General features: G+C 38.9%; 13 protein-coding genes across 27 annotated transcripts; 8 read left to right on the forward strand and 5 right to left on the reverse strand.

Moving 5' to 3' along the window:
* Positions 1-791: 791 nt before the first annotated feature.
* Positions 792-9,338, reverse strand: LOC104449731 (condensin complex subunit 3). The gene is made up of 12 exons (XM_010063973.3): positions 8,893-9,338; positions 8,327-8,530; positions 7,778-7,923; positions 7,207-7,478; positions 6,055-6,152; positions 4,463-4,610; positions 3,948-4,387; positions 2,895-3,406; positions 2,733-2,793; positions 2,347-2,619; positions 1,700-1,961; positions 792-1,453 (listed from the first exon to the last, which is right to left on the reverse strand). Exons 1-12 carry the CDS (start codon positions 9,268-9,270, stop codon positions 1,128-1,130), a joined length of 3,120 nt encoding a protein of 1,039 aa, XP_010062275.1. The 5' UTR covers positions 9,271-9,338; the 3' UTR covers positions 792-1,127.
* Positions 9,339-18,446: 9,108 nt separating this feature from the next.
* Positions 18,447-22,343, forward strand: LOC104449732 (glutamine synthetase nodule isozyme). The gene is made up of 12 exons (XM_010063974.3): positions 18,447-18,626; positions 19,511-19,550; positions 19,646-19,749; positions 19,895-19,943; positions 20,060-20,166; positions 20,273-20,360; positions 20,788-20,916; positions 21,032-21,106; positions 21,181-21,234; positions 21,349-21,386; positions 21,518-21,677; positions 21,923-22,343. Exons 1-12 carry the CDS (start codon positions 18,553-18,555, stop codon positions 22,073-22,075), a joined length of 1,071 nt encoding a protein of 356 aa, XP_010062276.1. The 5' UTR covers positions 18,447-18,552; the 3' UTR covers positions 22,076-22,343.
* Positions 22,344-23,260: 917 nt separating this feature from the next.
* LOC104449733 (kinesin light chain 3) lies at positions 23,261-36,324 on the forward strand. 3 transcript variants are annotated; one of them, XM_039316075.1, is made up of 19 exons: positions 23,261-23,525; positions 24,095-24,202; positions 25,042-25,232; positions 25,316-25,420; positions 25,987-26,087; positions 26,348-26,426; positions 27,175-27,186; positions 27,657-27,722; positions 28,465-28,533; positions 28,601-28,657; positions 29,824-29,901; positions 31,109-31,206; positions 31,287-31,332; positions 32,012-32,139; positions 33,170-33,275; positions 33,620-33,682; positions 34,566-34,631; positions 35,363-35,614; positions 35,725-36,324. In XM_039316075.1, the coding sequence occupies exons 1-18, from the start codon at positions 23,435-23,437 to the stop codon at positions 35,561-35,563; spliced, it is 1,665 nt and encodes a 554-aa protein (XP_039172009.1). In that variant the 5' UTR covers positions 23,261-23,434; the 3' UTR covers positions 35,564-35,614; positions 35,725-36,324. The 3 variants fall into 3 exon arrangements, with proteins under 3 accessions (XP_039172009.1, XP_039172010.1, XP_010062282.2); XM_010063980.3 differs by having other exon boundaries at positions 23,412-23,525; positions 24,105-24,202; positions 35,730-36,324; XM_039316076.1 differs by lacking the exon at positions 27,175-27,186 and having other exon boundaries at positions 23,262-23,525; positions 35,730-36,324.
* An 804-nt stretch (positions 36,325-37,128) lies between these two features.
* On the forward strand, positions 37,129-38,114 carry LOC104449735. Its single transcript, XM_018875372.2, has 2 exons — positions 37,129-37,297; positions 37,419-38,114. The coding sequence occupies exon 2, from the start codon at positions 37,426-37,428 to the stop codon at positions 37,999-38,001; it is 576 nt and encodes a 191-aa protein (XP_018730917.2). The 5' UTR covers positions 37,129-37,297; positions 37,419-37,425; the 3' UTR covers positions 38,002-38,114.
* Positions 38,115-38,876: 762 nt separating this feature from the next.
* Positions 38,877-41,639, forward strand: LOC104449736 (putative pentatricopeptide repeat-containing protein At1g09680). Its single transcript, XM_010063983.3, has one exon. It carries the CDS (start codon positions 38,936-38,938, stop codon positions 40,733-40,735), a length of 1,800 nt encoding a protein of 599 aa, XP_010062285.2. The 5' UTR covers positions 38,877-38,935; the 3' UTR covers positions 40,736-41,639.
* Positions 41,640-42,712: 1,073 nt separating this feature from the next.
* LOC104449738 (centromere protein V) lies at positions 42,713-52,076 on the reverse strand. 5 transcript variants are annotated; one of them, XM_010063986.3, is made up of 2 exons: positions 44,768-44,959; positions 42,713-43,570 (listed from the first exon to the last, which is right to left on the reverse strand). In XM_010063986.3, the coding sequence occupies exon 2, from the start codon at positions 43,505-43,507 to the stop codon at positions 43,070-43,072; it is 438 nt and encodes a 145-aa protein (XP_010062288.1). In that variant the 5' UTR covers positions 43,508-43,570; positions 44,768-44,959; the 3' UTR covers positions 42,713-43,069. The 5 variants fall into 5 exon arrangements, with proteins under 5 accessions (XP_010062288.1, XP_039171392.1, XP_039171393.1 ...); XM_039315458.1 differs by lacking the exon at positions 44,768-44,959 and adding an exon at positions 44,702-44,725; XM_039315459.1 differs by lacking the exon at positions 44,768-44,959 and adding an exon at positions 44,477-44,499.
* On the reverse strand, positions 49,693-52,093 carry LOC104449737 (centromere protein V-like). Of its 5 annotated transcripts, XM_039315453.1 has the most exons (3): positions 51,953-52,090; positions 50,688-50,765; positions 49,693-50,585 (listed from the first exon to the last, which is right to left on the reverse strand). In XM_039315453.1, the coding sequence occupies exon 3, from the start codon at positions 50,520-50,522 to the stop codon at positions 50,085-50,087; it is 438 nt and encodes a 145-aa protein (XP_039171387.1). In that variant the 5' UTR covers positions 50,523-50,585; positions 50,688-50,765; positions 51,953-52,090; the 3' UTR covers positions 49,693-50,084. The 5 variants fall into 5 exon arrangements, with proteins under 5 accessions (XP_039171387.1, XP_039171390.1, XP_039171386.1 ...); XM_039315456.1 differs by lacking the exon at positions 50,688-50,765 and having other exon boundaries at positions 49,693-50,580; positions 51,953-52,093; XM_039315452.1 differs by lacking the exon at positions 50,688-50,765 and having other exon boundaries at positions 51,953-52,093.
* A 1,084-nt stretch (positions 52,094-53,177) lies between these two features.
* On the forward strand, positions 53,178-54,154 carry LOC104449739 (biogenesis of lysosome-related organelles complex 1 subunit 2). The gene is made up of 2 exons (XM_010063990.3): positions 53,178-53,398; positions 53,559-54,154. The coding sequence occupies exons 1-2, from the start codon at positions 53,321-53,323 to the stop codon at positions 53,826-53,828; spliced, it is 348 nt and encodes a 115-aa protein (XP_010062292.1). The 5' UTR covers positions 53,178-53,320; the 3' UTR covers positions 53,829-54,154.
* A 198-nt stretch (positions 54,155-54,352) lies between these two features.
* LOC104449740 (nicastrin) lies at positions 54,353-62,844 on the reverse strand. 2 transcript variants are annotated; one of them, XM_010063991.3, is made up of 16 exons: positions 62,593-62,844; positions 62,355-62,471; positions 62,128-62,242; positions 60,764-60,843; positions 60,582-60,658; positions 59,807-59,884; positions 59,571-59,642; positions 59,393-59,466; positions 58,773-58,905; positions 58,572-58,643; positions 57,861-57,980; positions 57,474-57,545; positions 56,563-56,703; positions 56,065-56,152; positions 55,519-55,957; positions 54,353-54,906 (listed from the first exon to the last, which is right to left on the reverse strand). In XM_010063991.3, the coding sequence occupies exons 1-16, from the start codon at positions 62,654-62,656 to the stop codon at positions 54,642-54,644; spliced, it is 2,007 nt and encodes a 668-aa protein (XP_010062293.2). In that variant the 5' UTR covers positions 62,657-62,844; the 3' UTR covers positions 54,353-54,641. The 2 variants fall into 2 exon arrangements, with proteins under 2 accessions (XP_010062293.2, XP_010062294.2); XM_010063992.3 differs by having other exon boundaries at positions 56,065-56,149; positions 62,593-62,843.
* Positions 62,845-64,491: 1,647 nt separating this feature from the next.
* On the reverse strand, positions 64,492-69,989 carry LOC104449741 (tRNA threonylcarbamoyladenosine dehydratase). Its single transcript, XM_010063993.3, has 11 exons — positions 69,853-69,989; positions 69,586-69,626; positions 69,156-69,267; positions 68,628-68,775; positions 68,178-68,390; positions 67,595-67,729; positions 67,072-67,206; positions 66,673-66,888; positions 66,247-66,371; positions 65,637-65,694; positions 64,492-64,854 (listed from the first exon to the last, which is right to left on the reverse strand). Exons 1-11 carry the CDS (start codon positions 69,942-69,944, stop codon positions 64,744-64,746), a joined length of 1,386 nt encoding a protein of 461 aa, XP_010062295.2. The 5' UTR covers positions 69,945-69,989; the 3' UTR covers positions 64,492-64,743.
* A 187-nt stretch (positions 69,990-70,176) lies between these two features.
* Positions 70,177-75,566, forward strand: LOC104449742 (zinc finger protein 830). The gene is given in 9 exon segments (XM_010063994.3): positions 70,177-70,422; positions 70,869-70,968; positions 71,749-71,962; positions 73,832-74,075; positions 74,265-74,340; positions 74,449-74,495; positions 74,578-74,683; positions 74,686-74,777; positions 75,182-75,566. Coding segments are annotated over 8 exon segments (951 nt in total). The 5' UTR covers positions 70,177-70,333; the 3' UTR covers positions 74,761-74,777; positions 75,182-75,566.
* Positions 75,567-89,014: 13,448 nt separating this feature from the next.
* On the forward strand, positions 89,015-99,495 carry LOC104451998 (potassium channel SKOR). Of its 3 annotated transcripts, none has more exons than XM_039315747.1 (14): positions 89,016-89,335; positions 89,566-90,062; positions 91,990-92,214; positions 92,633-92,696; positions 93,284-93,623; positions 95,336-95,631; positions 96,036-96,116; positions 96,622-96,720; positions 97,160-97,381; positions 97,542-97,730; positions 98,232-98,307; positions 98,406-98,700; positions 98,830-98,951; positions 99,191-99,495. In XM_039315747.1, exons 2-14 carry the CDS (start codon positions 89,824-89,826, stop codon positions 99,433-99,435), a joined length of 2,493 nt encoding a protein of 830 aa, XP_039171681.1. In that variant the 5' UTR covers positions 89,016-89,335; positions 89,566-89,823; the 3' UTR covers positions 99,436-99,495. The 3 variants fall into 3 exon arrangements, with proteins under 3 accessions (XP_039171682.1, XP_039171681.1, XP_039171683.1); XM_039315749.1 differs by having other exon boundaries at positions 98,529-98,700; XM_039315748.1 differs by lacking the exon at positions 96,036-96,116 and having other exon boundaries at positions 89,015-89,335.
* Positions 99,496-115,547: 16,052 nt separating this feature from the next.
* Positions 115,548-127,727, forward strand: LOC104449743 (potassium channel SKOR). 2 transcript variants are annotated; one of them, XM_039315744.1, is made up of 14 exons: positions 115,548-115,823; positions 116,062-116,457; positions 120,139-120,363; positions 120,770-120,833; positions 121,420-121,759; positions 123,528-123,823; positions 124,227-124,307; positions 124,806-124,904; positions 125,361-125,582; positions 125,750-125,938; positions 126,444-126,519; positions 126,618-126,912; positions 127,042-127,163; positions 127,403-127,727. In XM_039315744.1, exons 2-14 carry the CDS (start codon positions 116,204-116,206, stop codon positions 127,645-127,647), a joined length of 2,508 nt encoding a protein of 835 aa, XP_039171678.1. In that variant the 5' UTR covers positions 115,548-115,823; positions 116,062-116,203; the 3' UTR covers positions 127,648-127,727. The 2 variants fall into 2 exon arrangements, with proteins under 2 accessions (XP_039171678.1, XP_039171680.1); XM_039315746.1 differs by lacking the exons at positions 115,548-115,823; positions 124,227-124,307 and having other exon boundaries at positions 115,961-116,457.
* Positions 127,728-141,423: the final 13,696 nt, after the last annotated feature.

Consider the following 141,423-nt stretch of genomic DNA (forward strand, 5'->3'; position numbering starts at 1 on the left):
GGAGGGAAAATACCGGATTTTCACTCGAACTTTCCAGATTCAGTTTGTCATTTTCTCCTCCTTTCCAAATTTTCCAAGCAGAGCTCTAATCCTGTGCCATCACGGCTTAAAAGATTGTCAAATCTATCCAAATCATCGCATAATATTATTTCTCTAGTTACTCGGCAGCAGATTGTGAGAAGACCTTTCCTTTTCTCTTTAAGGTTTGATAAGCATCTTAACGGGACTAACGCTATTACGATCTTTATTTCTGGACTAGGCTTCATTGATCCAGTGCGTCTTTGATAGACATGTTGCTCCCAAGGCATCGCATTCGTGGTGCCAAACATGATGTCTTTCTTTTTGATTTTGGTATTGAAATCAATAACAATGCTCTTGATAGCAACTATAACATAATAACTGCATTGCTAAGCCAGCCCAAAGGGGCCACTCTCATAACATCAATGGCAGGGCTGACGCGAGTCTCGTACTAGGCTTCAAGAATGCTATCCCAATCTGCCCATGATCAAAGAAAAACGTTACATTCTATTATGCAAAATAGACCAGATCTGAGCAGGCCTGATTGAGTGGCCAGTCAGAGAAACCACACATTTGTAGATTGGGTAAGCAGCAGAAGAGGTCGAAAAAAGTGTCAAAGCAGCGAAAGATTCAGCACAAGCAGATAAAGACGTTCAGAGATTCTGCTTGTGAGAATAAAGCATACATAAGACACGAGCACGAGAGTGACCGTTAGTGGTCTCCCGACACCGAGAAGGAATCATCATGCCCGTTTGGAATATTTCCTTATTGTGTAGACATGAAGTATTCGCAACCGCAGACAATGCATATTCTGTTCGTAGAGCATGTGTGAAAAACCATATCTCTGATGGGAGACAGTATCGCATCAGACTATTCAAATTCATCGACCTCTATAGAAGAGGAGATAAAGCTACCGACATGGTAGCTAAGTAGTGAAATAAGTTCATCCACACGAAAGCGATTACTCATCGTGAGGTAACTTTTACAAACCCAGCCTATTTCTTAGCCATGTACACGGATTGACCAATCTGATAACACATACAATGCGCATTTTAGTAAACCAAAAACAGACAATTTTGATTGATTAATAAATGCACTGCAAGACTACTTCATGATGCGTCTTCCTCGGAATCATCAGAATCTTCCTCAGATGTTAAGCCTGAACTTTCTTCGCCCTCTTCTTCATCGATCCTGATGTCTTTATTAGCGGTCATTTTTGAAAGAGCAGCAGTCTTGCTTGCTCTCTGAGAACGGGCACCAACTGTAGTAGGAACAGAAGGGACGATGGTGTTCGGCGAAGATTCATCATCAGAGGATGATGATTCACGCCTCACTCGCCTCCTTGTACGAGCCGCCCTGGTTGAGCATGGGACCGGTGTCTGTGGCACGGCAATGAGATTATTGACATCCAGCTTGAAGTCCACTCGCAACCTCTCTGCATCATACATGGAGAAAAAGGAAGGTGACAAAACTGTAAGGGGAAGTATCTTAATTAAGTGCTAGCCAAAATTATATAAGCAAAGTACCGTAATGTACTGATCAAACTAGTTCTACTGCACATAAAGCATTATTTGCTGTTACCTACTGGAGAGTCACCGCCATAATCTACAGGAACCATTCGAAGCTGGACAAAAAGAAAGAAGTTCTCAAAAATTGTTTGACTAAGGTCATTAGTCCTCACCAAATATAACATCAGCTTGCTCCTGCAAAAGTTCTTGATCTGGATGCCTATCTAGTGCCTTCAGACGTTCAGAGAACTGCTTCATATCCTTCACAAGATCTTTCTCTGTTGCCACAATTACCAACGCATGGTTTAAAAGACTCCTCAGTAACTTCACTGCTTCTTGATCTGATGACCCCAAATTAAGCAACACAAGTACTCTACAGAGTGCCGCAATATATGACCTCTCGGCAGCTGTCTTTTTACCAGGGAAACGAGCAACCTTAAGAAAAGCAAGAAAAAAATAAGACTGGGAGGACGAGAATTTAAGATACCTGAGAGCAATGTTAAGAGCAAAGTTATCTAGGATTTAAATGCCTATTGCCTATAGCTCAGATATGGACGTAGTGAGTTGCTTGAGCTCTTTCAGGGTCATTAAAAGCATGGATATCTAGGGGATTGGTCCTGTTAAAATAATTCATCACCAGTAATGAAATGACAATTAGAAAATCGATCTAGTCAGCAGCTGCAAAAATTATAATTTTGAGGACATCCTCCTAGTCACGGACCATAAAAGCACTTCTATTGAAAAACTAATGTGTTTAATGCCTCTTAACATTCGGACCTAGCATTGAAATATGATGGTAACATGCAATTGAGAAACTTACCTCTGCTGCTATGCGTATGGCGAGCCCCTCTTCCCCATTCTCAAGATTGGACTGCGCAAAGCCATTTGTGGCCTCAGCAGAATTTGGATTACCATCCTGTGCTTCAGTCTCCTTTGGGTACATGGGAGTTTGCATCATTTGGAGCATAAAACGTGAAGCTTGGATGGCACGTTTCCGCATGCTAGACACCACAGATGGAGAATTTCCAGTATTGTTATCGATCCCTGGCCACATTGATCGCATAACTGGAATGAAAGCCTTGCATAAGACTTCCTGCATTTAGGGAGATAACTATCTATTCATAAGAAAAGAGATGCAATCCTCCTCGATACGTGCAGTAATTCATTGAAGAAGCTGGAAACTTTCTACGAGAATCCATAACTTGCCTTATTATGAACAGAGAGAGCTGGGTAATGCTCGAAAAACACTGACAAGCATTGTCTCAACCTAGCAGGTAACAAAAATAATAGAGTGAAGAGGGTGAGACGTGAAATACAGGAGGATGAAAGGGATGACAATGAAAATTATGAGGTTAAAAACCAGTATACCTATGCAGGTCCTTCGTCTCATTGCTAAAATACAGGCAGATAAGTCTCCTTAGCACAGAAGCTTGTGAATTTTTTGATATGCTTGGATACTTGTCATTTAAGAGAAGCATCTTTGCAAGCCCCTCACCAAGAACAGCACAAACTGACTCATTTTCATCACTTACAACTTTCACCCATTCGTCTCTGTCAAAACCACCACATAAGAGATTAAGTGCATCAGTGTTTACACTTTCCTCCATGTCTGAACCATTGCTGGGCAGAGAATCCACTTTTTGGATTTCAAACTGTGTTGAATCATCATTCCCCAGGGCTCTGTCGATTTCTTGTGGACCATGCCACATCATCAGATCTACTAAAGCCCGACAAGCCTCTCTGCTGATAAGAGGAGGACCCTTGATTAAAGATAGCCTTAATTGCTTTACAAGATCTTCGCTTGGCTTCCTCTCTAACAACCCAAAGAGACCAAGGCATCTGGTAGCAACCCTTTGCACATCCAAGTGAACATGCTTTGCCTGCAAATCAAACTCTTGAAAATGTGAGAACTCTTTTCTTTTCCAAAAGTATGACACTGACCAATACAAAGTCATATATAGATGAATATTAGATGCAGGGTAGCTTGGAACTTTTTTCCCCTTTTTTGTGGGCATAGATAGCTCAAGTCTTAGGGAGGCAAGATATCACAGTCAACATCAATCATTCTCCACATTCCTCAATGATAACCAAACTTATAAGTTCAGTTCCATCATCTCCCAGTCACAATTGCCACTACCTACAATGGAACTTTTTAAGCAATGCAGATTTCTCAGTGTTGTCACGTTCAAAGAAATACACAACTGAATCAGATTATTCTGAGTAAATTAAGTTGCTCTTACAAAATTTAAACTGCACAAGATGCTTTTTGAGTTAAACTCAAACTCTTGATGTCACCCAGAAACTGATTGGCTTTCAAGTAAATTTTAGCTCAAGTCTCTAAAATATATAGAGCAAGAATCCTGAGAGGACTGACTAGATGGAAATAAACAAATTATATAGAAGCTTCTGCTTAATTCTTACCCCTGGAAGCAACAAGGATCGAAGTATCTCTTCAGATTCAATAGCCTTGCCTTGAAGCCAGCGGAGTGATTTTGAATTCTCTAAAAGAAGACTAGTCACAGCTAGGCAATGCATCCACTGCAGAAAGTCAGCAGCTCTTTCCCTGCAAGGCTGAGCAAGTTCTTCTACAACCTGAGAGAAAACTTCTTCAAATTCACCAGCAACACAATGAACTTTCCTGGCCAAACCAGTAACTGCTGTTGCCCATTCTCTGTCTCCACCAAGATTTATACCATCTCCTATGGCAACCATATTTCCTCCATCATCTAATTCATGTTCGAGAGGCTTCTGCAGTAATTCTTGCACAAAGATTCTGGCAACTTTCCTATTTGTAGCATCGGAAAAATCAAGACTGGTACCAACCAACAATAGCTGCCGTGAAGTAAACCGATAGTTTGGCCCTGAAAAGGACCAACAAATCAAAATATACACATGAAACAAACTTCCCTTGTGTATGATGCGATTAAATTTCCTACCAGCGCCAATATGAACCTTGACTAAATTGATATAGTCAGATACTGTTGCAGGAAGTATTCTCTCTAGTAGGTCATTATCATCTGAAGCTTTTGCTGCATATACTGCCGCTTCAGTGCCCATTGTTGAAGCAGCTTCAGAGCCTTTTTCCTGATTTAAATAATTGCAATAAATCTCAGAAGGCAAAATATAACTCAAGAAAATAATTGCATGCTAACTACTAGGGAAACAAGATAATACATAAGATTTGTTGAGAGAGATCATAAACCAAGGAATCCAAGAGTTCGACTAAGCATGGAGCACAACATATTAAAATCTGTCATTAACCATCAGTAGCAAGTAGCCACTAATATGACTTTGGATTGGTAAGAAATGTTCACCAAAATAACACTAGGCTTTTTCAAGCAAAGCCAACCGACAAAAATTGATTGTGTTGCTTGAGCATACCCCAAAACCTACTATTCAAGTGAGAAGAGTAAGTATACCACCACAGGTCACAAATAAGCAAGTGTTTTATACATGTTACCTACAATGTTAGAAATACCTCATTCTATAATACAGCTTCCTCACTTCAAACATTCTCTGAAGTGAAGCAAACCACAGTCAAACTATGAGACTCCACATGTTGTATCAAGGAAAAACTGAATGGAGAAAAGTCTTATTCATTGATTCTCAGAGAGATCTGACCATGTCTGGATAATCCCAAAACAGCATTAACCAACACACGATCATTTCTTTCCAAGTATATAATCATACAACTCAAAAGAAATCATTGCAAAGATGTAAAACAATTCATGGATAGACAGTCTTAGATATGAGAACAAGAAGATACTATTTCAGCAACAAAGCTGTATAGCATGTCTACTGCACCAGTTTGGGATGAGACTTAGAAAATTAACACATCTAGTGATAATATCTAACTCAAATAGGTCTGATGGATTTGAAGCTTTCCTTAATAAAAAAAAAAGAGGATGCCGTGCTTACCTTAATCGCATAATGAAAATCTATAGAATTCCATTGGAAGATGAGCCAACATCATGAAGTAGGAAAATATATATTCCCATTGGAAGATATTGACGAATATGAAGCTTGTTTAAAATTAAGGCATGTGACGGCTATGCAAGTTTTCCAGAACCTTTGAAAAATGCCAACTGTTGGATACCTTCATAACATTATTATACAAAAATACAAAATAGTCTTCTTTTGCAGTAGAATATATAGTCAAGGATTGCCAAAGCATATGTTTCTGGAAAAATGTGGGGTTTGGAAGCTCAACTTCCATATGCATGCTAAGTTAACTCAAATTAAAATCGGGGGCTGTGATTGTTATCCATTTAACCGAGATCTAAGTACCGGCTGTATACATCTACCAAGAATATGCCATGAATTGATGGACTCTAGTTCTAAAATTTACAAAAGTGACGCAATATTCACAATATTACTTGATCAGAAAACACAGATATAAAAAAGACACTTTCTTGACAACAGATTTTAGAAATATTGGAATCCCATCCTTTCCTAAAGAAAATCAAATGTTAAGCATATCAAGAAGTGTTAAGCATATCAAGAAAGTCTTCATATAGTCTGTCCGTACATGTGCCTCAGTTTGTAAGTGCCTGCAAACAACCCTCCAATAAAGAGTGGCTTCCGCTTCCATAAGTCTGATGCTCTGGGTGCCAGCAGATAATTCCCCTGGATTTAGAAACCACAGTGATATCAAATGTGGGGTACCCACAGGTGCTTCTAAGTTAGATTGTAACAAGAAAATAGATGAAAGTACAAGTGTGAAGAGTCTCAATAGCTAAGCAACAAGCTAGATGATAAACCTAGGATGATACAAGCACTTCTGCAGACCTTTTCCATGCATGATGAACCAATATTTTAACCCAAACACTAGAGACAGTGCAGGCATTGTCAACAAGTCCAATTTGATGCGGTCAAGCATAGCTGCCTAACTAGTTAAGGGCGTGTTTACTTGTGCTTCAGCAAAAGCCAAAAGCAAGACTAGCTGTTTCCCGCCAATTCTTTTTGAAAGATTTTATACATTTCCAAAAAAATTTATGTGAATTTACAGGTCGAATTTATGTGAAATTTTAAGTTAACACGGGCTAAGAAAAAGTCAAAGTACATCCATCTAAGATTTGGATTAAAATAAAAAATAAAATTAAAGCTTATCTGGACATGCCCTGAACTGTTTGCATCATACAGACCTAGAGTTTCAGTTAGGTGTCAAAACAATAAATAACGTAGGTGAAACTCAGTATGCTTAACTTCAATTTGCACAACTAGTCTATATATGAAAATATCTATATCTATATATATATATGTACGCACTTGAAAAGACCAAAAGGATACGCTCCTTTTGCACATCTCTCTCAATGAGGGTTAATTTCATTATTGCACTTAACTTATGCGGAGTACAAAACTTTTGGCATTTGTCATTGAACAATTCATGACCAATTTTAGATTCCCAAACAGATAATTGCTTCTCCAGGAAGAACTTGATAACTACAATTTCCACAAATCCTACACTAGAAAAGGAGCATGCCAAGTGGATGTCTAAATATGCCAGACAATGTCGGGATTGGGAAATTCAATTGCTGTGGACACAAATTCCCTAATAAGAATCATGATATATATCACATTTACTCAAATGGAAAGAGCAAAAGATGCATACATTAGGTTTGTATAAGTAGAGACTAAAAAACAATCACTTGAAATATCAACTGATATCTGAAAAGCCTACCAGCCTCATTTTTGTCAGAGTGTGGTCCTATGTAGTGCTGAATGCTTTCATCTTCACGGATCTTTACAAATCCAGCTTTCAGCAGAGCCTCCATCACTGACTCACCAACCGATTCATAAGTCTCCACATCAAGATACTTCAAAAGTTCAATAGGGTCTCCCTGGCAGCATTTGAGGAGCCATTCATCTCTCATCAACTTAAGACACTCCTTTGCAACAGCAACCGAACGGTCAGCAAGCCCCCTCCGGAGAATTATTGTTCGATGCTTAATACTAGAATATTTAAAAAAGAAAAGAAAAGGAAAACACAATAAACAAGGGAACTAGTTAAGCCATTTTTATGTGAATTACATAATAATACAATGGAAGCATATTATTGTATGCCTCCGGAAGCTAGATGTAAATAACAATCTTGCACAGTCAACAGAAATACTTAAGATCTAGAAACCAGAAGATGCACCAAATTTGACCAGTAACTTGCAATTAATATTATTTATGATGCCAGACAACTACAGAGATAAGGAAGATAAAAAAGAACAAACAAATATCAAGAGATAAAAACAAGAACTTACCTAAGGGTTTGGAGGGGAAACTTATTAGCCAAAACACAGTAGGCTGCTTTACGTACTGAATCACTCACATCTAGGGTACAATCAATTATTGCTTGCGAAGTTGCATTTGATGGTGGCAGTGATAGCACCAATGTCTTGCGAACTTCCTGCTTATGGGCATGGAGGAATGCAATTAGTAGCAATAAGAAAAAAAGCTACCACTTAATTTCCTTATATACTAGTCTTCCAAAACCGATAGAGCAGTGCTTATGAGTGCAACTTAGCAAAGCCACAAGAAAAGAAGAATTTCCTTAATAATTGCCATCGTTTGATGGCAAGTTACATCTCTCATGTCACCATCTAACAATAGCGATGTAAATAATTCACCAAGAGCATTGCTTATACAAGCCAAGTGAAGCTGCCATTTGGTCAATGTATCTTATTGCCTAACGGTAGCAAATACTTCTTAGTTCTACGTCCTCTCAGCAAGTGCAAACGAGGTATCTTGACCTCCATCTTCTATAGCAAAATCCAAAAGAATTAACTAAAATAAGAATGAGCATAACTCACCGCACTGGGCTCCAGTGGAATTGCTTCGAGGAACAAATCAAGGATATCAGTATTTTCGGAGTCATTCACAAAACGCGAAAGAGCTCTAATTGCAAACATTCGGACTACAGGGGCCTTGTCTTTGACTCTAAGAATCATGCCCTCTATCACCTCATCCCACACTTGATCGTCCACTTCTGCATCATCTGGAAGTCGTAATATAATCTACAATGACGAATCAAATATTAAAACCAGCATTCTTTACCATAATATGATTCGGAGAAAGAATTTCCACAGGAAAACAGAATAAGACAGGAAATTTAGAGGGGAAAAAAAATCCTTTGTTAACTTTTTCTTGTCAAGATACATGCTTCAAAGATACAAATTAAAGTCTAAATTATATAGAACCGAAGTGAACTATCCTTGTTCTATCTCATAAAATGCTTCAACGGGTAATCGCCTCGTGTTTCTACCTCGCAATATATCCCTCGGTCCTAAATTCATTTCTCTGTCTAAGTAATTCTCAGCTAAAGTAACTTCAAATTAGAAAATTACTTCTCACAGGGACTGAATATCCGAGTCGTTACCTCCGAAATGATCTGGCAAGCGCGAAACCTCGCCGTCTTATTGGAGGCGGAGGCGGCGACGAGGAGGAAGCCGAGGAACTTCTCCAGGAAGGCGCCGCCGTCGCAGCCGCCGGAGGAGGCGGCTTTAGGGGCGCGAGCGCCGACGAAGGCCGCGACGAACCGCACGATGCGCTCGGCGGACGGGTTGCGCTGCCGGAAGTCGAAGAGGGGGGCTAGGGTTCTGGAGAAGGAGGCGAAGAAGTCGGGGTGGGACCGGAGGGCCGCGAGCTCCTTGAGCTTCCGGTTGTGCGTGGCGTGCGAGGCGCGGGCCTCGTCGAGGATTCTGGCGATCTTGCGCGTCAGCAGCTGCTCGTCTCCCTCCGCGGCTCCGGCGCCCATCGTCGGCGGCGGCGGCGTCGTCGTCGTCGTCGTCTTCCTTCTTCCTTCTTCTTCTTCGAGGATCGAGTGCGAGACTGATTTCGGATTCCTTTTCCAGGGAAAAAAATGATTTTGGTTTTTGAATTCGGGCGGGAAAATTCGGGAATCGGGTGTGGGGGAGAAGTTTTGAGGCCCGTGGGCCGTTGATTTTGAACGATCGAGCCGTTTGGGTTGCTGGACCGGGCCTCCGGATTCAGAACCGGGTGTGATGGAGAATTTTTTAGGCCCGTGGGCCGTTAATTTTGAATGATCAAGCCTTTTGAGTTGACTGGACCGGGCCTCCGGCTATGCATATTCGGGCTCTCCATCTCTAAAATCTTTGATTTTTTTTTCTTTTTTGTGTGTTTTCTGTAATCTTTTCTCTTTCGTTAGTATGATCTCACCTATTTGGTCCTAGAATAATTACTCTTTAAGTCATTCGTGTGCTTTTTTCCTGATTTGAAAAAGTCCCCGTACCTTTTAGGAATGATCGTTGTCCATTCGTGAACTAATCCAATTATAAAACTGACGTGAACTAAACATCGGGCTAGCATGGACTCTCTTTCTCTCTCTCACTTTTTAAATGGTTTGTAAATTTCACTAATAATATAAATCTCTTAAGCTACCGAGTCAAATAATTTCATCTTTAATCTTTGTGTGTTTCGGTTGAGTAATCTTATTTTTCCAAACAAACTTGAATGAGCTCTTAAACCCTTTTTTTTTTTTTTTGAAAATATAGGATCCATGCTCGGGAGGCATCCCAAAAATAGTTAATAAGGGCTTGCTTCTTATCAATTTGATTGGCTTATGACAGTAGTAGATTGCGATATTATTACCCAAATTTTCTCTCTTGGAAACTTTAGTTACTTAATTAGGAAAAAATACTGCATAAACCAAATACATGCACCCAAAAACATATACGTGGATCACATTGAATTTTCTATATGTACCTTGTCAAATTAAGCGGTTTAGATGGATTGGGTATATCGGACTTAAGCTAAGATCAGATTCGTATACAATAATAAATTCTCATTGGCCTAAACTCAAATTCGCCGTTGGGGAACTTTTGGCCACCACCGCACTATAGAATGATGGAATTCATACTCTGATTTGCACCATGCAAGGTGAGGCATTGCATCCCAATCGTTGGATTCCTATCCAGAAGTTGTTCTCATCTCAGGATCCACCAAGTCCGTACAAACAGAATCTAATCTATCCAGCAAATTGGAAATCAATGGTCCGATCAAGGCCTTCTCAACCACGCCAAACGAAAGAGTCCGGCTCTCCATTTCACTGGACGTACCCGGCATGTTATCGCGCATCACATCGAGCTCACCCGCGATTGCCTCGATCCTTCAAGAAGATAGAGATGCTCGATCGAGTTCGTGACCACGTAACACGCTGGGGATTTCGTCCGATTCAAATCCGGCGTGTGAATGGTGGGTGCCGAGTCAAGTTTCAGTCGATTCATCCACCACCAATAATGCAGGGCAAGAGCAGCTCTCAATCCCGGGACAGAGGACTTTCTTGCAAGTCTATGGGGAATCCATCCAAATTAACAAGAGGTGCAGTCACCATACGGCAAGAATCATGAGAAAGACCTCTTGTCCAGTAGTCCTACGATGGACTCCACTTCAGATGCTCTGATCATCTCATCTTCCCTTCGCCAATGGGACAGAAAGAAATATCAGCATGTCAAGAAATAGTGGCCACTAGTTCGAAAGAAAACCCCAACTTTGCCCGTACTTGCCGCGGACAAGAACCTTAGGCGTCCACATGGAGCGCCCAAATGGTATGTTCCTCCTCATGTAAGGACTTTTGCAAGCGACAAGTGCGCGGATGTACGTGCGCTTGTTGAGGTTGGGAGACGATGATGTTGCCCATGTTACCCGTATCTAGCTCGGAAGAATGAATTCGGTGCGAGTTGATGTCGATCTGATGGGGATGATGGTAGATAATTACGTGAAAAATAAGAAAATGGGTGGTGGAGTTGCGTTTTAGAGGTAAGGTACGTGTCGAGATCCCGCGGGACAGTAAAGTGATAACGCACCGAACCTTCATTTTATGCCTGTTTCTCCTCCACTGAAACAACCCATCAGATTTTTCTCGTAGATGCATCGATCCCGTCAGATTGCATAGCATATAACGAAGCACTCTGGACCGATCGAATGTACGTTGCTCAACCCGCCCATAACATGGTCTTCCTCTTTCCATGACTAAGTTTGTAATCGCCCTTCTGTTCATGAAATTGGTGTCTTCCCTGCCTATACAGGGCTTAACGAGGGGGATTACCCAGGTACAAAGCGTTGGGGTCTATTTTTTTTTACGTGTAGTTCGTCCATGCAGATTTTTTTCATGCCTATGGAATTGTTTTTATTTTTATTTTTAAAGAAAACACTGTACCTTGGCCTCGATTTTGTGGAGACGCAACCCATAAAGTATCAGGTCATCTGTTTGGAACTTCACATCGCATGAGGAGATTGAAAATCGCTTCCTTGACCAAAGGCAATTTGCACAGCAAATGGGCTTGGATTGCAAACACTTCATCCTTTATGCAATAATCCTCTAACTGGAACATGCTCAAGCAACTCCAAATCCTTTCCAAGCAGTGAAGTTGGTCCTACAAGAGTGTGTAATTTTTGAACAAGTCTGGGGGAGAGACCAAAGTTGAGATCAGTTCAAAAAGAGTCAATTTTATTGAGGAAAGGACAAACTCCTGACTCCCACCATCAGATCAAGGCTGAGGTTTAATCCAGATGATGCGTAGAAAAATAATAAAGATGCCATAGATATTATTGTACGATCGGCTAGTGACTTAGTAATCCAATATTGGACAAGAAGAGGAAGATAGAACTCGCCAGTGAAAGTCAAAGCTTTTTTTTTTTTTTTCTTCTTCTCGCTTGCAAAAAAAGCTCAATCAAAAAATCTGAACGGCTTTAAAAGCGACTATTTATTCTCTTCTTTTTTTTCTTATCCATCAAAAGAGTTTTGCTCTTGGATTATTTAACCTTTCGTAGCAGAATCCTATTAATTTAACACAATCACCGGGGACGGGGTTTGGCGAGCTCCGGGCTCGCCCGGGACTCATAGACCCCTCGCCATGGCCGGGCGATAGAGTTGCTCGTGCGTTTGCAAATTAGGTTTTTACTTAAATAGCAACGGCATCTTCCCTTTCTTTTCACAATATCCTTCCTAAGGTGAAAAAAGAAAAATAAAAAGAAAGGAAAAAATTAAAAATAAAATAAAAATATTAAAAAATTAAAAGAAACAAAAAAGAATAAAATTTACTAAACGTGTTTCTATTCATTTTTTAAAATGGAAAAATTTACCAAAAGAACATTTTCTTAAAATGATGTGGCCCACTTTTCTTGAGGTTACTCAAAAAACTCTGTTTCCATGCAACCCCTTAATTTCTGCCAACTCTAATATATATCACAGGCATCTTATAATGTGTTCCTATTCCTTTTGGTGCACAATTTAGGTTGCTCTTAGGAATGGCCTTTCCTAGAGGTCCTTGGCCAAATTTTGAGGCACTTGGCAAATTTTCTGGGAGCGCTTTGAGAAAATGTATTACATTTCCAAAATCCCTCAGTCCAAGGTAGTCCATAGGAACTTTGGGTCTTGGCATTTTCGGAATGCCGCTAAGGTAACTTTATTAATTTTCAATTGGACTACATTATTACGGAGTTAAAACCAATAGAGGAAAGAATTTTAAGGGCATACATTTTGTATGTTTCAAATTCCCGTTATATTGAGGCAACATATGTTTTAATTGTAACTTGATATAATAGCGTAAAAATTGTCTAGTATGAGATCATGATTTTTCTTTTTCTGATTTTGAATGGATTTTCCACGTAAAAATTCATGTGTCTTCTTCTCTAGTATCTCCTCTTCTCCGTTTCACAAATCCTAACAATTCTAAAGTCAACTATGGTTAACGATCTTAAGCATGCCACCAAAGAAGGGCTCAATTGCAAAAACAAGCAAACCTCGACATTGATCCTTGAAACAGTATGGGCTCTGGGATGTTAGGGCGCGTTTGTAACGTTTTGTTAAAAAATTATTCCAGAAACAGAAATAAAAAAAAAAAAATGTTTTGTTTTGGGAAACAATTTTTGACCGAAACACGCGTTTGGTAAACTTGTTCCGGGAACATTTTTTTTTTGTTTCTTTTAATTTTTTAATATTTTAATATTTTTATTTTTTTCTTTTTTTTTATTTTTTTCTTCTTTTGGCGACCGGCCGACCTCCGATGCGGCCTCGCCTTGGCTAGGTGAGCTTGGCCTCACCTCGCCCTAGGCGAGCCGGCGTCACCCAGGCCCCTAGCGAGGCTCGAGCTTGCCTCACCGGATCCGGGCGAGCTCGGCGAGGCCGAGCTTGCCCTCGGCCGGCGTCGCTCGGCCTCGCCGGCCCTCGACCGTCGCCACCCTGGCCGACCGGCCGACGCCGGCCATGGAAAAGAAAAAGAAAGAAAAAGAAAAAAAAGAAAAAGAAAAAGAGAAAAGTGTTAAAAAATTTGTTTCGAAAAACAAGAAACAATTTTTTTTTTTTTTTGTTTCTTTACTGTTCCAAATGTGTTTAACAAAAATAGTTTTGGAATAAAAACGCACACAAACGCGTTTCTGTTCCCAGGAACAAAAAAACAGAAAAATGTTCAAAAACAGAAAAAAGAAACAATAACAAACGCAGCCTTAATGTCTAGAGAGGATACCCTCTTTTATACAAATGTTTCTCCAACAAGAGCACTTTACTAACAGAAGCATTGCAACTTGCTTATTAATTTAAGGGTGAAGGCATCTTTACTCATGTGTCATCTATAAGTTCAATAGTATTCAGCGTCTAAAATTTGGATCCAAGCTAAGACTCTCTCATCTAATCGCGATTGACCGTTTTCAAGTCAAAATTACACGTATATAAAATTCATATGTTATGACATCATAACAGTGATAAATGTACCTGGACATAATCATCACTGGAGTCGTTAGATAGCTATTGTCTATACTAGATTCGACCAAATATATTGTTCGATATAAATGTGCTCGATGTTGAGAGAGGAGGTTTATCCCCTAATTAATCAGTCAACTGCCAAGGTCGATAACAGTAGATGATTCGAACAAACTGAATGGATTAAACGATGGAGGGACTAATTTAACCGGAAGCTAACGACTTTTCAGGTTGGAATTTGATTAACGCAGCCTATTAGTCGTGCTATTCCGTAATGTCAAAGACATGCTGTCTGTCTTGTCCTTCACAAATTATTCAACGATACCGTCGCGTGAACACTACATCTCTTGCCAGATCGCATCATGCACGCGACCCCAGCGGCTGCATTTTGCTTCGTGCATTGTCAAAGGCATGACAAAGCTCCGGCGATACGATTAAATTAAGTCAAGATCGATCATTTTCTTCGAGGCGAAAGCAGAGAATGCAATGCCAGGACCAGACGAAGCAAATCGGCCGGCGACTTAAACTTTGAATAATCGAGCGATCTGCGTCGAGTTTATAACTTCACCGCATTTGATAAATAGCAATTTGCAGTTTCCTAATCACCGTATTAATGAAATCGAGCGACCAGATGTTGGAGTGGACTTGCCCTCTCGAGATAATCTAATCACCCCCCTCTTGCGACCTTTGTGGCGTTTAAAAGACTCTCCGAAAAAAATATATATATATAAAGGATGATTTGACTCTAAATTGTTCTTTTTTAACCAAAAAAATGTCCTCCAGATGGAAGCACGACTTAAACCAAGATAAGAGCTCTAATTGTCAATGGCGTCTAGGCAGGTCGAGGTAAAACTACAACAGCTCAAAAGCTATTTGATCTGCCATAATGATCACAATGAAATAGAATACATGTTTAAGATGCATACGTATATGCATGCACAACTGTGGGAGAAAGTTTGGATCAAATCACTTAGAGTTGACCTAGTGATTAAGGAATGAACATGCGTATAGATTAGGCGCACGATGCATGTTGATTCTTTACATCTCTATATGGAAACAGTGCTCTGCTTAGACCACCCGACCCGAGTTTTGCCACGTGTTTAGCCCTCCCGGTCCATGAGGCTGGTAGGATAGTTCATCAACCGGAAAATTACGATCCGCCGAGATGACTCTTACCGCAAGAGATGTTGGGCAGAGTTTAACGTTGACAAATGCGGCCAACGCAGTTCGCACGAGTGACGGCATGGAACGGCGGGTGCGGTTTAAAATAATGCTTTACATGTCGCCCTTTCGACGATCTAGAGAGACCCAGCGTGTAGCAGTGCGGTCATGCTGCACGCGAATGAGGAATCTGATTCGAGAGAAAGAGAGAGAGAGAGGATGATGATCCAGAGGATTCAGAAACAGCTTCAATTGGTGGGTTGAGTTTGACGTTTTCAATCGACGACATACTCTATACGAGCACGTCTGCAGAGGTAAACAATGTTAAATAGGATTCAAGTGGCTCTTGTCATCAATTTAAGGTCAGCCGGATATTATGAAAATGTTTTGGTTTCCCACCGGCGTGTTTTAAAGAACACGCAATTTAGGTCGAGGTTAGAATAATTTTACAAAATGTCGTCTCTTTGTGAACCGAGATTCCCCGCCTCCATTCTTCCGATCGTTGAAGTTTTCATCACTTCACGAATTGGGCAGAATCCTCGAGGCATTTGAAGTACCTCTATACGTTCATATGCTGGTGAAAAATCAAATTCCACAAATGGGATTCGTCAAGTGGCGGATACTTACCGATCACAATAGATATATATGAGATGGACTATGCACAAGATACTCTTTGCTGCCTATTTGTTGCGTTTGTTGTTTATAGACGGTGTTGCTGTACGTTAAATGAGTGAGTTCACTCTGGTATTCAAATAGATATCCTGAAGATAATAACAAGAAAAACAGCCACCAGGGTTGATTTTCTATGCGTTTGGTTATGCTTACACATATTTTGAACCCATAAGCTCGGCCCTAAAGAGCATACGTTTGGTACAGCAAAGGCAGTTTGTGGTTTAAATGTGATGGTCTTCCCGCCTCAGACATTTCAGGTAATCACCGAAGCACGCGAGTTGGTGCTTCGCTCAAGCGCGGGTGGTCCGAACTGTACCGGCACTTCAAAGAAAGGAAGGCAAACGCGCGTATCACTCGGGCGACCCTTTTGTTCGAGAAAAAAGCAGCATTTGCATGGACATTGCCTCTGCGAAAGGGCTTTCCACTCACAAAATCCGATGATGTCCGAAATTATAATCATCTAACATAGAATAAAATCTCGATTCGACTGCGGATAAGAACCCTCCACGTCCACAATCCAGCAAGTGGGGTCGCACGAGCCATTGGATGGTCGATCAAAAAGACAACAGAATGTGCAGAAAAATCGATTGATTAGAGGCAAAAGATGAGGGGGCATTCTATCTAGAAGAGCATCCTGCACCGAGCATCTCGCTTTAGCAGTCATCATCAAAGCCAAACCCAACATGTCAAATGGGGTGGCCTTTAGCATATGCTTCCATTTCAAACCGAGAATTCAGAGTCCGAGCTTAGAAATTTCCTGCAAAACACCAAACTATTGCTCCTTTTCTTTTGTTCTTCCAAATTTTGTTTCTAACGGACTTCAAAATAACTTCCTAGACTTTTAGGCCATGTTTGAAAGCAACACCAGTAATTGAATTTTCCTCGTCATCAAAATATCCCACATCGCCCAATTATAGGATTTATATGTTCTTTATTTATATGCAGTCTCCATTCACCTATCGGTTTAAACTTTTCGATTGCATTTTCCCAGTATGATACTAGAGTTAGGTGCTGCTACATTTTATTTGTCAAGTTTTTCGATTGGTCTTATTAACGCCCATCTCTCTAATCATAAAAATTTAAGTGTTTTTTTTTTTTTTTAAATTTCCCAATCAAATTTTCCCCGTCTCCCTTTTGTCCCATTTTTCAAACATAGCATTGGGTTTTAATAGCTGGAGAGTTGACTTTAGCTTCCTGAGCGCTTAAGCTACAGTAGAGCAATTATAGGCTCATTGCTGTTCGAATATTTTCATGAGCAGTTTTATATGTTCGAAATTTTCATTATCTTTGTACAATATGAAAGTTTATATAAACTAAGGTAAAAACCACCAAAAATAAAAAAACTATGCCTGCTATAATACTTTTATTTCAAACCTTTTTTTTTACATAAAATATATCAAACTTATAATTGTGTAACATATTTTATCAAATTAATATTCATGTGACATATTAATCTTAAACTTTTTTTGTGACGTAAAAAACCCCATACTTATATTCTTGTGATTCTTTATTCAAAATTTATCTTTCATGATATCAAAAATCTCAAACTTAGACTCCAGTTACACATATACTGTCTATCTAGATTTCTTTTTTGCTTTTTCCTTCCTCCTTACCCTTGTCGTCGCTATTATCTTCACCATTGCCAAACCAAGAAAGAAAACAAAGAGAAATTTTTAAAAAGGGAAAAAGAAAACAAAAAGCATGCAACGAGTTAACATATTTTTGTCCAACATTTAATTTCCGTCATTCACATATCTGACCACATAAGTTTTTTAGTGACGTTTGTTAAAAGAATTTTGAAGAATGGTAAATGTAACACATGAGTACAAATTTTCAATAAATGTGTCATATAAGTATAAAATTAAGATAGACGTATCACATATATATATAAGTTTATAGTTTATGATATCACAAAAAAAAATGTTCAGGATAAATATATTTGGTGGGCATAATTTGAAATTTTTTATGATTTTTTCCTATCAAACTTTTGAATGTGCGTGTGCTTCAGTGTCCCGACACGCGTGAGATTTTACACGAGCCAAAGGGTTAGATCTGGCCTGATCAACGGTTAACCGGTAAACACAATTTTTTTTTTTTTTTGGTCGAATGGTAGCCAGACACTTCACATCGTGGAATCTGAATAGAATCTCTCTCTCTCGATAATCTCATCGTCGTCAGGGGTCCCCTCACCGTTCCCAGAAATCCAATAAAAAAGCAACAAAATAAAAATCAAAACTTTTCCATAAAAAAATTAATGCCGTCTATATTAAATTCAGTATTCAGCAAAATTATATTAAATTACGAAATTCGACATTAATTTTTTATTTGATTTTTCTTTTCGTGCGAGTTCAACCGCAGCGCGCTATATAACGGAGATAGGGCCCTCTCCTCCGTCCTCACATCCCCTGCAGAACCAGCTGAAACAGAGCAGGAAGCGCGAGAACAGAGCATTTCGTTTCGTGATTTCTTGGAGCGTTCGGGTGGAAAATGTCGCTGCTTTCGGATCTCGTCAACCTCAACCTCTCGGACTGCACCGAGAAGATCATCGCCGAGTACATATGGTCAGCCCACCTCCGTCCCACCCCCTCGACTCTGTTCTCGTGAACAAAAAAAGAAATGCTTCTTTCCGTCGCTTTTGCTCCCAGCGTCTCTCTGGGTCGGGGCCTTAGGCTTCGTCAGTGCGTTGTTCGTCTGTGATCTCGCGGACCCTTTTCGTTTTGCGGGTGGAAAAAGATGGCGGAGCTGCTAAAATTGGATTCTTGGCTTTTTTTCCGGGGCGCTTTCCTTCCCCAAGTTTTGCTGTGATCGCTCGTGTCGTGCGTGCGTGCGTGTACGAAGTCTCATGGAAGTTGGTTCCTGTTGGCGTTCGGTTTTCGTCGCTTCTTGTTTGAAGACTGTGGTCGTTCGTTTGAGTTTCTTCACGTGTGAATGCTTGTTTCTTTTCCCTCTTCGAGGCGTTGCATAACTTTTGTTTCTTCCGTTTTAGTTTTCGAAATTTGAGCATGGAAAACGGAGTCTTTCCTGTGCTAATTTGAATATTATTTTTTATGCGGATAGGGTACTAGCACCAAGAGAAATCACTGAATTATCCGACCGAGGCTTCGCTTGTGATTGCCTTTTGCGGATCTATTCAATATAAGATAGGATTTCCGCTGGGTTTATACATTCGTAGATTGTCATTTGTCTACGCTTTCCGGTCATATTTTCAAGACTCTTACCGTTGGGATTATTTGTCAGACATCAAGTGACTTTTTTTATTTTTTTATTTACTATCCTTTTTGTCCATTCTTGGCCTTATATCTGAGGATTCTGGCATCTTACTTGGTTTATTTTTTAGCTTCCATTTAATTATTTAACTGTTACATGCCATTTTGTTTTGACCCTGAGATGAGAGGATGCCTTCTACTATGCTAATTTTGATCATGTGTACTGTTTCATTGCATAGGATTGGGGGATCTGGGATGGACATGAGGAGCAAAGCAAGGGTAAGTAACTCTGTGCACAAGCAGTTGACACGTGAACAAGTTGTTACTGCTGTTGGTGACGCTCTGCTTAACTTTAGCTCCTTTTGATGATATAGACTTTCCCTGGTCCTGTTAATGATCCTTCAAAGCTTCCTAAGTGGAACTATGATGGTTCCAGCACAAACCAGGCTCCTGGAGAGGACAGTGAAGTGATTTTATAGTGAGTTTTCTGCTTTATCTTCTTGATGAGCAATTTTTAGCACTTCATTTAGTCATATGTTGGCAATTTCGCTTGTTAACTCGTCGATTACTGGTGCTCGAATTGACACATGCTGTCTAATTTTTTGGAAATACGATTTGTACAGTCCTCAAGCAATTTTCAAGGATCCTTTCAGAGGGGGCAACAACATTCTTGTGAGTTTTCTCCCCTTTACTATACACGATACGATTTGCATCCTTGTTTATTTTTTCTTGGGAATTGCATTCATAGCGTCCTTAAATTGCTGTCTAAAACCCCAATTGGTTTTTAGGTAATGTGTGATGCCTACACTCCTGGGGGACAACCAATTCCCACAAATAAGAGGTGTGCTGCTGCCAAGATCTTCAGCCACCCTAATGTTGTTGTTGAAGAGCCCTGGTATCTTTCAAAGCTGCAATCCTTTCTTTATTAGTTTGTTGGTTGACAATTACCTCTTTTCCATCCATTCAAACTTATGGCCAAATTTTAATCTTGTGGAAAATAGGTATGGACTCGAGCAAGAGTACACCCTATTGCAGAAGGATGTTAAATGGCCTCTAGGGTGGCCAGTTGGTGGCTTTCCTGGTCCCCAGGTAATGCAATTTATAGCTTGTAAAGTCAACAGCTATAAAACTGAACATAGTTGTTGGTGTGCGGTCTTGGCTTGGCACTCTCCTTAGCCATTTAATTAGCTTTGGATCCGAACTATTTTCCTGTGCTTAGACTTAAAAACTGTTGATAGAATGCCAAGTGGAAGCAAGGATAGCTGTCATGTTGTGGTCAATCGTCTATTTTTCATCATGATCAGGGTCAATAAGCTGTGTGAAGAATCTGCCCTTTTCTTCCCTTGTTTCTCATAAGGAGTGGGATGCACATTCCTTTTCTTGAGTAGGAGAGTTTGATTGTTGAGTCTCAACTATAACCTTTTAATTATTAACTTCTGTCTTTCCTAAAACTAAAGGTATGTGCCTTTTACTTGTGCTGTCTATGTGATTTTGGACTTCTGCTATGATGCTTCAGGGACCCTACTACTGTGGTGCTGGCGCTGATAAAGCATTTGGCAGAGATATTGTCGATGCCCATTATAAGGCTTGCTTGTATGCTGGCATTAACGTGAGTGGTATCAATGGGGAAGTGATGCCTGGCCAGGTAAGAGACTAGATCAGGAGAAAAGGATTTACCTAACAACCTTGTTATGTGAAACTTTGCAGTTATATTATATTTATTAATTAAACGTGCAAATAATTTCTCACCCCTAATATAGTGGGAATTCCAAGTTGGTCCATCTGTGGGAATTTCAGCGTCAGATGAATTGTGGGTCGCCCGTTACATTTTGGAGGTACTTTAACATTTGAAGCTTCTGCTGCTTCTTGTTTTCCATTAGTTGATGCTGACATGCCTATCTGTAAACAGAGGATAACGGAGATAGCTGGAGTGGTCCTTTCATTCGACCCTAAGCCTATTCAGGTTAGTCGATCTTCCTTCATATTTCTAGTTTTCATCTCGGTGATGTCTACTTTGGAAATATTTCAAATTTGTATGGCTCATTTGCTTTCCTTTTGCTGCACTTATCCCTTCTAGGGTGATTGGAATGGAGCAGGTGCTCACACTAACTACAGGTAACAGTTCACCTTTACATGCTTCTGTGAATAATAATTACTCTCTCTCTCTCTCTCTCTCTCTCTTTTTCTCTCAATGTGCAGTGTTCCCTTCTCTGCTTCGTGTGCATAACTCTGTGATTGTACTCCAGTACCAAGACCATGAGAAACGAAGGAGGATATGAGATCATTAAGAAAGCAATTGAGAAGCTTGGACTGAGGCACAAGGAGCACATTGCTGCATATGGTGAAGGCAACGAGCGCCGTCTCACTGGACGTCACGAGACAGCTGATATCAACACTTTCAAATGGGTAAGTTAAAAACGGGAGAAAGTGGGAAATGATGTTTTTTTTGAACTGCAGCATTTATTTTGTTATTAGTATAGTATACGTTTTTGCTACAGGTAGATGGAAAAGTTGCTGTCGATAATCGTAGTTTTTTATTTAAGAATGATGTATAGACAGATGTATGTCTCAATGTGTGTGATCTCTAGGTGTTTTTGGCAGTATAATTACAGAATCCTTGTAATGTTAAACTCTTACTTACGGTTGGACAGGGAGTTGCAAACCGTGGTGCGTCAATTCGAGTTGGGCGAGACACGGAGAAAGATGGAAAAGGCTATTTTGAGGACAGAAGGCCTGCTTCCAACATGGACCCGTATGTGGTCACTTCCATGATTGCAGAGACCACCATCCTGTGGAAGCCATGAGTTTGCAGCTTCTCGTCTTCAAGAGATCGTGGTTTCCTTTTCGTTTGATACCAAGGAAAGATTTGTGTACCAATTGGAATGCTTGCATTCGTTTTTCTTCGATTATAGGTTCACTCAGTTACCAATGTTTGCCCCTTGTACTGAGGTGGCAAGGTAAACCTCAATGCTTTACTTGTGAAGATGAGTCAGTCTGTTTCTTCGAATAATGGCAGACGCCAATTTGAATTACTATGTGGAAGGGCTAAATTTTCATGCTCTTGGTTTCATATATTTGTGCCTCCTCACTCTTTCCTGGGAGTTGATTTTTCGGCATTTGTAAATGCGAACATTGAATGTTGAAAGTTAAACGGATTAACAGACCCGAGTTACTGGCGCCAACGGTCATTAACTCAAAACACTGGAAACATTCACTCATTGTAGAAGGTCTGATTTCGATGGATATTAGGGCATGGCCTGACACATGTTACTTGTGGTCTCAAAGCTTGACTGAGGTTTGAATGACCTCCTGCTATGGAATGCTCAAGGAAGATATCCAACGACTACTTGACTGAATCCCCCGACAGTCTCATCGTCAAATAAAAACAGCTCAATCCAATGATTGATTTTCGCCACGAAACAAGCTCCGGTTGTACTGGTTTCGATAGAGTATGCGATCTGCAATTCCCCTTTAGATTCTGCTCAGCAGGTTAAATGTAAAGTTTCTGGTCGGTTCGGTTGGCCAAATAGCCAATCCCAGGGTGTACTAAAATTCGGTCATGACATAGTTTTTATTCAATTTGCCACAATAGAGATGGTATTTATGCACAAACGCTGGTTAGATTAATTTATAGTCATGGAACTTAATAATGTGCATTTTTTGTTTTTGTGCCAGGCTTATTTATATTTTCAAATCAATACACGAGATGTCATATACATTAATAGGACGACACCACTCCATGATTGTTATACTAATCACCACATCGTATTACATGATAATTTTTCACAAATAAAATACAAATGGCGTAATAGAATGGAATCATAATTGAACTTTAAAATAGTTCAAGTGATTTTTTTTTTCTGGTTTTTTAATGACATCGACCAAACCAAATTAATCGGGTAAATTAGGATTTACCGGGATTACTGCTTTGACTTTGAGAGGGAGTTTTCCAGGATTTTCACTAGACTTGCGTGCGTTCGAGAGGCACGGATACAAACGAGTACCCCGCGACAGAATCTCCAAACTGCACCGAGAGTCAAAGGGCTTTGACTTTTCCAGGAAAGGCGACGCTGTTCACCGCTGAAGCTTTTACAGTGCATCTTCGTTCGCCTTCAAAGCCTTGTTTTTTTGCCGAATCAAGCTCGAGAGAGAGAGAGAGAGAGATGCTTCTGCGACGAGCAGCTAATTTTGTCCGTCGAATTCGTCCTCCTCCCCGATCACCATTCACCGACCCATTGGCTCTTCCAATTCCAAGTACGATTCTCTCGTACCACTCGTGTGTGTGTGTGTTGTTGTTGTTGTTCTTGCTGTTGCTGTTGCTGCTTCAAGCATTGTTTGTCAGTTTGAGAATTCTTGCTATCCGCCAGAAAATGCTTATTCCCGACGTTCGGCGTGAGAATGGTTTTGATGAGCGACGGGTTCTCGAGGTTGTGATTACCTGCAAAAGTTTAGTTTGGAGCAATTGAGCAGCTTTTGGCAGAATGCTGCTTTTGATGATTAGGGCGGTTGCCTAAATCCTTTCGCTGTTGCATCATAGGTGTTGCTTAGTTAGGCTCATTCTTTTGACAATATTGTGAACTGTTATCGCAAAGCATTGCTTGACAACATATACATGGGATTTCATGATGTTTTTGTCGAGTGCACGAGTGAGGTGCGAAACGAAGAAGAATCCTATGTTGACCCGTAATTCGATAAGTTTGTGGACTATATATTCTAATCCTATGTTGTTAATCGAAACTAGTGTTTGGTTCTTTTGTTGTTTGCCTACTGTCACAAAGGAATTGTGGATCTTGTCTTTCAATTGCCTGATCTGTCTTCTAAAGAATGTGGTAGGCCCCGCGAGGGTTCGCATATGTTCCAATTGGGTGGCGATGCATGGCGAAAGGATCGCGAGGAGTTCCCTTGGTGGGTTGTTGTGGCTGTTCAAGCTGGTAACTTTTCTGGGGATCTTTCTACAACTTAGTTATGCTTCTAAAATGATTTTTTAGTTGAAACCTGCATTCCTGTTTTTCTTAGCCACTTTCCGTTCTTTTTTGAATTTCTTTTTACGACTTACGCAGTCATGTGCCAAACAATTCACAAGCTTCCTGTTTTCTTTTGAGTCCTGTTAACTGTTTGCAAGCAAGAGCAATGTATCTGTTATGCTTGTTTGAGTTGGAAAAAGACTGAAGCTTTATCATTGAACTAGTGCATTTACATTTAGTGTTGTGTATGTGTGTCTGGTCACAGATAATCCGTGGAATTGTCAGATTTTCTCTCTAGAAACCCTGTTTCAAACTCTCCAATACTTCCTGGGAGGGAATATTAGATGTGCTATCTGGGAAAAGAACGTGACAAAAATTACTATTGCTTTTTGGCAGTTTCAAGGTTAAACTTTCTCTGAGCACATCCATGCCCTTGAAAATGCACTTCTGTTGTGGTCATACAATCTACCTTTCATTATTTTAATTTTTGTTTGCTTCCCTTGAGACTTGCTCTTAGCATATGCAGTACGGTAGTGATGCCAACGCGATATGCTTCAATTGTTTATTCCTTGTATTTATCTTGCATCTTTTATGTGATTGGTTCTTCAAAATTAAATTGTTCCAGATCTTTCTAATTTATAGTAAGGTGAGTCTCACAGTGATGTTTCGTTCTCCTATATTGAAAATCTTGGTTGATTCTTGTAGCTTCGCTTAACAATGCAAATCCCTGATCATATTGAATGCTAAGTCCTTATATGTAGTGATGGTATTACTCTAATCAATTATCTGCACAATACTGGACGCAGCAATATTTCTTGGGACAAGTTCAAATCCAGCTGTTGCAGATGGGGTGTCAATTGAGTCAAACTCTGAAAATAATGCAGAAGCTGCTGAAATTGTTGGACTTCGTAGGATTGATGACGGTTCAGTTGTATCGAATATTCATACGACCAAGTGGAGAGTATTCACTGATAATGGGAGAGATTCATTTCTCCAGGCAGGCTTCCTTGGTGATGTACTCTATTGTTCTGAATCTGGTATTGTCAGTGTTGTTTAATCTTTTTCATTTTAACATGCTAGGGTAAACTGGAGCAAGCTGAAAGATTCTTCCTTTCTGCACTGCAAGAAGCTAAAGAAGGGTTTGGAGAGAGGGACCCGCATGTGGCATCCTCATGCAACAATCTCGTGGGTCAACTAATCAGTTGCTTCCTTTCCCTATATATATGCTTGCCTTGTTCCAAATATCTGGAAAGTTGAATAAGAAATTGTGCTAAAGGAGCTTTCACTTATCTATGTCGATAACCATGTTTGTGTTTCATTTGTATTAACTGATGGAAAGAAGACTGAATTAGATGGTACTGAATTAGATGGTATCTTTTGAATTTATTGGTGAAGTTTAAAGCTAACTTTGCCTGTGATATTTCCTCTAGCCATCTTCTAAATCATTCACTCAGTACTAACCATGTAAGCAGGACTACATCTCTCCTATTTGGATACTTTAAGGGTTGAACTTTTATGGGTCTTCTAAGAACATTTATTTTATGATTTTGGAATCTGTTAGTTCAATGCCCCAAATCAAAGTAATATTGTTCCATTACGACTATTCCATCTCTCTTGGTGAGCATATCTGGGAACGATGAATTGAATTGATTTAATGCAATTGTTATATTGAGTAATCAATGACAAGCTATGTCACTTGTGAAACTGCGGGTGCTGAATTATAATCTGTTGGGTTCCGATATTCTGTTCAGGCAGAGCTTTATAGGGTTATGAAGGCATTTGATAAAGCTGAGCCACTGTACTTGGAGGCAGTCAATATTCTTGAAGAGTCATTTGGTCCTCAGGATATACGGTATAGCTTGATACTTATGTCAAATTTGCAGTAGATTGCAGACCATTATGACTTTTTTCTTGGCATCTTTGCACCATGATGGTAAATATTATTGAAGTGACAGAATTATGCATAGGCTGATACGTACAAAATGCACAGCACATTGTCTTGCTCTGTTTGTTCGGATATATTTGCTCCTGCTAGTTGCTTTGCCTTGACTGGGCTGTAGTCTGTTGCATGTCATATGAATTGATTTGCTCTCCGGGACCTGTAACATGCAGAGTTGGAGTTGCCTTTCACAATCTTGGCCAGTTTTATCTTGCACAGCGGAAGTTAGAAGAAGCTCAAATCTACTATGAGGTAAATAAGATATTCAATAATCGTGGCGTTAGATTCTTGGGTATACCATGATGTGTATATCGAGTCTATGCCTATATCTGATAGGGAGACCTCAGAATGCGGCAATTTAATGCTGAGATTTTTTTATTTTATTTTTATTTTTATGACTATTTTACTCAGTAACTTAGCCTAGGAAATGAAAAGGGTAACTGTGTGATGGGTTAGTTAAAGAAAATTCTTTTGCTTGGTTCTAACAGTTTGACACTATGTCATTCTTATCTAAAAGATTTTTGTCACCTTTTATAGGTCTACTTCCATCGAAGTTAGGTCATTCTGAGGACGGAGGGCAGGAGAGAGGGGGAAGGGGGGCTTTGAGGGAGGGGAGGAACTAAGTAGAACTACTTGCCATATTCAGAGAGTAGTGGTTAGTGTGTCTCCATTCTGTTGCTGTGTTGAAAAATGCCATATAATGAAGGAGGTGATTTTATTATCTTTGTTTCAGATTAGTCACTGTCAGTCTAATGCATCTTTTCTACTCATCAGTAAAACATTTTTGCTTCAACCATCAGCCAAACTCTGGCATTTACTAAGTTGATTTAAGAGTGGTGGTTACATGCTCCTCTTATTCCTGTTTGATTGCTACGTACTTTAGCCATTTATGCATAATATTTTCAACACAAATGCAAATTTTCTTTTTTTTTTTGTTCTCATTGTTCTAATTTGTTGTGTTTTTTGTGTCTTCTGAGTCCGGCAATGATTATTTGGACAGAGAGCTCTGAAGGTATGATATGTGAGCCATACGTTTTAACGTTGCGTCCAAGCACTTGATGGAGTCGTACATACATTCTCGCATGGTTATATGTGCAAGCACTTGCTGGATTCATCTGTAGTTCCTTGCATGGTTATTCGTCTCAACTCCCTAAATTGCATAATACTTGTTCTTGAAGCGTGAGAGCTACCACTTTTCCAACTTTCGAGCTCCTCCAACATCACATGCTTCGTCGTTAATGGCTCGATCAGCTCAAGCTTATAATAGGCACATAAAAAGAATTATTGAATTTCACTCTTTGGAAATGTTTGTTTACAGTTGAAGCTCTTCCGTAGTAGTCATGATAATGATATCTGAAGCAATAACCAGAGTCTGCATAAACAGAGTTCCATTTCTTTAATATGCATATGCTTAGTGATTCAGATGAAGCAATTGCTTGTTATGTGAAACTGTTAGCTCAGTGTTATGTTGAAATGATTCAGATAAAAGGGAGAGTGTTGGGGTATGGTCATCCAGACTATGCAGATACCATGTATCATCTGGGAATGGTAAACTCACGGTTTTCTATATTAGTACTATTCTTCAACTTGTTTAGATAATTCCACTTCTTAAATTGCCTATGTCTGCAATATGTTGTTCTTGGTAGTTCTCTAGCACTAGTATACCATGTTGATATCCTTTTCTTTACTCCATTTGTGCATTAGCTGCATGACCTTAGTCTTTCAAAGTCATATTTGGCGATGGTTTCCTTTCGCCCCTCCATTTTCTAGCAAACATTATTTCATGAGAGGTTTATTAATTGCTTTTCCATTTTTATTTTTTTTTCACATTTCTTCTGCATACATATATTCGTAAACTTGAAATTACAAAGAGATAAGAGATAACTTGTTTATAGCAGCACTGAACACCAATTTTTGTGAGACGCCTGAAGCTTATGAGGCCATAATGGATCCATGTTAATATCTTTGTTAGTTGGTGATTAAATTCTTCCTGACTGTACTTCTTTTGCACAAATTAACTTTTGTCTTTTACCCCTGGACTCTAAATTCATCAGCTATTCAAGTTCAGGTGCTTTATAGTTTCTTAATTGATGTTTCTGGTCATTACACATATCTAATGCTGCCTGATGGTTCCAATTACATTGATGATGCATTTCTAGAACATGAAGATTCATTAATGTGTTTGTGGCATTCCAAAAGGAAGAGTCACTGCACTATGTGCCTATGATTATGTTATTTTTTTCCGCTTGAGCCAACATAATCTGGAAAGGGCTATGTGATTGAACTGCAGGTGCTACATCTACAAGGAAAAGAAAAGGAATCAGATGCTCTTATCCTCGATTCAATCAGGATTTTGGAGGTACGTGGGAAAACAAGCTGATTTTCTTTTTTCTGTTCTCCTTTCTAACTGGAATTATAACACGCAGGAAGCTGGTCAAGGAGAATCTATGGTATGCTTGAAGAGGTTGCGTCATCTAGCTCAGGTGACACGTCTCATTCATTTATACTTGGTCTTTTGTTGACTAACAAACATGATTCAAACCTCTGTTGACATGGAACCTCTACTGTTGGGCTTTTTCATGAAAATTAGATGTTGGCCTTTGTTGCTTCCCCAGTCTGAAATTTTATGTGAGCGACAACTGAATGTGACAAACATCAATCTTGGTAACATATTTGATGAGAGCTATTGTCTTTTTAAAGCAATGTAGATAAAGCATAGCGTAGTGACATTTCATCGATTGATATTCAAGAATGCTTCACCATTGAGGTGGGGCTTCTATACCAGAAGGAAGATGTTTTTATTGATGGATACATGAACTTGAGAGGAAATTTTTTGAGTATATAATCATTTAGATTTCATAAATATTAGATTTTTTCTGTTATCCCAACTTGTTGACCATAGGATTGGCCCAAAAAACTTATTGACCATAGGCACGAACATGTCTGTTGTGTTCTTTTGAATTTTCAGTTTAAAACTCTGATTTTACATTGTGAATGCTTTCAAAGTACAAACTTATTGATTTGGGCATCGCTTTTTTGAATTTCTTGGACGGGTCTTTTGGGTTCACTGAACTTTAGAGAAATGATCATCCTCTACAAATGATATGAAAGACTAAAAGAAATGATATTAATGTATTAGTATAACTCCCACTTTGCCCTTTAGGTGGAATAAAATGATCGTGACAAAATCAAAAGCAGAACTCTGGGAGACATGACAGGTTCTAGCTAGTTAGATGACATGATCTTGTGATGTGTATATATATATATATATATATATATATTTTTTTTTTTTTCACAATAGCCATGATTATGTTACATATAGTTTCTTTTTACTATAACAAAAGGGTGCATTTATCCCAAAAAGTGAAACCTAGAGTGTTATGAAGGCAAGGACTAAATTTTTTGTCCAGTTATGAATTGAGTGCCATTGTCCAATCACAATTCACAAAACACTGTGAATCCTTCTGATATTTGATCTGCTTTTTGGCCTTTTCCACTCTTGTTTAGGCAACATTATCCTAATACCTTACAGTGTACCATGATTTTTATTTTTATTTATAATGCTACCTTGATTTTTTATCTTTTGAATAATAAGTTAGTTTAGATCTTCCATCTATGTAAACAAACCATTGCCCTTTGCCTTGTTTAGATGTATCTAAAGTCCAGTCGTTTTGAGGATGCTGAGAATCTGCAGAGAAAGATTCTTCATATGTTGGAGTTGTCCAAGGTTTGATATTACTTGAAACTTTGGTCCTTGATTATGATACATTAGAATTGACTATTCAATTTTGAGACTGATTCAGGTTGTTGTACCTTCAATTGTTCAATCAAGTCATTGAATTTTTGAATTGGCTTCAATTGAGTGATATGATCACATAAGTACCTACCTACTCGTGGAAAGGATAAGAAAATTGAACATAAGTACAAAATTTGGATGGAAAATTGCAGACTAGTGAAGGCACAAGTTTTGCAATCATTGAGTACTTGCAATATATTTTTGGTGATATGTTAATATGTTTGTCCGGTTGCCAACAATTCATCTTTGCCAAAAAGAAAATAGGTGGCTTAGTCATATAAATGTCTACTAGCTCCACAGACCGTGCATGCACATGGACGGAGAAGTTGGAGGAATCTTGTATATTAAGTCTGCGATCATGAAATTTCTTCTATAACATCAATTTAATTCAAGAATCGATTGATTAAGGGAGTGTATTTTCTCTACTAAACATCCTTATCATTGATAATCTCAATATGTACTCTTAGTGCAAACATCTTATTTTAGTTCTAGCATAAAATTAATTTGTTTCAAATGATTATTTTAGAGTATAAATTACATTGGGCAAGTGCAATCATGGTTTTCATCTTAATTTATTTTCAATAGCAACATTTGACTATTTTAGGTGCATTCCACATTTCTTTTCTCTTTCTAGAATAGGTCATTTTATGGCTTAAGATATTGTTTAGTTTTGATTTATATTTGAAACTTGACTTACAAAACTTTTGGCTTCATAATTTGTCATTTTAATTTTACTATGAGACTTGTCCTTGCTATAGCTTCAAAAAAATAAATATTTGGTTTGGATTTTAAATTATTGGAACTTTTGCTTTATCTAATATAAATTTAAATTTAATTTAATCTCATTTTACTATAAACTTCTTTCACTATTTTATTCGAAATTCGAAATGAAATTTTTCCTATTCATTTTATTTTGGGCCAATGATGATTGGCAATGCGTTCGTATGCAGCAACCATTGGACTTGCCAATTGTCAAAGTAATGTAAGATTCACTTGAGCTTTCTCTTTACTGTACGTACAATGATAAGATAAGGTTTAATCATATACTTGCTTTGACATCAACGGAAGCCACCACGGTTCCCTCTTTGTTTTTCGACATATTCCTTCACTGTCTAATTAATGTTCAATGGGCTACAAGGGATGGGATTCTGTGGAGACTGTCCTGGCTGCTGAAGGACTTGCCCTGACTCTACAGGCAGCTGGAAAGTTGAGGGAAGCACAAGAACTTCTCGAAAGGTGAGTTATCATCTTAATATTTGAAAATGACAATTCTTCGTAAAAATTCCAAATAAGTTTCGGAGATATTGTTCCTATAGGTGTCTGGAAGCAAGGAAGATTTTGCTGACAGAAAGCCACATACAGGTTCTACTGTCATCGACTCTCAATATGATTTAGAATTCTTGATTTTTCTTGATACCTGGATGTCTTATTGATGCCTTTTCTCTCCATATTGTTTCTGAAAATTGAGAAATTTGTCTTCGCTGGTTAGGCTATAAACCTTGTATTTCTACTTGTTTACTTTGAGGTGCCACAATTTGAATCACTCGATGGCTTTGCTGTACATACTTGCAAAATTTTCTGCTAGGAGGTACTTTGGCCAAACTTGGGATGTGCATTGCTGAAAGTGGGCATGTCTACATGATCTGGTTGATGTGTTATAGAACGTCACTTTATAATCCTTTGTTCCCATAAGAGTGATTTTTGAATTGTTGAAGATTTTATGTAGAAGTTGAAGCTTGTCTTATGTCATTTGTTAGATTTTTTTATTCCTTTGAATTATACTACCGCTTTGCATTGAATGTGGACCATTATTTTCCCTTTTTGCTGGGTCTGAATAGTAAGTTGGTTACATAACTTCCGAAGAAAAGGGTACTAAATCTTCATTTCTTTATATGTAAAATGTAGAATCGCCAAATTGTTCCCAAAACTTGTTCATTGAGGGCTTGTGTTACATGTACTGAAAGAATAAGAATGGTGACAGGCCTTGTACTTTATTCTCATTGAGTACTATTTTTAAGATTGAAGTGGAATCCTTGGGCAGGTTGCAGCCAACATGCTTCACTTGGCTAGGGTGGGAATGCTAATTTCCAATCAGTCAAGGAAGAGAAATCCAGCAGAAGCAATTGTTGAGCTAGACAAGGCAAAAGGTTTCCTAGACAACTCGATAAGGTAAATTGCTTTATTCTTTAAGTCTTCCCTATTAGCTTGAGCTTCAACATACTCTCTCTCTCTCTCTCTCACATTGGTTTGAGCCATAAAAGGTTATAGAGTCTCGAGAATTTAACTTGTTTTGACTTGTGCCATCTGTTTGGCATTTGGCAATCCCTAATAATTTACTAATACAATCATAAGTCGTCATTCTTTAATCTTAGGTTTTAACTGTACAGTTGAATTCCATAAGATTGAGTAAAACAATTGTAAGCCACAACTAAATCTGACTATCTTGTGATCGACCTTGATGCTCTTTGGATCTTCAGGGTTTTGTCTTTTAAGTCCTACGCAGAAATCATGCTCCTCCTTCTGCAGAGGACAATAGATATTATATCCTAGTTGATGGGACTGAAGAGCTTGGAGGAATTTAACAAGAAGGCACACTGAATGGCTCATGTATTCTAAGTCAATAGTCAATGACTGTAATACTCTGTCTACTTAGCCTTTTAGGAATCTTTTACCTAACTCTCTTCTTTTCTTAGATTATCTGTGGCTTGGCCAGGAACTTTGATTCTGAAAGCTATAATGCAGCATTTGAAAGTCATATTATAGCATTGCAGTTAGTTTGAGCGTCCTGTAATCTTATTTTCCTTAAACATTTACCTACATGAATTTTCATTCTTGAAGGTTGCTGGTGTATATTCCATCAATCTTTTATAGGGCTCTTTCCTCTCCTTCCACCTTGTCAGGACACCTTTGTTCACCTCGATCATAAAATCTTTTCCTTCATGCAAGAGACCCTTTCTTTGGAGAGACTGCATTACTTGGCTATGCAGTCTCTATGCTATGTATCGCCTATATTTCCTTTCCATTCATGATCACAATTTCGAAAATTTATGGGACTTTGGGAAGTTGGGTCATTTAGAAGGTGAAGATCATAAAAAAACATATGGTGCTTATTCTGATGATGTTTGATTAAATTCCACTTTTGACAGGGTCAATTCTGTCTTGCTTTAATGTTTATTAAAAAATTAACTTCCGATGACAGAATAGCGAGGGAAGTACTTAACAAATCAGTGAAGCAGGGAGGTCAATGGAGAAATGGAAATTCTGCAGAGAGTGGAAACAAGGGACGCATAGCAATGATCGTACTAGTAAGTTTGTATTATTTCATTCTCTCGATATCTTGACATTGAAGGAAAAATTTGTGGTTATGGAAGTCCACTGACCGTCACCTTGTCGGATATCTTAATTTTGTCTTAAACAACAAGGCATGTGAGAAAGCTTGTTTTGTCATTCTATTGTGAAATTGAAACAAACCATTTTGGGTCAAGGTGCCCCTGGTCAGTTCTTAAAAAATCAAATGTTGGCTTTTGTCAAGCGCGTAAGTACAATCAATTCAATAATTTTGGGTTCTTTAGGTTCACTGATTCTGGCATTAGCTTAAGCTTAATGATGTTGATTGAGGCATTTTTCTTTTTCATGGACTTGTTTCCAGCTGCAGTCATTTGATTCATTAGGGCTTCTGGGCCTTACCAAGGAAGAATTGCAAGAGTCAAGGGTTAGTATTGCAAAATCAAGTTATTATTTTACTTTTACCTTTCCAAATTACTCATGGGATGCATCTTTACTTTGCGTTTGGCAACATGATGATTGTTGTGTTATTTCCTTCTAATGGCATGATGTAAACTTTGGAGCATCAGGTTCAATTCCAACATTCACGTGTTCCGGAATTGGGCTATTTGTTTGGAGTATCATGCACTATTTTTCCCTGGTCAAAAAGAAAAAGATCACGTACTTCTTTCGTTAATTGTATATTCTTCAAAATGGGTTAAACTTCACAATTACGTTGAACTTTAAGAAAGTCAGATGCTCTAATTCAATATAGACGTGCAATAGAATTGGGCAATGCTGCTTTTCAGTGATCATACGTGGCATTGATATCTTGAATTCATTGCATCACATCTGTTTGGCTATTTTATTGAGGAGCTTTGGCATTATGTTGTCTATAACATTTATACTGGCGGGTATCCCGTGTGCACACATTCTGTTCTTGTCCTTGTTACTTAATAGCAATGTTGCTGATAGACAATCAAACTTCAGGAATAATTGTGAATCTGGTCTGTGGTTAAAGTTGAAGTTCTAGTCTTCTTTCACAAAGAAGTTATACCCTTGCTTTACGTTCGAATAGAATGCTGCGCTACACTTTAGCTTGAAATGTTGAACAGTTGGTCATCTTCCTATCATACATTTCTTTAAATCTATTGCCGCCTTCCTCATTGCAAGTTTGCACATCAATGGCCAGCCTCTTACCTTTCTGAGACTGATAGAGTTCTGCGTATGCCTATATAATGATTTTATACAGTGCTTCTTCAATAATGCAAGCATCCTGTTGAGCTACTTCACTGCATTTGACTTGTCATATCTATTTTTCTTTTGACCAGGATGAAAACTCACATCTTGTTGAAGCTGAAGACGCCCTTTTACAATGCATGTCTTCTTACAAAGAGGTTAATCGCTCTGCCCTTAAGTGGACTAAGCCTTATGTTCTTTTTTGTGTGTTGCTTTCCTGAGTTTTACAGATATAGATCTTTGGCTTGATGCTATGTGGTCACTGATAAAAAGGCTACCTTGCCCAGGGATGTGTGCTGATGTTATTTTTGTACATGTTTCCTTTTCTAATGCATAGCCTAACTGGGACATTTCTAGGTGATATGTCCTCATTCAATTTAGATTTGGGATTGTTAGCAACTGCTGAGATAATGGTACTGGTGAAGTGAATCTGACTCATTTCCTCAGATTGCAGCACTGGCATTTGGATTAGCCATTAGTATGGGAGTAAACTCTTTGCCTTAGATGTACAAGGGCAACAAAAAATATGTGGAAAATATGTTGCGTGCGGTGCTGAGTATTACTCAAACTCTTGCCACTAATTCTCATTGTGGTGATATTTTAGACCTTTCCTTTTTCTTTCTGCCATTAAACTGATTATTGGAGCATCTGCCATCGATCAATACTATATAAACACAGTATGTCAATTAAGCAGAGAAAACCATCAAGATTTAAACTGAATATAAGAGAAGATTACTCAGAATGTGGGCTAGATTGGCAATATGGTAATTCACTAAAATCAGCGATGCCACTGTTGGTTAAAAGTTCAAGGGTGGGGGTAGCCCACTATGATCTTATAATTTTAGATTGATTGTGATAGAAATCAGGTTTATCTTATGTTCACATGCAGTTCGCTAGTGAGAGGTCGGTCTCTGGTTTTGCTGAGGTGAAGGTTGAGTATCTCTCATGTTTAAAGCATCTAGCAAGCTTGATTGGGGAAATCACTCAGCAAGGGATGCAGCATTCTCAAAAAGTCACTACGCGTGAGCTGAACTACGAAATTAGTCAAGTTGAAAAGGAAATTTCTCAAATGAGGAGACATAAGAAGTAGACTGGAGCTTCTTAATGCTGGATCTGGAGTTACTCTGTTGAAGAATTTAAGGTAAAACAATACTTTCTCGTGCAGGTTCAATTTAGTAAAAATATTCTACTAAATGCATCAACTATTTTCACCTACATCGTTTATTTAGCTAATTTGTGATGCTCCAAAAGTGCAGGAACACTAATTTATTTTTTGGAAAGGGAACATAAATTGATTAATCAACATCAAGATGGAACTCTGCGGCTTCTGAGGTTGATCTGGTTCTGATAGAGCAATAAATTGGTGATCATCACAACCAGTGAGCTTCCGTAAGATTACTGAAGACATTGCAGAACAAAGTGGTATACCATTAGGGATATCGTGCCTTTTTTGTCTTGATGATCCTCTCATATTTAGTGGAGAAGTTCATTGAGATGCTAAGGTACTTAGATGCTTGGAGGTTGCTCGGAAGTTGTTTTTCAAGGCAGCGCATAGAGATATGTGGAGTCACTGAGATCTTAGAAGGTTCAGGAAGTCTTGTTATTTCGTGTGCCTGCTATTTAGGTGGGCTCTGGGAGGCTGTACGTCCTATGTTAAACGTAGGCAATGAGGTTTCGTATCTAGTTGCTTGGCTATTCAATTTCCACATTGCAGAGAGTTTAGTTAGCTACGCATTTCATAGTTTCTTGGCATTCAACAGTCTTCGAGTTGATGAGGGATGGTTAAATGCCAACTTTTTGTTGTTTGATCGGTTCCCAGTTGTTTCACTCAAAATTGGACTGCTGCTATTTTGCATGACGGGTGATGATACTTCAACTAGACGAGCAAAAACAGAGAAAGAAGGTACTTGAACCAGTAGATATGTAGGATCGCGTGGAATTCACTCCTAGTATTTTTAAAAATGCATTACGCATGTTCTGAAAGCTTTCTTTGTCTGCGAATTACGTCCAACATAAGATGATAATATAAGGTCTATATCATTCTCAATGTGTTGATCCATCGTCACATTCGGAAGCTTTCATGTGCTTTCCACATTGCCTGGTCTCACGAGTACTTGGATCATCTCCTCTGCAACTAGTGGAAACATCTGTAGCCCACCTTGACATTCGTTGTCGATTGCGAAAAGGAAGGGCAACATCAACAGCTAAAGCACGTCAGTCTCGTGCACCGTGTTTTCCTAAAATCCAGCCAAAAAGTTAAAAGTTCCCGTAGGCTTTCCATCCCACCTCTAGCAAATGCCCCCTGATAGGGACATTTCTTCTCCATTGCAGAACAATTCCCTGGCTGTAAAGACAAGTCAGAAGAGTACATTCGCTAGAGAATTCAATAGTTGTAGTCCAACCCCAGACTTCTCCACCTAACATCAAGATCCAGAACTTACCAATTGGCCAACCCTCATGATCATATTCATTGCTGACAACCCAGCAACAATGAAAGAAACCAAGAATTCGCATCCTTAAGACCAGCCCATCCATATCTGCCCCTCTTCCTTTTTTTCTTCTTTATCTTCTCATTCAATTAATGTGTGGTCCACTGTTGCTAGATATCTCTCATAAAATATAAATATCTAGATGTCTTTGTTACGGTTGATGGACTTCATACGAGTCAAAGCGATTATAACAGTAGCTTGTGTGAAAAGAGTTTTTCCGCATACGTGACACGACAGAGATCCTTTTCGTTGGGCTGCCGTTGTTCTTTCTTTCACCAGGAGAAGGAAAGAAATAACACGTAATACGCCAGCGGAGTACCAACATTTTATCGTCAGTAAGCGTGGAGCTTCAAATTTCCACATATTCCATTTCAATCTCCCTCCTGTGCTGTGATCCACCTTTCTCATGCCGCCTTCTTCTTCTTGCTCCTCCTCCTATTCTTGCTCCTCCTCCAGCTCGTTCATGGAGAGAAGGAAATCGAGAATCAGAGGAAGCGTAGACGAATTGGCTCTAACCAAAGCGGCCGCATGGGCGTGGTACGAACGTGGGTCGGGGTCAGGAGGGAAGCCGATTCGAGAGTACGATGTCATGAAGACTTCCCGAGCCCCAAGGCCATCGCGGTACAAGCAAGAAGCCATGAAATTGGCTCAACTTGCCAAGGTTCAGCATGAGAAAGAGAGGGAGAAGGAGAAGGAGAAGGAGAAGGAGAAAGAGAATTCTCTAATGGATCCGTACGAAGTGCACGTGATTTCGAGGCAAATAGATCGAGTCATAGAGTCTAGTCGAATCTACGACAGCAACTACCCCGGTTCCGCCATGGTCGAACCTCATCAAAATCACTGGAAATACGACTTGTCGTCGCCGGAGAGCGAGAGCAGTAGCGGCAGCAAGACGCAGAAGAAGAAGAAGAAGAAGAAGAGTTTAAGGTTCTGGCAGAAGCATCGAGTGATGTGCGGGACAAGAGAAGACGTGGTGGAGGCATCAGTTTTCAGGGAGGCCAGGACAAGGCACAATAAGCATGTACCAGTAGTCAGATGAGATGTCCTCAATGTGATCTTACACTGGTCTTTTTCTTCTCATTCTGATCTTTGATTGAATCATGAGGCTTGCATTTATGCACTCTAAATAAATAAAGACATGTGATTATGATACGAGCATGGGCTTAACAGAGGTGAGTTCAGCCATCATCTCTTTCTCACCACTTTCAAACTGAATTAAGTTGCTGGAGTTAAAACTGGAATCACTAATGAAAGGGAATTCATAACCCCAGCAAATGCGATAAATGCAATCAGCTCTTTGCGTCGCCCGACTTCTATAGTGAATCCATTATCTGCCTCGCCTGGGAATCCTTATCTCTATCCCCATAAGGACGAGACCGGTCCATGGCAGCAAGCAACTCTTTGCATAGGAGAGTCCGCTAACCCATCAAACGACAGATGAAAACAATGCAAAATTCGATATAACCCGTCAAGCAATCGACTCGATTCAGATCCTCAGATTATATCTTGATAAAAACCCATTTAGTGATCAAGATGTATCTTTACACAATATGTATGTCATAATTATGTGGTGTAAATCAAGTTAACGTATCTTTCATGCTTCAAATAAGAAAAAATTAATCCTAAAATTGATGATATCCAGAGGTCCTCTTGTCTCCATGCGGAGGTGGAGAGAGGTTTCCTCGTCATGGCATACAACTAGGAGTGACGTTTTTGTCTTTGTGGGTTCCAGATCCTCTCTCTCTCTCTTTCATGTCACTAAAAAGTTTACCAATAAAAGGAAAAAAATCTAAGCTAAAAGGACTAAGGTAAAACGTTTATAAAAAGCATGGGCACAATTCCGAATAATAAAAAAAAAAAGCAAATGGGCGGTTTTCGAATTTCAGACAAATTGAAGGATCGCCGGGATACGACCATTATAGTCCTTTTCGTCGCCGTGCTCCGGAGGTCTCTCAACTCTCCTCAGTCGTAACATGGCCAACCTCAATCTCTCCAAAATTCGGCTCCTCCGCCGCGACGCCTCCTCTTCCTCCGCCGCCTCCTCCGCCGCCGGCGCCGCCTGGTACAGCCCTCCGCCGCCGTGCCACCCGCACGACCCGACCCTCTCCCTCCTCTCCGACGCCATATCCAGTTCTCCCACCAAGCCCCTCCACGCCAACTCCTCCCTCCGCAAGCTCCTCCCTTCCCTCACCTCCGGCCACGTCGCCGACCTCATCGCTCGCAACCCCCACGACCTCCCCCCCTCCTCTCTACTCGCCTTCTTCAACTTCGTCTCCGCACAGCCCAACTTCCGCCTCGCCGTCGGGTGCTGCTGCGCCATGGCTCACTTCCTCTGCTCCAACGGAATGTTCACCGAGGCCCAGTCGGTGATCAGCCTCGTCGTCTCTCGTAAGGGAAAGGACTCCGCTTCCTCGCTCTTTTGCTCCCTTCTCGAAACTAGAAGTGCCCATCGATCCGTTTTCGTATTCGATGCTTTGATCATCGCTTATGCGGACGCCGATTACATGCCCGACGCGATCCAGTGCTTTAGGCTGATGAGGAAGCGTAATCTTCCCGTCCCATTTCGTGGTTGTGGGCATTTGCTCCATAGAATGTTGAAAAATAGCTCGCCGGAGGCGGCTTGGGGGTTTTATATGGAGATTTTGAATGCTGGTTACCCTGCTAATATATATAGTTTTAATATTTTAATGAGCAGATTTGGTAAAGTGGGTAAGGTTAAGTCCGCACGGTTATTATTCGATGAAATGCCAAAGAGGGGTTTGGCCCCTAGTATAGTTAGTTTCAATACATTGATCAGTGGATATTGTAAGGTTGGCGATTTAGAGGAGGGGTTTGGGTTAAAGGGAGTCATGGAGAAGAGTGGATTTCAGGCTGATGTGTTCACTTACAGTACTTTGATAAATGGCTTGTGTAAGGAGAGCAGGATGGAGGATGCAAATCTCCTGTTGAAGGAAATGTCTGAGAAAGGTGTTGTTCCAAATTATGTTATTTTTACTACCTTAATTGACCAGCAGTGCAAGAATGGGAGGATCGATATGGCTACAGATATTTATCAACAAATACTGAGCACTGGTGTAAGACCTGATTTGGTTACATATAACGCACTCATCAATGGCCATTGTAGAGTCGGAGACTTGAAAGAAGCAAGGAAGCTCGTGGAAGAAATGAAATCGATAGGTTTAAATCCTGACAAGATCACATACACTACGCTGATTGATGGAATATGCAAAGAGGGAGACATGGAATCTGCTTTAGATATTAGGAAGGAAATGGTCGAGAAGGGAATTGAGCTTGATAACATTGCATTTACGGCTTTAATATCGGGGCTTTGCAAGGCAGGACGCACTGTAGATGCAGAAAGAGTACTAAGAGAGATGTTAAAAGTGGGAATAAGACCAGATGACGCAACATATACTATGATCATGGATGGATTTTGTAAGAAGGGTGACACAAAGATGGGCTTTCAATTGCTTAAAGAGATGCAAAGCGATGGGCATGTACCAGGTGTTGTGACGTACAATGTGCTCATGAATGGACTATGTAAACAAGGTCAGATGAAAAATGCCAAGATGCTCTTAGATGCAATGATGAATTTGGGTGTTGTTCCAGATGACATTACCTACAACATTTTGTTGGATGGGCATTGCAAGCATGGAAACTTTGTTAATATTGGTAAAATAAGAGATGAAAAAGGACTTGTTCAAGATTATGCCTCATATACTTCATTGGTTAACGAATTGGCTAAAGCTTCAAAATCTCCCCGAAACAGATGACTGCAACTTCTCTAAACTATGTTTGATTTCTTTGTTTGAAGAGCAAAACAGAATAAATAATTTGTTGTATTGGTCTTAGCTCTTTCTGAAGCTCTGGATAAATGCAAAGCGGGTTTAGCAATGACAATCAAAAGCATGTGCCTATTCTTGATTGAAGAAAATGGAACACCTCTCATATGTCAAAAATGGACTTTGATGTGCAGTGAATTCGTGCTTCCCTGTTTTATAGAAGTATCAAAATGTCAGCTGCTCCACAGATCAAGATGCAATTTGATCTTTGTGCCGAAACAGATCAGTTAAGTTAAAAAATCGTAAAACATGGTTTAGCTGCTCAAGGCACAGACTGGTGGGAATGCAGTCTGCACTGCTGCTATTGCCCTGATGGTGCTGTAATTTACCAGTGCAAGTTTGGTTAGAAGTGAAGGCTTCATGTTGCTCCATCACTTAATCTGGGAGCAAATCCCATGGGTGAGACCCTTACCAGAGGTTCCAAACATGCATAGGAAATGATGACATTTGATTGAAGGAGTGCACACATGGTTCGAGCGAAACAAGTCACTCTGAATTTGCTTGCAAAGCAATCAAATATAGGATGTTCGGTGTGAAATTTCTCTTACATGAAATCTTTTTCCTGTATGTTAAAACCATATACGTGATTTATAGGATTCTTATTCCCTTTATGGTGGCAAAATTGGGCCTGCTTGTTAAACGAGTCAAGTTGATTTTGTAGATAATTTGGAGGGTCTTGTCCTATGGGAGCTCATATCTTCAGGCCTTTATGTTCTTGCTTGTAAATCTAGTGTTAAGTTTGAATTTGGAGAGCTCAAGTTGTAAAAACCACCAATGAGATTATTATACATTGGTTTGAGAACAATATGAAAAGAAAGATGGCTTTGAATTTATATGGTCCTCTGTATTCCATGAATAACATTCGGAATACACATTGACCCACGTTCAAGTCGTCACATTATCAAAGTTGCATTGTTGGTTCTCCTCTAATTTGGTAATGAAGGCAGGGTTATTTCAAGCTGCTCTGTCCACTTTATTGCAGACTCATGCGCTAAAGTCCCCTACAGATTAAAGAGTTTACGGAAACTTTTGTTTGATGACGAGAGGCTCTTGTACATTTGATGGACAGAACATCATAAGCAAATTCAGGCTTTAGATGGAAGTTCTAATGATGGCGGTGGATTTTGACAGCTTTTGGGCAGTTCCTTCTAATTCTTGAATCATCAGACTGCATAAACTGGTTTTTTTATTCCTTTTGCCCCTCAAAGCAGCTTGGCAATGCAATATTAGGGGATCAACTATACTTGTTTGAGGAGTGGCTCATTCATTGCCTGTAGAACCTGAAAATTCACTCAGCAAAGGTAGTTTTTAGATTTATTGATGATCATGGTTGGAGTGATTTCAGTATAGTTTCTTTTCTGGGGAAAACTAATGCCTCTGGGGCCTTGAGGACATTGTGGATGCTGCAGGACTTAAACTCACTCTTTGGGCTTGTTAATAAAACCGACTATTATCAAACAGTGAAAGGTTAGAAGGTTAGGTAGTGTTATCCACTAAGAAGTCCTAACTTCATAAGATTTTAACTTGAATATAGGAGCTTACGCCTGTAATAGGTAGTTCCCCCCCCCAAAAAAAAAAGGCTTGAGACGGAGAAATTTATAAAATAAATTTGCAAAATGAATTTGTTTGACTCTGTTTTGCAGTAGAAACCTTCTGTTGTATACGGTGAAATGTAGTTCTCTGGCTGCAATTTCAACGGTCAGGTCTCTGTCTATGCCTTGCAAACGGTGTACATTTCAGTTTCCATTCATAACACTTCGTAATAATACTTGCACACTTAGACATGAAAATCTAAGTAGTCGCATCTCCTACCCTCCATAATGTTTACATGCAAAGACATTGCAGGTTAGTTGGGTACATCTGGCGAGATGTGAGACAATTTGAGGACAGTAGTTACTCCAGTAAATATCTAGAAAGAACGTTGCACCAATATCAATATCAATTGTCCATTGAGTAAATTACAGCACAAATTCAAGCAGAATCGTTTTGCAACTCTATGCAAGATTTAGTCCTAGTCTTTCTCCAGCCTCAGTGTCTAGTGGGTTTGAATGTCATTACCATTTGTAAGGGAAATTATACAATATTCAGCTCAACAGCCTTATGACCGGGAAAAAAAAATCAACAGCCTACCAGGTATGATTCACTGACTGTGAACCAACCAAAGTTTTACAAAATAGTACATTTTTGGAACCTCCGGCGTTAAAACGCACAGATTACTCAGAGCTACAGAGTATATTCTTGACATCAGCAGCATCAGACCAATTTTCAGCTGGAGCCTACCTTTGCCTTTTCAGTATCCATTTTAGAACATGAAGAAACGCCACTCGAATCATATGAGCTTTCCCAATTCTGTCCATCAAATTGCTTGATCTCGACATGAGCCAGAGTACCGGGGTCCACACACCTATAAGTAACGGCGATTCCATCTGGATTTGATCTTGGCTTGTAAAATGAAGTTATACCACAAACTTTGCAAAAAGTATGCTTTGCCGTGTGAGTGCCAAAAGTGTAGGTTGTAAGGTATTGGTCCGAATTTCCCAAAAGTTTGAATCTTTCAGAAGGGACAATGAAGTGGATATTGCCTCTCATGGAGCAATCCGAACAGTTGCATTTCCAAGCAACTACACTAGTCGGCGCTTCGACTTCCCACCTTACTCTCCTGCAGTGGCATCCCCCACTATGAAGTAGAAGCTCAGATTCCATAACAGCACGTCCCAACTCACTGGAGGTGCGATGGCCAGATGCAAGGATCTAGATCGATCTTCACTGCAGTCAATATATCATGATAAGTTATGAGTTGATTTATGAATGCTCAATTGAAAAGGATGTAGTATTCATGACAGAAGCAAGAGATAAAAGGAGGGTACATGGAGAAGAGCTATTTTGCTATATGCAAAGACAGTTTTCCCATGATATAGCTGTGTTGTTTAGAGCCCAGCAACAGTCTACAAAAGTTGTTACCCTACATAACTCATGATTAGGAGCCAGAGAACTCAAGAAAAACATTCAAGAGGAAAATGCATAACGGATGGCCTTTGTTCAATCAATCAAGGCAAAGCATATGTTTAGGTTATGCTTTTGCCTCAAATAAAAGGATTTCAGTGACTGGCTGCAGATTGTTAGGCTAGGCTAAACTACTGTAAACAATCTAAGAAAAGAAGTAGAATTCCAGCAAGGAGTCACCTCCAAATCTGAAGCTATGTCATGGAGACACTAAAGTGGACAAAGCAGTAATGGCGTGATCAAATGCAAATGCAAGTGATGTGAATGTCTACAAACAATTGTGAGCCCTGAAGAACTCAAAATGCATAGATCCGCCTGATAATTGTAGTTTGTTGGAGTTGAAAGGATACACCTCAACACTACTGCTCCGATATGAACACTAAAGATCTCTTGATTTTAGAACAACAATAACCTTGATGGTGAGGAAAAACTTGAGAAGGAATTGAACATTTGATTCACAACCGTACATGATGTGAAATCGGTTGGTCTCACCCGATATGATTCATCTATGCTTAATTTCAATTCCATGCACTCGAGATCACCGTCAAGGACTCTTTAATTACTAAAACCGGTTGCCTTCATCACATCCATCTTTTCACTTACTAGGAGATCGGGAAACAGTAAATGGGGGGCATCTCTATAGGCCCTTTCAGTTAAAACTGATTCTACCTAGCGAAGTGCATGACGCTTTAGAAGAGGGCATGTCGGATCATAATCCCAATCAAATACAGATGCAAGAAGCCACAATTGCCAAGTTGCTCACTGGCTACATAGTACCCGATTGAGCTTTTACAAGATAGAATGGCACGAGTTCTTGAAGAACTCAAAAAGTTAAAAAGCAGGGAAATCGATTCTGCTGAAGCAAGCGACAAGCAAAATGATCTGGGACGTCACCTCCTACATGGGTCTCGTGAATAAGGTAAGAGTGGATGGATGAGATGAGACAGAGCATCTGTTTACCTTTGAGAGCTGAGAAGTTGAGGAGGTGGAGGGAGGGCCGGAGCAGAGCAACCGCAGGAGAGCAGCCCTTATGGAGAACTTCCGACCGTCGTCATTAGGAGGCGAAGTATGAATTTACAACAACTCTCTGCTTGTTGATTAAAGAAATGGGAAAATCAAGCTAGTGCGGCGAAAAACAATTCAAAAAGGGACTGTCACGAGAACTCCTGGTCATCATCAATAGAGGAGGGTTGGGATTGTTCTATCGCACTTCAGTTTAGGTGATGACACACTCGTTTAGTTTTTGGACATCCTCAAAATAGAGAAATAACAATGAAATATCCATAACACCCTCACCGTCTATTATCATTTAAATTGTATTTAAAACCATGGTTGATGAGTGTCTCGAGACACTAGTTAAATATAATTTATTTGGAATAATTCAATTTCAAAACTTGGTGCATAACACGAGGGCGGTCGGTACATTGAAGACCGTAAAGTTTCCTAAATTAGTGTTTCTGGACGCTCACCAACAAAATACTGGTAAATATTATTATGATTGTTTAGTTAGAGGAAAAGCGATATAAATATTTATTAAATCTTGACTCACTGTACACTCTTAATTCGTTTGACATGAATCTTTATAGACCTAAATCATTTTAACTTGTATTGGATTGATATTATGCTATTTTAATTTTCTAATTTATAGAATTAACTAACTTTGCTAAAGAAAACATAAAAATGCTATTTCAAAATTTTTATCTATCTAAAAGATTAGGGACATTATTTAGGTTAACTTACATATAAGGATCTATACATAAATTAATATAATTATATTAGATATCTTTACAAAAAAAAAAAGAAAAAAAAGACACACATAATTTCAAAACTTTGATCCAATATTCAATGTTATCATTAAACTTTTAATTTGTTCAATCAACCTAGTCCCTCAGCCTTCAGTCTATTCAATCTAGTCAGTCCTAGATGGTATTCGAAAGTTCACGTAATTACACTATTGCCCGTATTTATAGCAAATCTCGCAGGCCAACATAATGGGTCCACAAAATAAAGAGGCCAAAGCCCACCCCATTACCGATATGGGCTGGCCCTCTAGTTCTACCGAAATAGCCATGGCATGTTACTGCACTTTCTTCCGTTTCCGTCGGAAGCTCCAGCGTCGGGTTGAACGATCGGAAGCAAAAAGAAGAAGGCGGACAGGACAGCGATGGAGGGAGACGCGCTCGCCGAGTCGCTCAACAGTCTCTTCCTCAACCTCTCCACGATGGTCACATCCGAACTCCAGGTACCTCGATTTTGTTTACTCATTCACACTGATCTTTGATTGAATCATGAGGCTTGCATTTATGCACTCTGAATAAGTAAAGACATGTGGTTATGATACGAGCATGGGCTTAACAGAGGTGAGTTCAGCCATCATCTCTTTCTCACCACTTTCAAACTGAATTAGGTTGCTGGAGTTAAAGTGGAATCACTCACGAGAGGGAATTCATAACCCCAGCAAATGCGATAAATGCAATCAGCTCTTTGTGTCGCCCGACTTCCATAGTGAATTCATTATCTGCCTCACCTGCGAATCCTTTTCTCTATCCCTATAAGGATGAGACCGGTCCATGGCAGCAAGCAACTCTTTGCCTAAGGAGAGTTCGTTAACCCATAGATGAAAACAATGCAAACTTCGGTACACCCCGTCAAGCAATTGACTCGGTTCAGGTCCTTAGATCAAATCTTAATAAAAACCTGTTTAGCGATCAAGATGTGTCTTTAAACAATACGCATGTTATAATTATGTGGTGTAAATCAAGTTAACTTATCTTTCACGCTTCAAATAAGAAAAAGCCAATCCCAAGGTTAATGATATATAGAGGGTCCATTTGTATGCATTGTCTCCATGCAGAAGTGGAGAGAGGTTTCCTCGTCATGGCATAGGAGTGAGAGTGATGTTTGGCAATTTGCCAAACATCGATAATTTCTGTTCTTTTATTTTCGGGAGTAGATTTAGAACAGAAATTTGTTTCGTAAAATTTTTATTCCTAAGAACAAATTTTTATTGTTTTGTTCCTGGAAGTAGATTTCGAATAAAATCGAGAAGTAAAAAAATTTTGATTGTTTAATTCCCGGATTAATTCTAGAATAAAGCACCTATTTTCTCTCTTTTCTTTTTTTCTTGTTGTTCATCCCTCTTTCTTCTTCTTCAACTGCACATCGTCGTTGCCATCCACCGTCGTCTGCCGTTCATCGCTATCGATTGCCGGCAACCGATAGGGTGAGATCTAGCGAGCTTGTTAGAGGCTCGCCCAGCCATCAACGTCTCGACCTCGTTAGATTTGGCGAGATCAAGCCTCGCCGGTGGCCAGGTGGGCCTCGTCAGGGCCTCTCTCAACCATCGGTGAGGCTCACCTGGCCAAGCGAGGCTCGGCTGACGAGGCACAGCCTCACCAAGGGCTAGTGATGCTTTAGTGAGATTGCCGGCCCTTGTCTAACCGGTTGTCGGTCATTCCAAGGCCGGCCACCTTGAAGAAGAAGAGGAGGAGAAAGAAAGGGAAAAAAAAATTAGAAATTAAAAAAAAATGATTTGAAGTAGATATTTTGAGGACGGTACGCAATTCTATTCCAAGAATTGAAATTTTGGACGATTCCAAACGGTTTAAAATATTTAAAAATTGTTCTCGAAAACAGAATAAAAAATAATCAATTTTGATCATAAATCGTTCCCAGGAACATACATTTTTGATCAGAAATTATTCCTCGGAAGAGAAGCGTTACCAAACATAAAGGAGTGCACACATGGTCCGAGCGAAATAAGTCACTATGAATTTGCTTGCAAAGTGATCAAATATGGGATGTTCGTTGTGAAATTTCTCTTACATGAAATCTTTTTCCTCTATGTTAAAACCATACACGTGATTTATAGGATTCTTATTCCCTTTATGGTGGCAAAATTGGGCCTGCTTGTTAAACGAGTCAAGTTGATTTTGTAGATAATTTGGAGGGTCTTGTCCTATGGGAGCTCATATCTTCAGGCTTTTATGTTCTTGCTTGTAAATCTAGTGTTAAGTTTGAATTTGGAGAGCTCAAGTTGTAAAAACCACCAATGAGATTATTGTACATTGGTTTGAGAACAATATGAAAAGAAAGATGGCTTTGAATTTATATGGTCCTCTGTATTCCATTAATAACATTCGGAATACACATTGACCCATGTTCGAATCGTCACGTTATCACATGAAGTATTATCAGTTGATAGCTATGGATATACTGAGTGGGTCAGTCTACACGCTCTTTGTGCTTTAGGGCTTTGTTAGGGCAATGACTTTTTGGAAACATCTACAATGAACTTCATGATGCTTTTACTATGCTTTAACATATTGGTTCCTTTTAAAAATGGCTTGCATAGGTCAAAATCAATCTCTTGTTGAAGCTCGTCTTCAAAGTTGCATCGTTGGTTCTCCTCTAAATTTGGTAATGATGGCAGGGTTATTTCAAGCTGCTCCGTCCCCTTTATGGCAGACTCATGTACTAAAGTCCCCTACAGATTAAAGAGTTTACGGAAACTTTTGTTTGATGACGAGAGGCTCTTGTACATTTGATGGACAGAACATCATGAGCAAATTCAGGCTTTAGATGGAAGTTCTAATGATGGCGGTGGATTTTGACAGCTTTTGGGCAGTTCCTTCTTATTCTTGAATCACAAGACGGCATAAACTGGTTTTATTTATTTATTTATTCCGTTTGCCCCTCAAAGCAGCTTGGCAATGCAATATTAGGGGATCAACTATACTTGTTTGAGGAGTGGCTCGGTCATTGCCTGTAGAACGTGAAAATTAACTCAGCAAAGGTGGTTTCTAGATTTATTGATGATCATGGTTGGAGTGATTTCAGTATAGTTGCTTTTCTGGGGAAAACTAATGCCTCCGGGGCCTTGAGGACATTGTGGATGCTTCAGGACTTAAACTCACTCTTTGGGCTTGTTAATAAAACCGACTATTATCAAACGGTGAAAGGTTGGGCAGTGTTATCCACTAAGAAGTCCTATAACTTCATAAGATTTTAACTTGAATATAGGAGCTTACGCCTGTAATAGGTAGTTGAAGCGTAACCCCCCACCCAAAAAAAAAAAAAAAAAAAGGCTTGAGACGGAGAAATTCATAAAATAAATTTGCAATATGAATTTGTTTGACTCTGTTTTGCAGTGGAAACCTTCTGTTGTATATGGTGAAATGTAGTTCTCTGGCTGCAATTTCAACGGTCAGGTCTCTGTCTATGCCTTGCAAACGGTGTACTAACGAGAAACCGAGAGATGTTCACCAAATTTCAGTTTCCATTCATAACACTTCGTGATAATACTTGCACACTTAGACATGAAAATCTAAGTAGTCGCATCTCCAACCCTCCATAATGTTTACATACAAAGACATTGCAGGTTAGTTGGGTACATCTGGCGAGATGTGAGACAATTTCAGAACAGCAGTTACTCCGGTGAATATCTAGAAAGAACATTGTGATGGATGCAAAACATGCGTAATCCCAAAATCTCTATAACCAGATCAAGAACATGTATAATTGAGTAAAAATATTAACGCACCTATTTTGGGATCCATGGTTCTGAAGCGGAAGCAGAAATTTAATATTCCACGCACAAGTCATTCTACTCTGGCTCAATGAAACGGCCCCTCGCCTTTTAGTGCTAGGTAAACACCCTTATGTGAGGATACTTATGAGAATTGAGGTTAGAGGAGAGACTTAAGCACTATTTATAGAGTTTCCAGCCAAGCTTCTCATTACGGACCAGGCTTAACTTGGCCTATACTAGCCAGCCCCATATTAAACTAATTAAGAAAATCTCACTTTAGACTAACCTCATTTTACAATAACCATAAAACGGTAAATTACAATATCAATTAATATAGTCTACATTAGAAAAACTGTTGCACCAATATCAATATCAATTGTCCATTGAGTAAATTACAGCACAAATTCAAGCAGAATCGTTTTGCAACTCTATGCAAGATTTAGTCCTAGTCTTTCTCCAGCCTCAGTGTCTAGTGGGTTTGAATGTCATTACCATTTGTAAGGGAAATTAGACTTCAATGAGATACCTTGTCAAGTATCTCGCTTCGAAGGAAATTATACAATATTCAGCTCAACAGCCTTATGACCGGGAAAAAAAAAATCAACAGCCTACCAGGTATGATTCACTGACTGTGAACCAACCAAAGTTTTACAAAATAGTACATTTTTGGAACCTCCGGTGTTAAAACGCACAGACTACTCAGAGCTGCAGAGTATATTCTTGACATCAGCAGCATCAGACCGATTTTCAGCTGGAGCCTACCTTTGCCTTTTCAGTATCCATTTTAGAATATGAAGAAATGCCACTCGAATCATATGAGCTTTCCCAGTTCTGTCCATCATATTGCTTGATCTCGACATGAGCCAGAGTACCGGGGTCCACGCACCTATAAGTAACGGCGATTCCATCTGGATTTGATCTTGGCTTGTAAAATGAAGTTATGCCGCAAACTTTGCAAAAAGTATGCTTTGCAGTGTGAGTACCGAAAGTGTAGGTTGTGAGGTATTGGTCCGAATTTCCCAAAAGTTTAAATCTTTCAGAAGGGACAACGAAGTTTATATTGCCTCTCATGGAGCAATCTGAACAGTTGCATTCCCAAGCAACTACGCTAGTTGGCGCTTCGATTTCCCACCTTACTTTCCTGCAGTGGCATCCCCCACTATGAAGTAGAAGCTCGGATTCCATAACAGCACGTCCTAACTCACTGGAGGTGTGATGGCTAGATGCAAGGATCTAGATCGATCTTCACTGCAGTCAATATATCATGATAAGTTATAAGTTGATTTATGAATGCTTAATTGAAAAGGATGTAGTATCTCATGACAGAAACGAGAGATAAAAGGAGGGTACATGGAGAAGAGCTATTTTGGTATATGCAAAGACAGCTTTCACACGATATAGCTGTGTTGTTTAGCGCCCAGCGACAGTCTACAAAAGTCTCGTGTCAAACAAATCAAGAAATATTTGCAGGTTTACCCGGATACAAAATTCGTTACCCTACATAACTCATGATTAAGAGCCAGAGAACTCAAGAAAAACATTCAAGAGGAAAATGCATAATGGATGGCATTTGTTCAACCAATCAAAGCAAAGCGTATGTTGGGATATCATGCCCCACGAGTGAGTCGACAAGTGCCCCCTAGGAGGGCAGTCTACCGCAAGATCTTTGCCTGCTTTCTTTATGGAAGAGAGGTTCCAGGGGAATCAATGCTCTCAGCTGAAACAGGGCTTGAAGCCTTCAGCGACTGGCTGCAGATTGTTAGGCTAGGCTAAACCATTGTAAACACTCTAAGAAAAGAAGTAGAATTCCAACAAGGAGTCACCTCCAAATCTGAAGCTAAGTCACGGAGACACTAAAGTGGACAAAGCAGTAATGGCGTGATCAAATGCAAATGCAAGTGGATGTGAATGTCTACAACAATTGTGAGGCCCGAAGAACTCAAAATGCATGGATCCGCCTGATAATTGTAGTTTGGAGTTGAAAGGATAGACTGCAACACTACCGCTCCGATATGAACATTAAAGATCTCTTAATTTTAGAACAACAATAGCCTTAATGGTGAGGAAAAACTTGAGAAGGAATTGAACATTTGATTCACAGCCATACATGATGTGAAATCGGTCAGTCTCACTCAATATGACTCATCTATGCTTAATTTCAATTCCATGTACTCGAGATCACCGTCAAGGACTCTTTAATTACTAAAACCGGTTGCCTTCATCACATCCATCTTTTCACTTACAAGGAGATGGGGAAACGGTAAATAGGGAGCATCTCTATAGACTATAGGCCCTTTCAGTTAAAACTGATTCTACCCAGCGAAGCGCATATGATGCTTTGGAGAAGGGCATGTCGGATCATAATCCCAATCAAATACAGATGCAAGAAGCCACAATGGCCAAGTTGCTCACTGGCTACGTAGTACCTGATTGAGCTTTTACAAGATAGAATGGCACGAGTTCTTGAAGAACTCAAAACGTTAAAAAGCAGGGGAATCGACTCTGCCGAAGCAAGCACCAAGCAAAATGATCTGCGATGTCGTCTCCTACATGGGTCTCGTGAGTAAGGTAAGGGTGGATGGATGAGATGAGACAGAGCATCTGCTTTCGTTTACCTTTGAGAGCTGAGAAGTTGAGGAGGTGGAGGGGAGGGCCGGAGCAGAGCAAGCGCAGGAGAGCAGCCCTTATAGAGAACTTCCGACCGTCGTCATTAGGAGGCGAAGTATGAATTTACAACAACTCTCTCTGCTTGTTGATTAAAGAAATGGGAAAATCAAGCTAGTGCGGCAAAAAAACAATTAAAAAAAAAAAAAGGACCGTCACGAGAACTACTGGTCATCACTATTCACTACCGGTCATCATCAATAGAGGAGAATCGGGGTTGTTCCATCGCACTTCAGTTTAGGTGATGACGCACTCGTTTAGCTTTTGGACATCCTCAAAATAGAGAAATAACAATGAAAATATCTATAATACCCTCACCCCTTCTTATCATATAAATTGTATTTAAAATCATGATTGATGAATATCTCGAGACACTAGTTAAATATAATTTATTTGGAATAATTCGTTTTCAAAACTTGGTGCATAACGTGAGGGCAAACGATATAGTGAAGACCATAAAGTTTCCTTAATTAGTGTTTCTAGATGCTCGTCAACAAAATATTTGCAAATATTATCATAATTGTTTAGTTAGAGGGAAAACGATATAAATATTTATTAAATTTTGACTCAATGTACACTCTTAATTTGTTCGACATGAATCTTTATAGACCTAAATCATTTGAACTTGTATTGGATGATTTTCTCCTATTTTATTATTCTATTTTATAGACTTAACTAACTTTGCTAAAGAAAACACGCAATGCAATTTCAAAAATTGTACCTATCTAAAAAATTATGGACATGATTTAGGTTAACATAAGTACGAGGATCTATACATAAGTCAATATAATAGATATCTTTATGAAAAAAAGGAAAAAAAGACAAATAATTCCAAAATTTCTATCCAACAATTAATATCAATCATTGGACTTTTAATTTGTTCAACGTATTTTTTCAAACTATCCGTAAATATTCAACCTAGTCTCTCAATTTTCAGTCTATTCAACCTAACCCATCAACTTTTGTCAAAAAAAACCTAACCCACCAACTTTTGTCAAAAAAAACCTAACCCACCAACACTTCATAACAAAATCAAATAAGTCCTCGGCACCATTCGGAAGTTTTCGTAATGACACTATTGCCCGTAATTATAACAAATTTCGCAGGCCAATATAATGGATCTATAAAATAAAGAGGCCAAAGCCCACCACCTCATTACCAATATGGGCTGGGCCTCTCTGGTTCTACCGAAATAGCGCGATGACTCGTTGCTGCACTGGCTCCCCCGGAGAACCAGAAGCCTTCTGTTTCCGTCGGAAGCTCCAGCGGCGGATTGGACGATCCGAGGCAGAAGACGAAGAAAGGCGGACAGGGCAGAGATGGAGGGAGACGCGCTCGCCGAGTCGCTCAACGATCTCTTCCTCAACCTCTCCACGATGGTCAAATCCGAACTCCAGGTACCTCGATCTCGTTCCCTCGTCCTCATCTCAAATTCCTCGAGGTTTTCTGCTCCGGCGCGACGGACGAATCCGCCCTCGAGATTTCCGCGATCGATCGGTGGGGGTTATCTGATCTGACGGATGATGGTGTCTCGCGTCGGCCGATCGGGCGGTCTAGGGCGCGAACAATCAGCTGGAGCTGGTGGAGAAGATGAACCAGCAAGTGGCGGAGGAGTACGTGGGGTTCGGCGACGTGGCGTCGGGGCTGAGAGTGTTCGTGGAGCAGCTGAAGTCCAAGAGCGGGGGCTTCGACGAGTACGTGCGGCAGATCGAGGCGATCGAAGAGCAGGTGACTCACTTCGAGTCCGTGGTCTCCGCGCTCGACAAGCACGTGTCCCTGTTGGAAACCAAAGTGCATTCAGCGTGCCACCACCCGCCTCAGGGATGAATGAAGGCTCCTCTCTCCCTCTTCTTTAGTTCTCAGTTACTGTTCAAGTGTCGCCAACACCGTCGTTTGTCCGTGAATCATTTCATCGTAAATGTTCAATTGCATGGCAAATCACTCGTAAATCAATCTTAGAGACTCGAGACTTTGATTTCTAGCTCGCCATGGAGTCGCACTTTCTCGCCTGCCGGAAAGCTCGGGGTCACTAAAGTTGGCCATTTCGAAACTCTGGACTTTGAGAAAACGGCCCCTCTTCACAGCTTTTCACTTGACAGTTTGTGATTCCGAGAACCTCTATATGGATGAATCCATGCATCTGCAATTCCTAAGTTTTGTTTGCTCTTCATTGTTCGCTTTCATCTACCCAACTTCATGGGTATTCCTTAGTGACAAGAGTCCTTATATTAAGTTGGTTATTCCCCCTGAAGAAGGAGATGAGATTCAAATTATCCAGTGCGGAGGACGCCCCCATCTGGACTAAATTAAGTTCCAATATTTGCAGCGTTTCTGATTGGTATGGACGAGAGTTTGGACGAGAATATAATACTAGGTGTACATTTATAGTGCCTGAAAAAATGAATAACGCAAAAGATAGTAGTGTCTACATATGTACGACAAGCAAGGAGAGAGAACATATGCAGGAGATTATCAGGTTGTTGCTTTCAAATGAACTATCATTCGCCTACCTCTCCGAACCATTCACCAGCCACTTTAAAGATCTAAGCACCCGAGGATGCATCTTTAATAATCCAACATCCTCACCAATAGTTCAATCCGTAAATCCTCCACCGTAAACATTTTAACAGACTCGAATTGTCAGTCCCGCTTCAAGGCTTTTGTGATAAAGGTTCTCGTAGTTACTATGGCGACGTAGGCTAAAACTGTAATGGAAACTCCCACCAATAGAACAAAATGGTCATAAATCGAGTCCTGGACGGTATATGCACGAAGACCGATTAAATCCCAGTTGCTCTCCGTCCAAACTGGGTCCGCCATTCCCATGGGATCAGAAGAATTTGGAGGGAGCACTTTCCAAGATCCAGATTCGAACTTCAAACGGGTTGAATACGCTGGAACATACCTGATATCCATAAACTTAAAGACATGACAATCCAGGCAAAAAATATCGGTACAAATTAAATGCAAGAGAACATTAAATAGTGGCCTCACCACTGCTGCAAGTATTAGTAACAGAAAGGTTTTAACGAGCTTTGGCTATCATTATTATTGGGTGTCATAACTGGAGAGACCCAATGAAAATAGGCACACATGAAGTGAAAGATGGGTCTTTTTCCATGGGTGTGTGGCACTCATCGGAGAGGAGCAAATGCAGTGAAAAGAGTAATCGTTGGTGCATTCGTGTCACCAGTTCTTTCACCTAGCCAAAATGTTTCCACATCTTAAGGACAGCAAGCTAGGACTGTTTCATGTTCTAGAAGATGCATATTTGGAAATTAACTCTTGGGACCAGGCAACTTCATCCTACATTTATAGTTAGACATAGCATTTCGTCAGAGACTTCCTTTATGCCTGTATGTGTAGATTCTGAAGACATGCGAATTTAGCCAGTGGCAGTTAGCAGTCCAAATAGCTGACATATCCTGGTCCAATTTTCACATGTAATGAAGTAAATGGTATGCCTTTAAATAGACAAATACTACTATTTCATCACACCATCCCACTAGCAAGTTACCTGGTTGTAGAGATGACGCAAACCCCTTTCTTGTCAGTTTCTGCTTTGATGCAAACTTCACCTTCATTGGTACAATTCCCGGAACAAGCTGAGCTAACATTCTGTCTCCAAATAGAAGTTTTGTCGGCGAGAAAATTCCATAAGAACCTAGAGGTATCATCCACATCACCAGGATAAGGTGTTGAAGAGGGTTCTCCAAGCAGAACACCTGCATAGTGGCTTGGGCAGGCAGTGCTAGGTGAGATGTAGCTCTTCACCAAAGCACAGGATAAACCCGGTTCACAACTCAGCAGACATCCCATAAGTTCTTGCACGAGAGATTCATTCACATTGACTGTACCAAGTGCTGAGTTGCTCAAGTTTTTACCACTAGCTAGAACATAAAGGGTGCGGGCAATTATTGTAGCAGCATCAGCTACAGAAGAAGCATTTATATTTGCTGCAATGAAGCATGAGTTAGACATCCAGTGATATGTGGATGCTCAATAGGACTTCCAATAAATAGATAAAAGAGTACAAACTTAGAAAGGGTTACGGTCAACTTACACAAATCATCAAGGTGACTATGGTAGAAGTTGTTGGTGAAGGCAGTATCAAAATCTTCCAATATAACCCCAGGTGTCTGAGAGTTCTGCTTAAGCAAAAGGAAAACATATATGTATTCAATTAGATACTTTCCCTAATACTTAGTTTTAGTCACTTTCATTCCTCCAATATAACATAGTCACTAGAATTTTTTGTCCTCTCACATGTTTATTTTTTGTCAGCTATATGGACCACCTTAACCTCATCAAGTCTCTAATGATGTGTAAAAATACGTAGTTATCTAGAAGAGGCAACCAATGTCCTGTTGAGAATTTTAAGGTGAAGTGAAATGTCCAAGGAGAACAACAAGCTTCCATGCTGTTCAGCCAAACTTAGAGAATTAATCAAGTCTTTTGCATGCATACTAAAACAATCGTTAGTATAATACCATCCTATAGTGTCATTTATGCACGTTAATGACTTCAAGCTTACAGAGTTGTTTGAAATAACTTCACAAACCTTTCTAAGAAATGCCATAAGAGATGATGGAGGTATCCCTGGATTTGCAGTACTTGCCGGGGATATTGTGATTTGATTAGAATCGAGGGAATCTCCAGCTTGTTTTAAGGCATTCAGTGTCTCATTGATGACAGATGAAGCCTGCATTCACAACACTAATTATTATCACTAAAAACAGGCCAACAAAGCAGACAAGATTAAGCTGGTTTAGCAAATGACCTCATTCACATGATATTCAAGAAAACCATAAAAGATGAAACCAGAGCCAAGTCAGTTAATGCCTAGACAAAATATGAAGCTGCATTATTAAGTGAATCTGTCATTAACCAAACTTCCTCTTTTACCACAATGCAGACCAGAGCCATTGTTCAACTAAAAATAAGCATTGAATGCATACGACATTGTTTCAGTTGGTGACAACATCGGTTTGCATTGACAACAAAAGGACTTACTCCTGGCTCTACAGCTCAAGAGTATATTTTGCATTAGTCATATGACAGGACAAGACATGTAAAGAAGCAAGCCATTTTGTTCACCCTGAATGCTGATAGATTCCATTATTTCATTCTTTGATACATTCATACTTTGGTTGTTGCTTAAGAAAAAAATAGAGATACATTAAGTTTGCTGGATATACAAATACCCAATAGTATGTATCCGTAAATTCTTTCCACTCCATCCCCCCTGGGGCTTCTTAAACACCCTTAAGAGAAAAAGAAGGGCTGGCAACAAGAAAGGTCTCTGGATGCAAAAGGAATTTAGACTGCAATACATCATGTAACAAGTATCTAATCCGACAAAAGCAATGGTACACTACTAGAAGTGAATGAAATGTCCAATGCACTTGTAACTGACACAAGAGAACAGGTATTGAACATGTAATTTGCATTTAGAGGGAAATAAGCTCCCACCCTGGCTGTATGAGCGTAAAATTTCTTTGCTCCTTGATTAAGCCCTTTTCCAACGGATCCAACTTCCAGGACCTATGCAGAAGCATTTGTCAAGCCAATGGTTCCGTTTGTCATAAAAAGAGATAGAATGTATTACATAAGTAATGTAAGATAACCAGAAAATAATGTTCTAGGTGAAAAAGAAACATTTGCAGAAAAGACAAAAAAAGGTGAAACGATCACATCTGAATTCAACCACTTCAGACAGCAGGTCCAATAACTGAGGAAAACCATAGTGAGCTTCTGTCAGAAACTGACAATTACATTACAGTTATGAGCCCCCAAAAATAAGTTAACTTACTAAGAACGTGATCCAAGGCATGCATTTTATCAAAACTAGCAAATTACCATCTCAATTGACGTTTCATTGAGACCACTGACAGAGTCCGAATGCAAATCAAGCTCATGTAAGAATCTCCTGCTACCAAGGTAGCCCCAAGCTTCTCCAGTTAAAAAAAGAAAAACAAGCTGCATTACATATAAAAATATCAGGAAAGTAAAGAACTCAAAATAGAGTAGAGATATACCAAAGTGCAAAGCATATTCTGAAGGCAAATGATAAAGTAGGAAACAGTGGGCACATCATTTCTAGGCAAGCACGAGAATACACATGCATCCCTGCACACATGCACGTGTGTACACATATACATCTTACTATATTAGCTTTTAAGGAACCTCGTGAGCACCAAAAGGCCAAAGCAAATTGAACAAGGCAAAACCTGTCAAAGTTTATGGACTCACAACTTCAAGCTCTCAAGTGAACTTTTTACATAAATCTGTTAAGTCCTCATAAAACAAGGTTCCAGAACATCTATGCACAGTAAAGGTAGGAAGTGTTGCACCAAAGGTGAAATAAAACAAAGGCTTAATCAGCAGGGGGAAAGGGGAAAAGAATAGGAGTACGGAAGTACTAAACATATCAGCAAGAAATACAAAGATAATGCTATTAGAAGGATGTTTGGGCATAAATTCTGTTCAACAATGGGAATTCCACATAAGCACCAGACACTAAGATACAGTCCAAAAGTCTCTATGGACAGATTCTTATCATTTGCATACCTGTCTACTGGAATTAGCCAATCCATCAACATGAGAAAGTGCATCTACAGCCGCCAGCAATGCAATCAGTCCCTGACAATATTTTCCAATCAAAATTTTGTCCATAAATCAAGTAAACAGAAAAGACGATCCTTTTACATATATACCCAGGGTATAAGATCATCTTTCTGCGAGGATATGAACAGTGAATCATAAACTTACAGATACAGATGATTCTGCTCCAAGACTCTTGTCACGAAAAAAAGAGGCAGAATCCATTGATGCAACAGCAAGAATTACACCCTTGGATTGGTTTGACTGTGAAGCATTCATAGGTGGGAGCGATGACCAGACACTGCCCTTCATAATTGCAAGATATTATTAAAATCTGCCGTAATAGGAAACAATGAGGTACAACTTCACTGAGAGACCCAAAAAAAAAATTGCTTGAAGCCACCATGATATCTCGAGTGAGCACTTCAGTGAACTATTAAAGCAAAGAGATCTAAGAAAATTGCTACAGTCACAGCATATTGAACATTAATGGAAGTGGTATGAAGATATCTCTTCTAAAAAGAATTGGTGACAAACAACATTCTTTCACAGTGAACACATTGATAAAAAGTGTCTTTACACTGTAACCAGTCTGGCCCCAATTTTATCGAATTCAAGAAAGTTACATAAGGAAACAAAAGTTAGATCCACTAAACTGGCTGCTTTTGGAAGCTTTAGTAGGAGACATCCTACTTGGAGTAGCAGATATCCAAATTTTTTTCAGTAAAATTCGGAAAAGCATGTTAACAACTGGCTGACAACCAACATGATATCCATGAAAACCTCACCTGTATCCACCCAGCGGTAAACAAGTTTGTTCTTCTATACAAGACTGTGAATCACGAGTCCCAGATTTTGTTGTCTGACTCAAAAAGAACATAAATGAAAAGAAAAAAGAATTAGAAACTCCAGCCTTGGAAGAAAGAGAGATAACTGCTCATTCAGGGGTAAGAGAACTTCCTTTACCTGCATCACAAGATCAAATTCCGCCACATGTGCAGTATAAGCTTTCTCACGCTTCTCATTACTGGCTGATAGCTGCATGAAGTGAATCAGTAATGTCCAAGTTTTGATTACCATGGGAATCAGCTTTATAGACACTAGGCAAAAAATTTAGCCCCAAAACCCATTAGAATGAATTCTCAAAGTAACTAGCAGAGGGATTGCCTCCAGATACTAGCATTTAACGAAGGGTGTTTTACCTTCTGAACACTCAGTGAGCTACTCACAGAAAGTAAAAACACAGGAAACTGATAGGAATTCCACATTATGCCAGCTCCCTGAAAAAGCAAAAATTTTAATGCTTCAGCATCTTGAATTCTCCAACTTTGAATAACAATTTATGCAGCAGAGTGTGAGAAACCACTAAATTCCATTTGAATACATTAATGTAAACTAAGTGAACTTTTTGTCGGAATGTAGACCATAAGTGATATTAGCTAGACCTTGTAAAACAAGTTTGCACTATTTATTAAATCATTATATTATAAAATAACATGTCATACTCTTGTCATATAGACGTAAGTGAAATGCATCATAACATATCACAAAGGCTAAATCCACAGATATGCTTTGATAAACGTTCAATAGGTTTGTGTTGATTGATTCATATTCATTAGGAGAATACATCTGCACTGCATTCTTTTTTCTAGGTTCACGTGATACATGCTTCAAATTGAATTGGTTAAACTAAACAAGTAGAAAGTTGACAAATTTAACAAAGTTCGATAATAATCCAACTACCTTGCACTTACAGAAGTTGACAATCCAGGAAATTGTTAATTTAGAAAGCTTCATTTTCCTCGTTGAGGAAGAAGTTCAATCAAAAGGCAGGACAAGTGAAAATAGCATAAGTTGACAACACTGAGAGAACTAGATGACAACCTTGCAGGATTGAACCGATAAAGGAAGAACCTTAAAAGGTAATTTAAAGTAAGTATCAGCAAATCTTTGCTAAACCCCCAATTTATAGCATACCAGAGGGTTCCATTCATAGCTGATATTCTGGTAGGGTGAGAATTTAGCTTGAGGGAACTTCTGGTCTGGAGAGAGTCCTATGAGGGATGAACAATGCCACCATTAACAGCACCTAGGTAAAATGTCCTTCAATATGCTTATTTAAGTAAACAATGCAGGTGATTAAAATTAGATGCACTTACCCAATATCTTTTGGGATGAAGACACCGATTCAACCAGAACACCGCCAACATTCTGAGCAAAATCCAAATCATTTGAAACTCTGGAGATAGAAAAATGTCATAACATCAGCCAGAGAATGAAAATACCATAATCTTCATCCTAAAGTAAACAGATAGTGGGAAAAAAAAATCCCCATAGATGCATCCTTTGTGTTCAATGGATGAATATGCAATTCAGTGCTAGTAGCTAGCGGAAATACTAAATAAAAGCCGATGATGAACATCCAAATATCACATCTGGATGTTCCTACAGAATGTGAGTCACTTCCAGTATAAGAAATGCACATAAGCATCCTTTCAACAGATACTAGGAAACCTAATTGCATTGGTTAGTTTCTCTGCTTTCCATGTAGGCCAAATCAATCTGTTCTGCAATGGTTAACAATCTGCCACTCTTTAACCTGGTCTAGGCAAAAACAGTAAAGGGAGCACACAATGGTTCAAGTCATTTGTGCTTAAACCTAATCCACCCCCTTTTGTATCATTGTGTGATCTGATCCAAAAATGGACTACAGACAAAAAACAGGTTTGGCTTCAGTTCCAGTTTTCCACTTCTGACAAAAGACTAAAAAACATCAAGTACATGCATATAAACATCAAAATATCTTATTCAGGACAATCTCAGCAGAGTCGAACTGAGATGAGAAACTAATTCTACTGGACAGTCTCAGTCAATATTTCCCATTTTCTCAGGTTTTCTGCACCCCAATCCCCCTCAGCAACATACCTCAGTGTTATCTACTTAATGGCACCCTTCACAAGGGAACTTGAAGATGCAAAGGTTTTTTCCCTTCCACATAGAGGAAATAGTTTCTTTTTTTTATCTTCTTTCCAATTTTACCATTATGGAGGTAGCATAAGAATATTCCCTGAATGAACGTAAAATATAAGTGGCTTCCCCCCAATTAAATTTTGGTGCAATTGGAATGAAACTTAATTTTAGACAGTTTATAAGACCATGCCATCAAAGTCAAACAGCTATAAGTTAGCTGAAAAGAAAAGATGGAAAAGGTGCCGGTGCTTCTTGTTGCAACTTCAGCTCAAACTTCAAAAACATTCATTTAGTTAAAAGAAATGAAACCAAACAGATCATAAGCCCAATGGCCTGGATAAAAACATTCATTTAGTTAAAAGAAATGAAACCAAACAGATCATAAGCCCAATGGCCTGGTTATCCATAGGGATGTTACTGTTGAGCATCTTGAAATTACCAAAATTAATATTCCAATAATCAACAACTACTCATTATCAATTTTTTACTTTCTGCCACTATCCCCACCAAATGGAAAGCATACTGATGACAAAAACGAAGTTAATGTACGTGCCTCTTGAAGAACCCCTCCATCTCATCTACAGATAGCACAACCGCCGAAGGCCGAGTCAGCCGAGTCGAGTTGCTGAATCTCACGATCGGAGCCACGACCTTGTCCCTTCCAGGATCTTCAAACACAAGACATAAACAATCAACGGAACACCTCAACAAACCGACAAAAACGATTGCGGCACAGTCGCGGCGCAGCACGATCATTCAATCCCCGAAAAATGAACTTACTAGCACACCCTATCTCTCCCGACAGATTGAGCAGCCTCACGCAGGGATATCCCTCGAGGACAGTGTACATTTGCTTCTGCAGATCGGGCACCGACTCCATGGAGCTGGCGTCTTCCTCTGCATCGAAACAACGACCACGATCAAGCGTCAGTTTCCGCCAACGAACACTGAAGGAAGCCGCGAGTTGCGTGCGGATTCGCAAATTCGACCGCAATCCCATCAGAAGACAGCGACTCACCCGAGAAAGAGAGAGGGAGACGGAAGAGGAAGAACGCCGCGAGGTAAAGGAGCCTCGTCGCCATGGCGATGGAGGAGAGTAGAAACCGACGGAGTCCGGCAGAAACCCTAGGCCATGCTCTCCTTCTCCCTCTCCCTCGCTTGCTCAAGATTTTTCAATGGCGAATTTGTGCTTTTGACTCGGCTGAGGAACGATGCTGAGGAAGATGGTTAGCTGAATTGGAACATTGAAAGACCTTTCCACTTGCAATTCTGGTTAATTGTACAGTAACCCCTAACTCTCCAAAATTAAAAATCGTCCCCACACTATTTAGCTAAAATTTTTTTTTTTTAATTTCAGTGGAGTACCCGATTTACCCTCCAATTTCCTCACTTTCGGGGATAAATTTCAACATTTTCCCCTAATTAAAAACCTTAACTAACTATCAAGCAGAGTTCGAATTTGGAACAATGGTACAAGACTGAGAGATCGAGCAAAAAAAGGTGGCTCCAATTCAAATCTGGCTTAAGAAATCAAGCAACTCTCGCTCTTCGAAAAGTTACCACCAACATATTGGATTGGAAATTTTTTATGACAATAGCTCCTTTTCATTTAAGAAAATTTTAAACTACACAAATAATTTCTTTTTCTTTTTTCTCAATCAAGAAACAAAGTAGATTCAAAGCAAATATTACTATCGAGTCTCAACATAGATAATTCAGGCTTTCATTTAAATAAATTCGACCTTAAGCTGTTTTACATAAAAAAATTATTTCAAGTCTTTATTTGGAATTTTCCATGTTTGGATCCATATAGACAACAATTTATCATCTTCAAGAAACTAGGAACAATTCCAAGCGAGGCTTGGTTGGCAACAAATTGCTGCATTCCAGATACGTACATTTTACATAGAGAAGACAGAGTGAATTCCCAGAATCTTGATAAATGTAGCCTAGCAGAGGAAACTGTAAGATCATTGCATCTATAGCTAATTCCAATACTCTTTTCATGTTGAGATGTAATGTAATCGACAACACTTCAAGACAAGACTGAACGTTCGCTTATTTAGTGAACGAGTACTTCTCGATTCTTACTTTGCAATCAATGAGTTGGACCTGAGCGCCGCAACTCCCCAGACAAAGATCCGACGATTTGCTGCTGCTGCACATTATGCAGTCGCCAGAGTCGCCGTGGGAAATCAGTCCGGAACATGCAGTGTGACCATAGCCCTCGTCGGTGCTGGATTCGGAGATTGACTGCTGGGTGTAGAACCTGTAATCGGCGGAATCCGGGTCTGTTCTGCTAAGGTGGGAACTTCAGCACGGACTGCCCATACAGCGCTCCGGGAGGGTTTGTTTCATCGCTGCGGAGAAGGTTCACCTTGGTCTCCAGACAGTCGCCTCTCACGTGATCGAAGATGCAGAAGAGACAAGAGAGCGAATGAGATGAACGTGACTTCAAGAACAAGCATCATGTTTAGGTTCCGTAATGGTTATTTTCAGGTGCTCTGTGCTCCTATAGCACGTATCGTCATTATCAATACGTCATTACTTTCTCCCGCAGTTGATCCTCCTTCATTCATTTAGGTATTCTCAGCCGTAATCACCGATGCTTAGCTTTGAAATTCACTAAAACTTGGAGATTTAACTGCTCGTCTCCATGCATATGTGAAGACATGGTTGCTGCATTTCTTGCCACAAGCCCCCAAAGAATGTTGTCAGAACATTGGCCAAGACGAGTGAAATTCACAGGTGGCATGAGTGTAGCATGCACGGTGCTGCTGCGAGCGTCGTACGTAAACTTATGTAGCAAGCATAGGCCAGAACCAGTTAGTTGGACCCAACGGCGTGGATTCGCACATGTGAATTGTTGTCTCGTTGTTTAAGATGAAGTTTTGGCCAGAAAAAACGGAAGTCCATCTAGGAAGGAATGAATCTATTATCAACTGCAACAAAATCAATTTACAGTAACAGAATTCAGAGTTCTATGAAAGGAACAGCATATGAGCAAAAGAGGCAGCATCCGGATAGGAAAGCTCCCCGTTATCACGAAGTCAAATGCCAAGCTCTACAAAAGATTCAACGTCTAGGAAGGAATCCGAACAAAATTCACCAAGCACGATGCTACAACCATGTCATACAACTTCTTATTAAGCAGGGTGCAAATGGAAAATTACAACCCGAAATCCACACTGGCTCTCTTAAGCACCGATGTCACTCTTGTGAAGAACTCTGGTTCCTCTTTTTGTATATCGTCAAGGGTCCTCTGCTCATGCTCATCAGCCTAACGGAACAGAAAATAAAATTCCCGATCAGTGTCAATGATAGGGAGAACATACAATGTGTTTTAATTTTAAAAAGCTCGTGTCTCATATAGGGCAGCCTTCACCATAGTCTCTTTTCTACTGTGTAACAATCAAATGTTCAACGTTTCCCAGAGCCGGAACTGAAAGGGAAAAGCTTCGTCATGAAATTGGGACAAATAGCCATCTAAGACAGCATCCAAACTTCAAAATGGGTAGTGCAACAATAACCCCGTGCAACGTCAGTGAAGTGTGTATCAAATGAACTTAACTCTGTACGAGCATATTTAACTTGCATAGGCCACACTTAGTGTAAAAAAAAAAAAAATCTAAACGAGATGGAGCTGAAGGATCAGACTTTTCTGTAAAACAGCATCTACTTCCGAATCCCAGGGCACTTTTAGATTGCCACCACAACCTCACGTCAGAGAAAATTTGGTGCATGGGTAAAAATAAATTACTTGCCTTGGGGTGGGCAAGCGAGGGTAAGAAGGAGAGGGGGGGTTACAGGGGCTGATATAGCCCACCATGCAATCTTTGCGTGGAGCAAATAAAATAAGAAAAAAATTGGCCTCAAGCTTTTCTTTTCCTGTCCTAACTAGACACCATATACGAAGCCATCTAGGAAGATGTCAACATGGACATGGGACTGACCATATTGATTGAATGATAAAACTGACAGCCATGAACATGTCTAGGAAAGGAGGATGATCTTGCAAGTAAGGCAGAGTTCCCAGAGAACCTCAAACAGTTAAAGCAGTACCTCTTTAAATTTTAGTAGAATCAGATTGGCTACTGATGCTGGTTGGGCTCGATCCCACCTGAACAAAACAAATAAAAAAATAAGCAAATAAATAATATAAATGCAAAATGCGTAGGAGCCGCATTGTACCATCCACTATAGTGCTACTTCATAATTGATAACGAGAGACGAAGCACAAACAAAAATAATCAGACACTGAGATTGGGAAAAGAATATGCAGTGCTGTTGCAAAAGGATTAAAGTTGGCTTTAAGACATCTGTTGTTTGGTTAAATAAAAATAGAAAGCTCATCAGTATCACATGGCAAAGAATGGAGGAAGTCGTTAGGTTGATTATACAGGCACTTCGTGAGATGGAAATGACAGATAAATCCACACTGCACAAATTGCAAGAACATAACTTCATAATCATGCCAGCATAGATAGGTGGAAGCTTAAACTTTTCAATGTGAAAAGTACATAACAGGTGCACATAATTGGGCACTTCAGCGCACCCATCCAAGTAGACTAACTCCCAATTGGTTAAACTTTGCATGAAAAGCAAAAGATTGCAAAAAATGGAACCCTGAATCTTAATTGCTTCGGAATATGAATTAGCAAAGCTATCTAACCTCACAAGCATCAACTCATTAATAGATCTCCACATTGCACGTCCTACATCTTTTGCGATCTGTTCTCTTGCGCTGCGGCCATGCCATAACTCTTTTACCACGTACATCACTTCTTCAACATCAACCTTCAAGAAATGCACCAAAAAATTGATTGTCCACACACATACAAATGCGATATTCTCACAAGTGCATGGAAAATGACAAAGATAAAAAGGAACAAAAACTTAACAAAGTCTGAAATCATCGGAATAGTAGAACACATTTTTATATTACTATTTGATAAGATGTGGACCTTGTAGATAAATTATACAGATGAGATCATTGTCATGGGCCACTATCGAAGAGCATGTCTTGCCCAAGTCATAGAACTGATCTGTTGACAAATAGTCAAGCATATTCTCAGAAGTCAGAACCATAATGCCACACCTGGACATGTGTAGCTGTTCCATAGAGTGACTCCTCATGCTCAATAAGCCGTTGATGAAGGATCTTGTAATGATCCATATCCAAATTGACCACTGGCTCTGTTTGAACTTGAAATCTTGCAAGTTGTGTGACCACAAAGGAAGCCATGATCTGTCCAAAAATTGCAGGAATGGTGCCCAGAACAGGGATTATACGAACCCTAAAACCTGGCACAATCTGACATGAGGACACATGAGGTTGTATAGTCAAGATACCAATCAATTATAGCAGTACAGATAACCCTGAAGCTATTATGACCAAGTTATTTGCAATGGTTCGGTTCAACCTTTTCCCATACGAAAATTCAAACAAGAGTTGATAAATTCTTTTGAAAAGCATAAAGAAGAAACATATCCTCACTTGATAATCTGAAGGATTTTCTTCTTCTCCATTTGGCCCCCTGAATGGAAGCAGCTTCACCTTAGGTTTCTCTAAGGAAAACACAACAGGAATACCACCTTCAATGCCATGGTCCTTCCTCAAACGATGTCTTACCTAGGCAAAGGGAATTGAAATTACGAAGATATTTTTGGGAAACAAGAACAGTTAGAAGCAAATTAGCTGATTTACACAATAATCATCATAGGAAGTTTTGCATATCAAATAAATTATAAGAAAAAAAGGAAGTTTCAAATATCTTCCATTCATAGAAAAGATGATCATACAAAGCATTGCAAGAGAGAGCATGAGACAAGATTTCAGGCATTGACAAGAATCGAAAGGACGAGCAGATAGTCGTAGAATAAGCTATAGAACATGAGATCTTTTAACAGTTGTATGCCAGTTATTTTGCCACAAAAATAAACAAAAGGAAAAGCATGAACAGCGAGATATGTGCACAGAGATATAATGTAGCGACTCCAGAATCGAGACAGAGAGTTACAGCTCTAGATAATGGATCATTTGTGGACTCCCTTAAATCAGCTATGCGAATTCTCGTTGGATCAGCTCTAGCACCAGCTCCAGTTGCAGATAAAACCTTCAGTCCTCTACGAACACATGCAGCAAGAAGAGCAACCTACTACGGATGACAAATCAGAGCCTTTAAGCATATATATACTCTAATCAGAAGTCTGAAAATTAAACTTAACAAAATAAAGCAAGTAGAGCAAATCTTGTGATTTTTTTAAACTTACTAGGCAATACTTCCTTACTATTGAAAGTAATGTACTACTTTTCACTTAAACATGAAAGGACATAAAAGGGGGAAAATAAATATGGATATGCTCTCACATCTGAATGGTGGGAAATTTTCAAAATTACGTAAATATAGTATGAGAAAAGCAAAGTTCTGAAAATTCATCATAATGCATGTGATGAGTACAAAAAGAATAGAAAACTATTGCTTTTACTGAGAAAAAGGTTCTAGAATGATTTTCATTGACAATCTGGACAGTTAGAACTATAATCTCTGGGCAAACCTTGCAAAAACTATAACTTTTGCATGAGCAGCAGGAAAAAAGTACCTTAGTGTCAATGTTATCAATGCAGTCCAAGACAAAATCAGGATTGCCTGAAAGGATTTCTTCTTCTGTTGATGCATCATACAGCAGCACTTTCGCCTCTATATTGCTCTCAGGGAAGATTGATGAGAAATGCTTCTTCAGGCAGTGGGCTTTTGGAGTACCAACATCAGCTCTTGTTGCCACTGCGTGTCGATTAAGTGACGATAGTGATACCTTCTCATTTAATCAGTGAATGAGTAGAGGTACCTAATCGATGTGAGTTCATGAATTTTCAAGCATATGGGCTGAAACAAAAACTAAATTGGTGCTCTGCCACTTTTGCCAAGTCTTCTTAAAAAATTACTCACCACAAAGATCCAATCTTCTTTAGTCCATAGTAACAGATGAATATAATAGCAACAAGTTAAATAGAAAACATTATCAAACTGAGAAATCATAGACAGACAGTACCTGGTCGAAATCCACAAGAAGCAGTTTTCCAACTCCTGATCTCAGAAGCATTGATGCAGCATGACTACCAACTCCTCCGAGGCCAATGACCACAACATAGGATTTTATCACTTGCTGTTGAGAGTCCAAGCCAAAGAACTGGATGTTCCTAACGAGATGTTAAAAAGTATGTAAAATATGCTAAAAAAAATTAAAATTAAAAAAAGCAGCCATAGATATGTGTACACTTCTAAGAAAATTATCAAAAAGCATTTAAATTAGGTTGGGCAAAACATGTCATGTAACATACAAAGAGTAAGTAATAGTCAATTACGTAACAGATTGCAACCAATTTTCATTGACAAGGATCTAAGATCTGTAGACATTCAACATGAACGGTTTTTCCGTGACAGGCACAAAAAGACAAGAAGCACAGCCGAGAGGAAATTATTAACACAACCTTTTTTGGTCTGTTAATTTTATTATTGGATTTCTTTTGGGTCAAGAATGATGAAAAACTCATATTCAACCAGGCGATAAACCAAGTACCTGGTCAGTTGTTCGGAAACTATTTCATCTTTCAGCATATCTACATCAACTCTCTGATGATCTCCATTTAAAGAGTGATCTTTCTTTGTCATGTCACGTGTAAGCCCATCACCTGATTGGAACAAGTTAACGACAATGCAAAATCATACCACAAATATTGAATTAAGCAATGCTCGCAGTACGTCGGAATGACATGCATGTATAAGGTAGAAAATAAGAAAATAACTTCTGATCCACCATAAAGCTATATACAGGATAGACACAGAGGCTTAGAAATCAAAAAACTCTCACACCGACCCTGATGAACCACACTTCCTCGCTTACGCATGTCAGTAACTAGCCAGTAAACAATTCCAGCTAAACACTCCGTGTGACTAATGAAACACAACCTCGTACAGCATCGAGAAAGAATGGCTATTGAACAACTCACCTTGCAAGCTGAAATCTTCCTTAATATACTTCTGTCCACGCCTGTCGGGAGAAGAGGGAAAGAAAAGGTTATCACTTTCAGGACGACACGAGCCATTCGCTGGACGAGACATACAAAAACCCAGTGCACTCAACGCTAACTCGAGAAAGAGGGTTCAATTCTCCATGCTCGATCGATACAAGAAGACGTAAGACGATAAAGGGAGCATTTTCCCCGGGAAGTTCCGCTGACAAAATCACGATCGGCGGGAGAGAGGCTCTAGCTCACCTGGACAGGAGCTTGAGGAGGGCGAGCGTGGAGACGGAGCCGAGAATAGCTCCCCCGCCGAGCAACATCGCCAGCTTCACTTTCTCTCCCATTCTCTCTCTCGACGGAAAATTTTCTTCTGCAACTCTCGAAGCAAAAGTCCTGCAGCAGGAGGAGAGAGAGAGAGAGAAAACCCTTTCGCGGCGAGAACGCCCCGGGCTTTTTTTCGAACGAGAGCCCATCAACCGAAACGGGCCCAGAGGTGGGCCGAATAGGCCCAGTGCAAGGCCCGAACCCCGCGAACCAGCATCTTTCTGAAACGGGAACGGGGAGAAAGATGGGAGGGCGAAATCTCGTCGATGTGCGAAGGAGGAAGAAGAAGAAGAAGCAGCCACGGCCGGTGGAGATAGGCAGCGTTTTTCTCAGTCGTTTGCTCGATCGAAGACAGAATCGGAGACACGTCTTCGTCATCGGCGACGCAGGCTTTCGTTGATGCGAGAAGATGGACGCTCAGGCGAGGAGCAAGGCGCTGTTTCGGGCCAAATTGAGCGCGGCCAAGAAGGCGAAACGCATCGATTCTCCTCTCGTCAGGTGAAATGATCTCGATATCCTCCTTATTCGTCGTGGCGATTTTGTCCGCATCAAGAGGTTCATCATTTGACTTTGAGATGAACTGCTTTCTACGAGTTCCGAGTGGTTCCTGGAAAGTTGAGCCGAAACTCTACTCGGGATTGGGCGCATTCGTTGAAGCCCTAGATGTACGCGGTCTATCTCGTTGCAGTACTGTCGCGAGCGCCTTGTCGAAGATGTGGGTGAAAGGATATATCGTTAAGAAAATGGAGTTTCCCAAGAGGAGTGGTGCAATACGTGCTGAAATGTTAAAACTTTTGGACCGTTGGAGTTCTTTAATATCACAATAGTTTCTGGTTCTCCGTAGATTCCCAATGTGCGCTTTGTGGGACGGCGTTTCTAACTTTCGAGTGGCGTGTGTAGCATCTTTTGTTCTCATCTGGTCCTTCTCTTGTTTGGTTTCGCAGGTACAATGAATCCGATCAACCTGTTTGTAGGGTCTGTGACATTGTTCTGAAATCTGATTCCCACTGGGATGCGCACCAAGCTTCTCGTAAACATCATGAGGTAATTATTTGTACTGTAATGGGGGATTTGATTGGCGAAATTCAGCTAATGATACTGAAAGCTGTGCCTGTGGGTGGAAAGATCACCATACATAGGTAAAAAGATACTGTGGAAGAGGTTTCAAATGTTGAATTTCTTTTTGTCACATGATATCGCCTCATCTGGAACAATGTCTTGATTCTTCAGTTATGTTGTGCTTCCCTTCTGGCAATTAGTAGAAATCCTCTCATTAGCATACTTTGTAATGTTCCAATCTCCAAAGTTGCCTGCTTGAGTTGTGTATGCTTCCAATTTCTGTTAGTGAAAGCTACAAACAAGAGAGATTTACATAATTGCTTTAGAATCCTAAGAAGGGGAAAATGCAAGGCTCCGTTTGTCTTGCGGAAAATGAATGATTTGAAAAACATTTTCCTAAAAATGATTGCTTTATATCGCTTACAAATTTTCAACATCCATGAATATGTGTGGACATAAATTGTTGTTGACAATGGAAACATTTTTCATTAATTGATTATTTCAAGCAATAGAAGGGATTATTTTCAGGATAATATTTTCCAAATGATTTATTTTCCGCGAGACAAACGGAGTCTAAATCAGTGAATCTTCTGCATGAAACTACAATAGGACTTCAGTTTCTCATCTCATTGCTTCCTCCATATGCATCATCCTTGTCCATTTTCCCCCTGGAAAACTCCCATCTATTTTTATGTGACTGTTGCTTATCGTCTATTTTTACTGTTGTGATTTTAATGGCTAAACTGAATTCTTGTATACAAACAGGCAATTTCCAATCTAAAAGCAAGTGCAGCTGGATCAACAGGGAATACCAATAAAAAGTCAGAGCCGGCCCCCAAATTGCGGAAACCTCAACCTGAACCTTCTAAGGAGCTGCAGGGCAACCAAAATGTATCCTCAAGAGCAATGCTTGAACCCAAATCATCCTCCGGACTTCCCCCAAATTTTTTTGACAATGATTTACAGAAGAGTAAAGCTGGTATGCACCCTCTCTTTCTTGCCTGTGTGTAATGCAATTTCCACTCATATGCTGTAGCTGTTGCAATAGCAGCATATGAAACTCTATTGGCTTCACTTCATACTGGCTTCACTTCATACTGGCATTCTTCCATGTGTCGACATATTGAATCACTGAATAGTTTTTCTTACATGTCTCTGTTTGTGGAGTTGGAGTACGCATCATCTTTACAATGTCATTATCCAAATCAAAATAAAACTGTACTTTGTTCTTAGTAACCCTACTATTGTTGTATCTGGTAATAATTTCAATTGTTAGGCTTGAATGCTTTGTTTTCTATGTGATTCATTACTTTAATATATGCACCGCTAGGTGGTTGTGACATCCTCTACTGTCTATGCATTGAGAGCGAAGCATTGTAAGTCTGCTTCAGCTGTTTCAGCTATCGACCTAGTCACAGGATCAGAAATTGGTCATGATGGAGAAGATGTTTAACTTGTTAGTTTACTACAGGCGAGTTATGAAAGGTTGAATGCATGTGGTGATTTATTGGGAGGAGAAGTGTCAGATTTGGTGTTTACGTTCACCTCAGGATACTAACTTGGAATTTCCTAATGCTTTATATCAATATGCACCCCTAGACTGTTGCAAGGATTGTCGTCCAATTTTCTGTCTAGAATCTTGTCACCTATTTTATCCATTTGAAGACTGTCATGAACTGTTTTCTGGTTGACCACATCAGAAGCATAGTCCAGCAACTCAAACTGTATCCTTGGTCCCTTTTTCCACAAATGCTGGAATAGGGCATATCAAGTGGTATTGTTCCCATTGCATTCTTTATGCTTTAGCCTGTCTCCTTCCCTTCCTTTCATTCCACCTCTGTGCACATTACATGGGATATCTTTCAAGGTGGGCAAGTTCCCTGCCTAGATCATGGTTTCTTTTTACCATTGAGTAAGATCAGCTCTATTTTGGAGTTGGCTTAAAATTATGTTTCCAGATGTCACCTGGCCATGACTGTATTGTTTCTTCTAATTTGTCTCTGTGGAACACACGGAGGGACTCTTTTCATGGCCATTACTGAACAAATATCAAGTCTAAGGCCTTCGTGAAACTTATTCTACTTTAAACTTTTGATTGTCCACCAAATAGGGGCAGTAACTTAATGTCTTTTCAGACTTCACCTGGTATCTACATTGCAAAATTCACTTCTCTTGAATTTCAAAAACTTAATGCTACGCCTAAATTATGACATTGCTGTATCACTGTGAAGCATAGAGGAATTAGAACATGAAGCCTAAAGGGAACAAAAGACAGAAGAAGCTAATGACTTCGCTCCTCTGAACATTTTTCTGTTACTCCCTCCAAATCCAACGCATGAGACAAGAGGGGGAGAATTTCAAGATATCCTAGAGCATGAAGAGTCGAACCCTAGATAAAGATACCATCATTGAAAATTTGGTGAATACTTCTAGGCATAATCCAGTAGTTCCACAACTGTTGAATATCCTTTAAAGCCCTTATATTTTTTCTTCTGTGTAATTCGGTAGCACTTTTGGTCAAGCTGCTATTACATTTTTTATATCTATATGTATCAAAGAGCACCAGGGGTGCCTTTCATTTACAAAAGCTGCTATTTGTTCTAATGGGATATATTTCCTCCTTTGACATGTGGAAGCATTTGTAGCTGAAGTACCTCCACTTCTTGAGTTACTTGTTTCATATGTTAAGTTCAATTACTGGATTGCTGTTTCATCAGACAATGTTGAATGGTGATTTGGATGAAATCACATATCATTGTATTATCGGGTCACTGGATATATATTGTCTACGCCAAACTGAACTCAACTCTATGAAGCTGACATATCCTGGTAACTGGAAAAATTACAGGGAATTCGACTCAACCTCAAGTTGAAACTTCAGTGAAAATGCAGAACAATATGAATGGATTGCCTTCTGATGATGTCCTGTCAACAAGTAGTGGTCAGTCATCTAAGGGGGTCATCCAGACAGCAGAAGCAATGACGGGCCCTGCAGTGAAGCCAGCGCAAGGAGCACTCCCTGAAGGTTTCTTTGATAGCAAGGAGGCTGATTTACGTGCTCGTGGCATCAAGCCAGTTAAGATAGATGTGAAGTAAGTTTTTTCTTGTGTTACTTGTAGAGCATCCAACTACCAAATTCTCAGTGCCAAAAGGAAAACAATGTGCTATTAATTTTTGTCCTCTGTCAGATGAGTTTTTGGAATGTGCATGACGAAATCCTACTTCTTTTCTTTTCTGTCACTGCATTGTCACAATTTTGCTATCTCTTAAATGCTATTCAGAGACGAATACAAAGAATTCGAAAAGTTGATCCAGGAGGACTTGCGGGAGGTGGATGATAGGCTGGAAGAAGAGGAGGTTCCTTGCTTATCCCATGTTTCCATGTCATATCTACTTTATTTGAGTTTTGAATTTACTTGATGCAGCCCCATGGCATTCACCACTGTGCTGAACCTTTGAATACAGATTGATGCTGCTGAGATGATAGAAGAGGCAGAATCTGTAGAGCAAAAGTAAGTCTAGTTTATGGATTAACCATGCATGCATATCACACAAAAGCTGCTATATATATTCTTGTCTTTGGCATTGTTGCAGGGTTTACACGGGAAGAGTGGAGTTATTACGGAAGAAGAAGCTGGAGTTGAAGGCTGCTCGGTCCGCAAAACGTAGAAAAAGTTCTGAAGAAGTCAGCAAGGAGTCTGAGAAGAAGAATCATCAAGTGATGATGATGATGCTGAAGAGAACTTTGCAGTTGATTGGAGGGCTCAACATCTCTAATAATACTGATATTGCTGGTACGCTCCTCCTTTCACCTATCTCCGCCATCTCTCTCTCTCTCTCTCTCTCTCTCTCTCTCTCTGATAACAAAAGGCAGAGGAGGTTGGTGGTGAGGTTCACATTAGATTTTATTGCCTGAGAAAGCATAACAACATCTAAAGATTGATTATTCTCTCTTTGATCAATAGACTGATGCGTCACTGGGCTTTCCATCTTTTATTTTTTTATTTTTTTTTTATTTTATTTTTTAAACTGGCATTTCTATCTAAATCATCTGGAGGATGGAAATAATATAACTTTATTTGCTTCAAATGGAGAGATAGTTGGGTTTGAGCTGATTCACTGCATGAAGCCTGGTTATCATGCACTTGCTAAACAATGTGGAAGATAACATCTTAAACACTCTCGTTTCTTACTGCAGATTGAAATGATGAATCAGTTGGATAATCTTAAGGTGTGGCAACAGTTCCACAGAGCCAATCAGAATGCAATGGTCATGGTGGAAGGCGAATAGTAAGTTCATTCAAAAAAGCCTCAGTTTCCCTTACCAGGCAGACAGAATTGTCGGCTAGGTTTGGGTTTGGAATTGCAAGCACGATGAATTTTGTTCTGACAACAATGTGTTGAGTTGGATGAACTTGAACCTAACTTTCCTTGTAGATGATATCCCTGCCAACCTCTGTGGATTGAATATGGTGATGTCATTGGTCCTGTCCATATTGTTAGCTTTCAAATTGACTAACAGAGGAAAATTTGCTTAGAATGTAGATGATATGCAATGATAGTACAGCTATTACTTCCTAGCCTTCATCTTTTGTTTACATTCGACGAAGGGCGCTTTGGTTTCAAATTTTTCATTTATGTCATTGTACTGTTATGTGCGATTCCACTTGTGTGCATTATGTTCAAACGCTAAGGAGTGTTAAAGTGTCCTGTCCCATCGATTTTACATAAAGGTCTGGATCAGCCTCCATAAAGCATCCTACCCACATTAGTGATGGATATATAATGTAATATGGATAGGATGAGTTATAATTTACCATGGATACGTCATGATTTTTTATTTGCCATGATATATGCGTTTCGAAGAGTGGTACTTTTTGAGTCTCGAGTTTGTATGTGTCAGGAATGGTGATAAAAAAAAAAAAAAAAAAACGAGATACCAAGTGTAAGTGCAAAGTTATCGTAACAACTTGCATATCTTGTCTGACGCTTTTATTTCTTTTGTGGTTGCATGGTAAGATGTTCATTCTTAACAGATGCCATCCTAAATTTATTAATGGACAGAGCGAGACTTGGCTTGCGTTCGTATACGTTGGCTCGGTTAGATGCTTCATGAGAATAGACACCTTCTCACAACGAACGAAAGCCAATCATATTCGCATCCCGCGGGCTTCGAACGAAGACACCAATTTGCTTGCACCTTCCATTTATTCCATCTTTTTCCCCCTCCAGAAAGTTAAAAGACTTTTTTAAAATTCAAAGGGTCAGGTGACTGTCTGGAAGCATAAAGATGCTTCCTGCATGGTCAAATCAGGTCTCTTATATTTGTAAATCTGAAAACTGAAAATAACCAGAGAGAATCAGGTGCGGCAGATAACTTCTTTCAAGGTAAAGAGTCCAGTAAACGCGTCGGCAGGTAACCACATTCGTGGTCCACAGGTAGATCGAAATGTGCTGCAATTGCACTATGAACGTGCCTGTGAAAGAATTCCAAGAGACGAAGAGTTAAAACAAAAACGACGGGATGCAAATGCCAACAGAAGAGGGTAGCATATTACAGCATCAGGAGGTTATTACTAGCAAAGAACCATAACTTCTAATAGGAAAGAACAATTGATCCAAAATAAAATGGAAATGTGAAAATAAGGACTAAACTAGTATCTCTAGCACAGATCAAATCTCTAAAACCAAGAGTATTTCCATTTCAACTCGAATGCTAGAACTGAATATGAATTTCCACTTTGAGTTTAGTTTCCAAAATTCTCCAAAAGAAGGAACAAATGAAACCCTAATATTGATCGAGATACCAAAATATTTCCACTCGAATTCCAGAACCTTATATGAATCTCCACATCAAGTTCAATTTTCTAAATTCTCACAAAAATAAACGAATGAAACCCTCATGTAAATCACAATACTAAAATATTTTCCACTCAAATGCCAAAATCAAATATGAATCTTCATATCAAGTTCAATCGCCATGTTGTGAGGACCCACTCAAACTTTTTCAAAATGGTCAAAGAAAAGGAATTAGTATAGAGTGCATTGCCTAAAAAGAGGGCCTATAACCCTTAATCAGGTGTGAGCTGTGATATTGGATTTCATTTTTTTAGTTCAATTTACCTAAGGGATTTTTAGGAGTTGCAACTAACCTTTTTAGGGTCGAGTAGAAATTAAACAAAACAAGGAAGTTTTGTCTCATTTTCTATGCAAACACAAAGTTACTATGTATGTTCGTAAATCGTCTAATTATTGCCCTTTTGGTACCTATAACTTGGTGGGATTGTTATATCTAAGTGATTACATGACTTTTTCATCATTTATGATTCTAAAGGTCTTTAGATTGTTAAATGTTCATGCAAATGGGGGTTTATTATGTTAGGTTGTCTCAATCGTTCTCGAAAGGAAGAAATAAATAATTTATTTAAAGAGCAGGAATGAAACACTCAAGTATTAAAAGCTCAAAGTAAAAGTGCTGGAATGAAAATTTGATCCTAATTGGGTAAAGAATATTACGCCTCTTTGTTCTGAGCCTTGGGGGAGGGCTTATTTTTCCAGCCCCCTCCCAAGCTGTAATGAAAACCCCATGAGCTTAATATGATACTATGTTGGATAAAGAATATACGTTGCCTTAAGCCCTGGGACATGAAACCCCAAAAGTTTGAAATTAGAGGTTAGTCTGGATCCTAATAATTGAGCTACATGAGGGTGAGCCCAAATTCTACAAAATTTTATTCAAGTGGTACACTAATCTAGTCTGAGCTACCCATTATTAGGAAAATGATCTTAAGCCCAATTGGTTTTTATTGGCTAAACTAGACTAAAGTCTAAACTAGTTTGGTTATTAAAACCTAAGTCAATTGGTCTAATTAGACTAATTAGCCCTAAACTAGCCTCTAACATTCCCTGGACTGCCACCATGAATTGCCCCCTCAAGACTCTCACCCGCCGCCCTCGTGCACAAAAGTTAATTAACAAAAAAAAACTCGAATTTGACTTGGGAATTTTGTGTCGATCATGCAACTCGATCACCCCTCCACGTCAAAGGATTAAGGATTGATTAATTAATGATAAATGATGATTAACCCTCACTTGCATTTCACCAAGCGATAGGCTAAATCACCAGCACCAAATTAAGCTTTGATCCCCTTTTCTAAACTGATCCCCTTTTCTAAACTACTGCGAAGGAATTAGGCAACGTCAATTGCAATTTAGCCTAATATGCATCTAATCAAACACACACCAGGTCAATTCAGTATCCAGTTAGGCCAATTAGCCTTAGAATCCACAAAAACAATTAGTGATCCAAGAGGGTTACTTCTCTGTTTTTCCCCTATTTTTGTTTAATTATATTTTAATCCAATTGACTAACCTGATGAAATCCAAATTGAATTATTTCAGCGGCTAATAAAAGCAAGCCTACGTCAATCTTGATTGAGGCCATTTTCCCAATTTACGAATCGATTGGGGTGGTTTAATCCATCTTAGCCATCCACTTAAGAATCTGAATACGTTCAGACCTTATTTTTGAAAGTACTATATTTTCTCCTATAAAAACAGCAAACGAGGTCCAATTGTCGCGAAATTTAAGGGACAGCTAGCCCTGCACGTGCTCTTTAACTTCTTCTTTTTTTTTTTTAACTTTTTGTAAACAAGCCCACCAAGAACTAGCAAATCAGATTAAAATCAGAACTGTTTTTTGGCCAAATCTGACCTTATCCGAATTTAATCAATTGGCCGCCCAAAAATCATTCAAAATTTCATGGAATTTTCCAGATTCATAGTTCAAGACCTCCTTTACAACTTTCGTTCGTTAAGATTTTCCAGGAAGGACCTCCAGCTATTTTAAAACTCCAAATTATATTTAATTGACACGGCAATAAAAATTTCAGATAAAACATTATTTTTTTCGTCTTTTTTTTTTAAACAAGTTTCAGACAAACCAAACGAATTCGAATTTTATGCTCTTCATATCATTGGAAAACTTATGATCTAAACTACAAATAACCTGAAGACAACCTTTTTAATAGATTTTAAAAAAAAAAATTGATGAATACGTCAATCAGACTATGATTTTTTTTCCAAATTTCATTCACACCTTCAACTACGTTCGAACATCTCCAACTAAGTTATGTTAATCATCCGGATTATGAACATCTTCAAACTACTCTCGTGAACATTCAACATAACATTCCACTATTCCACATCAAAGAAAACACATATCATTTATCTTCTCATGAAAATCTTAAGGGAATATCATCAAGATACAATTCAATTATTCACAATCATCATCCATCTAACATATACCAATCCTACCTAGCACTAGTTAACATCAAATTATATTGAGATTCATGCTAGAGGAGGATCGGCCATCATGAGAAACAATGAATTGATCATTTGATACAATTAAACTATACTAGAGCTAATGCTCGTGAATATCTATCCTAATCATGTAATATTAAGCTCGATTGGCATGCTAGCATTAAAATCAATATCAAAACTCATCTAGAGAGGCTAAGCTAAGTGTAAATTGAAATCCTATGCTTCTCTAAACATGTAATCGATACATAATTTTTGGCAATTAATCTTAAGTTTTAAACGATTTCATTCTGATTATGTCTAATTCCATCACATCATATCTTCGAATCAAACATAGATTGAAGAATTTTCTTCAATTTCGAACTATATTCATCCTTATATCATCGAATGATTATGTGAAATAAATCATCAAAATTCTCCTGCTGGAACCAACATTGGATGATTATTGGCAAGTCCCTTAAAAAACAATTGAATTTGATAAACTCGGGCAGCAATTGAGTATAATTCCGGCCACAATCACACATGGGACATCTTAAGAATGGTCGGCATTCAACTAGTCTGGCGGAAGGAGGCTGGGATAGTTTGTCTCACCATTGATCATTGTCAATGAGGGCACGTATAAGTCTTGAATCATTATCGAGTGCAATATTAGCATAGGTTACATCAACATCAACATGTTGGATCAAGGAATTGATTCCTCACATAATCACATTTCACATTTCAATTCATGTTCAATTCTACGCTAGAAAATTCCCCACAAAGGGAATGGCTTGTTTTACATTGCCTTGAGTATCTGATTCCGATTCGTATCCTTGTCTACTCAGATGCATATGGTCAATTTGTTGAGAAACATGCATCACAGGCTTTCCATAATATGTAATAAATCGAGTCAATGGAATGCTAGATTGAAAAATTATGGAAAATCAAAGTCTGGTCTTTTTCACAAATTTTCCCAATCTGATAAATTTTAAGTATTTTTTTTATTGAAATAAATTTAAAGTATTGGGTCATGGACTTTTCGTAGATGCAAATATTGATTTAATGGAACACCTCCACAAAAAAATTTAGACTCAAGATTTAAAACAAAACAAAAAAAATCCTAACTTGTTGAATTCAAAATATTAAGTCACGGCTTTTTGTATGTGGTAAAATTTTTATCAATGAAACATCACACGAAAAACTTGTGCTCGATCAAAGTTTGACTAAATTCATTTTATGTTTTCTTCGATCCTTTGTTGGTTGAAAGTTTAAGTATCTTTGTTTCAATCAAGATAGAGGTGTAGTTTGGTTTCTTAGCTTGTTTTGAAATTATTCACATTTCTAGTGGAGGAGCTCAACAGGTTAATTAGTGCAAATTCCAAATGCTCACATGCTATCAGCATCAACGTACCTCGGTTGAGGATCATCCCACTGAAAACGGATATAGAGTTGCTTGCCATTCAAGTTAGTCTCTTGTTGTTTTTATTTTTAAATTTAAAGATATAGTATTAAAAATGGAGCTCTTTACTCTCTTATGGTCAAATAATTATAACGTGGATGATGTTCTTGTTATTGAAGAAAGGGCTAGAACAAATCCGAGCATGAGCAAGTGAAGATTTACTTGCATGATATTGCCACGCCTTTTTTTGGGATAATGATGGAGTTGTTTTGATGTCACTAGGTTGGTAATTGTAGGAGGTAGCTAATTTAATTTCTAACATCATTGATAGCAAAGGTTTTTGGTGGTCTATCCTTTGCCTCACTCATAATTATCCCTATGGTTTGCCGTATACCTACATCCACTTATGTCAACATGGTTTGCTTGATTTGCCTCAACCAAATAATAATAATAATAATAATAATAATAATAATAATAATAATAATAATAATAATAATAATATAAATAATATATTATTATTATTATTATTATTATTATTATTATTATTATTATTATTATTATCTTTGATTTATGTAGGGATACAAGACCAAGGTTAAGGTGGAAATTCCAAATGGACCGATGCTGCAAAATAGGCTAGAATGGACTCTCCGTCCTTAGATTGTCATTGCTTGTATCTCTTTTAAGAATGGACTTTCTAGTTGTGGTGGAAATTCGTGATCCTACTTGATCTAATCTTATGTAGTGACTTCATTCAAATTTTGTGACACTCTTTTTTCCATACAAATATAGTTGAATGTGTTCAAATTACTCCTTCCAATACATTTTGAATTGCTAACCAAAATTTACCTTGAGAAATTGTTATCTTCAACTAATGGAGATGAAGGTGAATGGAAAAGGCTTGAACTCCACATTTAATATTATGCAATTTTGCATGAAGTCTTTCCAGTATAGACACCAACTTAGATCGTTGTCAATGGAAGTATGTGCATGTCTTGAATCTTTGACGAGCACAACACTAACATTAGTTACATCAGCATGTTGAATCAAAGAATTGATTCCCCATGCACATTTCACATTTTAATCTATGTTCGTTTCTAAACTAGACAATTTCCTACAAGGACAAATGCTAGTCTTAAAGTACCATAAGTATTCGATTAGGATTCGTATTTTTCTCTATACAAATGCATTTGGCCAGCATCACGCTTTCCATAGGTGTAAAAATCGAGTTAATGAGACATAGGATGGAAATGTTATGGTCTTCAAAGTTTTGTTAAATCCGTGCAATGCAAATACCTCAATAATATGATGCCACACAAAAAACTTATGTCCCGATCAAGTTTTTCAAAAGGATTTCAATCTAATGAATTTTAAATTTCAAGTCACAAGCTTTTTGTAGGTGCAAAAATTGAGTTAATGCAGCGTCGGGTGAAAAACTTATGTCCAATCAAAAGTTGATCAAATTTGTGTAAATGGCATAATCATGCCAATAATAACGGTGCTCTTGTTATCGAAGAAAGGGCAAAAACAAGTCCGGAGCATAAGCAAATGAAGATTTACTTGCATGATATTGCCATGCCTTTTTTTGGGATACTAATGGAGTTGTTTCTATGTCGGTAGGTTGGCAATTTTAGGAGGGAGTCAATTTAATTTCTAACATCAATGCTAGTATGGAGGTTTTTGGTGCTCTATCCTCTGACTCACTCATTGATTCACTTCTATGATTTGATGTCACCCATGGTTTGCTTGATTTACCTTCATAAAAAAAATTAATAATAATAATAATAATAATAATAATAATAATAATAATAATAATAATAATAATAATAATAATAATAATAATAATAATAATGATATTCTTTGATTCATGTAGGGATACAAATAGTTATAACATGGACGGTGCTCTTGTTATTGAAGAAAGGGCTAGAACAAATCCGAAGCGTGAGCAGGTGAAGATTTACATGATATTGCCATACCTTTTCTTAGGATAATGATGGAGTTGTTATGATGTTGGTAGGTTGGCAATTTTAGGAGGAAGTCAATTTCTAATGTCATTGATACTATGGAGGTTTTATTGGTCTATCTTTTGCCTAACTCATTAATCTTTAAGTATTTAGCTCTATGGTGGGTTGTATACCTACATCCACTTATGTCAACCGTGGTTTGCTTGATTTGCCTTAAAAAAGGGAAACCGATATTCCCTAATTCATGTAGGATATGAGACCAAGGTTAAGGTGGAAATTCCAAATGGGGCGGTGCCAAGTTAGAATGTACTCTCTGTCCTTTATTTACGAGGGCGTCATTGCTCATATCTCTTTTAAGTATCAAATTTCTAATTGTGGTGAATATTTGTGACCATACTTGATCTGATCTTGTATAGTGAGTTCATTCAAACTGACAAAACTTTGTGGCGCTCTTTCTTCCATGCAAATATAGTTGAATGTGTTCAAATTGCTCCTCAAAATGCATTTCGAATTGCTGAGCAAAATTCATCTTGAGGAACATGTTATCTTCAACTAATGGAGATGAAGGTGAATGGTAAAAGCAAGAACTCCATATTTAATACTACGCAATTTTGCATGGAGTCTCTCCAATATAGACACCAACTTAGATCATTATAAACGTGGGGGTCTTGAATCATTTTAGTTACACCAGCATGTTGAATCAAGGAATTGGTTTCCCACATGCATATTTCACATCTTAATCTATGTTCATTTTTTAACTAGACAATTCTCTACAAGGACAAAAACTAGTCTTAAATTACTTTAAGTTTTTGATTCGGATTCGTATTTTTCTCTATACAAATGCATATGGCCAATTTATTGAGAATTCTCTTATCTTTGATTTTATCGTTTCTTGAATAGAAATTAAGTATGGGATAGGATAAAATAATTCATCATAATTTTTATCCTGAGTACTAAACTAACCAATACGTGGATACTTTGTAATCCTTGATTCCTTAAAACACGGGGCGCCAGTCTGAATCACTAGGAGGATGGAAGTACTTTCCTCTACCACCTATTTGATGTAAATCCTCTCATTAGACCAGAATCATTCCAGCGAGATTATTTCAGCAAGAAAAAGAGAGAAAAAGTCCCAATCGGTGAATATAAATAGACAGAATGGTACCAAAAAGGTGATGGGAAAATTTCAAAGTTCCATTACGTGGCAGAACCTTGCATGCTGGGCTCCAAGAGATTGCCAAGTCTTTGCTCCATGGGTGACTGGAGCTTGAAGTGGACATGACTTTTCAAACAATACCAAGAAAGTGCACCGCCAGGCAATTAAATTTCATTGGCTCTTAAACCTAACATTGCACTAATCACTCTCTAAATAAAATAACTTATGGACAGAAATGCCTCGAAACTTTATATCAAACCATCGGCTCACGCAATTTGCTTGTAGAAGTGATGGAAACGACACTACGCTATGCCCCTATTGGACTTGAACATCAGCCGCATTATGTCTATCCTTTAGCTTTGAATACGGAGTCTGTGGTTTCTGACGCTTTGGATTCCAATCATACAATTAGTTTAAAACCTAGAGCTCGAACGTGCTCCCGGCGGCTGTTCGCTTGCTGAGATCACAAAGTGCTCCACTATCTTATCGTAACCCCTAAAAATGGTATGTGACTAAGGTGTAGTGACTGCAACGCTTCCTTTCCCTAGTAGCTATAAAGAAATCTAAAATACATGGAAAGGACAAAAGCAGGGCAAATGGAGATGGGCCCATCTAGGTGCTCTTCTTTCGCAGTGCCTTAAAATGAGTGAGCACACAGATGTGCGAAATGCATCAATTCAGACAGATGTCATTTTGAGAGCGACTGTTCCTCAATGGGGGCTTGTATCCGTCTTGTTATGTTCTTTTTCTAGTGACGTGGAAATGCATAGTAGTTTATACTTTTTGACGGGCACCGCTTGAATTTTACCTTTTATGGTTAGTGTGAGATTAGACTGTGTCGATGCTCACGGTGAAAAGGCCTTCTTTGGTTCGTTGCGGAGTTGGGTCCCTCAAGAGATTTGGATTTCAATTCCTGATCTTGTTGTGTTTGGAAATAACCCCAAACTTGGATGTGAACTCCTTGTTGAATCTGATTTCTTTATAAAAATGCAGGATTGCATTACCTAACAAAATCTATTAGTAGGATTCCATGACCGCCCAATTTGAATTGGGGGCTGTTGTGGCGAGGGCAGCCACAGCTATTAAAATATTTAAATATTAAATTACATTTTTATTTAATAGTTTAGCCTTTTAAAATAATTGGTAATGGTCCAACTAAAATCTTTCATCACATCAGAGTTGAAAGTCCGAGTTCAAATCTTTTTAGGTCTTATTTGCCTTTCTAATTATATATTTTCACGCTTAGACTTTGTTGGTTTCATGAAAAACGTTTTCTGAATTTTCTGACGTTCATATTAAGGAAAATGAATTATTTGAGGAAAATCTATTCCTTAAAGGGAAAAATATATTCTAAAATAGGAGAAAATATTTTCCATTTTTGAAAAGTGAAAAATATCTTCCTCACTTACTCTTTCTAATCTCACATCCCTACAAGCCCCCACTTCTTTTTTCTTCTTCTTCTTCTTTTTTTTTTATATAAAATTATTTTTATTTTATTTTTTCTTTTTCGTTTTCATTTTCTTTGTTTTCCTATTCTTCTTTCTTGGTTGGCCACCAACCTTTTCACTTGCTTTCTCTTATCTTTTATCCCTACAAACCCCTACTTCTTTCTCCTTTGTAAAAATTTATATTTTTATTTTCTTATTTTCTTTTTTCCTTTTTTGCTTTCCTCTTCTTCTTTCTCAGTTGATGGCTAGCCTTTTTTTTTGGTCAATCCTACTCTATTCCTACTCTTACGCTCACTCTCAGACTTTTGTCATGCCTCCTTACAAGGTATAGGAGTCGAAATCCATTTTTAAAACTAAATCATCCCACCCAACCCCTAGAGAAGGTAAAAATTTGAACCCCTACCTCCCCCTTCCAAGTTGGAAGGGTAGTCACTAGGGCAAACCTCGGTGGTTGTAGCCGGTTGCCCGCCTCCTCGCATGCTTTCTCTTATCTCACATCCCTATAGGCCCATACTTCTTCTTTTTTTTTTTTTTTTTTTTTTAATTTTTAATTTTAAAAAATCAAATTATATTTATATTTTTATATTTTTATATTTTATATTTTATATTTTTAAAATTTTTCTTTTCTTTGTTTTCCTCTTCTTCTTTCTTGGCCGGTCATTGACCTCCTCACATGCTCTCTCTTATCTCATATCCCTAAGCCCCGACTTCTTTCTCTTTATTTTAAAAAAATTCAAATTATTTTTTATTTTTTCTTTTCATTGTTTTCCTCTTCTTCTTTCTTGGTCAATCATCGGCCACGATGATGGCCGGTGGCCGCCAACAAGCAAAGCTCGAGGCCCAAGACGAGCGAGCTCCAACCTATGGCTCATTGATCTAGTAACCCTTGAGCTTGCGGGCCTTTAGGGCCTCACTAGATCAGTGAGCTAGAGGCCCTCGCTCACCGATTGGGTGAGCCTCGAGCTCGATGCTTGCACTTACTGATCTAGCGCGCGGCGAGCTTAGGCAAGCCTCATACTAGTTAGCAAGCTTAAGGCTCACCTGTGGTCGATTGCTATGGCTAGCGACTAGCTGAAGAAGAAGAGGAAGACAAAGAAAAGAAAAGTAGAAATAATTCCATAATCTATTTTTTTAAAAATGAAAAATAATTAAGAATAGATTTAAAAAAAAATTAAAAATAATGAAAAATCAATTTTTAAAAATAAAATAATAATAAAATTATTGAAAAAGAGTGTATGGAGGAAAATATATTCCTTGTCGAATAAAGGAAAATATTTTTCACTTCATTTTCAGGTTTCACTTGAACACCCAAAAATAGTTATATTTTCCTAGATAATGACTACTTGGAAAATATTTTCAAAAAATGCCATATATTTTGCGAAATGAACAAAGCCTTGGTATTAGTTAAAAGACTAGGCTAAGCACGAGGGGAAGTGTTATAATTTTTATATATTAAACCATGCCTCCATCTAACAATTTAAGCTTTTAGAACAGTTGGTAATAGTCTCATCAATTATTTCAAGAGTTCTTCATAGTTAGTGATTTAATTTTGTTCTCTCATTTCCTTAGTTAAGAAAAAGCAAAAAAAAAAAAAAAACTTAATAAAAATGGATGAAAAAAGAGCAGAACACATCTCAACCATCCAATGTGAGCGATCATGACGTGTCCTCACTAGAAAAATGCCTACCTTATCTTTAATCATCGAAACAATTGAAAGGAGTATTAGTCCATGGAAATTAACTACTTGGATTCCTTGCCAATGGAACCAAACAAGAATGCCGAATATCCATCATCTACGATACGTACACCGTCTTTATTCGGTCATGTAGTTGGCATAAGACACGATCATTCATCAACATCGAAGACGACACGTAGCTAATATGATATGCTTATGACATAGATAAGTCACAAGTAGCATGCAAACGTAAAATTTTCCCTTTCCCTTTGTCGAAAATATATATCTAGGCATGTGATATTAAAATATCAAGAATAGTCAATGCATCGAAAATATGGAAGAGGTGTTTTGAAATCGCAGACCAATGTAATGAAATCACATAGTATGCGGTATCTCATTGGCTTAAGTTGGCAGAGATCATCAAACTTGGACTTCTTTTTCTATATAAGAGAAAATAAACCTATGTGCTCCAATAGAACCAAAACCGGCCACATACATGAACCCTTGTCATAGCTAAGGTCAAAGGCATAAGCACAAATCCTTATTGCCTTGGTTTACATATTAAGTAGGTAGAGAGTCACCACTTGCTAGGGTTTTTTATTCAGAATGACAAACACAATGTAACGTGTCAATACTAAGACTTCATATGTTTTGCGAAAAATAAAAGATTTGGAAAAAAATTTCCAAAAAAAAAAAAAAAAAGGTTCTCTTATATCGCTTCACATAATTAGCCAATGAAAAATATTTTCACATCAATAGGGATTTTATTTGAACATTTTCAAGTTTCATTTTTTTTGTAAACGATACAAATTATTATATTTATGAAAATATTTTCTCTTGGCCACAAACTAGAGGAGCTTTTCCAACAGTTGTTTGTATGGCATGAGGATTGATCCGCCGAAAGAATGCTAAACAGAATTTGTCCGTGCAACATGCATCCCATTCAATGCTTAAGTTCTGTATCTAGTGAATTCAAAGCAAAGCAATTGGCTAATAGCAGGTTTTTTGCTGATCAAATATTTTCCTTGCCTCTATTTGCCTAGTTCTGTCATTCCATATACTTGTGATAACTCGATGTAATGGTTGTCGCTTCTTGAAATATGAAAAACTCTAAATGTGATATTCAAAAGATGTCGCACATGAGGACCAGCCTATTTCATCATTTCCATCACATATATTTTAATCATTGGGTTAACCTAATGATCAAGCAAGATCAGTGTTATCGAATACCAGGCACTAATATTTAGACTCATTCTGTCCCATCCACTACAACTCATCGTCTACCGGGCAAAACCGTAAGTAATAAATGCCGACTCTACGTCAACTCCAACCTTGCTCCAGCCTTTTCAAGAGCCGTCATCTTGCACGCATCTGCACTTATCATTATCATAATCCAACTGTGAACACGTTTTCACAATATAATGAAAAGGCTCCGAATTCGATACGGCAAAGCACATTGCGTAATGTCGATGTAACCGTGCCTCGCACCATTAAGTGGCTTTAATTTTCTAAGAGATGCGTTTCAGTTTAACATCACTTGGTAATTAATAAAAATAGACTAATAATTGGCAGTACAATCATATGAGATCACTAGATTAAACATTTTTTTTCTCTTGATGCACGTCTCTTACAATGGGCGTGCATCGATCTTGATACAACCCGAGAATCAGACCGGATCGGATTGGACTGACGAACAACTAAGATTTCTTAATTTTTTCTTGTTTTATGTTTTGTTTTGAAGTAAACCTAATTAGTAAGTTATTTATTTTTAATGTTGGGAAACTCCCACCTGTAAAAAAAATAGAAGAAATAAAAGAATACCGGTTTCGGAACTATTTGGAAGGCGGTCCAGTTTCTAGCCCTGCAAATTGGGAAACACACCCTGCCCGGTTTATTCGAGATTCTGAGTAAGAATCGAGTCATCCCGAAATCAATTATCGCTAATCTCTTACATTAAACTGCCTCCGTACACGTTGGCGTTGTACGGTAAAATACAAGATAGATAATTCTCACGCTTACGTCAGCAGTGGATGGGATGGCTGCTTCTTCTGCGTGCATATATATATATAGCTGCCCGCAGAAACACTGGCAGCGTCATCCACTTCCACGTCCCCAACAATTTCCAGGCTCCCCGCGTCCCGAACTGGCTTCTCGAGATTTTCCCCCGACTCGCTTTCCCTCTCATTTTCCCGAGAAAGTTCCTCCTCTTCCTCCTCCTCCACCGCTAATCCCAAAGCCTTCGCGGGGGAAGGAGAACGACCGAGCAAAGAGATTGCGTGATAGGGGCTGCTGCGCACGCATGGCCATCGTCTCGTGAAGATTTGACGTCACTTGCCTTCCCGCTTTTCCCCGTGATTCTCGCTCTCCCTCTCTATCTCTTTCGAGAAAGTTACGTATACAGACGTGTCGGCAAAGGTGAAAATAGCATTCTGCAACTTTCTCTGTGTGCCACATTCGATCTTTTTTTCTCATTCTCATCGAGATTTTTGAAGAGGAAAAGTCACGTCACGTCTCGTCTCGTCCGGCCTTCTGCCACTTGCGAGCTATGTGCCTTATCTATCCACAACATCGAGTCTCCATTTCCGCCATGGAATCCTCCTCACGTCCTCAATGCTCTTTCTGTGTTCTCGCCTTCTTCGTTGCAGATAGGAGCGGCAATCGGGGTGCGGGATCGGGAGCGTCGCGGCGGATGCGATACGCTCCTCCTCTCGAACCGAAGGGACCGAGCCGGCGTCCGGATTCCGCGCGGTTGATCGTTGCAGATAGGAGCGGCAATCGGGGTGCAGGATCGGGAGCGTCGCGGCGGATGCGATTCGTTCCTCCTCTCGAACCGAAGGGACCGAGCCGGCGTCCCGATTCCGCGCGGTTGAGATCGGAGAGTAAATAATCGGGCGAGAGAGGAAATGGCACGCGGGAGAGTGGAGAACAGCGAGAGAGGAGGAGGATCGGAGGAGGAGGACGAGCGGGAGTACGAGGTCGGGGAGGTGAGGGATCGGATTAAGTCGTCGAGAGGTAGCCGGTTCGACCTCCTGACCAACGAGCTGGGGATCGCCGCCGCGGCTCGCCGGAAGTTCAGCCGCGAGAGCGTCATCAGCGGCATCAGGGACCTCTCCAGAGGCCTCGTCATCCACCCCGACAACAGGTCACGATCTTTGTCTCTCTCTCTCTATCTCTTCGTCATGGACATGGAGGTCTGCGCATGGCGACGCTTGGCTTGATATTTTTTGAGATCGGAGGGGTGACGAAACGGATGCTCGATGATTTGTCGTCTCGCGTTATCTCTCTCTGTTCAAAATTCGCGAAGCGCCGATAGGATTTGATTTTGACGTGAAGTAGATAGAGGCGGGATTGATGTTGATTGATTGGGAATCAGGAATTGATTTTGTGTTTCTGGTGGAACAACCGAACACGCGCCCGTCGCCCGCCGTACAAGTGGCGGGTGCTTACTGGAGCGGTCTATGGACAGTTACTGTAGGCCCTCCAGTTGGGTCATGCCATCCTCGCCTCACACTTGGCTCCGACTCCAATCCGATCGGACGGCCAGCATTTAGCCCAGCCCCCAACTCTGTTCCTGTCCCATAGGAAAAAAAAGAGTGGGCATGCCAAGCGTCCGCCCCGACATCATTCATTAATTTCAAGCCCACTATTATGGTGAACTTCCCAAGCAAAAAAAATTACTTTTTTTGTTTTAGAGAAACTGACTTTTTTTTTTTTTTATCAATTTTAGAGAAACTGATTTGAAATCTGCTTATAAGATCGATTTTATTTACCTGTATTCATGGATTGTAATTACCAATAGGATATGAATTTTAAGATTTGTCTTGTTCTTAAATGAGCGATTAATTTTTAAGTTACTTTTAAATGTAAAACCATTGAGAACAACGAGACTTGATTAACATTTTAACATCTACTTTGAAAATGTTAAATAGTTAGACATTTATCACTTCCTTAAAGATTCAATAGACTTTGATTTAATAATACAATTTAGATATAAGACTTTCAAGGAATAAAATGAATATGATTTGTTCGATTTCTATACTCACCAAGAAAACATTTAAGCTAAGATTTATCAACACTTGATTCTTAAACTTGTGGTGAAAAAAGAAAACTATTCTGGCTAGGGTAAAGTCCATGATGGAGTAAATGGAACACTGCTAATATGGCAATAAGCACGACACGCGGTTATGTTAAAGTTTAACTGTCGTAAAAATGTTTCTCTTCAGATGTTCTGCCACTCTACTTTTGCCCTTTAGTATCCTCTAAAACTGTACAATAAGAGGTGCTTTATCCCTTCTGTAAACACTTCCTCCTCCATTTGTATTCTCTTCTTTCATTAAAATCGCTTTCTCCTCCTTGTCATGTATTAGTATACTGTGAATACTATGAAAGATTTTGTGGCTTCAAGTTTTTTTCCTCTAGATTATCCAGGGAGAATGTAACATTTTGGAATTGCGAAGATATTTCGCATCATCACGAGTGGGTATTAATGGAGCCGTGCTTTGGTCGGATTAGAGAGCTGAAATAAAATGTATGAGATTATCAATACAACGCTTGCAATTTGGACACTTCGGTTGTCTACGATCGAGTTTTCAAGTCAATGACAAATAGAAGCTCAAACGATTACAAGCTTCTAGGTTCTAAATAGAGTAACACTTGTACCTTAATGCCCTTTTTGCATTTTATTGATCTCATCAATAGTCCCCAAGTTTACCGGATGGTCAGCGCAGTGTTGGGTATAGTAGCAATGCCAGAGAAAAAAGAATAATCATATCCTTACGGCAATTAGTAGAAATAAGCTATATCAGCCCCTCTGGTTGGGTTATCTACGTGTATTTGCCTTAAATCATGTTGGTATATTGACGGTTTTTTTTTTTTTTTTATTTTTACCCTTTTCTGATAATCGTTTTCCAGACAATGAGAATTTCTTAAGCTTTTGAACTTTTACTTTTTATTAGTCACTGTATGTGGACACAAGTGATCAATCAGCTTTCTTCTGTGCATGAATGAGGCCTTCCAATTTCCTAGCTATGTATTTATGCATTGAAGTTGTATTGCGAGACACAATGCAGGTATTATCGGGCTTGGAAAAAATTCATACTTCTGTGGGCTATCTACTCATCCTTCTTCACACCATTGGAGTTTGGCTTCTTCAGGGGATTGCCAGAGGACCTGTCTATATTAGACATTATTGGACAGGTTGCTTTTCTATTTGACATTGTTTTGCAGTTCTTGCTTGCTTACAGAGACGCACAGACCTATCGAATGGTCTACAAGCGTACACCTATTGCTCTACGGTCCGTTCTCTATCTGCTGTCTACTTTTTTACACGCACTAGGATGATTGCCATGTGATAATTAGGTACAATTTGCGAGTGGACTTCCTCACAACTTATAGAGCTACGTAATTTATCTACACAGAACATCACTGGTTAAGTTCAATCTTAAGATATAAGCAATCAAAAGGAGATGACTTAAGACCATAAAAATTCCAATACCTGCAAGCACTTGCAGAACTGAAAATAAAATGAATAGAGCTTAATTTAATCACAAGGGAAAATATTCAGCTTTATCGTAAGTTAAAAAGTTACAGATGACCGATTATTACTAGTTCAGAGCTTATTGAAGGTTGGGCAATTTTTGTTGGGTAAGCATAAGATTTCGTCATCTACTAGGTGTAAATAAATCACACTTCTTTCCTTTGGCTTTCTTGTAGGTACTTGAAATCTAATTTCATTGTGGATTTTCTAGGTTGCCTGCCTTGGGATATCATATATAAGGTAATCCCTCGCTTTGAAGTTATCTTCAGCCATTCAGGGCGATACTATACCCAAAGTATTTTCTTCTATGGGTGGCATCTTCTATGCATGAATAATATGGTTGGGAGTGGAATTTGCAGCTTGACTTCATAAGCTGCAGCATATTGTCACAGGGCACCAAACAGTTGAATTTCTCCTTTGACCATTAGAATGCACTTACCACTTTTCAACTTTGAAGAAAACTGTAACTGTCTTGTTATTAGATGATCTCCTTTTATGGTACTACGAGTGCTCTAACTAAAGATACTACTAAGAGATGCAGTGTCGTACATCCATAAGGGGATTCACGTCTGACCATGCAATATTGCTGTGGACTGACTCTGGTTGCTAGTTCCATACTCTCAGGTTATAGTTACTTACGAATTCATGCTGGTGAAATTAGTTCGGAGAATTTCTCAGTATAAATTAGGAAATTATCAGACTTTTCGTTTTCTTTTCACCTGGAGAAAGATAAGCGGCAACAATGATTTCTCACCAGAAAAAAAATGATTCATTCATTCTCTATGTAGAGCTTTATGTGATCAAGTTACAAGATTTGTTTCTGACAGGTTGGTGGAAGGAAAGAAGAAGTCAGATACCTTCTATGGATTAGGTTGAGCCGAGTACGCAAAGTCACAGAATTTTTCCAAGATATGGAGAAGGACATACGGATTAACTACATGTTTACAAGGATCGTGAAACTTATTGTTGTGGAACTTTACTGCACCCACACGGCTGCCTGCATTTTTTACTATCTGGCGACTACACTGCCTTCTTCTGAAGAGGGTTACACTTGGATTGGAAGCTTGAAGTTGGGTGATTACAGTTATTCAAACTTTAGAGACATTGATTTATGGAAGCGGTACTTAACATCCTTATATTTTGCCATTATTACCATGGCCACAGTTGGTAAGTCATGCTTCTGACTTCAGTTCTTTGTGCAAGTTCTAAGTCAAGCCTCTCCTGATGCGCTTGTTATTTGATTATGTCTTCCTTTTATATTAGCGGCTTATGCAGCTCTGTAAAATGGGCTGCTACCAGTAAATCTATCATGGGGAATTTATTCCCTACGACAGTTTTTTTAGGTCTAATCGACACTATAGTTGACAGCTTTGACTTATTTAGTCTGGTCAAACATGTGAACGTGTCTGTATGATAAAAACAATAGCATTGTGTCATACACACGGGTAAGGGAATGCAGAATAATATGAAGCCTTTTTTTCCAAGAATATTGGCTCAAGGGCAATATTATTAGGTTCTTTCCTTGAAATAAAAATATGCTAGATATGGAAGCACAATGTTAATAGCTATAGCTCTTAATGGGCAATGATAGCCAAAGGTAATTCGCTAAGTGGTCAATCTTTCTGTCAACAATGGAAAATCAAGTAGTAGTTTGTTGAGGAGTTTTGCTCCTGAGGTACCTTCGCCTTGCGGAAGGATTAGCGTCACACAATTGTACCACTGTAAGTGAGATGAAGTGAAGAGGGCACTAGAGGAGGAGCGAACAATTCTAGTAGAGACTCGAATGCAGGAAGCAGGGGAGGAATACCAAGTTAGTTAGAATCGATGGAAGTCAAGAGAAGTCGACAGAAATTTGTTGTGGGAACTTCTTAATAGTTCAACCACCGAAGTCCCTAAGTTCGGAAATACCGAAATGAAGGAGTCCAACAGTCTAGAAGAAATAAAGAGCCAGAGGCCAAAGCTCCAATAGTCAGTTTCATTCTATATCTACATGTGTCATAACCCAACCAATTGACAGCGGCCGAAGATGGTTAGCGGACAGGATCGTGCCATGTGATAATTTAGGTGTAGGGAATCGGCAGTAAACATGTTGCTGCGTGTCAGGGAGAAATGGTTAAATTCAGTTTCATTGTATATCTACATGGGTCAAAACCCTACCGATTGACAGCGGCCGACACCCGGTCAATTAGATTAGGGTTAGCCGGTTAGGGAATAGGTCAGGTCATCTTTAATGAGAGTCAAAACTTTATAAAACTTCTCAATTGGACGGGAATGATCCAGGATTCCGACACCAATGTTAAGTCATTCCTGCAACGAGCCATGCCAACGTGAAGTAAACCTGTAAAAAATGCCTGAAAATGGCATTTGTTAGTAAATTTAGGAAATTATATTAAATGAATAATGATTTATTTACAATAAAAACAAAGGACCTATTTACGCATCTATACAGCTGAGCTTTAAAACAGTGTAAAGGTTATAAAAGCTCTAGGAATCATTAGCTCATTATTCCTTCAAATTATATCTTCTCTGAAATGCTGCTTTTGGGAAAAAATCTGTCATCGTTGGGCAATCCATTGTAGAAGGAAATTGATCAATTATATTCATTGTTTCATCCCATTGGCTCGGTGTCCATCTTTTCTTTATTTTTTTCTGGCAAGCCTTTGCTTGAATAGCTATTTGATCGTTCTTTTACTTGCATTATCATTAAAATTCTTTAACTAGCCTAAAATTATCGATATTTGGATATCAGCTGTGGATATGATCCTCAACAGGGGATCTGAATTTGGCATGGTATTACTGTTTTTGCATTCATCCACTAAGATCCTTGATTTCTTACATGTTTCACAAGGTAGCTGATGCGTGTACTTTTCCTGCAACAGGCTATGGAGACATACATGCTGTCAATTTGAGGGAAATGATATTTGTAATGGTTTACGTATCATTTGACATGATTCTTGGTGCCTACCTGATTGGTAACATGACAGCTTTGATTGTGAAAGGATCAAAAACAGAGAAATTCAGAGATAAAATGACAGACCTCATAAAGTACATGAACCGGAACAAACTTGGAAGGGATATTCGTAATCAGATCAAAGGCCATGTACGTTTGCAGTATGAGAGTAGCTACACTGAAGCTGCTGTTATTCAGGATATCCCAATCTCCATCCGTGCAAAGGTAATATGCAGCTAGTGATTGTTACCTGTCAGAGCATCCTTAATTTCTCTGTATCTAAAATCTTTGCAGTTTCAGTTGCAACATGCTGACATGCTTTTTTATTTAGTATCCTACAAGTACTTGGGAGCTGTCATTTACTTTTATGGCCTTTTATCAGGGAAATATGGAGTATTGTATGCTTCACTAATCAAAAGCATTTCTGACTCCATCATGGTGATATTAGCATGCTGATTATCTTCTCCTATGTACAATATACAGTATGCGGAATTGTTTAAAAAATTTAGGATTAGCTCACGATTTGATATATACACAACAATAGCGAGTTCAGCATTACCGAAGAAAGATGTTTCTCTCATGCTATGATTACCAGATATCTTGAAGAGCTATTTTCTCATTCCCTGCAGATCTCTCAGACATTGTATATGCCATACGTAGGGAAGGTCACTCTTTTCAAGGGATGCTCATCTGACTTCATTAACCAAGTTGTGAGTTCCTTTTTGATTATATGCTGCACATGTCTGATTGACAGAAGGTGAATAAAACAGAATCGCTCCAAGTCATTATAGAAAAATTGGGTATAATTTTGTCTACAGCCTTTGATATGATAAACAACAAGAAATATAATTCACAATTCTTTGCCTTCCCTTTAGACATAATTATATTAATAGATAGTTAAGCAGCATAGACAGATGAGTAACATAATATCCAGTTGCACAGACATATAGTGTTCAAAGAGATGCTAATGACTAGAGGATTTTGAATCCTCTTGGCGTTCAGCATTTCCATGACTATTGGAGTTTGGGCACCGAAAGGATTTGGTATTGGTGTGGGAGGATTATATCATCAATTGCAAGCTAGAAGGGTGGCAGAATAAAAAGATCATGGCACTGAATATCACTGTTGGGAAATGGTCAAAGTGAGAACTCATAGTGTTTTAAAGACAACTTTCAGCTGAGTAAATGTGAAGTCATTATTATGTCTCTTTTGCAGGTAACTAAGCTCCATGAAGAATTTTTTCTCCCAGGAGAAGTGATAATGGAACAAGGAAACGTGGTGGATCAGCTTTACTTTGTTTGTCATGGTCAGCTGGTATGGTTTTGTAGCCTCTGGCTTCTTTAACATTTATCAATGATTCTCTTTCCTCCACTATGAAAGGTCTTTGTTACATCACTTCATCTAGTAACTTTTCCTTTGATTGTCCAAACTTTTTCTTTCCCTTGCGCTCTTTGGGTTGCTGTATTGTTGGTCCTGACAAAATCAAATATCTGGGCCTTTAAGTTTTGCATTTTTCACATTCAATGCACTAATGATTTTTCTTTGTTTGCATCCAACGAGAAGACATCTCCAGATTACAGTAATAATTAACAATAGCTTACATGGTTCACTATGACCTTGTCATTACTTAAATTGTTTTTAGTCCCCGTGATGATATCTCATTTACCATAAACGTCCATGTTCTTGTTCAGTTGGCTGGATGGGAACATTATGATATTAGCTGCAGCTTATGATTTGGTAAGAACTTCTACAGGAAGAGGTTGGCATAGGAGAGGATGGATCTGAAGAAACCATTTCGCTTTTACATCCTAACAGCTCATTTGGACAAGTCTCCATTCTTTGCAACATTCCTCAGCCTTATACAGTCCGAGTCTTGGAATTGTGTCGGCTTCTGCGGATTGATAAACAGTCTCTGTCAAATATCCTCGAGATTTATTTCCATGATGGGAGAAAGATTTTAAACAACCTTTTAGAGGTAATCTGTTGAAAGAACAAAATGTGTTTGCTCCTGTTGCTCTTTGTGTGGAATCCATTTTTGAAATATCACATTAGTAGAAGATTCTCAAAGTCTTCAGATGCTCTGTGATTTGCATTACAAAAGTCATATAGGAATTTTTCGCCATATATGCTTGTAGGTAAGGGAATCTAATCTCCGACTCAAGCAATTGGAGTCAGACATCACATTTCATATTGGAAAGCAAGAAGCAGAACTTGCTTTGAGGGTAAATAGTGCAGCTTTTCATGGGGACCTCCATCAGCTAAAAAGTTTAGTCAGAGCGGGGGCGGATCTCAACAAGACAGATTATGATGGAAGGTCACCCCTGGTATGAATTGAGCTTTTGAATTACTTCTTTTTCTTTTTTTTTTTAGGTACATCTCCTTATCAAGTGATGGGAACCAAATCACAAAGAGGATATACTTTTAATCCGCTTGCATCATCAGTGTGGTCTTGTGAAGGTGCTCCTGATGTTTTGATGCGAGTGTCTTTAGGGTTAAGGAAAGAAGGATTGTGGTGAAATTAGTAGGAATAAGTCATTATCAACTATTATGTCAAATTGTGTGCAGAAATTGACATTTGAACATCCACTGCATTTTTCCCACTTGTCAATTTGTTAGATTTGGCAATCTTCACCTTCACACTTACCACAATACCTTAGTAACAAGGTTCAAGGTTTTTATATAGATATCTAATGCCATCCTCATGGTAGCCAGGAAACCTCTTATATACCAATTTTAAGTTGTGAAGGCCACCTTTCAATGTGGAGGCATTGTGTTTCCTAATTCACAGTTATTTGGAACTTTGAAATGCGCCTTTCTGTGTTCAGCATCTTGCAGCAGCGAGAGGCTATGAAGATATTGTGTTTTTTCTTGTTCAAGAGGGAGTAGATGTCAATACGAAAGGTTTGTTTCCTCATTAATGTGGACTGGCTCTTCTGTCCTCCTTCAACTGTATTTTATACCTTTTTCACACCAACATTGCAAAGCTGATTTCATTGTAGATAATTTTGGGAACACGGCCCTTCTAGAAGCTATCAAGAATGGAAATGATCGAATTGCCTCATTACTTGTTAAAGAAGGCGCATCTCTAAGGATAGATGATGCTGGTAGTTTTCTTTGTGCAGCCGTGGCAAGGGGCGATTCTGATTTTCTTAAAAGAATTTTGGCTAATGGCATAGATCCTAACTCTAAAGATTATGACCACCGAACCCCACTTCATGTAGCTGCCTCAGAAGGGCTATATCTGATGGCAAAGCTGCTTCTAGAAGCAGGGGCTAGTGTTTTCTTGAAGGACAGGTATATTCAGACTTTCAGTGTCCATGTTCCTTGCATTGAATGATCGGATGCTTCAAACATCTCATAGAACTAATCTAGCATTTTTTGGGGATCTCACAAGTGCAATTATCAACTCTTTTGTTCATGCAGATGGGGAAACACACCGCTTGACGAATGTCGAAAATGTGGAAACAAAAATTTGATTAAGCTGCTGGAAGCTGCAAAATCCTCTGAAATGTTAGAGTTTCAGGACGGCTTTCGGGAAACCACAGGTACCTGCAAAACTTATCAGCAGTTGCTAGGATGTGTGTAAGATCCTAGGAAAGAAATGAAGAAATTTCATATAGACATGATTAGTGGGAAGCAATCAATTGGATTTAGAGATGTCCGCAATGGTTACCTTCATTGTGCTTATAATGCGCAGTCTGAGTTCATTACCTTGCCCGGTTCTTACTGTTACCTGATTGAGCTTTAGACTGACGTGAACTCTTCACCTGTCCATCCTTTACAGATAAGTTGCATTCAAGAAAATGTACAGTTTATCCTTTTCATCCGTGGGATCCTCAGGAGCATAGAAGACATGGGGTTGTGTTGTGGGTCCCTGACAATATCGAGGAGCTCAAAAGAAATGCATCGGAGCAGTTAAATGTTCCGTCCGCCAATTGTGTATTATCTGAAGATGCAGGTAAAGTTCTTGATACGGACATGATAAGTGAGGGCGAGAAGCTGTATTTGATTACCGAAACGCAGGAATAATTTTCACCAGCTATTATGTTGAGAAACTATAAACGTTGTCGTAATTATTATTTTGCATCATTCGCATGTGTTTGGGCGCACTCTTCGTGAGTTTCTTGATGTTTGGCCGAGGGATTGAGTGATCAGGTGATCTATATTCCAATTTTGGTCACAACTCGTGCGGTTCTCTCCTCTCTGGGTTTGATCCGGAAGACGTACTTCCACAAGCGTTAGCATGTGACTTAAAGTCCCTGGAATCAAAATGACCAAAACTTTTTTTTGTTTCTTTTAATTTTTTAAACATTTTAATTTTATTTTTCATTTTTCCTTTATTTTTCTTTTTTTTTTTCGCTGTACGTTGATGGCGGGGGCGCTGGCGAGGCCGCGAGGTCGCCGACCGACGTCGCCGGCCATGGCCGAGGCCGGCGACCGGGCGAAAGAAAAATGAAAAAAAGAAGAAGAAAAGAAGAAGAGAAGAAGAAGAGAGAGAAGAGAAACATTTTTGTTTATGGAATAAGAAACATTTGTTGTTTCCCAATGTATCACGGTTTCCATACACGCCCTTAAAGTCCCTGGAAAACAAAACATTTTCAGAGTGTTTAAAATGTGCATAGATGGTGTGATTCAGTCTCAAAACTTCCCAGTTGAATGAATCATATCGTCCCTTAACTTTTTAAAGAGATGCAATCAACATATTTTGGTTGATTAAGTTGGCTTTTTTGGTTAGAAATTGCTTGGCAAGTATTCTTATGCAATGAAATGGACGATGAAACTTGTCTCGATGACTTATACTTAGTAGGGTTGATTGGAAAAGAAAAGAAGAGAAACAACTTGCATATTTTGTCTGACCCTTTTATTTCTTTTGTGGTTGCATGGTAGGTTAGATGTACATTCTTAACAGATGCCATCCTAAATTTATTTATGGACAGAGCGAGACTTGGCTTGCGTTCGTATACGTTGGCTTGGTTAGATGCTTCTTGAGAATAGACACCTTCTCACAAGTCACAACGAACGAAAGCCAGTCATACTCGCATCCCGCGGGCTTCGAACGAAGACACCAATTTGCTTGCACCTTCCATTTATTCCATCTTTTTTTCTTTTTTTTCCCTCCAGAAAGTTAAGACTTTTTTAAAATTCAAAGAGTCAGGTGACTGTCTGGAAGCATAAAGATGCCTCCTGCATGGTCAAATCAGGTCTCTTATATTTGTAAATCTGAAAACTGAAAATAACCAGATAGAATCAGGTGCGGCAGATAACTTCTTTCAAGGTAAAGAGTCCAGTAAACGCGTCGGCAGGTAACCACATTCATGGTCCACAGGTAGATCAAAACATGCTGCAATTGCACTATGAACGTGCCTGTGAAAGAATTCCAAGAGACGAAGAGTCTAAACAAAAACAACGGGATGCAAATGCCAACAGGAGGGTAGCATATTACAGCATCAGGAGGTTATTATTAGCAAAGAACCGCAACTTCTAATATTAAAGAACAATTGATCCAAAATAAAATGGAAATTTGAAAATAAGGACTAAACTAGTATCTCTAGCACAAATCAAATCTCTAAAACCAAGAGTATTTCCATTTCAACTCGAATGCAAGAACTAAATATGAATCACCACTTCAAGTTTAGTTTCCAAAATTCTCCAAAAGAAGGAATAAATGAAACCCTAACGTTGATCGAGATACTAAAATATTTCCACTCGAATTCCAGAACCTTATATGAATCTCCACATCAAGTTCAATTTTCTAAATTCTCACAAAAATAAATGAATGAAACCCTCATGTAAATCACAATACTAAAATATTTTCCACTCGAATGCCAAAATCAAATATGAATCTCCATTTGAATACCAAAACCAAATATGAATCTCCATATCGAGTTCAGTCGCCACGTTGTGAAGACCCTCTCAAACTTTTTCAAAATGGACGGAGAAAAGGAATTAACATAGAGTGCATTGCCTAAAAGCGGGCCTACAACCCTCAATCAGGTGTGAAGTGTGATTTTAGTTCAATTTACCTAAGGGATTTTTAGGAGTTACCATTAACCTTTTCAGGGTCAGTTAGAAATCAAACAAAACACAGGAGTTTTGTCTCATTTTCTATGCAATCACAAATTTACTATGTATGTTATGTACTTGATTACACGAATTGTCTAATTATTGCCCTTTTGGTACCTATAACTTAGTGGGATTGTTTATCTAAGTGATTATATGACCTTTTCATCATTTATGATCCTAAAGGTCTTTAGATTGTTACATGTTCATGCAAATGGGGGTTCATTATGTTAGGCTGTCTCAATCGTTCTCGAAAGGAAAAGAAATAAATTATTTATATAAAGAGCAGGAATGCGACACTCAAGTATTAAAAGCCCAAAGTAAAAGTGCTGGAATGAAAATTTGATCCTAATTGGGTAAAGAATATTACGCCTCTTTGTTCTAAGCCTTAGGAAATGAAAACCCCATGAGCTTAATCTGATACTATGTTGGATAAAAAATATACGTTGCCTTAAGCCTTGGAACATGAAACCCCATAAGTTTGAAATTAGAGGCTAGTCTGGATCCTAATAATTGAGCTACATGAAGGCGAGCCTAAATTCTACAAAATTTTATTCAAGTGGTACACGAATCTAGTCTGAGATACCCGTTATTAGGAAAATGATCTTAGGCCCAATTGGTTTTTATTGGCTAAACTAGACTAAAGTCTAAACTAGTTTGGTTATTAAAACCTAAGTCAATTGGTCTAACTAGACTAATTAGCCCTAAACTAGCCTAACATTCCCTGGACTGCCACCATGAATTGCCCCCTCAAGGCTCTCACCCGCCGCCCTCGTGCCTCCAGCCACCGACAGCCGATTTCGGTTCCATCCATGTAATCACTCAAATCAATGATCAATGGGTTCATAAAAGTTAATTAACAAAGAAAAAAAAAAAAAAAACACCAATTTGATTTGGGAATTTTGTGTCGATCATGCAACTCGATCACCCCTCCACGTCATAGGATTAAGGATTAATTAATTAATGATAAATAATGATTAACCCTCACTTGCATTTCATCAAGCAATAAAATAAGGGTGCGTTTGGTAATATTTCTATTAAAAAATTGTTCTAGGGAACAGAAATAAAAGAAAAAAATTATTCTTATTCCAATGAACAATTTTTAAACACTATACAAAATTTCTATTCCTAAAACAAAAAAATAACAAAAATACGTTTGATAAACTTGTATAATTTTTTTTTTGTTTTTTTAATTTTTTAATTTTTTTCTTTTTCTTTTTTCTTCCTTTTGGCCGGTCATCGACCTCGGCCATGGTCGGCAACTGATTGATGAGAGATGATGACTTCGCCTTGGCTAGGCAAGCTCCAGCCGACGCGAGGCCGAGCTCGCCCAGCCACCAATGAGGCTCGGCCTCGGCGGGCCACCACCAGGTAGGGGTCGGCCTCGCCTTAGATGGGTGAGCTGGGCCTCGCCGGACGACGCCGGCGAGGTTACCGGGCTCTCGACGGCCGATCACCAGCCATGGCCGAAGCCAACAACCATCCAAAGAAAAAAGAAGAAGAAAAGAAAGAGGAGGAAAAAATAGGAGAGAAGAAAATTGTTTCTCGGAAGTGTTCATAGGAATAAGAAACAAGTTTTTTCTTATTTCTTGTTTCTATTCCCGAAAACAAAAATGTAAACAAACGCAATTCTATTATTTTTTTATTTCCCGTAACAAAATAATAGAAATTATGTTATGGAGAACAAAAAAAGAACACAAACAAACATGCCCTAAATCACCATCACCAAATTAAGCTTTGATCCCCTTTTCTAAACTACTACGGATGAATTAGGCAACGTCAATTGCAATTTAGCCTAATATGCATCTAATCAAACACACACCAAGTCAATTCAGTATCTAGTTAGGCCAATTAGCCTTAGAATCCACAAAAACAATTAGTGATCCAAGAGGGTTTCTACTCTGTTTTTCCCCTATTTTTGTTTGATTATATTTTAATCAATTGACTAACCTGATGAAATCCAAATTGAATTATTTCAGCGGCTAATGAAAGCAAGCCTACTTCAATCTTGATTGAGGCCATTTAGTGAAGTCATTTTCCCAAACTACGAATAGATTGGGGTTAATTAATCGATCTTAGCCGCTCTCTGAATCCGTTCGAACCCTATTTTTGAAAAGTACTATAAAAATAGCAAACAAGGTCCAATTGTCGCGAAATTTAAGGGACAGCTAGCCCTGCACGTGCTCTTTAACTTTTATTTTTAACTTTTTGTAAACAAGCCCTCCAAGAACTAGCAAATCAGATTAAAATCAGAACAGTTTTTTGGCCAAATCTGACCTGATCAGAAATTAATTAATTGGCCGCCCAAAAATCATTCAAAATTTTATGAAATTTTCCAGATTCATAGTTCAAGACCTCCTTTACAACTTTCGTTCGTTAAGATTATCCAGGAAGGACCTCCAACTATTTTAAAACTCTGAATTATATTTAATTGACAAGGCAATAAAAATTTCAGATAAAACATTAATTTTTTCGTCTTTTTTTAACAAGTTTCAGACAAACCAAACGAATTCGAATTTTATGATCTTCATATCATTGGAAAACTTATGATCTAAACTATAAATAACCTGATGACAACCTTTTCTAATAGATTTTTTTTTTTTTAAATTGATGAATATGTCAATCAGACTACGATTTTTTTTCCAAATTTAATTCACATCTTCAACTACATTCAAACTCTCCAACTAATTTATGTTAATTATCCGGATTATGAACATCTTCAAACTACGGACATTCGACATAACATTCAACTATTCCACATCAAATAAAACCTATATCATTTATCTTCTCATGAAAAACTTAAGGGTTTATCATCAAGATGCAATTCAATTATTCATAATCATCATCCATCTAACATATACCAATCATATATAGCACTAGTTAACATCAAATTATATCGAGATACATGCTAGAGAAGGATCGGCCAGCGTGAGAAACAATGAATTGATCATTAGATAAAATTGAACTATACTAGAGCTAATGCTTGAGAATATATATCCTAATCATATAATATTAAGCTCGATTGGCATGCTAGCATTAAAATCAATATCAAAACTCATCTAGAGAGGCTAAGCTAAGTGTAAATTGAAATCCTAGGCTTCTCTAAACATGTAATTGATACATAATTTTTGGCAATCAATCTTATGTTTTGATCAATTTCATTCCGATTATGTCTAATTCCATCACATCATATCTTAGAATCAAAATTGAAGAATTTTCTTCAATTTCGAACTATATTCATCCTTATATCATCGAATGATTATGTGAGTGAAACAAATCATCAAAATTTTGCTACTGGAACCAACATTGGATGATTATTGGCAAGTCACTTAAAAAACAATTGAATTTGATAAACTCGGGCAGCAATTGAGTATAATTCCAGCCACAATCACGCATGGGACATCTTAAGAATGGTTGGCATTCAACTAGTCTGGCGGAAGGAGGCTGAGATAGTTTGTCTCACCATTGATCATTGTCAATGAGGGCCCATATAAGTCTTGTGCCATAATCGAGTGCAATATTAGCATAGGTTACATCAACATCAACATGTTGGAAATTTTGATTTAATGGAACACCCCCACGAAAAACTTAGACTCATTCAAGATTTTTAAAAAGGTCCTAATTTTGTTGAATTCAAAATATTAAGTCACAGGCTTTCTGTATGTGAAATTTTTTTTGTCAATGAAACGTCACACAAAAAACTTATACTTGATCAAAATTTGACTAAATTCGTCTTATGTTTTCTTCAATTCTTTGTTGGTTGAAAGCTCAAGTATCTTTGTTTCGATCAAGATAGGGGTGTAGTTTGGTTTCTTAGCTTGTTTTGAAATTCTTCACATTTCTAGTGAAGGAGCTCAGGTTAATTAGCACAAATTCCAAATGCCCACATGCTATCAACGTACCTCAGTTAAGGTTCATCCTAGTGAAAATAGATACAGAGTTGCTTGCCATTCAGGTTAGTCTCTTGTTGTTTTTATTTTTAAATTTAAAGATATAGCATTAAAAAATGAAGCTCGGTGTATCTTTTACTCTTTACAGTCAAATAGTTATAATGTGGATGGTGCTCTTGTTATTGAAGAAAGGGCTAGAACAAATCCAGAGCATGAGCAAGTTAAGATTTACTTGCATGATATTGCCATGCCTTTTTTGGGGATAATGATGGAGTTATTCTAATGTCGCTAGGTTGGCAATTGTAGGAGGGAGCCAATTTAATTTCTAATAGTATGGAGGTTTTTGGTGGTCTATCTTTGCCTCACTCATTACTCTTAAGGTAATTATCTTTATGGTTTGTCGTATGCCTATCCACTTATGTCAACATGATTTGCTTGATTTGCCTCCACCAAATAATAATAATAATAATAATAATAATAATAATAATAATAATAATAATAATAATAATATTTCTTGATTCAAGTAGGGATACAAGACCAAGTTAAAGTGGAAATTTTAAATGAGGCGATGCTGCAAAATAAGCTAGAATGGACTCTATGTCCTTTATTTGTGAGGTTGTCACTATGGGTGCGCATGGATTTGTTTCTTCTTTTTTGTTCCTGGGAACAAAACAAAAAGTGTTTCTGTTCTAACAGTTTTTGAACAAAAGAACACGTTTGGTAACGTTTGGTCCGGGAATAAAAATGAACAGAAACACGTTTGGTAAATTTTATTATTTTTTTGTTTCTTTTAATTTTTTAAACATTTTTTTTATTTTTTATTTTTCCTTTCTTTTTATTTTTCTTTTCTTCGGCCGGTCACCGGCCTCCGGCGACCGGCCGACGGGGCCGGCAGCCTCGCCGGATCTGGGCGAGCCCGAGCTCGCCCAGCCAAGGCGAGGCTCGGCGTCGCCGGCGCTGGCGAGGCCGAGCCTCGCCTTGGCCGGGCGAGGCCGAGCCTCAACGGCCGGTCGCCGGCCATGGCCGAGGCCGCGACCGGCCAAAATGAAAAAGAAGAAAAAAAAGAAGAAAAGAAGAAGAGAAGAAGAAGAGAGAGAAGAGTGATTTTTGTTCTTTTGTTCCTTCCAAGAAGTGTTTCTTTCAGGAGAAACAACTTTTTTTTGTTTCTTTTTTCTGTTTCTATTTCGTTCCAGAAACAAAAAAACAAAAAAAGAACAGAAACGCAACCAAACGCGTTTCTGTTCCTTTTTTGTTCCCGGGAACACTTTCCGTACAGAAGTGTGCCGGAAACACTTTTTTGGAGTGTTTCCATGCACGCCCTATATTTCTTTTAAGAGTGAAGTTTCTAGTTGTGGTGGAAATTCGTGATGCTACTCAATCTGATTTTATATAGTGACTTCATTCAAACTAACAGAATTTTGTGGCGCTCCATACAAGTATAGTTGAATGTGTTCAAATTACTCCTCATAATACATTTTGAATTGCTAAGCAAAATTCACCTTGAGAAACCTGTTATCTTCAACTAATAGAGATGAAAGTGAATGAAAAAAAAGCTTGAACTCCACATTTAATATTATGCAATTTTGCATGAAGTCTTTCCAATATAGACACCAACTTAGATCATTGTCAATGTGGGCATGTGCAAGTGCTGAATCTTTAACGAGCACAACACTAACATTAGTTACATCTAGTTACATTAGCATGTTGAATCAAGGAATTGATTCCCCCACATGCACATTTCACATTTTAATCTATGTTGGTTTCTAAACTAGACAATTCTCTACGAGGACAAAAGCTAGTCTTAAAGTACCATAAGTATTCAATTAGGATTCGTACTTTTCTCTATACAAATGCACATGGCCAATTTATTGAGAAATGCACATCATGGGCTTTCCGTAGGTGTAAAAATAGAGTTAATGAGACATCGGATGGAAATGTTATGGTCTTCAAATTTTTGTTAAATTCGTGTAAAAAAGACAAGAATATGATTTTTCAAACAAAAATTCCAATGTGATGAATTGAAAGCATCGGGTCACAGATCATAGAAAAATGTAAATACCTCAATAATAAAATGCCACACATAAAACTTATGCCCCGATCAAGTTTTTCAAAAAGATTTCAATCTAATTGAGTTAATGCAGCGTGTGGTGAAAAACTTATGTCCAATCAAAATTTGATCAAAATTGTGTAAATGGCATAATCATGGCAATAACAAAATAGTTATAACGTGGACGGTGCTCTTGTTATCGAAAAAGGGCAAGAACAAGTCCAAAGCATAAGCAAATGAAAATTCACTTGCATGATCTTGCCATGCCTTTTTTGGGATGATGATGGAGTTGTTCTATGTTAGTAGGTTGGCAATTTTAGGAGGGAGTCAATTTAATTTCTAACATCAATGCTAGTAGGAAGGTTTCTGGTGCTCTATACTTTGCCTCACTCATTGATTTACTTCTATGATTTGTCGTATACCTGCATCCACTGATGTCACCCACAGTTTGCTTGATTTGTCTTCATAATATATATATTTTGATTCATGTAGGGATACGGATACTTATTGAAGAAAGGGCTAGAACAAATCTAAAGCGTGAGCGGGTGAAGATTTACTTGCATGATATTGCCATGCCTTTTTTTGCGATAATGATGAAGTTGTTATGATGTTGTTAGGTTGGCAATTTTAGGAGGGAGTCAATTTGATTTCTAATGTCTTTGATAATATGGAGGTTTCATTGGTCTATCTTTTGCCTAACTCATTGATCTTCAGGTAATTACCTCTATGGTTGGTGGTATACCTACATCCACTCATGTCAACCATGGTTTGCTTGATTTGCCTTAAAAAAAGGAAAAAAAGAGAGAAAAGAAACCAGTATTCCCTAATTCATGTAGGATATGAGACCAAGGTTAAGGTGGACATTCCAAATGGGACGGTGCTACAAAATAAGCTAGAATATACTCTACGTTCTTCATTTGCTAGGGCTGCACTGCTCGTATCTCTTTTAAGTGTCAATTTCTAGTTGTGGTGAAAATTTGTGACCATACTTGATCTGATCTTGTATAGTGAGTTCATTCAAACTATCGGAACTTTGTGGCGCTCGTATAGTGAGTTCATTCAAACTAACAAAATTTCGTGGCGCTCTTTCTTCCACGCAAGTATAGTTGAATGTGTTCAAATTGCTCCTCAAAATGCATTTTGAATTGCCGAGCAAAATTCATCTTAAGGAACATGTTATCTTCAACTAATGGAGATGAGGGTGAATGGAAAAAGCAAGAACTCCACATTTAATATTACGCAATTTTGCATGGAGTCTTTCCAATATAGACACCAACTTAGATGGTTGTAAATGGGGGTATGAAAAAATCTTGAATCATATTAGTTAAATCAGCATGTTGAATCAAGGAATTGGTTTCCCACATGCACATTTCACATATTAATCTATGTTCATTTTTAAACTAGACAATTTCCTATAAGGGCAAAAACTAGTCTTAAATTACTTGAAGTATTTGATTCAGATTCGTATTTTTCTCTATACAAATGCAAATGGCCAATTTATTGATAATTCCTCTTATCTTCGATTTTATCGTGTCTTGAATCGGAATTAAGTATGAAATAGGATAAAAGGATTTATCATAATTTTTATCGTGAGTACCAAATGTAATCCAAAATAATTCATTGATATATCTAACCAATAAGTGTATATTTTGTAATCCTCGATTCCTTAAAACACGGGCGCCAGTCTGAATCACATGGAGGATGGAAGTACTTTCCGCTACCACCTGTTTGATGTAAATTTTCTCATTTGACCAGAATCAATCCAGCGACATTATTTCAAAAATAAAAAGAGCGAAAAAGTCCCAATCGGTGAATATAAATAGACAGAATGGTACCAAAAAGGTGATGGGAAAATTTCAAAGTTCCATTACGTGGCAGCTGGGCTCTAAGAGATTGCTAAATCTTTGTTCCATGGGGTATGAACCTCTGACTGGAGCTTGAAGTGGACATGACTTTTCAAACAATACCAAGATAATGCGCCGCCAGGCAACCAAATTTTATTGGCTCTTAAACCTAACACTGCACTAATCACGCTCTAAATAAAATAACTCATGGACAGAAAAGCCTCGAAACTTTATATTAAACCATCGGCACACGCAATTTGCTCGTAGAAGTGATGGAAACGACACTACGCTATGCCCCTATTGGACTCGAACATCAGCCGCATTATGTCTATCCTTTAGCTTTGAATACGGAGTCTGTGGCTTCTGACGCTTTGGATTCCAATCACACAATTAGTTTAAAACCTAGAGCTCGAACGTGCTCCCGGCAGCTGTTCTCTTGCTGAGATCACAAAGGGCTCCACTATCTTATCGTAACCCTAAAAATGGTATGTGACTAAGGTTTAGTGACTGCAACACTCCCTTTCCCTAGTAGCTATAAAGAAATCTAAAATACATGGAAAGGACAAAAGCAGGGCAAATGGAGATGGGCCCATCTAGGTGCTCTTCTTTCGCAGTGCCTTAAACTGAGTGAGCACACAGATAAGCAAAATGCACCAATTCAGACAGATGTCATTTTGAAAGTGACTGTTCCTCAAGGGGGCTTGTATCCGTCTTGTTATGTTCTTTTTCTTGTGACGTGGAAATGCATAATAGTTTATACTTTGTGACGGGCACTGCTTGAATTTTACCTGTTATGGTTAGTGTGAGATCAGACAAAGTGTCGATGCGTCGTTGCGGAGTTGGGTCCCTCGAGAGATTTGGATTTCAATTCCTGATCTTGTTGTGTTTGGAAATAACCCCAAACTTGGATGTGAACTCCTTGTTGAATCTGATATCTTTATAAAAATGCAAGATTGCATTACCTAACAAAATCTATTAGTAGGATTCCACGACCGTCCAATTTGAATTGGGGGTTGTTATCGCCTGGCGAGGGCTCTCGGCCACAATGATCAATTGTTAAAATATTTAAATATTAAATCACTTTTTCATTTAATAATTTAGGCTTTTATAACAGTTGGTAATGATTCTACCAAAATCTTTTATTTTATCGGAGTAGAGTTGAAAGTTTGAGTTCAAATCTTTTTAAGTCTCATTTGCCTTTCCAATTATATATTTTCACGCTTAGACTTTGTTCATTTCACGGAAAATGTTTTTCGAATTTTTCGACGTTCATATTAAGGAAAATGAATTATTTGAGGAAAAATTTTTCCTTGAAGGGAAAAAAATATTCTAAAATAGGAGAAAATATTTTCCATTATTGAAAAGTGGAAAATATCTTCCTCACTTACTTTTTCTAATTTCACATCCCTAAAAGCCCCCACTTCTTTCTTTTTATTTTTTTAAAATAAAATTATTTTTATTTTATTTTTTTCATTTTCATTTTCATCTTCTTCTTTCTTGGTTGGCCACTGGCCTTTTCACTTACTCTCTTTTATCTTATATCCCTACAAGCCCCTACTTCTTTCTCCTTTCTAAAAATTTGAATTTTTTTATTCTTATTTTCTTATTTTCTTTTTCTTTTTTGTTTTCCTCTTCTTCTTTCTCAACTAGTGGCCGGCCTTCTCACATGCTCTCTTTTATGTCACATCCCTGCAAGCCCTCACTTCTCTTATTTTTTATTATTTTTTTTCTTTTTTTTAAAAATTTTGAATTATTTTTTTCTTTTTTTTTCTTTGTTATCATCTTCTTCTTTCTCAACCGGTTGCTCACCTCCTCACATGCTCTCTCTTATCTCACATCCCTACAGCCCCTACTTCCTTTTTTTAAAATTTTTTTCTTTTAAAAAAATCGGAATTATTTTTCTTTTTCTTTTCTTTTTTTCTTTTCATATTTTTTTTTTCATTTTAAAATTTTTCTTTTCTTTGTTTTCCTCTTCTTCTTTCTCAGCCAGTCACTAACCTCCTCACATGCTCTCTCTTATTTCGTATCCCTAAGCCCCGACTTCTTTCTTTTTTATTTTAAAAAATTCAAATTATTAAATTTTCTTTTTTTTTCTTTGTCTTTTCTTTATTTTCCTCTTCTTATTTCTCAGCCAATCATCGGCCACAATGACCATCGGTGACCGTCAACAAGCAAGGCTTGAGGCCGACAAGCTTGGAGCTTGCTAATTTGGCGAGGCCCAAGACTGGCAAGCTCCAACCTATGGCTCATTGATCTAGTAACCCTTGAGCTTGCGGGCCTTGGGCCTCACTAGATCAGTGAGCTAGAGGCCCTCCCTCACCGATCGGGTGAGCCTCGAGCTCAATGCTTGCACTTACCGATCTAGCGAGTGACAAGCTTAGGCAAGCCTCATACTAGTTAGTGAGTATGAGGCTCACCTATGGTCGATCATTGTGGCTAGCGACTAGCTGAAGAAGAAGAGGAAGACAAAGAAAATAAAAAAGTGAAAATAATTCCATAATCTATTTTAAAAAAAAAATAATTAAGAATAGATTTTTAAAAATTAAAATAATGAAAATAAATTAAAAAAATAATAAAATTATGGAAAAATAGTGTATGAAGGAAAAGATTTTCCTTGTTGAACAGTGGAAAATATTTTTCACTTCATTTTCAAATTTCACCCGAATACCGAAAAATAATTATATCTTCCTAAAAAATGGCTACTTGGAAAATATTTTCAAAAATGCCATAATTTTCACGAGATGAACAAAGCCTTGGTACTAGTCAAAAGATCAGACTAAGCGTGAAGGAAGTGTTAGAATTTTTAAATATTAAACCACGCCTCTATTTAACAATTTAAGCTTTTAGAACCGTTGGTAATAGTCCATCAATTAGTTCAAGAGTTCTTCATAGTTAGTGATTTAATTTTGTTCTCTCATTTCCTCAGTAAAGAAAAAGCAACAAAAAAATTTAATAAAAATGGATGAAAAAAAAGTAGAACACATCTCAACCATCCAATGTGAGCGAACGTAGCTCATACGATATGCTTATTACATAGTTAAGTCACAAGTAGCATGCAAGTAAAATTTGCCCTTTCCCTTTGTCGAAAATATATCTAGACATATAATATTAAAATATCGAGAATGTAGATTTTATTATTTCGAATAGTCAGTGCATTGAAAAAATAGAAGAGGTGTTTCGAAATCGGAGATCAATGTAATGAAATCATTTAGTATGCGGTATCTCATTGGCTTAAGTAGGTCTTGACTTCTTTTTCTATATAAGAGAAGATAAAACTATGTACTCCATTAGAACCAAAACCGGCCACATACATGACCCCTTATCATAACTAAGGTCAAAGGCTTAAGCGCAAATCCTTATTGGATTGGTTTACATATTAGTAGGTAGAGAATCATCACTTGCTAGGGTTTTTTATTTGGAATGACGGACGCAGTGTAATGTATCAATGCTAAGACTCCGTATGTTTCGCGAAAAAAAAAAGATTTGGAAAAAATTCCAAAAAAAAAAGATCTCGTATATTGCTTCACATAATTAGCTAATGAAAAATATTTTCACATCAATAGGAATTTTATTTAAACATTTTCAAGTTTCATTTTTTTTGTAAACAATACAAATTATTATATTTATGAAAATATTTTCTCTTGGCCACAAACTAGAGGAGCGTTTCCAACAGTTGTTTGTATGGGATGAGGATTGATCCGCCGAAAGAATGCTAAACAGAATTTGTCCGTGCGATATGCATCCCATTCAATGTTTAAGTTCTGTATCTAGTGAATTCAAAGCAAAGCAATTGGCTAATAGCGGGTTTTTCACCGACCAAATATTTTCCTTGCCTCTATTTGCCTAGTTCCATCATTTCATATACTTGTGATAATTCGATGTGATGGCTACCACCTCTTAAAACATGAAAAACTCTAAATTTGATATTCAAAAGACGTCGCACGTCAGGACCGCACCATAGCCTATTTCATCATTTCCGTCACCAATTTTTTTACTCTTTGGGTCAACCGAATGATCAAAGCAAGATCAGTATTATTGAATACCAGCCACTTATATTTAAACTCATTCTGTCCCATCTACAACTCATCGTCTACCTCATCGTCTACCGGGCAAAACCCTAAGTAAGAAATGCCTACTCTACGTTACCTCCAACCTCGCTCCAGCGTTTTCGAGAGCCGTCATCTTGCACGCATCTGCACTCATCATTATCATAATCCAACTGTAAACACGTTTTCACAATATAATGAAAAGGCTCCAAATTCGATACGGCAAAGCACATTGCGTAATGTTGATGTACCCGTGCCGCGCACCATCAAGTGGCTTCAATTTTCTAAGAGATGCATTTCATTTTAACGTCACTCGGTAATTAATAAAAATAGACTTGATGATTGGCGGCACAATCATATGAGATCACTAGATTAAACATTAATGTTTTTTCCTAATGCACTTCTCTTACAAGGGGTGTGCATTGATCCTAATCTAACCTGAGAACCAAACCGGATTAGACCAACGAACAGCTAAGATTTCTTAATCTTTTCTTTTTTATGTTTTGTTTTGAAGTAAACCTAATTAGTAAGTTATTTATTTTTAATGTTGGGAAACTCCCACTAGGGTGAGTTTGGTTCCAGGGTAGAACCTATAACTTGAGAACCGGACTTGTGGGAACTTGTAGGCTCCAGATTCCAAGGTATATAGGGTAAGTTCTTCCAAAAATGAGGAATTGTTTCAACGGATAGGTTATATGTTCTTAGTTGGAAGAATTTGGAACTTAGATACTATAACCTGTAACTTAAAATCTGAAAAGTTTTAATATTTTTCTTGATCCATATCTTCGTGTGATCATCCAATATTCCATATCCTTCAATAAGCACTAGTCCAAGTTTCCATTTTATGGCAAATATTTTTACTTTATTAACGTTCATATTTTTCATGTGTTTAAATATAAGTTATGATTAGTGAATTATAATCGTTCAAATAATAATATAGGTGGAACTTAGCTAGATTCCCGAAACCCGACCTTGGAGCTTGTGATAAGATAGGTTCCAAGTTTTAGGGTATCCAAGGTAAATTCTAGATTAAAAAAAATGAGGAACTTCTTCTAATAAATAGATTCCAAGTTTTAGGTGGAACTTGTACAAAATTTAGAGCTGCTCACCCTTACTTTTATTTAGTTGAATTCCCTACCAAGAGTTCCTTTTCCTCTATCAATAGTTTTGTTCATTTTGTGTTCTTTTTTATGAATGACTAGCTTATTTATTATTGTTACATTCAATTTGATTTTGTTTAACTAAAAAAAAAAAAAAAGAATATATTGCAAGTTATGACGAGTCATAAGATAAGTTCTAGGTTCCAAGTTTAGAGTATTTAAAAAAAATAAGAACCTGTACCCAAAATAGATTGGGTTAATATCTTAAAAAACCCCAAACGGTACATTTGTGACAAATTTACCCCAAACTATTTTTTTGACCATGAAAAACCCAAAACTCGGTAAACTTGTGACAAATTTACCCCGACTGATTATAAAAAACCCTAAACTGGTACATTATGACAAATTTACCTCAAACTAATTTATTCGATTGCAAAAAACCATAAACTGGTAAATTTGTGACAAATATACCCTATGCTAAATTGGATTAATACCACAAAAAAAGCGTAAAATTATAAACTGTGACAAACGAAACGTAAAATCCTAAATTGGTATACTTGGTTAACCGTCACGTGTCATTTAACTTAATAATTTAAGAATAAAATTTAACGAAAACTAACATAGGGTAAATTTGTCACAAGTGTACCGGTTTCGGATAAATTTGTCAAAAGTATACCATTTGAGGTTTTTTTGTGGTCAAAAATAATTTGGGGTAAATTTGTCATAAGTGTACCAATTTGGGGTTTTTTAGAATATTATCCCAAAAGATTTCAGGTGAAAACTTGTAAAAAATCTAGAATCGTTCATCCCTAACTTTCACCGTAAAAAAAAAAAATAAAAATAAATACCGGTTTCACAACAAGTCGGTCCAATTTCTAGCCCTGCAAATTGGAAACCCGCCTTGCTTGGTTTATTCGAAATTCTGAGTAAAAGTCGAGCCATCTTAAAATAAATTATCCCTGATCTCTTACATTAAATTGCCCCCGTACACGTTGGCGTTATATGGTAAAATACCAGATAAATAATTCTCACGCTTACGTCAGCAGTGGACGGGATGGCTGCTTCTTCTGCGTGCATATATATATATATATATATATATATATATATATAACCGCCACCTCCACGTCCCCAACAGTTTCCAGGCTCGCTGCGTCCCGAGTTGGCTTCTCGAGATTTTCCCCCGCCTCGTTTTCCCTCTCATTTCCCGAGAAAGCTCCTCCTCCTCCACTAAATCCCAAAGCCTTTGCATGGGACGGAGAACGACCGAGCAGAGAGATTGCATGATAAGGGGCTGCTGCCCACGCATGGCCATCGTCTCGGTCTCGTGAAGATTTGACGTCACTTGCCTCCCCGCTTTTCCCCGTGATTCTCGCTCTCTCTCTCTCCCTATCTCTTTCCAGAAAATTACGTATGCAGACGTGTCGGCAAAGGTGAAGATAGCATTCGGCAACTTTCTCTGTGCGCCACGTTCGATCTTTTTTTTTCTCAATCTCATCGAAATCTTTGAAGAGGAAACGTCACGTCACGTCACGTCTCGTCTCGTCTGGCCCTTTGCCAACTGGCGCGCGATGTCCCTTATCTATCCACAACATCGAGTCTCCATTTCCGCCATGGAATCCTCCTCATGTCCTCAATGCTCTTTCTGTGTTCTCGCCTCCTTTGTTGCAGATAGGAGCGGCGATCGGGGTGCAGGATCGGAATCGTCGCGGCGGATGCGATTCGTTCCTCCTCTCGATCCGAAGGGACCGAGCCGGCGTCCGGATTCCGCGCGGTTGAGATCGGAGAGGAAATACGCGGGGCGAGAGAGGAGATGGCGCGCGGCAGAGTGGAGCACAGCGAGAGAGGAAGAGGATCGGAGGAGGAGGAGGAAGAGGAGTTGGACGAGCGGGAGTACGAGGTCGGGGAGGTGAGGGATCGGATTAAGTCGTCGAGAGGTAGCCAGTTCGACCTCCTGACCCACGAGCTAGGGCTCGGCGCCGCCGCTCGCCGGAAGTTCAGCGGCGAGACCGTCCTCAGCGGCATCAGGGACCTCTCCAGAGGCCTCGTCATCCACCCCGACAACAGGTCACGATCTCTCTCTCTCTCTCTCTCTTCTCTGCGTTCTTCATCATGGAGGTCCGCGCATGGCGACGCTTTGCTTGATATTTTTTGAGATCGGAGGGGTGATGAAACGGATGGTCGATGATTTGTCTCGCGTTATCTCTCTCCTGTTCAAAATTCAGGAAGCGCCGATTCGATCTTTGATTTTGACGTGGCATGGATAGAGGCGGGATTGATTTTGATTGATTGGAAATTAAGAATTGATTTCGTCCTTCTGGTTAAACAACTGGACGCGAGCCCGTCGTCCGCCGTACACGTGGCGGGTGCTTACTGGAGCTGTCTATGGACAGTTACTGTAGGCCTCGAGTGCGTCATGCCATGCTCACCTCACACTTGGCTCCGGCTCCAATCCAATCGGACGGCCAACAGTTGGCCAATCCCCAACTCTGTTCCGCTCCCCTCAAAAAATTTGAGTGGGGATGCCAAGCTTCCTCGCCGACGTCGTTGGTTAATTGCAAACCCGCTATGATAGTCAACTTCATAAACAAAAGAAACTACTCCTCCTCTGTCCCACTCTAGCCCTTAATTCAATCTCAGATTTTTATTTCGCCTCTTTACCAAACGTGGACGAACTCCATGACTGAAAACGTCTCCATCTAGTCCTTCACCTCCCCCTTCTCTGAAGCTAGTGACGAAAGAACATTTATAAGTCATATTTTCGAAAAGTATAAATAAAAAGGACTCGAAACTGCTCCAACATAAGTAGGTGATTGAAACTAGTAAGTGTAACAATTTCAAATCCACTGTGGTAGTCAACTTCCCAAACAGAAACAAAAAAAATACTTTTTTATCTGTCTTAATCTAGTCCTTAATTCAGTTTCAAATTTTTATTTTGCCTCTTTATTAATTGTGAACGGATTTCATAAATGAAATTAAATGTCTCCATCCAGTCCTCTACCTCCCCTTCGTCAGTGACTAATGAATATTTATAAGTTGTATTCATTACGTTTTGAAAAATATAAATTTGCTCGAAACTGCTCCAATATAAATATGTGATCCAGTCCTCGTTGGTAAAACTAGTATCAGTGTAACCGACGTTTATTGCTGATCTGATAACTTTGGATATATTTCTGACGTTGGTGTCTGTGAATATCCCATTTTCGAAGCAGATGATTAGGCAGACGCGGGATTTTCTTTTTTTAAATGATAAGTTGTCAGGGCAGGGGATGATCACATCACATAGTCTTGCTGATTGGTGACCTGCCCACTTGGTACGGCGATTCTTTGCTTGGCTGTCCTTGTTTCCGTGAAGTCACCATGTTCTTGCTTGACGACAACTGCATCCTCGACCGTTCGATTTCGCAGTTCTCCTTTGTATCTTTCTCTCCCTCTCCTGATCAAGAAAGGGACGGTTTTTCCGGAAGTGTTTCGAAACTTCTCGTCCCCATTACACGATTCACCCGCCGCCCGTGAAAGGTAGGTCTCTGCGAGTTGCCATTTACGTCGCCGACTACTGACTGTAGAGCGGTTCTCAATCACCCCCCAAAAAAAAAAGGGACGGTTTTTCATAATTTCACATTGGTCTGCCCATGCTTTCACATGTGATTTTCTATCAGAACATCAAGGGCCCGGGGCCCTGAAATGATGTCCTAAGAGATTCCAAATCTATTTTGCATTGACTTTCTATATTTTATTTAGTTTAAATTTTGCAGCTCACGCATTTATACTTTGATAAATTTACACTTTGATAACATGTAGATTCATAAACAATTTTTTCATTATTTTCTGAAAATTGAATGATATATTAAATTCTGACAAAAGGCCAAAAAGCCAAAGAGTACTTTTTATCCTTGTTTAAGTCCAAATTAACTGGCCTAAGAAGCCAAAGACAAGGGAATCACTCATGAGCTACAAAATATTTATTTACAAGATGTGATGACATCACTGCATTGTTAGCGGCGATATTCTCTATATAGAGTTGTTCCTACAACATTGGTTGTATGCCAAAGGGGTTGCCTAGCTATTCTAAATAATTAATGGAACTCTTTGCCACTAAATTTTGATAATTTTTTATATGTTTTCGATCAACTTCTTCAGTTAAAGTGGGTTAAAGTGGGTATGTTACTGGTGGACCGAAAGTTGATATTAGGAGAAGCAGGTTTTAGAGAAATTGACTCAAAATCTGCTTTGTAAGATCGATTCTATTTACCTGTATTCATAGATTGTAATTACAAAATAGGACATGAATTTTAAGGTTTATCTTATTCTTAAAGGAGCCATTAATTTTTAAGTTACTTCTAAATGTAAAACCATTGTGAACAACAAGACTTGATTAAACATTTTAACATCTACTGTGAAATGTTAAATAGTTAGACATTTATCACTTATTTAAAGATTTAATAGGCTTTGATTTAATAATACAATTCAGATATAAGACTTTCAAAGCATAAAATCAATATGATTTTGTTCAATTTCTATACTCGCCAAGAAAACATTCACGCAAGATTTATCAACACATGATTCTTAAACTTTTGGTGAAAACAGAAAACTATTTTGGCAAGGGTAAAGTCCATGATGGAGTAAATGGAGCACTGCTGATATGGCAATAAGCATGACATGCGGTTATGTTACAGTTTAACTGTCATAAAAATGTTACTCTGCTTTTGCCCTTTCGTATCCTCTAAAACTGTATAATAAGAGGCGCTTTATCACTTCTATAGACACTTCCTCCTCCATTTGTATTCTCTTCTTTCTTTAAAATCGGTTTCTCCTCCTTGTCATTTATTAGTATACTGTGAAAGATTTTGTGGCTTCAAGTTTTTTTTCCTCTAGATTATCCAGAAAGAATGTAACATTTTGGAATTGCAAAAATATTTCGCATCATCGCGAGTGGGTATTAATGGGCCGTGCTTTGGTCGGATTAGAGAGCTGAAATAAAATGTATGAGATTATCAATACAACGCTTGCAATTTGGACACTTTGGTTGTCTACCATCGAGTTTTCAAGTCAATGACAAATAGAAGCTCAAACGATTACAAGCTTGTAGGTTCTAAATAGAGCAACACTTGTACCTTAATGCCCTTTTTGCATTTTATTGATCTCATCAATAGTCCCCAAGTTTACCGGATGGTCAGCGCTTTGTTGGGTTTAGTAGCAATGCTAGAGAAAAAAGAATAATCATATCCTTACGGCAATTAGTAGAAATAAGCTATATCAGCTCCTCTGGTTGGGTTATCTACGTGTATTTGCCTTAAATCATGTTGGTATATTAACAGGAACGTAGCTTGTTCTTTTGGCAACAGAGAGACGGTTTTTTTTTTTTGGGTGCATTTTTATCCTTTTCTGATAATCGTTTTCCAGACAATGAGAATTTCTTAAGCTTTTGAACTTTTACTTTTATTAGTCACCGCATCGAGTCTTTCATAAAAAAAAAATCTTTCCTATTTTGAAATGACTCTAAAAGGGTTTTTCAATAAATGAAAAAGAATCCGAATGAAACAACCTGTTCTTCTTGAATACGCTGATTCAGCGCTAAAGAATTTCCCGCCGCTATCATATAGTATTCATCTCTACTTGGTGATAAATAAAGCATCCGTACATGTGGACACAAGTGATCAATCAGCTTTCTTCTGTGCATGAATGAGGCCTTCCAATTTCCTAGCTATGTATTTATGCATTGAAGTTAAATTGCGAGACACAATGCAGGTATTATCGGGCTTGGAAAAAATTCATACTTCTGTGGGCTCTCTACTCATCCTTCTTCACGCCATTGGAGTTTGGCTTCTTCAGGGGATTGCCAGAGAATCTCTTTATATTGGACATTATTGGACAGGTTGCTTTTCTATTTGACATTGTTTTGCAGTTCTTGCTTGCTTACAGAGACGCACAGACCTATCGAATGGTCTACAAGCGCACTCCTATTGCTCTACGGTCAGTTCTCTATCTGTTGTCTACTTTTTTACACGCACTAGGATGATTGCCTTGTGATAATTAGGTACAATTTGCGAGTAGACTTCCTTACAACTTATAGAGCTACGTAATTTATCTACACACAACATTACTGGTTAAGTTCAATCTTAAGATATAAGCAATCAAAAGGAGATGACTTAAGACCATAAGAATTCCAATACCTGCAAGCACTTGCAGAACTGAAAATAAAATGAATAGAGCTTAATTTAATCACAAGGGAAAATTTTCAGCTTTATTGTAATTAAAAAATTATTATTACTAGTTCAAAGCTTATTGAAGGTTGGGCAATTTTTGTTGGGTAAGCATAAGATTTCGTCATCTAATAGGTGTAAATAAATCACGCTTCTTTCCTTTGGCTTTCTTGTAGGTACTTGAAATCTAGTTTCATTGTGGACTTTCTAGGTTGCTTGCCTTGGGATATCATATATAAGGTAATCCCTCGCTTTGAAGTTATCTTCAGCCATTCAGGGCGATACTATACCCAAAGTATTTTCTTCTATGGGTGGCATCTTCTATGCATGAATAATATGGTTGGGAGTGGGATTTTCAGCTTGACTTCATAAGCTGCAGCATATTGTCACGGGGCACCAAACAGTTGAATTTCTCCTTTGACCATTAGAATGCACTTTACCACTTTTCAACTTTGAAGAAAACTGTAACTGTCTTGTTATTAGATGATCTCCTTTTATGGTACTGCGAGTGCTCTAGCTAAAGATACTACTAAGAGATGCAGTGTCATACATCCATAAGGGGATTCACGTCTGACCATGCAAAATTGCTGTTGAGTGACTCGGATTGCTAGTTCCATATTCTCAGGTTATAGTTAGTTATGAATTCGTACTGGTGAAATTAGTTTGGAGAATTTCTCAGTATAAAATAAGAAATTATCAGACTTTTCATTTTCTTTTCACCTGGAGAAAGATAAGCGGCAACAATGATTTATCACCAGAAAAAATGATTCATTCATTCTCTATGCGAAGCTTTATGTGATCAAGTTGCAAGATTTGTTTCTGACAGGTTTGTGGAAGCAAAGAAGAAATCAGATACCTTTTATGGATCAGGTTGAGCCGAGTGCGCAAAGTCACAGAATTTTTCCAACATATGGAGAAGGACATAAGGATTAACTACATGTTTACAAGGATCGTGAAACTTATTGTTGTGGAACTTTACTGCACACACACGGCTGCCTGCATTTTTTACTATCTAGCAACTACACTGCCTTCTTCTGAAGAGGGTTACACTTGGATTGGAAGCTTGAAGTTGGGTGATTACAGTTATTCAAACTTCAGAGAGATTGATTTATGGAAGCGGTACTTAACATCCTTATATTTTGCCATTGTTACCATGGCCACAGTTGGTAAGTCGTGCTTCTAACTTCAGTTCTTTGTGCAAGGTCTAAGTCAAGACTCTTGATGCGCTTGTTATTTTTGAATGTCTTCCTTTTACGCTTAGTGGCTTATGCAGCTCTAAGAGAATGATGAAATGGCCAGAGTCGCCTGAAATAAGTAAAATGGGCTGCTACCAGTAAATTTATCGTGGGGAATTTATTCCCTACGACAGTTTTTTTAGGTTTAATCGATACTATAGTTAACAGCTCTGACTTATTTAGTCTGGTCACACATGTGAAGAATGAGTCTGCATGATAAAAACGATAGCATTTGTGTATTCCATGCGGGTAAGGGAATGCAGAATAATATGATGCTTCGTCCTTTTTTTACAAGAATATTGACTCAAAGGGCAATATTATTAGGTTCTTTCCTTGAGATAAAAATATGCTAGATATGGAAGCACAATGTTAATAACTATAGCTTAATGGGTAATGATAGCGAAAGCTAATTCGCTAAGTGGTCAATCTTTTTGTCAACAATAGAAAATCAAGTAGTAGTTTGTTGAGGAGTTTTGCTCCGGAGGTACCTTTGCTTGCGGAAGGATTAGCGTCACACAATTGTAACACTGTAAGTGAGATGAAGTGAAGAGGGCACTAGAGGAGGAGCGAACAATTCTAGTAGACTCGAATGCAGGAAGCAGGTGAGGAATGCCAAGTTAGTTAGAATCAATGGAAGTCAAGAGAAGTCGACAGAAATTTGTTGTGGGAACTTCTTAACAGTTCGACACCGAAGTCCCTAAGTTCGGAAATACCGAAATGGAGGAGTCCAACAGTCTAGAAGAAATAAAGAGCCAGCGGCCAAAACTCCAATAGTCAGTTTCATTCTATATCTACATGTGTCAAAACTCTACCAATTGACAGCGGCCGAAGATGGTTAGCGGACAGGATCGTGCCATGTGGTAATTTGGGTGTAGGGAATCGGCAGTAAACATGTTGCTGCGTGTCAGGGAGAAATGGTTAAATTCAGTTTCATTGTATATCTACATGGATCAAAACCCTACCGATTTGACAGCGGCCGACACCCAGTCAATTAGATTAGGGTTAGGGAATAGGTCAAGTCATCTTTAATGAGCATCACTCCTTACTCACCAAGTCAAAACTTTATAAAACTTCTCAACTGGACGGGAATGATCCAGGATTCCGCCACCAATATTAAGTCATTCCTGCAACGAGCCATGCTAACGCGAAGTAAACCTGTAAAAAATGCCTGAAAATGGCATTTGTTAGTAAATTCAGGAAATTATATTAAATGAATAATAATTTATTTTACAATAAAAACAAAGGACCTATTTACGCATCTATACAGCTGAGCTTTAAAACAGTGTAAAAGTTATGAAAAGCTCTAGGAATCATTAGCCCATTATTTCTTCAAAATTATATCTTCTCCGAAATGCTGCTTTTGGGGAAAAATCCATCATCATTGGGCAATCCATTGTAGAAGGAAATTGATCAATTATACACATTGTTTCATCCCATTGGCTTGGTGTCCATCTTTTCTTTATTTTTTTCTGGCAAGCCTTTGCTTGAATAGCTATTTGATCGTTCTTTTATTTGCATTATCATTAAAATTCTTTAATTAGCCTAAAATTATTGATATTCGGATATCAGCTGTGGATGTGATCCTCAACAGGGGATCTGAATTTGGCATGGCATTACTGTTTTTGCATTCATCCACTAAGATCCTTGATTTCTTACATGTTTCACAAGGTAGCTGATGAGTGTACTTTTCCTGCAACAGGCTATGGAGACATACATGCTGTCAATTTGAGGGAAATGATATTTGTAATGGCTTATGTGTCATTTGATATGATTATTGGTGCCTACCTGATTGGTAACATGACAGCTTTGATTGTGAAAGGATCAAAAACTGAGAAATTCAGGGATAAAATGACAGATCTCATAAAGTACATGAACCGGAACAAACTTGGAAGGGATATTCGTAATCAGATCAAAGGCCATGTACGTTTGCAGTATGAGAGTAGCTACACTGAAGCTGCTGTTATTCAGGATATCCCAATCTCCATCCGTGCAAAGGTAATATGCAGCTAGTGATTATTACCTGTCAGAGCATCCTTAATTTCTCTGTATCTAAAATCTTTGCAGTTTCAGTTGCAACATGCTGACATGCTTTTTTATTTAGTTCCTACGAGTACTTGGGAGCTGTCATTTACTTTAATGGCCTTTTATCAGGGAAATATGGAGTATTGTATGCTTCACTAATCAAAAGCATTTCTGACTCCATCATGGTGATATTAGCATGCTGATTATCTTCTCCTATGTACAATATACAGTATGCCGAATTGTTTAAAAAATTTAGGATTAGCTCACGATTTGATATTTACACAACAATAGGGAGTTCAGCATTACCGAAGAAAGATGTTTTTCTCATGCTATGGTTACCAGGTATCTTGAAGAGCTATTTTCTCATTCCCTGCAGATCTCTCAGACATTGTATATGCCATGCATAGAGAAGGTCGCTCTTTTCAATGGATGCTCATCTGACTTCATTAACCAAGTTGTGAGTTCCATTTTGATTATATGCTGCACATGTTTGATTGACAGAAGGTGGATAAAACAGAATCGCTCCAAATCATTATAGTGGGTATAATTTTGTCTACAGCCTTTGATATGATAAACAACAAGAAATTTAATTCACAATTCTTTGCCTTCCCTTTAGACCTAATTATATTAATAGATAGTTAAGCAGCATAAACAGATGAGTAACATAATATCTAGTTGCACGGACATATAGTGTTCAAAGAGATGCTAATGACTAGAGGATTTTGAATCCTCTTGGCGTTCAGCATTTCCATGACTATTGGAGTTTGGGCACCGAAAGGACTTGGTATTGTTGTGGGAGGATTCAATATCAATTGCAAGCTAGAAGGGTGGCAGAATAAAAAGATCATGGCACTGAATATCGCTGTTGGGAAATGGTCAAAGTGAGAACTCATAGTATTTTAAAGACGACTTTCAGCTGAGTAAATGTGAAGTCATTATTATGTCTCTTTCGTAGGTAACTAAGCTCCATGAAGAATTTTTTCTCCCAGGAGAAGTGATAATGGAGCAAGGAAACGTGGTGGATCAGCTTTACTTTGTTTGTCATGGTCACTTGGTATGGTTTTGTAACCTCTGGCTTCTTTAACATTTATCATATCTCTCTTTCTGAGCAATAATTCTCTTTCTTCCACTATTAAAGGTCTTTGTTACATCTCTTCATCTAGTAACTTTTACTTTGATTGTCCAAACTTTTTCATTCCCTTGCGCTCTTGGGTTGCTGTATTGTTGGTCCTGACAAAATCAAATATCTGGGCCTTTAAGTTTTGCATTTTTCACATTCAATGCACTAATGATTTTTCTTTGTTTGCATCCAACGAGAAGACATCTCCAGATTACAGTAATAATTAACAATAGCTTACATGGTTCACTATGACCTTGCCATTACTTAAATTGTTTTTAGTCCCCGTGATGATATCTCATTTACCATAAACATCCACGTTCTTGTTCAGTTGGCTGGATGGGAACATTATGATAATAGCTACAGCTTATGGTTTGGTAAGAACTTCTACAGGAGGAGGTTGGCATAGGAGAGGATGGGTCTGAAGAAACCATTTCACTTTTACAGCCTAACAGCTCATTTGGACAAGTCTCCATTCTTTGCAACATTCCTCAGCCTTATACAGTCCGAGTCTGTGAACTGTGTCGGCTTCTGCGGATTGATAAACAGTCTCTGTCAAATATCCTCGAGATTTATTTCCATGACGGGAGAAAGATTTTAAACAACCTTTTAGAGGTAATGTAATTGTGTTTGAAAGAACAAAATGTATTTGCTCCTGTTGCTCTTCGTGTGTAATCCATTTTTGAAATATCACATTAGTAGAAGATTCTCAGAGTCTTCAGATGCTCTGTGATTCGCATTACAACAGTCATATAGGAATTTTTCGCTGCATATGCTTGCAGTTAAGGGAATCTAATCTCCGACTCAAGCAATTGGAGTCGGACATCTCATTTCATATTGGAAAGCAAGAAGCAGAACTTGCTTTGAGGGTAAATAGTGCAGCCTTTCATGGGGACCTCCATCAGCTAAAAAGTTTAGTCAGAGCGGGGGCGGATCTCAACAAGACAGATTATGATGGAAGGTCACCCCTGGTATGAATTGAGCTTTTGAATTACTTCTTTTTTATTTTTATTTTTTTAGGTACATCTCCTTATCAAGTGATGGGAACCAAATCACAAAGAGGATATTCTTTTAATCCGCTTGCATTATCAGTGTGGTCTTGTGAAGGTGCTCCTGATGTTTCGATGCAAGTGTCTTTAGGGTTAAGGAAAGGAGGATTGTGGTGAAATTAGTAGGAATAAGTCATTATCAACTATTATGTCAAATTGTGTGCAGAAATTGACATTTGAACATCCACTGCATTTTTTCCCACTTGTCAATTTGTTAGATTTGGCAATCTTCACCTTCACACTTACCACAATACCTTAGTAACAAGGTTCAAGGTTTTTATATAGATATCTAATGCCATCTTCAAGGTAGCCAGGAAACCTCTTATATAACAATTTTAAGTTGTGAAGGCCACCTTTCAATGTGGAGGCATTGTGTTTCCTAATTCACAGTTATTTGGAACTTTGAAATGCATCTTTCTGTTTTCAGCATCTTGCAGCAGCAAGAGGCTACGAGGATATTGTGTTTTTTCTTGTTCAAGAGGGAGTAGATGTCAACACGAAAGGTTTGTTTCCTCATTAATGTGAACTGGCTCTTCTCTCCTCCTTCAACTGTATTTTGTACCTTTTTCACACCAACATTGCAAAGCTGATTTCATTGTAGATAATTTTGGGAACACGGCCCTTCTAGAAGCTATCAAGAATGGAAATGATCGAATTGCCTCATTACTTGTTAAAGAAAGCGCATCTCTAAGGATAGACGATGCTGGTAGTTTTCTTTGTACAGCCGTGGCAAGGGGCGATTCCGATTTTCTTAAAAGAATTTTGGCTAATGGCATAGATCCTAACTCTAAAGATTATGACCACCGAACCCCACTTCATGTAGCTGCCTCAGAAGGGCTATATCTGATGGCAAAGCTGCTTCTAGAAGCAGGGGCTAGTGTTTTCTTGAAGGACAGGTATATTCAGACTTTCAGTGTCCATGTTCCTTGCGCTGAATGATCGGATGCTTCAAACATCTTATAGAACTAATCTAGCATTTTTCGGGGATCTCGCAAGTGCAATTATCAACTCTTTTGTTCATGCAGATGGGGAAACACACCGCTTGACGAATGTCGAAAATGTGGAAACAAAAATTTGATTAAGCTGCTGGAAGCTGCAAAATCCTCTGAAATGTTAGAGTTTCAGGACAGCTTTCGGGAAACCACAGGTACCTGCAAAACTTATCAGGAGTTGCTAGGATGTGTGTAAGATCCTAGGAAAGAAATGAAGAAATTTCATATAGACATGATTAGTGGGAAGCAATCAATTAGATTTAGAAATGTCCGCAATCGTTACCTTCATTGTGCTTATAATGCGCAGTCTGAGTTCATTACCTTGCCCGGTTCTTACTGTTACCTGGTTGAGCTTTAGACTGACGTGAACTCTTCAACTGTCCATCCTTTACAGATAAGCTGCATTCAAGAAAATGTACAGTTTATCCTTTTCATCCGTGGGATCCTCAGGAGCATAGAAGACATGGGATTGTGTTGTGGGTCCCTGACAATATCGAGGAGCTCATACGAAATGCATCGGAGCAGTTAAATGTTTCGTCCGCCAATTGTGTATTATCTGAAGAGGCAGGTAAAGTTCTTGATACGGACATGATAAGTGAGGGCCAGAAGCTGTATTTGATTACCGAAACGCAGGAATAATTTTCACCAGCTATTATGTTGAGAAACTATACACGTTGTTGTAAATATTATTTTGCATCATTCGCATGTGTTTGGGCGCACTCTTCATGAGTTTCTTGATGTTTGGTCGAGGGATTGAGTGATCAGGTGATCCACATTCCAGTTCTGGTCACAACAACTCATGCGGTTCTCTCCTCTCTGGGTTTGATTCGGAACACGTACTTCTACAAGCGTTAGCATGTTCTTTAAGGTCTCTGAAATCAGACCAAAACTGTAGCATGCTGTACGTTGATGCACATTCATCCCAACGTATAATGGTTTCGGCGAAACACTTTTAGAATGTTTAAAATGTGCACAGATGGTGTGATTCGGTTTCAAAACTTCCCGGTTGAATGAATCATAACTTTTTAAAGAGATGCAATCAACATATATTGGTTGATTTTTTTTTTTTTTTTTTTGTGGTCAAAACATATATTGGTTGATTAAGTTGGCTTTTTTGGTTAGAAATTGCTTGGCAAGTACTTTTATGCAATGAAGTGGACGATGAAACTTGTCTGAATGAGTTATACTTAGGAGGGTTGATTAGAAAAGAATAGAAGAGAAACAATTTGATTGTAAAAATAAAAGTTGTTCATTAATACACAAAACCCTTTTTTATCCCCCCTGGAAGGATGTAGAATGTACATATGATTTTAACAAGCCCTCCTAATCTCTCCTAATTCGTCATAATTCTTTACATCCTCCTCTTCCCCTCCATCAGACAAATTAGATTGTTGTTTTTAGAATCCTTTCTCTTCCTCCCTGATCCTCCTGCTAAACAAATGTGGAAGCCAAATCACGATAGATGTGCAAACGAGCGACACACGCATGAAGTAGTCGACTTATATGCAACGTAATCTGGCCAAGTTGCTTCACAAACACAAGGTAGAAAGAACTACAGCACATTTCGAACTCTTCCCCTGGTGACATGCTCATCTAGGATTTATCGAGGAAGTCGTAACATCTTAGGACGTTGGCGTTGGCGGCGGCGGCGGCGGCACGGCCAGACCAAGGGATTGGCACCTCAACAAATCCCAGGAAGCCGACAGAAATTGGTGATTAGACTGCAAGAAGGGGTGTGATATTTGGCGTATATTATATATGGAAAAGAGAAGGACCAACAACAGTACAATAAATAATGGAGCTATCCTGATGTTCATATGATTGCTCGGTTTCGGATTATAAAATATCGACTCCAATTTTTTAATTTTCATAAAACTGCAGAGAAGAATTACCTGACTTGCAACATTGGTATTATAAGGATAAAAAACCATCATGGACGTCCTAATATTCTTGCAGAATTTATAGCCGGACAAATAAAAAATATAATTTCGTTTCGCAAAGCAATAAACGATAGTTTCTGAATTAATCGAACTTGCAGATACAAAAGGAACTCAAGTACAAATTGCAAGTCACATCAACGGAAAAGAAATTGTACATGTCAATAAAAAAGGAGGAGGTTGGGACACCTGGAGTGCCATAACTTGGCATGGAGGGACAATTAAGTGCCATAACTTTAAAATTGTACACTTAAGTGCAAATATCGGAGTAAAATGGGACATTTAAGTGCCACTCCGGCGAAAATCCGACCAAATGGCTGACGTGACAATTTACAGCGAGTTTGGTCCAAAACGGCATTATTTTGCACGCTGACGTGGTGGAGAAAACGCGAAAACGACGCCGTTTCGTGTCTACGTGTAAATAATAATATATAAATGAATTAAATTTGATTTAAAATATTCAATTTTTTAAAAAAAATAAGAAAATTTAAAAAATTAAGAAAATTTTAAATTTTTTTAAATTATGAAAAATTTAAATTAAAAAAATTAAAAAAAATTAAAAAAATTAAAAGGGGGAGGGGGGAGGTCGAACGGGGTGGCTCCCTCGCCACCGCCACTCCCCGCCGTCGCCGGGAAGGGCCGGCGACGAAGGGGGAGGGTTGGCCGAGGTCGCCGGCCCCGGCCGACCGACGGCGAGGGCTGCGACCCACGCCCCGCATCTGGGCGAGGGCTCGCGGGCCCTCGCCGGCCGGCCTCGCCCGGGGCCCGCAACCCCGGCCCCTCACCACCGGGCCTCGCCGGCCCGGCAACCCCGGCCGACCCTCACCACTCCGTCGCCGGCCTTTCCCGCCGCCGGGAAGGGCCGGCGACGGAGTGGTGAGGGTCGGCCGGGTTGCCGGGCCCCGGCCAGGGCCGGCGAGGCCGGCCGATCAGCGGCGAGGGCCCGCGAGCCCTGCCTGATCCGGGGCGAGGGTCGCGCCCTCGCCGCGCTGGCCGACCCTCCCCTCCGTCGCCGGCCCTTCCCGGCGACGGCGGGGCGGCGGCGGCGGCGGCGAGGGAGCCGCCCCGTTCGACCTCCCCCTTTTTAAATTTTTTTAAATTTTTTAATGATTAATTTTTCTTAATTTTTCTTAATTTTGTAAAATTTTTAAAATTTTAAAATTTTTCTTTTTTTCTTTTTTTAATTTTTTTTTTGAATATTTTAAATTTAATTTAATTAATTTTTATATTATTATTTACACGTAGACACGAAACGGCGTCGTTTTTGCATTTTCTCCGCCACGTCAGCGTGCAAAACAACGTCGTTTTGGACCAAGCTCGTCGGAAAGTCACAACGTAAGTCATTTGGCTGGATCTTCGCCGAAGTGGCACTTAAGTGTCCCATTTAACTTCAAAACTGGCACTCAAGTGTACTATTTTAAAGTTATGGCACTTAAGTGTCCCTCAGTGCCAAGTTATGGCACTTGCGCTGTACTTTTGCCAGAGTCCTCTACAAACCATTTGAGTTAAAATTAACTATTGTTCCTATGAAGTTTGAAACGATTTATGGAGTACTAGACATCGAAATTTGGATACATAGGGAATAAGAATACTTTCCTTGTCTTTATTCTTTATACTATATTCATTGATAAATAGAATAAAATAAAAGGCGAAACTTTTGTGTTCATGCTTTTTATCTTAAATAGAAAAATTGCCCAATGAAAACTGCAGAGAAGAATTATGTGATTTGCTGAACGTTCTAAATAGACAAATGCATGAAAATGACGAGACAATTCTTTCGGTCAGATTAAATGTTGATTTCCATTATGAAGCAACTAAAGAGCGCACGAAAGCCTTTTCAGAGTTGATAAACTTGAGGGCAAAAGAACGCTTCAAGTGCCATAACTTTGGCCAAAGGGACACTTAAGTGCCATAACCTACAAAGGTACACTTAAGTGCCACTTTCAAGAAAAACGGATCACTTGAGTGCCAATCTGGCGAGAATCCGGCCAAAATGTCGACATGACACTTTTCCGGCGAACCGAGCTCAAAACAACGCTGTTTTGCACGTTAACGTGGCCAAAACGGCGTTGTTTTGCTGATGTGGCAAAAAAATAAATAATTAAATTAAATTTATTTAAAATATTTAAAATTAATAATTTTAAAATTAAATTTAATTGAAATATTTTAAATTAACAATTAAAAATTTAAAGATTTAAAAAATTTAAAAAAAAAAGAAGGGGGGAGGCGGCCGAGGGATTAGCCCTCGCCCGCCGCCGGAAGGGCCGACGACGGCAGGGGGAGGGTCGGCCGGGGTCGCCCGGCCCTAGCCGGGGGTCGGCGACCACGGTCGACCGGGCGGCGAGGGCTCGCGAGCCCTCACCGGATCCGGCGAAGGCCACGACCCTCCCTGATCCGTGGCGAGGGCTCGCGGCCCTCGCCCGCCCGGGCGTCGACCCTGCCGCCGGTCGGCCGAGGTCGCTAGCCCTTGGCCGGGCCCTATGACCCCGGCCGACCCTCCCCCTTTCCTCTTTTTTATTTATTTTATTTATTTTTTTTTTTAATATTTAAATAAATTTAATTTAATTAATTTTTTTGCCACATCAGCCAAAACAATGCCGTTTTGGCCACGCGCCGTGCAAAACGGCGTCGTTTTGAGCTCGCCGCCGGAAAAGTGTCACGTCAACATTTTGGCCGGATTCTCGCCGGATTGGCACTTAAGTGATCCGTTTTTCTTGAAAGTGGCACTTAAGTGTACCTTTCGTAAGTTATGGCACTTAAGTGTCCCTTTGGCCAAAATTATGGCACTCCAGGGGTTCGCGCGTCTAAACTTGAGCAGCCTTTTAGATATATCTAACGATCAATGACCACGCAAGGTGCCGGAATTAGCCGTTCCACCATCGAGTCGGGGACAAATTCGAATGAAGAGTCATACTTTGTAAGTTCCCGATCCAACTAGAACCGGTCATCCTATGTTAGATATATCGAAACCTATTTGACACCGTTGTTCATATTTTCATCTCAAAACAACATACTGATACGATTCCGACATATTCAAATGAGGGGAAAAAAAAAGAACCAGGTCAAGGAGATCCGAACTTTGCGAAATTGTGATTAAAAGTCACAGCCTCTCTTTACTCCTTGATTTCTGCGGTTAAGCGGCAGAAGACATTGAATATCCGGACATAAATTAGTCTGCTAAATGACAAGGAAAAGCAAGAGCACCATCATCAGAGAATCCTCAAAGATCAGTCGACACTTTGATGATTCAAAACCCCCAAAATTAAAAAAAAGGAGCCCCAGGCTTACGACAGGTAATTTATAAAGATCATACAAACACTGAATCTTTCTGGTTTCATAGCATATCAGGACCACAAATATTCAAAACCTCATGCATGCTGTAACCATACTAAACGACTAGATTCATCACGAAAGCAAAATCACAAAGGACCAGGGGGTGATCATCTTCAAGAAGTTACCGTCCCGGGATCCTCAGGCGTATCGCATGTGCTGAGGTTGTCGAAAATGCCTCTGCACCACGGCACTTTGCGAACTGTTGGGATTAACGGATCCCCAAAAACCGGATTCGACACTAAATCGAACTCCTAAACTGAATGCGGAAGACGAAGCCCGGGAAAATCACGTATCACCGATCCTAAAGCACACCACGGATTCGAGCGTATCTTGTTAGCCACAGATTAAACACCAATGTTGAAGTGAGGAAGAGAAATTGGCCATGTTCGATTCGATGACGACAATTCGCTTGAAGGGAAGACGGTGTCGCCTCTTTTTGCTTACTGTTCTTTTTGGATGAGAGAGAGAACGTTGGAAAGAGAGGGAGACGTACGTATGTTAATGCCAAAAGGTATCTTCTCCTTCTCTCTCCTCCCTTATATATGTCCCTCCAAAAAACAATTAATCGTGCCCCTTCATCCATGGGTCCTACTCTTGTGGGCTGGGCTTTTAGGCCCAACATGGGCGGACGGGCCTTAAGCCCATCACTAATAAAACCATCATCTCCCATTCGCACATGGTGGGCTGAACAGATTCTTTTTACCGCTCTTCAACATTCATACCGGTGAATAATCCGTGCGACCAGCATACTTTGAGAGCTCGTTGCCATACATCTGTTAGGAATATATAGCAGCTCATAATGGGCATCACACTCCAAGTAGATTTAGTATGCAGTACCCTAGATCGATCGATCACATTTATATCTCTCTTGATCCCTTTCAAACAATTTTATATATATATATATATTATTCACAATTATGATTATCCCAAAGACAGTCATAATTGGTTAACCGGTGAATACAAAACTATAATGTGATTCTCCAAAATCGATCTTCCTCTTCCCTTCAAACTCTCAATTTCAGTTTAGCTTGCTTTTCTAGAAATGTCCCATTAGATCGAATCAACTCATGACCATTAGCAACATCCTAAGATAGCAAACACTAAATAGAAATCTTGAGAATAAGTAAGAGTCATGAGGGAACTAAAAATTGAGGAACTATTTTCCTCAAGAGTCTCACACGACATAAAAGTTGAGATCAAACTTTTGCCACTCTTATTGGTCGTTTCATGCATACGTAGTATGAAATACGTATTACGGTAATAATTCCTTTCCTATGGAGCGTATGTCTATACCTTCAATACCGTAATATGATAGTTAAGATATACCCAATGTCTAACTTGAGTTCACGTATCTACTCATTCACAAAATTCATCAGAACTCACATCTAGCATCATAGACAGATAAAGTAAAATATGTGGGGTATTTTACTTTCGGACATAATAAGTATTATGTCATCATCTTAACACTCAGTTAAGGCGACATACGTATTTTAAGCTTGAGCTCTTGATTATCACCTAGATAATAAGCTTAAAAACAGTCTCATCTCTATTTATCACATAGTAAATAGATACGATTACCCGTGTGAGTGGCCTTATATCTGTCCCACATACTTTTTCAACTTAAAATAATACACTAAGCATTAAGATGCATAAAGATCAAACAAATATACATAGGCATTAATGATGAAAAACACAAATTTATCAAATGTGAACACTTCAGGGAAATTACAATCCAGTATATCAGACTCTACGCAATCCTAGAGATTTTACATGGCCACAAAACACATCTCTAGGTTTTGGCTTTGTCATAGGATCTGCTACCATTCTATGCGTAACATGTACTGTAAGTTCACATCTTTTCGTGCAATCATATTCTTGACAAAATTATACTTGGTATCTATATGTTTGGTCTTGCCATGATATTTTGGATCTTTGGTGTATGCTTTTGCTGCTTGGCTATCACAGTTAACCAACAATGAATCTGCAGCACTTCAAATAACACTTAAATGATCCAATAATCTCTTAAGCCAAACATTTTCTTTTATTGCTACTGATAATGCCACGAACTCAGTTTCCATCGTGGACAAGGCTATACACTTTTGTTTCTTACTGCTCCAACATATGGTGCCATTATTCAGTAAGAAAACAAACCCAGAGGTAGATTTTCTTTCATCTAAATCTCCTCTCCAATCAGCATCGAAATAGCCTTTGAGTTGCAGATCATTTCCATAATAACTCAACGTATAATCAGCAGTCCCCTTTAGATACCTTAATATTCATTTAACGGCTTTCTAACGTGCTTGACCTGGATTGGATTGGTATCTGCTCACCATTCCAACTGCAAAACATATGTCAAGTCTTGTACACATCATAGCGTGCATCAAGCTCCCAACAGCACTAGCATAAGGAACATATTTCGTTTGTTCCTTCTCTTGTGGAGTCCTTGGACATAGTCTATGGCTCAATCCTTCACCTTTTGCAATAGGAGTGTCTATGGGTTTACAATCCCATACCCTTCAATTCAAAGTTGGAAGACAACCAACTCTTGATAGTATTGACAAGTTCTATATTGCTTCCGGCAATTAGTATATCATCAACATATAATGATATGATCACAAATTGATCTTTGGATTTTTTAATATATATACAATGATCCTCATCTATCATTGTAAAATCATATGCCATTATGGCATTATGAAATTGTATATACCATTGTCTCGATGACTGCTTAAGGCCGTATATCGATCTCAAAAAATCGACATACCTCTCCTTCTTGGCCTTTCACTATGAAACCAGCAGGTTGTTTCATATATTTTCTTCCTCTAATTCTCTATTGATGAAAGTAGTCTTTACATCCATTTGATGTAACTTAAGATCCATACTAGCCATTATTGCCAAAATTATGCAAATCGAGGTAAATCTCACTACAGGAAAAAATGTTTCTTCATAATCAATTCCTTCCTGTTGATTATACCCCTTCACCACAAGGCGAGTCTTATGCATTTCTATCGAGCCATCAGTCTTTCGCTTTATTTTGAGAACCCACTTGTTTTCAATAGCTCTGCATCCCTTTTGGAAGATCAACTAGTTCCCAGACTTGGTTTGATTTCATTGACTCAATTTCCTCTTTCATTGCATAAATCCATTTTTCCTTACTAGGGCAATTTAGAGCCTCATTAATATTTCTTGGCTCATCCTCATTTTGCGGAGCAATCATAAAAATTTCCCCTTCAATGTTAAAACGTCGACGGGGAATACTTTTGCGACTTGTTCGCCATATGGGAGATTGTACACTTTGCACATCATTCCCCATTATGCTCCCACTTGGATTAAATAATGATGACATCATCTCATCATGTGGTTGCAATTGAGAATGAGTTGAATTCAATTCATCACTTCTCATATTACTCCCACTTGGACGAACTCCACTAATATCATTATCTTGATCCAAGGTTTCAAATAGGGAGTGATCTTCCCTTATTTCGCCCTTCTTTAGGAAATTCATCCTCTAAGAATGTGACATCCCGTGATTAAAATTCAGTTATACTCCCACTTTTCTGCTCACTAATGAATACATACCCTTTTGAGTATTCGCAGTATTTCATGAAAATACTCTTATTTCCTTTGGGACCCAATTTCCCAAACTTGTGAGATGACTCATGAGTATAGGCAGCACAACCCCACGGCTTAAGAAAACTTAAGTCCGGTTTTCTACCTGTCAATAAATCATATAGAGTGGAAATAACTGATTTGGAAGGTACTCGGTTAAGTATATAGGCAGCAGTTAACAACGCATCACTCCAAAAAGTAATAGGTAAGTTAGCATGTGTCATCATGGACCTAACCATTCTAGTAGGGTTCTGTTTCTTTTCTCTGCAACACCATTTTGTTGAGGAGTATATAGAATAGACAACTGTTTTCTATTCCTTTTTCACCACATAATTTTCTGAACTCATCAGATAAATATTCTCGACCTCGATCGGATCTCAATGCTTTTATTTTCTTGTCTAATTGATTTTCTTCCAAGTTCATAAATCTTTTGAAACAACTTAATGCTTCAGATTTATGAGAAATCAAATAGATATATTCGAATCGAGTATAATCATCTATAAAAGTGATGAAATAAACAGCCCAATGCCTTCCTCTCACATTCATTGAACCACAGACGTCAGAATGGATTAAATGCAGAGGAAATTAAGCTCTTTTACCTTTTCCAAATGGTTTCATTGTCGTTTTCCCTACTAGGCAATGCTCACATATTGGCAAATCGCATTTTTCAATGTTGCCCAACAAGCCCTCTTTGGTCAGTCTATTCATATGTTGTTGGCCAATATGACCAAGTCTAGCATGCCACACATTCACATCATTATCAAATGAATTAGGAGATGTGAGAAGGGAACAACAAACATTTGCATTAATATAGTCAATATCTAATACAATGAAACCATCTAGAAAAATGACCACAGGCATAGTAGTTTGTATCCAAATACAAATCTACACCTCTATTATGGAAGTTTATATTAAAATCAAGCTTAAACAACACCAAAACAGACACAAAATTTTGACGAATCTCCGGAGCATATAGAACATCATGTAGGAACAAGTTGCGTCCACCACGCATGTTCAATTGGCAGGTGCCAATCCCTTTAACTTCAACTCTGGAGTTGTTTCCCACATAGATCCACTTAGTTCCAATTGGTATTCGTTGGAATTCCACGAAGGATCCTCTATTCTTCGCTACATGGTCTGTTACTCCTGAATCTATAGTCCACAAATGATTGGATTCAGCTAATAATGCAGAACTTGACACATAAGCAAAGTTCTCAAATGTACAAGAGGTATTTACCTTCTTTGGCTCACGAAAGTCGCGAGCATAGTGACCCTTCTTGTCACAATTGTAACACCTCACCCTTGACATTTTCTTCACTTGAGGACATTTTCCTCTCTTGTGTTGGTTAACTCTTGATCTCTTACAATAAGGACTTGATCATTTGCATTCCCACATATTGAACGAATCAATACGCTTGCGCTTAGAGCTCAAAGCCCTTTCTGAGCTAGAACCAGCATTGCAAATATCTATTCTCGGCTCACATGCCGTTAAGTAGTCCTCTACTAGCTCAAGGTGGCGCACAACATCCTCAAGATCTTCCATAACATGGTCAAGAGCTTCTAGTGCTTCTTGCTTTTCCAGCACATATTGAATCTTCATATTCAATATTTCACAATTGTTGCCGTTCATATCAGCAATTACGTTCTTAGTTGCTGAAACCATCAATATGAACACATCAGACATATATGCACGAATAATTAATGCCTATCATTTATGCATCCACTTTGCACAGACCCATCATATCAATGAATAATTTCAAGTAAGGTTTCAGAATCAAAAGGTCACTACGTTTCCAATCATCTTCCAAAAATCCTAACTTAAAATTATTATTAATATATTTGTCTTATGCAAAATAAATTCTATGAAGTTACAAAAACTTTTATGAACTACCCACAGCAGTCAACAATAACAGAAAACAAATAATATCTAACATCCAATAGAATAACAATGCTTTCACATAATACAACTATCCATTACACTAAGCAATATATACAGAGAAAAATATCAACATGGAAAGAGATATTTACACCCATAAAACATCTCATAATTAATCTAAGAAATAAATAGGGAATGTCCCTTCTAATCTATCAGTCAAAATATCTAAGAAATTTGAAGGCACATTTGCCAACCATGGAAAAGCTTTTGGAGAGCTCTCATGTCGCCTCCAAGACGCATTCACTCTGCGCCATGTGGCGCTCAATCTAAGGGTTGAAGTTTTGGCTAACTCAATCCTATAATACTCTCTTACAAAAGCTACCATGTTGACCTCTCATAGCCGATCTAACACTGCTGGCCATTCAGGTGAAAGAATGTTCATCAAAGCCGGCACCTTCTCAAAATCCGGCATAAGATAACCATTCTAGATGATTTCTTGTATCATCTGATTGACCCTGACCACGTGTGATACTAAATCATCGTCATGCCATCGATAATCAGCTAACTCTGTCATCAGCCTTTTAAGTCTTGCTTTTCCTTCGTCCGTTCTCGGGATTGCAGGTATCCGTGCATAACGCATTATAGTTCCTGCAACAAACGCAGAACTAAAATAGGATCACTTATAATCCACAATAAACAAAATGAAAAATACATAATTTTCCATTATTCATGCAACAAATGCAGAATAAAAAATGGATTACCTCTAACCCATACAGACATAATTGAAAAAAGAAAAAATTTCCTTTTTTTTTTTTTCGGGTCAACGGGTCAATGGTTAACGGTTAGGTCGTCGGTCGTCGGACCGGTCGGACCGGACGGGCTGGTCGGGCTGGGTCGAACGAACCGACCGCACGTGCCGCAAGCGTGTGCGGGCTGACGTCCGCGGGTCGGGTCGCCGGTCGGTGACCACCCAGGCAATCGTCGTCGGCGCTGACATCATCGATGACGTCATCCCAGCGGTTACCAACCGTTAGGTGACGTCATGCTGACGTCAGCACGTGTCGCTTCGCCGATCGGCGCGTGCCGATTCGCCGGCCGGCGGCGCGCACGTGCCGGTTCGCCGACTGGCGCGTGTGGCGCATGCGCTGGCCGAGCTAGCGCTTCCGGCGCGTGGCGCCCACGCGCAGCAGCTTCTGGCCGCGAGTGTGGGTGCGTGCGGCGTCGCCCGGCGGCGCAGGACATGTCGTCGGACTCGTCTTGACGAGCCATTGCACCCTATGCTTTCAGAAATCGATTTCAACTTACAGAAACTCGAAAAAACGAACAAACAGTGCTCGGGTGTCGGGATTTCTCGCCCCGATCCGTGTCGACCGAATACTTTCGAGAAAATTCAATAAAAAAACATGAAAAGGGTTAGGAAAACATGAAATCGGGCTCTGATACCAATGTTGGGATTAACGGATCTCCAAAAACCAGATTCGACACTAAATCGAACCCCTAAACTGAATGTGGAAGACGAAGCCCGGGAAAATCACGTATCACCAATCCTAAAGCACACCACGGATTCGAGCGTATCTTGTTAGCCACAGATTAAACACCAATGCTGAAGTGAGGAAGAGAAATTGGCCCTGTTCAATCCGATGACGACAATTCGCTTGAAGGGAAGACGGCGTCGCCTCTTTTTGATGTTCTTTTTGGATGAGAGAGAGAACGTTGGAAAGAGAGGGAGACGTACGTACATTAATGCCAAAATGTATCTTCTCCCTCTCTCTCCTCCCTTATATATGTCTCTCCAAAAAACAATTAATCGTGTCCCTTCATCCATGGGCCCTACTCTTGTGGGCGAGGCTTTTAGGCCCAACATGGGCGGACAGGCCTTAAGCCCATCACTAATAAAACCATCACGAACGTTCAGCACCGTCTCCACCTCCATTTCTGTCCATGCCGTCACTTGAGGTAGGGCTCTTCTCGCCGTCTGTGGTGTTAGACGTCGGAGCGGACCGATCAGGAGGATTCAATAGATGGAGGAGAGCCTGCACAACTACGCAGCCTAGGAGAGGGAGTGCAGACGGCATTAGCACGACCCTCTTGAGATTCATCGCCGAGGACTTTGACCGAGCCCAACAAACAGTCTAGAAAGCAGCAAGAGCAGCGACTAGCTTGCATAGAGAGAGAGAGAGAGAGATGAGACTACAAGAAAATGAGTCAGTCTCATAAGAGGAAAATGTCTGTTGTACCATATTAATTTAACAAGGCATGCTTCCATGGCGTAAGCGAATTATCGCTCCCTCAACAAGCCACATCTACCAATGAAGACACTTCTTTTATTCTTTTATAATAAAAAATGACCATAGTCCGAGTATTACACTACTAATCTCTTAACAAAACTTGAGCCAAATCCTTCGATATAGGTAAAACCCACGACAATTGCAAGTATTTTTCGAAATAAAGAGAAAATGGACCGAATGGACCTTGAAATAATTTAGCGTAATCAAGTCTCCACATATATGAATCTTTAGTTCGCAATAGTAATCATCTTTGGATGACTTATCTGAAGTGAAATCATCATTCACGTCATGCATTTAGGATTGGACGACCCAATTTGATAACCAATCTGTGTTGGAAGATATGCTTGAAGATTTGGAAGATATGCTAGAATCTGATTTGATTATAGTCATGCATTAAATCAATTAGGGATTAGATTGAGATATTAAATTGATTTGTAGAATATCTCTTTTCCTTTTATTCATATATCTCTTGTACTATAATTACAAGTGTTGTACAATTGAATATTATAGAGAAATACATAAAAGAATTTTTCTCCCAAAATTTCTACATCTCTTGCTTTGTTTCTCGCTTCTCTACACCTTCTTTCATGGTATCAAAGCTTGGCTCTTGATTCCGCTTTCGCATTGATTGCTTATCAAAGTTCCCTGATCTGCAAAATAGATCAAAGTTGCGAAGGAATCAAATTTCGTTAGAGAAGGAAGAAGCAGACACTAATACTCACCATGAATCACCCAAAGAACTTGCCCTCTGCCGCTGATGCTCAACCCACAGGAGAAGTCACACGTACGCAAGAAATGCAAGGCACAATTCCTATGACTCAATAACAAGTTCAGGCCCAAGGCCTATAGTGGCAATTTTACCCGGCTCGGTCAAATATAGGGCAGCCCATTTCGGGCCATCCTTACCAATGAGTACTTTATCCATGGTACATTGGGCCAGGCCTAAATGTATCATTGTCGGGGACTGGGAGCAGCCAAAAGAACCCCCAGCCCGACGAGAGCCCACCAGCCATGAATGGGGCAAACTCGACCGTTGGTTCAAAACAAAGTAGCGGGTCGGGTGAATTGGGTTTGGGGACGAATCCCTACCCAAGATTTTCTAATGTGGGTTTTGGATCCGGGTCTAGTGAATCAAGTACAGGGATGAATCCCTACCCGAATCTCGCACATGGTTTTCTGCTGTTTCCGATCGTGGCTGTCACCGGCCAACCAGAGCCCGGCGATCCTTTGTATGTGTCAATCGCCGATGGACCAGAACTGTGATTGATCAGTCTGCAACTGACCGGGTTGGATAACTACTCCAGATGGTTGTAGGACTTCCGACGAGCCCTCTTGACGAAGGACAAAGACAGATTCCTCGACGGGACCATAC

Source organism: Eucalyptus grandis, chromosome 6, assembly GCF_016545825.1.
Source record: "Eucalyptus grandis isolate ANBG69807.140 chromosome 6, ASM1654582v1, whole genome shotgun sequence".
Classification (NCBI taxonomy): domain Eukaryota; kingdom Viridiplantae; phylum Streptophyta; class Magnoliopsida; order Myrtales; family Myrtaceae; genus Eucalyptus; species Eucalyptus grandis.

Coding starts and splice junctions, on each gene's coding strand:
- LOC104449731 (XM_010063973.3), bottom strand. CDS start 9,270: ATGGGCGCCGGAGCCGCGGAGGGAGACGAGCAGCTGCTGACGCGCAAG. Junction 4,611..6,054: donor ACTTACAAACTGAGGCACAT/GTACGGACAGAC, acceptor TATTTAAATCAG/GAAAAAGGCTCTGAAGCTGC. Junction 2,620..2,732: donor CTCTCTCTGTTCATAATAAG/GCAAGTTATGGA, acceptor CCCTAAATGCAG/GAAGTCTTATGCAAGGCTTT.
- LOC104449732 (XM_010063974.3), top strand. CDS start 18,553: ATGTCGCTGCTTTCGGATCTCGTCAACCTCAACCTCTCGGACTGCACC. Junction 20,361..20,787: donor GTGGCTTTCCTGGTCCCCAG/GTAATGCAATTT, acceptor ATGATGCTTCAG/GGACCCTACTACTGTGGTGC. Junction 21,107..21,180: donor TCGCCCGTTACATTTTGGAG/GTACTTTAACAT, acceptor ATCTGTAAACAG/AGGATAACGGAGATAGCTGG.
- LOC104449733 (XM_039316075.1), top strand. CDS start 23,435: ATGCTTCTGCGACGAGCAGCTAATTTTGTCCGTCGAATTCGTCCTCCT. Junction 32,140..33,169: donor TTCCTAGACAACTCGATAAG/GTAAATTGCTTT, acceptor TTCCGATGACAG/AATAGCGAGGGAAGTACTTA. Junction 34,632..35,362: donor GCATGTCTTCTTACAAAGAG/GTTAATCGCTCT, acceptor GTTCACATGCAG/TTCGCTAGTGAGAGGTCGGT.
- LOC104449735 (XM_018875372.2), top strand. CDS start 37,426: ATGGAGAGAAGGAAATCGAGAATCAGAGGAAGCGTAGACGAATTGGCT.
- LOC104449736 (XM_010063983.3), top strand. CDS start 38,936: ATGGCCAACCTCAATCTCTCCAAAATTCGGCTCCTCCGCCGCGACGCC.
- LOC104449738 (XM_010063986.3), bottom strand. CDS start 43,507: ATGGAATCTGAGCTTCTACTTCATAGTGGGGGATGCCACTGCAGGAGA.
- LOC104449737 (XM_039315456.1), bottom strand. CDS start 50,522: ATGGAATCCGAGCTTCTACTTCATAGTGGGGGATGCCACTGCAGGAAA.
- LOC104449739 (XM_010063990.3), top strand. CDS start 53,321: ATGGAGGGAGACGCGCTCGCCGAGTCGCTCAACGATCTCTTCCTCAAC. Junction 53,399..53,558: donor TGGTCAAATCCGAACTCCAG/GTACCTCGATCT, acceptor CGGGCGGTCTAG/GGCGCGAACAATCAGCTGGA.
- LOC104449740 (XM_010063991.3), bottom strand. CDS start 62,656: ATGGCGACGAGGCTCCTTTACCTCGCGGCGTTCTTCCTCTTCCGTCTC. Junction 58,644..58,772: donor GAGCAGAATCATCTGTATCT/GTAAGTTTATGA, acceptor AAATATTGTCAG/GGACTGATTGCATTGCTGGC. Junction 56,153..56,562: donor TTATGGCATTTCTTAGAAAG/GTTTGTGAAGTT, acceptor CTTTTGCTTAAG/CAGAACTCTCAGACACCTGG.
- LOC104449741 (XM_010063993.3), bottom strand. CDS start 69,944: ATGGGAGAGAAAGTGAAGCTGGCGATGTTGCTCGGCGGGGGAGCTATT. Junction 69,268..69,585: donor GGAAGATTTCAGCTTGCAAG/GTGAGTTGTTCA, acceptor TGTTCCAATCAG/GTGATGGGCTTACACGTGAC. Junction 67,207..67,594: donor ATGATCCATTATCTAGAGCT/GTAACTCTCTGT, acceptor CCCTTTGCCTAG/GTAAGACATCGTTTGAGGAA.
- LOC104451998 (XM_039315747.1), top strand. CDS start 89,824: ATGGCACGCGGGAGAGTGGAGAACAGCGAGAGAGGAGGAGGATCGGAG. Junction 95,632..96,035: donor CAATCTCCATCCGTGCAAAG/GTAATATGCAGC, acceptor CATTCCCTGCAG/ATCTCTCAGACATTGTATAT. Junction 97,382..97,541: donor TTTTAAACAACCTTTTAGAG/GTAATCTGTTGA, acceptor ATATGCTTGTAG/GTAAGGGAATCTAATCTCCG.
- LOC104449743 (XM_039315744.1), top strand. CDS start 116,204: ATGGCGCGCGGCAGAGTGGAGCACAGCGAGAGAGGAAGAGGATCGGAG. Junction 125,939..126,443: donor ATGATGGAAGGTCACCCCTG/GTATGAATTGAG, acceptor TTCTGTTTTCAG/CATCTTGCAGCAGCAAGAGG. Junction 126,913..127,041: donor AGTGTTTTCTTGAAGGACAG/GTATATTCAGAC, acceptor TTGTTCATGCAG/ATGGGGAAACACACCGCTTG.